The 108,799-nt window shown below is 38.7% G+C and overlaps 4 protein-coding genes and 1 pseudogene across 6 annotated transcripts; 4 read left to right on the top strand and 1 right to left on the bottom strand.

The window, feature by feature from the left end:
- Nucleotides 1-745: 745 nt before the first annotated feature.
- Nucleotides 746-16,933, top strand: LOC117427786 (alpha/beta hydrolase domain-containing protein 17C). 2 transcript variants are annotated; one of them, XM_058995341.1, is made up of 4 exons: nucleotides 746-879; nucleotides 1,109-1,628; nucleotides 11,523-11,702; nucleotides 14,926-16,933. In XM_058995341.1, exons 2-4 carry the CDS (start codon nucleotides 1,141-1,143, stop codon nucleotides 15,143-15,145), a joined length of 888 nt encoding a protein of 295 aa, XP_058851324.1. In that variant the 5' UTR covers nucleotides 746-879; nucleotides 1,109-1,140; the 3' UTR covers nucleotides 15,146-16,933. The 2 variants fall into 2 exon arrangements, with proteins under 2 accessions (XP_058851324.1, XP_033901972.1); XM_034046081.3 differs by having other exon boundaries at nucleotides 746-1,628.
- A 3,723-nt stretch (nucleotides 16,934-20,656) lies between these two features.
- LOC117427753 (cell surface hyaluronidase-like) lies at nucleotides 20,657-50,229 on the top strand (annotated as a pseudogene).
- On the top strand, nucleotides 25,406-77,030 carry LOC117427752 (cell migration-inducing and hyaluronan-binding protein-like). Its single transcript, XM_034046012.3, has 29 exons — nucleotides 25,406-25,729; nucleotides 51,776-51,898; nucleotides 54,491-54,628; nucleotides 55,613-55,751; nucleotides 55,961-56,197; nucleotides 56,499-56,678; nucleotides 58,025-58,095; nucleotides 58,494-58,589; nucleotides 59,593-59,714; nucleotides 60,217-60,364; nucleotides 61,418-61,609; nucleotides 65,356-65,525; nucleotides 66,123-66,332; nucleotides 67,801-68,006; nucleotides 69,187-69,256; nucleotides 69,620-69,748; nucleotides 70,102-70,187; nucleotides 70,365-70,496; nucleotides 70,643-70,678; nucleotides 70,760-70,915; nucleotides 71,358-71,538; nucleotides 71,971-72,186; nucleotides 72,468-72,679; nucleotides 73,019-73,204; nucleotides 73,639-73,843; nucleotides 74,346-74,432; nucleotides 74,857-75,014; nucleotides 75,351-75,451; nucleotides 75,989-77,030. Exons 2-29 carry the CDS (start codon nucleotides 51,808-51,810, stop codon nucleotides 76,117-76,119), a joined length of 4,086 nt encoding a protein of 1,361 aa, XP_033901903.3. The 5' UTR covers nucleotides 25,406-25,729; nucleotides 51,776-51,807; the 3' UTR covers nucleotides 76,120-77,030.
- A 4,986-nt stretch (nucleotides 77,031-82,016) lies between these two features.
- Nucleotides 82,017-86,181, bottom strand: LOC117427858 (LRP chaperone MESD-like). The gene is made up of 3 exons (XM_034046209.3): nucleotides 86,002-86,181; nucleotides 84,953-85,185; nucleotides 82,017-83,535 (listed from the first exon to the last, which is right to left on the bottom strand). Exons 1-3 carry the CDS (start codon nucleotides 86,161-86,163, stop codon nucleotides 83,259-83,261), a joined length of 672 nt encoding a protein of 223 aa, XP_033902100.3. The 5' UTR covers nucleotides 86,164-86,181; the 3' UTR covers nucleotides 82,017-83,258.
- A 4,112-nt stretch (nucleotides 86,182-90,293) lies between these two features.
- On the top strand, nucleotides 90,294-94,123 carry LOC117969336 (talin rod domain-containing protein 1-like). 2 transcript variants are annotated; one of them, XM_034917209.2, is made up of 2 exons: nucleotides 90,294-91,410; nucleotides 92,426-94,123. In XM_034917209.2, exons 1-2 carry the CDS (start codon nucleotides 91,405-91,407, stop codon nucleotides 93,539-93,541), a joined length of 1,122 nt encoding a protein of 373 aa, XP_034773100.1. In that variant the 5' UTR covers nucleotides 90,294-91,404; the 3' UTR covers nucleotides 93,542-94,123. The 2 variants fall into 2 exon arrangements, with proteins under 2 accessions (XP_034773100.1, XP_034773101.1); XM_034917210.2 differs by having other exon boundaries at nucleotides 90,294-91,257.
- The last annotated feature ends 14,676 nt before the right edge of the window (nucleotides 94,124-108,799 follow it).

Here is a 108,799-nt window from a genome sequence, read left to right on the forward strand (position 1 = left end):
TGAAGAATTGGTTGTCCTTTTTTTTTCAATTTTACTCATGAATGAAATATGCATTTTTGAGCAGTTCGTTTTTTTGGGGGGGGGGGGGGGGGATTAGCTCACCTTATATAATTAAAGCATTAGGTGTGGACCTCAGCTAGGTTTTTCTACAAAACACAAAAAAACACTGATTTTGTAAAGAGATAGTATGAGAAGGCTCTGTCTAGCAACGAGGGGGAGGGGATCCTCGACCAAGTAAAGAGGTATTGATTTTTTTTAAATGGTTGAGTGTAGCAATAAGGGAGACCGGTGGTTTGACTTTGAGAGGCTCTGAAATACCTTTTATTTTCTTTTTAACAAAGCACTTCTTAGTGTCATATTTACTAAAGACGAGCACCAGATTTCAAATAGCCTTTTTACAGGTTACCTACGCAAAAGTTGTTCCATTAACATTTAACAACATCATTTATTAACATCATTAATCATAACATGTCGAATTTAATCAGATGCATTATTTGTATTATTCGAAAAATGTCTTACAGCACTACGTAAAGAGTTAAGTACCAAGTTTGTGTCAGTTTTCAATTAGCATCGCGTTGAGCAGCAGGACAGGATTCAGGCTGACAACTCTAATCGCACTGTCCTGCAGTACAGTATGTCAGCGCTATCAACAAAATAAAAACAATAACTATGCTGAAAAGCATCTACTTAAAACGTTGCAGTTACGTGACATAAATAACAGATATAAACAAGTAAACGCTCCACACGCAGCGCCCGGAGAGTTGCATTTGTTCAATGGAAATAATACATAATCAGCATTAAGTGCCATCTGCTACAGCTGGACAAGGATATCCGCCGTCTAACCCGGAAGCTGTGTGTAAGAAGGTAGTCTTGTGTCGGGTTAGTAGTGCGGATGCTTGCTTTGTGTTTGTCTTACAGTACAGGTTTTACGTTTTTCTTTTCTAAAACAAGAATAACCATTTAACGTCACTGGTAGCAGCAGTTTTCTACGGTTTCTGAAAAGTCTCCAAAATGGTGTCAAGAAGCATTTGATCGTGTTTATTTTTTATTCTGTTTTTATTTTTATGTTTGCGCTTATCATTATAATTGAATTGCTTTGCTGCTGTAGGGAAGGAGGGAGTTTGGTTACACCGTGTCTCCATGCCAGAGCAAGGCCCCAGGATGAATGGTTTCTCACTAGGTGAGCTGTGCTGGCTTTTCTGTTGCCCGCCCTGCCCGAGCCGGATCGCGTCCAAGCTCGCTTTTCTGCCCCCTGAGCCCACTTACTCGGTGCTGACAGACGAGGCCAACGCGACGTCCAGTCTTCACTTGAATGAGCGGGCAGACTGGCAGTACTCCCAGCGGGAACTGGACGCTGTCGAGGTGTTCCACACCCGAACGAGCCGGGGCAACCGGGTCGGGTGCATGTTTGTCCGCTGTGCCCCCAACAGCCGCTACACCCTGCTCTTTTCCCATGGCAACGCAGTGGACTTGGGCCAGATGTGCAGTTTCTACATCGGTCTCGGATCCAGGATAAATTGCAACATCTTCTCCTACGATTACTCAGGCTACGGGGTCAGTTCTGGCAAACCATCAGAGAAGAACCTGTATGCTGATATTGAGGCAGCTTGGCAGGTGTTAAGAACAAAGTAAGTATTAGTGTTATGCTACGGACACAGTTTATTTATATTTTTAAATGGTTTGGACTGTATCTTGATTTAAAAGAGATTTAAAGTTTTTTTTTTTTTTTTTTTTTTTTTTTTTTAAATCGGCTACATTCCATTCAGTTACTATTGTGAAGGAACCCCTCCCCCATCTGTAAATTTGCCATGGTTACCGTTGTCAACTCTACCACATTGAACCACTGCATTTTTCTCTTTTTAGTCTTATAATATCAACCCTACTATGGTATACCGGTATTCTTTAAAGTATATGTTTTGCTCATTGTTTGTATTAATTGCAACACGCTACATAGTTTTAATGTAATTATTCTGTTATTAATGTAAATGACCTAGTAATTTTGATAGCTTACAAAGAGCACTCTAGCTGGGATCAGGTTTTGGGTCCATTTTTGTTTTTAAAAATAAAATTCCAATTGAAAGGAATGGGAATTGATATTTTAGAGACATAATTGTTGTGATTGTTCAACTGCATTCATTTGAAGCCAATTTAATTGACTTATTATTATTATTATTATTATTAATTTCTTAGCAGACGCCCTTATCCAGGGTGACTTACAATTGTTACAAGATATCACATTATTTTTACATACAATTACCCATTTATACAGTTGGGTTTTTACTGGAGCAATCTAGGTAAAGTACCTTGCTCAAGGGTACAGCAGCAGTGTCCTCCACTGGGGATTGGACCCACGACCCTCCGGTCAAGAGTCCAGAGCCCTAACCACTACGCCACACTGCTTACAGTGACTTGAATTGAAGTAATTTGTTGCCACTGTGAGAAGCTCATTTGAACAGAATAATGTAATTGCAGTTTTGTCCAGTGATGTGTTGGAATTCATTCAAAGGGAATGGGAATTTGAATTGCCCCCAACCCTGGCTGGGATGGTAGCCTATGAAGACCACCAGGAGTGACTCTTTATGTTGTAGTCTTTAAATAAACATGGAAAGGGTTATCGTATTTATTTTAACCTACTTGTAAACTGTATCTGTTTATTCTCACAATAGTATTGAAAGAGCAATACCAGACTTGTATGAATGCATCTGCTGGGTCACTGGGATAAAAATCAAGGAAGGGCAACTGTTTTAAAGCCCAAACATGTGGACAGGTCACTTACAGACTGCAGGCCCCACTTGCTGATTCATCCCTTGAAATCTGTGCTATGAGAGGGTGTGGAATTGGCAGTGTGATTTTTAAAAGAATGACATCCTGCTAAAACTGGACGGTGATCTAAGGACACTTGACTGTATAAACCACATAGCCTCATGCATTTGGTATAACTGTATTTGCCAGTGTAGAGCTTCAAGTATTTAGAATGCCAAGGATGCTTAATGCACTACGCTTGATTCTTGTTTGTAACTCAGCTGGTTATAAATGTAGAAGCTAACCTATATAACTGTGCATATAGTATCGCAGCAGAGTTGACTATGCACAGCTTAAAATGTTGTGCCAGGAAAGTTCAGCTGATGATATGATGCAGTACAGATGGAAGCTGTGCTATTCAGACCTCTGCCTTGGTGGCTTTGTGTGTACGATGATTTTCCTTTATTTACCTTCCTGGTACTGACTAGGGGAAACATTGAGTGAGTCATAAAGGTATTTTACTGTGTCCTTTTAAAAATACAGAGAACGTGGCTTCCACCTTTTGGACCCTGTAATCTCAGCATTATTATCTTGTTTATTTTGGATACAAGTATTCCATTTATTTGAGCTATAAACTGTTGCTGAGTTAATTTCAGTTCCACACTCACTGCTTGAGACTACAAATCACTTGTTTGTTAAGGTTAGGGACATGAATAAATTAAACTAATCCAGTCTGCTATTAACACACATTTCCATAATAGACTTTTCATGCAGAACTTGAAATGATTAGTGCTGTAATTGTATAAGTTTAAACATGTTAAACCTGCTTGCACGTGGTAGTACTAAGCATCTACTGTATCAAGGGTGAATTCTGGTTTGTTTGGAAGATTTATTTCATTGTACTCCCAGTGCCAATTGACATTGCAACACTTTTGTTAATTGCTTTGTACAGGGCCACAACCAGCTCAATACCTTTGACAAGCAAGTCAACCCTACACGAATGACTGTAATCCAGTTGCGTGTGTGTTCATGATATAGAGTACATGCAAAAAACTCTGCAGACAGGTTAAGTCTTTCCTCATTCGTTGGATTGGGAGATGCATTGAGCTATTCCACTTTTAAAGACGTTCTTGTAGGCTTTCACTTCAATTCATGCTCTTTATGTGAAAGGCAAAGACCCTTTAACCCTTGTAGCGAGGTTCGGACAAATATAGCATTACACGCCCCCCACGTGTTGCTACAACTGTTTAAATAACGTTCCTGTAATTGTTCTTTTCATTGTTAACAACCTGACAACCTTTTACTAGGGGTGCACCAATAAAGATTTTCTTGGCCGATGGTTATCTACCCATATCGGCCGATACCGATAATAATAGATAGTGCAGGCAAGCTATTGTAAAATACTGGAACAAGACATAGGGCCTGTATTTAAACTGTTTTATAATTACAAATGTTAAATTAACAGATCATTTGCTTGATGTGTTTAACAAAAATGAACAGGTATTGTTTACTTGTTACATAGTATTATATTGTGTGATTGACAGCGATTTATACACTTGTTTTACAACAGTCACACAAATAAAATGTAGCATTAAAGTAAAAACACCTATTTTTTTTAAAGCATCAGAATAATATTCTACTCGCAGTTCAACGTTGGATTTAGTGTAGCATCAAGTGTCTTCGCTATCCTAGTGTCTTCAGATATTTAAAATAAAAAAAAAATCCAATCATCGCTCTTTTGAGACATATTTACTGCAAGATGACCGCATGTTACACAGCACTGGGAAAATTACTGTCTCAGTGTTCTCATCGTTGCTAAAAAAAAAAAAAAGAAAAATGCTCTGGCTTTTCTGTTCCGTACAACATCATGTCATCGTCACTGCTGTGTTACCTGTTTGACAATGTGAGCAGTAGTCCTTGCACAATCAGTGCACTAGAGTGGACATTTTGAAAAGATCTTTGAAACAGACTTTAAGTGTAAAAAGTTGTCAGTATGTTATTTAAACAGTTGTAACAACTCGTGGGGACGTGTGACGCTATATTTTTCAGAACCCCGCTACTTGCTCTTTAAATGTATTAAACCTGAATTAGTAGGGCTGGGGTGTTAAATTCGGAGTATTGCTCTATAACAGCGTTCTTGGTCCGATATAGACTGCCAAAAGTAGGTGCTAATGTAGGGTTATGACAATTGGCTCTATTTTGCATGTGGCTGCCAATGGAAGCATGCCAGCGATTGTTTGGGTTAGTTAATAAAAAGACAATTGATATTGCTGGGGGAAAACAAAATCAGTTTCTGCTTTCTAACTGATTTTTGTAGAGCATGTAGAACACGTGGAAAGTTTGATTGCTGCTGTAGTATGTATGTAACTGCTTACAGTATGTGCATTGTACAGTTATTCTCTGAACATGAAGATATCAGATCGCCTAGTTTCATAACAGTATGGATTGTAAAAGAACATCATACCATGCATCATATGCAGTTACTGGAAAGAACCACAGATTGTTTTTACGAGTACAGAAATGCCCTGAGGGAAGACAGAGGTCAATGCAAATATTAACTGTGTTGCAAACTTGCTATACTGGAGTAAAAGGTCCACCTTTCTGTCACCTTTTACTTTGAATGTATGTTCCACATACTGTGCAGTACACTACATACCATAGTCCCTGGTTTCTACAGTGCCTTGCCAGTATAGTTTTCTTGGTGAACTTAAACGTAACTATATTAGTTATTCAATTGAAAAACTAGGCTACTTGACCTAAAGAATGTTATACTTGCCCAATTGGATTAATGAGTCAGGTTATCCATAGCTCTGAAGTTTGTTTGTCCTAAATTCAAACTTTATTCCAGTTCAGGCGCTGTAGATCTTGAGACCTGAATTTACAAAGTTTGGGATGGATTGTTACTTTAGTCCTATCAGCATGTGTTATTTATCACACAAGGGTTTTACAGTGTTGTCACAAGTTTGAGAATAGAGATTCGAAGTGCAAGGATACTTTGATTGTCTGTATCCATTACAGATTTATAGTCAGTGTTTCATCAATTGAAACCAAGTAGTTTCCTTGTTATTTGAGCCCTGTCATTAGAACTGTCTGCAATTACTACTGTAAATACTATACAGTTTAGTGTTGTTTTTGTGAGGCTTCCTGCAGAAAATACATGTCTGTGAGGCTTTCCAGGTAGCAAGCAGCGATCTGAGCAAGCTTGTCAAAAATATGTTTATTGAATCATGTTTATTTTAAACAGCATATTGTGTGCTGTTTGCCTGTGAACGCTTGGCCGCTTCCTCATCCAGAACTTCCACCAAAACATTCATTTCCCACAAGGCATTGCTGGATGTGAGCCAGTGTGCACCTCGCTGAGCAGGGAAGGTTAACGTGACCTCTGAACGAAATTATAAAGAAAGGAATACAGTAAACCACAGGGATGGAAACGGTAAGACTCCTATTGCATAGCAGTTTCACCCATCCAGGTTTTACTCCAAGCCTGATTTAGCTCAGGCGTGTCTTATTAAATGTGTACAGTAGTAAAACCTGGAATGGATCAAACTGATATGCAATGGGAGTCTTATTTCTATCCCTGGACTAACTTCACAAGAAGGTGTATTTAAACAGTGTCTGCGACCAGGTCCGTTTTTTAGATTGCCTTAAACATCTGCTGTAACTTTCGCAGACACCATTAATTTTTTACTTCAATCTTGAACACTTCTTCTTTTCAGTCAAGTCCTTTTTTCTCTCTCTGTAACCCAAAGATGCCCTTTTATTTAATAGCATTTTTGTATGAGACATTCAGTAACCTGGTAAATGAATGGAGCTTTTGATTTGAAGTATTTCTGTTATCTTCTCTTTATTCACATTCTTCCGAGTTGGCAGGGTCTGTGTCACGCTTCAACCGAGATGAGTTTTAATTTACAAATACTTTAGGAGACACAATTAAAGTCCAGTGCCCTGGAGCTGGATCCTTATAGAACAGCCCATCCAAACGGTTTTTTTTTTTTTTTTTTTTTTCTCTCCAGCCTCACCTAACAGGTCATTGTCATTCTTATATTTAATGAATTCTGTAAACCCATTAAGTGGCTCTGAAGGAGAATCAAATAAACGTGTGTATTGCCATTATATCTCAAAGGTATTGCAATGTTAAGTACACCCTGTCATTTGTATTTTTTTTTAAGGGGAATTGCTGTTGGTCTATTTTCTTGTTATTGGCAGGTGTAAATTTAGAATGTGCAAAAACCACTTTGTTACATACAGTATAGAGAGAGTAAACCAGCTACTGGCACATCCATAAGTTGTTGAGGCTAGGGAGTAGCCTGGTAATATATTGTAAAGATGTATTATCAGAGCATCTTTACAGGCTAATTGGTTAACTACCACACAGGCTACCACACAAACTAAAACAAAATAGGCATGACCAAGTTAAACTACAGCATGGAGCTATTTTTTTGCTCTATGGTTACAGTAGCAATGGGTTCCACTGACCTGAGCTCAAAATAATCTTTCCAATAAACATTTTTTACAGAGACATTTACTTCACAACAAGATGTCCATTCTGTCTGGATAACAAACCTTGCTCTGTTTAAGTTGTTCTCATTTTTCTTTAAGCTCTCAATTCCATGCTGAAAGTGAAAGTACAGTAATGTGGAGCGTGCCAGGCACAGAAGAATATTGCCTGCAAGATCATTACACTGCCGGGAGCACTGGCCTGTCCTTTTCAGTTTTAGCATGGGAGACAAAAACTTGCTACAATTTTAAATAGCATTTAAAAGGGTGAAGTCAAAGAACTGTATTGTATTATTTTAATTGCATCCCTAATGTCCAGTTCTCTTTACTTCTAAATCATTGCACAATACATCTCATTCAAAGGACAGTACAGCACCCACACACAACTTGGCACATGGCATTGGTGGATGCAGGACAAAATCCACCATACAGGTAATTGGAAAGAGGTGCATTGTTTATACTAGTGGTTTTCTAGAGTCATCCGTGACACAGAAGAGCAGTCAACCCTGCAGCTAGAGAAAGACCTCACCAAAACCAATAGTTGTAGCATGATTGGCAGGATGTCACTACAGTGAAAAGTATGTGCATGAGCTACTGTGCATTAATTGGCTGGTATTGGATCTTAGTTACAGTGCAATTAGAGAGAATGCTGACTTCAGCAGAGCCATTAAATGAATGATTCTATCAGTCTGTATTTGTCACATAATGCATTAGTCTCTTTGTGACACTACAAGTACTCTCTGTAAAAGAAAGGATCTTGGGATAAACCTTTGGTTACCAAAAGTTACGATGGCATTAAAAAAAAAGAAAAAGAGGATTGTTTCGTTGACCTTGAGGTGAATTAGTGGGGAGGGGTGGAAACCTAGTGTGTTTTCCATGTCCTTTTAAAGTAAAATATGTTTCTTAATGTACAGTACAGCATCCCGGTGCTTTGCTTACAGCTGTTCTAGCCATATGAAAGAATCTGCAACTCGGTTACTTGGGGTTTGATAGAAGTGACTTCAGCGCTGAGTTTGGCAATCCTCAGCAGGGAGCATGGCTTTTTAAAATGTCATTAAGGCGTAACAGTTACACTGTAGCGGTTACTTTTGTTGAGCAAATGACACATCAGTGTAGTTACCGTGCTGCAAGTAACCTACAGTGCAGTCAGATTTAAACATTTTCTTTTTTTGAGCAGATACTTCTATAGAGTGTGTACAGTATGTGCTGTGAGTTTGACTGTGACCTTAACCTAGATGTGGAGGTTAAAGTTCAAATGTTTGTTGTTTTAAAGCAGACCTGGTATTTAAACTTCTACTTATTACTTTACACATTCTTTGAACTTTTTGATCTGATCGGTGAAGATGGGGATTCCTTTTCTGCACAAGTTTTCACTGCCTTTTCTGTCTGTCGTAGATTGCATTGTATGCTAATGTTAAAGCTTTAGAGTCCAGTCTGTACAGTGCTGTAAGATAGTTTTGACCCAGCACAGTTTGAGAACCTTTCTTCAGCTACAGCTACGGCCAAAAGTTTTGCCTCACCCAATAGAATTGAATCTCAAAGCTTTTCCATATACTTAATGAAAAATTTGACATTTAGAAATGAAATACTGTACTGCTATTATGGCTTCCGGTAGACTGTTACTATATCATGTTGTAGTTTCTTTGATTTACGTGGTGTTAAATAAAATATCTAAATTATGTTCATATATCTTTCTAAAACTCCAGGTGATGCAAACCTTTTAGCCCTAGCTGTATATCTGGGAGTGACACCAGCTTCTCAGCACTTGCAGTTTCACTGCATCGTCATGCTTCCTGGTAACAGGTGCTGTCATTTCCCATGTTTACAGTGTTGATCATTGCATTGACGAGAGCTGCCATCATACTGTAATCCTTCTTTCTGAGTAAAGGCAACAGAATTATTTTATTTAAAAGAATGAATGCGGTTATAACTATCTGTACCATTTTATAGACCAAATGTATTGATAGCGACATATTCAGGAGGCTGTGTGGTCCAGTGGTTAAAGAAAAGGGCTTGTAACCAGGAGGTCCCCGGTTCAAATCCCACCTCAGCCACTGACTCATTGTGTGACCTTGAGCAAGTCACTTAACCTCCCTGTGCTCCGTCTTTCGGGTGAGACGTAATTGTAAGCGACTCTACAGCTGATGCATAGTTCACACACCCTAGTCTCTGTAAGTCGCCTTGGATAAAGGCGTCTGCTAAATAAACAAATAATAATAATTCACACAATCTGTACTGTAGGGACCAGATGAAAGTCACTGCAGTGCTGTATGTGTGATTATAAACTGTACAGAGCAGCTCAATTAATAAATGAAGCTCAATTAAAACATCTTTCTTTGTTTTTATTTTATTTTTTTTTAAAAGGGTACTGTATTTAAGTAACTGCAATTGAGTAAGGTAAATACTAAAAAAGTAATATACTAAATTCTAACTACTTTTTTAGCACAAAGTAACTTTTAAAGAAAGACTCCTCTAGGTTAACTAAATAATGGTTTCAGTGTCTTTATAAAAATAAATATAAATGTACAGAGATACATACTAGTATATTGTATCAGTTCACTTGGCCTGCTATTTTGAGTGGAGTTCTCTTTCCTATCCAAGAGTGTTCTGCAGTTTTGAATTTAGTAAAAAATAGCAAATCAAATAATGTAACAAACTGAGTTTAGATATCTGTTTGGTTCATCCAGACTGCAATCTAAAAAGATACCATGAATACATAGGATGTTTACATTACATTTCTAAATTAAATATAGTTAGAGAGGAACCCAAATTAATATCCAGCCTGTGCAGACCAAGGCACTGCCATGGTTTTGTCTGCTTGCAGTATGTGAGCACAGTGCGCTGTTCTTACCTGTGACTTGCAGCACTGTCTGCAAAGTTTATTGTGATGGCAGCTTGTTAATATTTCTGTCAAAAAAATTCTGCAACTGTTCATTTTGGCACAGGAAGTGTGTTTTATAAATCAAACTACTGTGCCTGGCAATATTCCAACTCGCATTGGGACCGAAAGTTTTTATTTCACTTTTTTTGATGCACTTTTCTATAGATGCCTTAGGTTTTAAACCTAATTTTCTTTACAGTGTATGAATTTATTTTAATATTACTTTTGCAGGCAGGTCTGTAGAGATACAAACACCCACGTCGCTTAATGAAGAGGGAGATCTAGCATTTATCTAGTCCAATTCTTATTCACAAAAGAAAATATGTATTTAATGCAACAAACATATTGATTTATTTACAGTGGGGAGGAATATAATTTACTACTGATCTTGTCTGTTTGCTGTTTTGGAAATAATAAAAAAAAAGCTTTTAAATGTGTCCTAATTGAACCCACATGTTGAAAGTGAAGTAAAGACAAATCATCTTTATGGATGGAAAATGTGGCTTGGCTGACCGTCGAATCAGCAGAGACCTCGTTGCGTGACTTCAGTGGGAGTGTCTACATCTTTTAAAGCTGCGTTTTCCATGCTAGACTACAGTACCAGATCTAAAAATAAACCACAAAAGAAAACGGGAAAAGAAACAAGAAAAAAGCTCCAGACTGTGTAGCAGCTTTAGAGTTGTTGTAAAACTTGGGTAATCCAGTTCATTCTACAAATTGTAGTGTGGATTAATTTAGAATGAATGTGTTTCAGACTGGAGCACATACATTAATTGAAAACAACCCCTTTGGCACTTTAATACTGTTATACTAAAGATGTGTTATCTGCAAACTACAATTTAAAAGAGCAGTCCCGGTGGCTGAAAAAAAATGTTGTACAAAGTCAGTGAATTAAAAATAACTTCATTCAGGGGAATAAAGGTGTTCCTAGTTTAGTAGTGTTAATCAGATACGATTACTAAACCGTTTTCTGTTTCTATTCTAATCTAAATGTGTACAACCTAACGTCACTGGAAGCAAGGTCTGTTGAATGATCAATATGGATAGGAACCCAAAAAGATCAAATGTGCCCTGCTTTAGGAGATGTGTGGTACAGTATATGCACCTACTGTATAAATAAAGGGTCATTTAAACAGTAAGTGGTCAACAAAATAAGGTAGATCAATTTGCATGTGTCTGTTTCAGAATTATTTAGGATCACTTGGTGTATAAGACGCTCTCTTAGTTACAATGCACAAAACACTGAGATTTTCTTATTTTGAGACAAAACACCTCTGCAGGTTCTTATGGGACAAAGCGAACCTTTGAATTTACAAATAAACTGCTCAGTAAATTGGTATCCACCCCCAAATGATGCAGCATTCCAATCAATTGTGACACAATCTTTTTTTGCCTTCCGTAGGTACGGAGTCAATCCTGAGAACATTATCCTGTATGGGCAAAGCATCGGCACAGTCCCTACGGTGGACCTCGCCGCTCGGTACGAATGTGCCGCTGTCATCCTCCATTCTCCACTCATGTCAGGACTGCGAGTGGCATTCCCCGACACCAGGAAAACGTACTGCTTTGATGCCTTTCCAAGGTGGGTGAGACTGTAGCTATAGAGGACACGGTTCAGCTCCACATAGCTGTGCTGAAGCAGACACAGTACACCACAGTGCTTCTGTTTATTCTTTCTTTTCAGTGAAGTGTTCGTGCAGGAGCACCGTATGACTGCATGGTTCTGCTAAAAGAAAAATTGTTAATACTGTACTGAGTGGTTTTTTTTTTTTTTTAATTATGGCAAATGTAATCTGTTAAAGAAGATTTATCCCTTTTCTGTGCAGTTATTTAGCGCTGTGTTTAGAATATTATAGAATATTAAACTAACATCAGATCGGAGGCCTTTTGAAAAATCTGTGCTCACATTCTTCCAAAGAAATAGTCAGCCCTGCGTGATTGCTACTAGATGCAAATTAATATCATTTACAGACATCTGGCAACTGTACTAATAAACTGCACTGTGATTTTCTTTAGTTAATCTAAAGAGAGAGATACTGTAGCTGTAATCTATTGGTTTTCATGGAAATACTGTAGGAATCCCAAGAGTCCCCAGACAATGTTGCCCGCTTGCGTCGGCTCTTTGTGACCTTATCATCAACACAGTGCAATACAACGTCTCCTAAAAGCAAGTTTGTACAGCAGGTTCTTATAATGCTGTACAGGCTGGTTTGTAATGTCCGTTGGACATTCGTACAGTAATATTATAACAATGTATCGGCATGTGACTCGCTCATCACAAACGGAAGAAACTTTCCATGCAGCTGCCATTTGTGGTTTTCTCATGAGTCGCCTAAACTGGGATCAAATGAGGTGAAAGTCAGTTTGGTGTTTCAGGATAATAGGCATAGAAAATGTTATCTCTGTACTTTTTTTTTTTTTTTTTTTGTAAAAAATCTAGTCGTGCTGTCGGTCAGTTGTTCCCAACTCTGACCCTTTAAGGTCCAACCAGCTCAAGACTTTGTTTCAATCAAGTGCTAAATTGGTTAATTGCCCCCCCCCCCTTCCCCCCCAGCCAAGTAATGTACCCACATTTCATAATGGAGCATATTGAGCAAACTATCTACTCCCTGGAGTGGATCATATCGTTTGAAGAGCAGTGGGAAAGAAGTACATTGTTCCCGGAGGCAATTTAATCGATCCAACTAGACAACTGCAGTTTGTGTGAGGCTCCATTTTGGCAGTTTATTGGACGTCCATTTCATCAGAGAAATGCATCCGGTTTATGTGTTTTAATGTGGGAAGCACTGGAATAGAGTCCTGAGGTGACCCAACCCCAGCTCTTTTACAACGCTTCAGTGAGAACCAGGCATTGGGACCTATTTAGAAAGAATATCTGTATTGGAATGGATACCTGAGTTGGTAACCACTAGTGATCTGAAACCTGTGCTTCTGTGTTTTAAATTCCGTTTACAGTACTTTCATTCTTACAACTTAAGAAGAAGAAAAAAGGGGGTCATGTATTCGCAGTGGAAATGTTACTTCCAGAAGCAGGGCTGGGTATGTTTCCACTGGGAAGTTACTTCACACTCCTATGCAGTATAACAGATTTTTAGCCAGCAGAATATGTACTTGTGGTGTCCACTGTGAATACTGTGTCCAATTCTGTGAAATTCATTCTTTTTTTTATTTTATTTTTTAATATGGTGCTGTTTATCAGTTGTACTGTAGGCTACATGCTGTTAAAAATTCTAATCATCCTAATAACATTTACATTAAGTTTATTTTGATAGTTGGGCTATCAAAGACAAGACAATCGGTGAATAAAAATAAGGCAATACATTGAATATTGATGGAGCCCAATTAATTCTAGCCTGAAGGCATCCTCTTGAGCAAGTTTCAGTCCCTATGTTTTTTGGTGCCATGAGAAGTTTTTGTATGTGCACTCTTACAACTGGCTGTGGTTGAGACGGAAAGATTCTGGCTGGGGACAGGTAAGTAAGCTGGGCTGAGTTGAGTGGGGGACGGAGGGGGGTGATGCTGGGACGCCAGAATCACCGTCGAGCCCTCTTGAGGTGTCGTGGGCTAGTCGACGAAACACTGAGGATGGAAGGTGCCCACTTGAAAACCCCAGAGATGTACCCTACTTAGCTCAATCCAGACGGTTGTCATGCTGATGCGCTGGGGAGGCCGCACTTTGGTTGATCCCCGGAGCCAGCATCGCAGCCGTTGTGTGTGCTGATGCGCCAGGGAGGCAAAATAAGCTGATCCCTGGAGCCAGCATTACACTTCAGCCATTAACACCAGACAGAAGGATATCTACATCATCATATGGAAGGAAACGTAAATGGATGGAGACGCATATGGATCACATTAGTTTACTGTAAAGCTACGTCTTAGTTGGTGCTTATCTTGGCGAGAGCCGAGTTCAAATCAGCATGAAGTTTTAACATCTACTCTCGTGTAATGGAAATCATCAACACCAGTAGAACACGGGATCATCAGATTGCAGTTTACTTTAAAAGAGGAGAAGCCTTGCACAATGCTAAATATATTTACTGAGGATTGTAATGGTATAGAATGTAGTTTAGACTTGACAATTGCACTGTTCCTTTTACTCCACAGATGTGCTCTTGTATAGACTATAGCAGGCTGCATTCGAAAGATTAGGGAGAGAAGATAACCTTGATCAGGTTTCTGCTGGCTTCTTTGTTTGAATTTGAATTTTGCCGTCATTGGCCTGTCAAGTGAAAAAATGCATTGGTTGTCAGCTATTATTCTTCAAGCCTATAACAATTTCTTTGTATTGTACTTTGTGGCACAATAGTAGTAACAGCAGCGTGTTAAAGAAATCGAGGTTTCTTAGCTGGCATTTGTAAATGAATTTCCAGAACACAGGCATTGTAAAGCATTACCAGAGCGAGACTGTGTGAAAACGTAATGAGGTTCCTGTCTCTATAGATTTGCAGGCTGTTATGCGGTGTGGTTGGAATATTAAGTAAGTTTAATGTGTATTTTGCAAGTCAAACCTTGTGGCTAGCTGAATTGGCCATGGGATATTTCCTGTAACCCTCCATATGAAATCTGGGTGAGTGGCAAAAGGAAGTGGTGAAGGTACTGCCAAGCAAAACATTTTTAAGGACAACTGAAACACAGTTTCGCCACTCACTCACTTTTCCTCTATTCAGGAGCAATAAAATACAGGTTGCAATCGACAAGAAGTAGCTACTTCACTGTGTACTGTGCATTCCCAATGTTGCGCAACGCCTGCAAGTCCTGTATCTTTCATCCCATGTTTGCTGACGTCTCCTCTGTTTGTATTGCAGCATCGATAAGATCTCAAAAGTAGCATCTCCAGTGCTGGTGATCCATGGAACTGAAGATGAGGTCATTGATTTCTCCCACGGCCTGGCGATATACGACCGCTGTCCCCGAGCAGTGGAGCCTCTCTGGGTGGAGGGGGCCGGACACAATGACATAGAGCTGTACGCACAATACCTGGAAAGACTCAAGCAATTCATATCCTTTGAACTGCCCAACTCCTGAAAAAGAAGGAAAAAAGCACATGTGGTGACAGGTTGCTACTCTGAGCCAGGGGGCTGGCCTGATCAGTATTTGCACATGCTTTTGTCTGGATTGCTGTCAAAGCTTCAGACCATAAAGAAAGCCCTTTGTAATCCTAGGGTGAATTTTAATGTGATAACTACAATTTTGCAATCTTTTATATACATGGAAAACATTCAGATAATACACCTGGGATACTGGACTGCTGATTTTTATTTTTTTTGTTCTCTCCCTGTAATAAATCCCCCTAAAGGAAACTGGTTAAGCTGGAGCACCATGCTAGTAACAATGTTTTCCCACTTGATTTTGGTTTGTTTTGCAATCTTTTTATACTTGAGCAGGAAAAATGTACCTGATTTAAGTCTTGGTATTCACGACACCAGTCATTGGTTTGATTTGGTCGACGCCTATGCCTACTGTATGGTCTGATACCCATTCAGGTTTGAGGCCCAGGGAATACACTCTCTTTGTGAAGTTTCTAATTGTGGTATTGTAACTGGAAAAGCTGTGTTGATAAGGTTTTATCTAATTTGTGATGATTTAGTAAAAAGTGCTGTATTTGTTCAGCCCCAGTACATATAACAGGATTTTCCACACTGTTGAAGTGTGGTGTGTGGTACAGTATGTCTAAAGATAGGTACACCACTTTTGTTCAACATATGTTTTCTTTCTTACTAAAAAAAAATAGTTAAACTGGAAAAAAAAGAAGCATAAAATGTGTAAATGTATCATCTTTTAAAACATATTTGACACATCATACTTTACTCCATCATTCCTTTTTGCCAGTATTTTTGAAATGGGCGTTTTATTTCAGCCAATCTTATTTTGGTTTATTTATAAAGCATTGGGATGTTCAATTGATTTGTTTTAATAGGCAGTACTGTGGTTTATACAGAACATTTCTAAGACTCATTGTACATTAAAAATAAATACATAATAATAATAAACAAACATGTACAAAAAAACTACATTTGAAACATGATTATATACAAGAGGTGAAATAATATAAAAAGACTACAGCTAGTTTTCATTGCAGTTCTGTAAGCAAAATAGAAAGTTAAATATGTACATTTAAGTTGAATATATTGGAGTTGTTTTTTATAACTAAAATGGTCTAGTATGTTTTTCAAAAACAATCTTAAAGGTTGTTGTTTTTTTTTTAATACATATAATGACAAGGGTTTATTATTAAACACTACTTAATGCAATTGTTTGAGAATTGCTTTCTTGGGCTGCTTTTCAAATCTAGATTACTGCAGTTCTAGAATCTTGACCCTCCAATTTTTTTTTTTTTTTTGGTTATCCAAGCCTATTTTTTATTTAAAGATTGGAATTTTGTTGACTTTTTAATCCCCAATTTTTTTTATACCTAATTTTTTTTCAGTAATACATAATAAATTTACACATTTGTGTTGCACAGATTTTTTTTTTTTTTTTTTTATTTGGGGGGGGGGGGGGGTGATATATATGTAATGAAAATAATGGGTTGAGGATATTTTAGCCTACTTAATTTTGACACTGGAATCACAGTATGCATAAAAATGCAAAAAAAAAACAAAAAAAAAAACACTTAATAGGTACACACTACTACGAGTCTATATCTTATTTTAAGAAATAAAAAAAAAGCCTTAAATGTACTGTAAGACTGAGATTGATGTAAAATTGATTGCGTTAGAAATGTTTCTGTACAGTTGCTTTAAAGCAACATAATGGTTGTAATGGAATAAAGGATGCATGGAATTAATAATAAAATGTTTTTTTTTTTTTTGTATTCTTGATGTGCTCCAAAAGAAAAGGTATGAATCTGGCAAAGAGGTAATACATCAAGCCTCCAGTCTGCTGCCACTATCTCTTGTAACTGTGGGATGTGACTATTGCCTCATTTGTACTTGCACTTCAAAACTGTCAGCTGTGCCCTTGTCAACTGTCCACGCTAATTCAGGCTTAATTGAGTTGTCTGGTTTTGTACCCAGAGTTTCTTTTTGCTGCTGAATTGATTGAAAATTCATACTGGAAAATGCCTTGTCTCGATTGCTTAATGCGAGAAAAAAAATAAACTATTGGGGTGCTAAGGATTCAAACCATTAAAGTATTGGGCTGTGTAGTTAATGATTTGAAAGAAATGGTCATGGTGCGGGGAGAAAAAACAAGGTTTCAGAATTCGGAGTAGTCTGTGTATACCTCTTGCTGTATAGCAAACTGAAGAGAATGCGTTTTCTGCCAAGTGGAAAAGCTCTTAATCTTCTGAGAAGTTCCAGATACACTCTTGTTTTAATGTAAATTTTACTTAACAGTTGCCTGTGGTACTTTTTGTTTCTTTGTGGAAAAACAACTGTTGTTGAGCTCCAGTTCCCCCATGAGCCTTTAATTCCACTTGAGTTTGGTATTTCTGCTGGGACAGACAGAATTATTAAGTGTTGTTTCACTTACAGAATTTGTACTGGCAAGGGAAGTCGCTCCTCCTTGATAAAGATATATTTGGTAGAAGATATCATTTTTTTCTTAGCCTCTCCTGCTCCAAATGAGCATTCCGCTATTAAGGACAACACAATTCATCCCCAGCTGTCTTTCTTCCCTTCTGTTGTGTACTTACTCCACAGATCTAGCATAACATAAACAGGATTTTTCATGCAAAGTAATGAACCAGTAGAAATTCATGTCAATGTGTTTTTTGTTTGTTTTGTTTAAATATGTAAGTGCATGAGGTCCGTAGCTCTGATTTACGTCTGTTTGATGTGCGTGTTCACTTAGTCGGAGATGAACAATATAAGGAAGGCAATGTGTATCTTCCTTGTACCATTCTTTGGCAAATAATGATGGTGAGAAGTGTTCTTAAAGGGTCATTTCAATGGGTTTTAATGTATGTGAGAACCAAGGTCTTCAAGCCAAGGATCAGATACAGCTCATGACCAAGAGCCTTCTAATGAGAAATGGTCATGAAAATTAACTGGTATGAATTTTTATATTTCTAATCTAAAGAGTTAATCAGTTGAATGATATCATTTAGCAATAACTAATGAATGCTATGAATAAGGAGGTTTACAAGAAAATATTACATAGTCCAATGCGCAACAAAATGCACATAACTCACATACCGAAGTCAAATATGTTTATTTTTATTAAACATGCATAACTCAAACAAAAAATGGAAATATATATAATATATGTAAACCATCCAAGTCTTTACTTACTGTTTGTAATCATACAAAAAGCAGAACGACTCCCTGATTGTTTGTTTTGAATACAGTACACCATGTGAGACTCTTTTTTTGGCAGGCAGGCTCCTAAATGTACACATTTGCATCAGGGAGTCTGTGTCTTCAGTTCTCTAAATTTAGAGATCTGTTTAGTGTAGTATTTGGGCTCAGGTTGTACTGTGCCAATGGTTAACTGAGGCTATATGATCATCAGACTCTGTCGGATTGAAAAACTCTACTGTTGAAGACTGTTTTATAAATAGAGCCACTGTGTCTCTCTCCCTCCATAAGAAGCAGTTGGTATTTGGTAAGGAATCTGCTGCACAAAGTAAGATTTTTTTTTTTTAGTATAATTCGCTTGTGCATGAACTTTATTTTTTAAGAAACTGATTTTGAAGTTTTAAATCCTCTTTGCAATTAGCTAATTAGTCTATCTGAGTCAAAATGCAGACCCTAAAAACTAAAGGTGGAGTTCAGTGAGATTCTGGGTGATATAGCTTTATAAGAATTATTTTAGAAAGTAGGTGCTAAAGAAAAATACAAAGGGTGTAATGCAAACCACAAAATTCTAACTGCCTGTAGAACATGTTCCACATGTATTTAAATCCAGTCATTATCCCAGACAGGAACTGCCTGGGAGGAGGGTGAAATGTTAAAGTGATGCATGTGACAATATCGCTGCAGAAAAAAAGAAATCCTTTTTCTCTGAGAATATTAGATGTGTGAAATGCAAAAAAATGAAATTTCCAGCAAGATCATATTTTGCTCACTGTGGGGCTTTCCACATTGGCAGCTCTGATTAGGAAGCTTATTGGAGTCAGTGTAATTGGATTTGGCAGGCACTGCATGAGACGTCACGAAATTTCAAAAAGAAAATGGGGAAAAATGAGTGCAAGGAAATAAAGTCTTCAACAAGAGGAGGAACTGACTTTTATTAAAACCATGAATCTCAAAGGATGAACCCTCGTGCATATCGGACACAGAAGGGTAAGTTATAAAACACACCAATACAGCACTAATTACTGATCGTGTTGGTTTTTTTAATGTACACTGTTGCTGTTTGCAACTGACAGACTGTACAGTGGTTTCAATTTTAAATACTGTACCTGTTTGGCCTAAAAAATACTGTATTTGCATTGTGTATTTGGTGTCTTCCAAAATGTTAAAAAAAAAAACAACATTGATAAAGTTGTGTCTGTGTTTAGCTTCTACTTGTGAATTGTTTTGTTAGCTTTCCCACAGTTAGAAAACAGGAGAGAGCAATGTGCCCCCCTCCCCCCTTCTTCCTTCCGAACGGCAGCTGGAGGCTAGGTTTCTGAGGTTCAAAGTGGGGAACAGTACACAGGTCTGACTGAATCCTGCAGACTAAATCATTTACCAGTAACACACAATCACTCAATAGGATCACTTATATGTCTATTTGAATATAAATATCTAACACCAGGGATTCAGAATGTAAACCCTGTGTGAAATATGTTATGTTCCTGGGCAGTAGTTGCCTCTTGACAGCTATGGACAAAACTTTTGCATTTTATATATATATATATATATAAACAGTTTTGATCTTTTATTTATCATATAATCAAAGAAACTACAAAATGGTATTGCAAAAATCATAATAGTACAGTATTTCAAGTTGGATTTTGAAATGTCACATTTTTCGTTAAGTATATGGAAAAACTACAAAGCGGTATTATTCAATATGTTAACATAACATTTATTCAGCAGGTTCGACTTTATGAAGCAAAATGAGTTAATTCTATAGGGTGATGCAAAACTTTTGCCCATAGCTGTAGAGTCATATTGCATTTGCATTTGCTTTTAAGCAGAAGACTGTCGAGTGATCTGCAGGATAATGTCTTCATTATGTGTTTAAAATGGGTTGATGGATCACAGCGTGTTCTTAGTTAAGTGTTGCAGTAAACAGAATGCAACGTTCATGTGGCTTTTAACTCTTCCAGCTCCACATACTATATATATATATATATATATATATAGTTGAATCGTCACATTGTAACATGATGTGTATGGAATGAGGAACCTTCTTCAATCCTGACACCATCAAATAGTAAGGTTAATGTACAAACCCAATTACTGTTTAACCCTTAAATATAAAAGTTAAACATGCTCTTTATCTAATGATTACAGTGGGTGATGTGGTATCCACTATTGTCCTGTGCACCAGCAGCTTCCTGAGAAGCTTTCACACTCGTTGGGCAATGTGAGCAAAGTACTACTTCTTGTCATGTAATGTACATGCCCTTTGATATATATAGAGTTAGTCTCAGTCTTACAGTTGTGGTTCTCTGCTTGGCTTGCTGGCAGGGCTCTCAAGCTGCAGCCCCCACAGGTTGGTAAATCACTGATCCTCTGTTTCTTGTATGTTTTTTAGGCTTCTAATATTTGTGACTACGTATACCGAGGGTCGTATTACAATCATGTAATGTAACATGGATTTTTTTTTTTTTTTACAATAGTGTATGTTTGCGGTAACATTAAATGTACATCACTGCCAGTGGATCTAGTGTTGCATGCCTCACGTTTTTTCCTACCCCTAAATTGTAATAGCTTTAACAGCAGTGATATTTACATCTGCTGCCATTTCAGATCATTAAAAGAATTCCATCCTGCCTTCAATGCTTTACAAATGGCTAAATCAGTTGAAGATAATTGAAATTCATTTCAGGAAGTAACAGTGATGAATGTTATCTGGTACATTAACCTAAAATTGAACTAGCACACGTAGGAACCTCCTGTGACCACATAAAAAAACCTGAGATAGCTTTATATATCTCTCTCCGTAAGCACTGTGTCTAGACATGTCCTTTTATTGTCAAGCAATTGTCGAGACAACTAATAATTATACTGAGATTAAAACAAACAATCAAAAATTACAAAGCAGACCAAATAGACACAAATATTAGTTTGAAATGATCAGCGTTTCATCTTGAAATAACACAATTAGGTTTCTTATTCTGAAACAGGCAATTCTACATGAGAGTGGCTTCTGTTATGAACTATCCTGTAAAAACAACTTGAAACACAGGCCTTAACCCCATCTTAGAGTTCTTATTTAGCTGCCTATGGATTTTTTTCTTCATCACTGCTTGCAGCAGTGGCAAGTTATGGATGTTGTCCACTAAAGTAATGTTCTTTGACTGGCAACATTATCTGGATATAAAACTTCAAATTCCATCTTCATGGCTTTGATGTTCCCTTTACCTCTTTGGTGTTTGTTAATCTTCTGAATGGACGTTCATGGGGGTTACGTTCATTGTTACTTTTAGATTGACAAGAGGGCTTGTTGCAATGAGCTTAATTTGTGGACATTGTTATCGTGTTACAGAAGAAGAGTGGACGTGGGGCGTTGAATCTAGTGGCTTCCTGTATGATGACACCCCAGTCACTCATGAACTCCACAGGAGAGAAGCCAGAAGGAACGTCACTGTCAGCAGAGACCAGATGGAAAGAACAAAGCCGACAGATTTGCCCTGCGATTCCCTCATACGCCTCTCACGATACGTCTTGACGAAAGCCTTCGGCAGGACCACAGCTTTGGACCTGCTACCACTGATGAGCTGTGATCAGCTGCTCCCCCCTTCCAGCATTCAGATTAACCCTTTGAAGCTCATTCAGTTGCGAGTGAAGCCGTGGCTGCTTCACCAAGTGCTGGTCTTCTTGAAGAATGGAGGAATGCTGCCAGAATCCCAGCAGGTGAAAGCTTTCTCCATCCTGAAGAAAAAGCTGCTTCAAAGCCATGACCGGGCCTCAAGGAAACCAGTCTTCAGAACCAAGGGTTGGTATAATATTATATATTTGTTTCCATTTCCTACCCATGTGAATTATTTCTTACTTCATTTGTCAATTGTTATGGCATTACTGCACTTTTCGGCACTAGACTGGCTATTCATCACATTTCCTTCTAGGAATATATAGATAAAAGTGAATCTTTCATGGTAGACTCTTTTTTTTAAATCTGATTTTTCTGCCCCTTCCCTTTTCCACCAGATGTTACAAAGTGTTGTGCAAGGGAATGACGTTTCTTTAAATTAGACTCCCAATCATCAGTATATAGAAGAAACATCTACATACATATACAGTACATTTTTTTTTTTTTTTTTATATTTGTACCTTTTTTCACGCAAAATATCTCTGCTCCTCAATAGGAATGAAATACCAGCATAAAATAAACATGAAGGTTTTGCAGACCCTTTCTGTAACAAACAGAAACAGGAAAGCTAGCTGCTTTAGGTCGCCAAAGCAAGCACAAACCAATTTTTTTATATATATATTCCAGTAAAAACACTGCAGATTCCAGTGCTTTGCACAGTGAAAAACGAGCCTTCACATTTCAGCTGCATGTTCTTGTTTAATAGTGGGTCTACTTCCAGCTCAGTTTTACAGCAGCTGCAGACAGGTCGGTTACCGACCAGAGATTTTGAAACCAGGATCTTCTACAGTAGCTGCTGGTCCTTGGTTCTAACTTCTTGGCCACACCAGCTCAACTTGGCACATTCTGAATTCTCATATTTTGTAGATCAGCCTGTTGAACCGTGCATACCTAATAATGATGCTGTTCACAGCCCTTTCAGCTGTGAGATTGCTTATTCTCCCGAGTTGATGTTGGAAGCAGTGGTGTGGCTTTGTGTTGTTTATGATGCCTGAAGGGCAGCTCCCACACTACTCATGGCTTGTCAGCCAACTAATTCATGTTGAAGGTTGCTGACGGTTTGAATACTAAAGATAAGCAAAAATAGAAATTGAAAGGTGCCACAACCTGTTGTAAAGATCCAACAAATGCAAACTTTGCGAGAATAGGGATGTGAGTTAATAGTTTTTTTATATTGAATGTATAAAATGAATGAAAGGATGATATATTGCTTTGACAGAATCGGGTTCATTTCCTGATAATATTCTAGTGTTAACCATGAATCTGGCCCTTATCACAGACAAGGCTCTTCTATCTGACAGTTGACCAAGAGCCTGAGGAAATGAAGCCCTGGAAAACTGAAAGTGGACAATGGACACCAAACGTGCCAAGAACTATCACTGTGCTTAATATGGAAAGCTTTATTTCTAGAACGGTCAGCCAGATCTGTAATAAAAGGTTAGCGACAGTACAGCTATGGAGAAAAGTTTTGCATTACCTCGAATTTTAGGATTGAGACACAATAAAAAAAATTATATATATATATATATATATATATATATATATATATATATATATATATATATATATATAAACATAATTTAAATGTTTTATTTAACAGCATGTAATCAAATCGCAAGTGTTTACCGGAAGCTATAACAGTAGTACAGTATTTCATGTTAGGTTTCTAAATGTCACATTTTTCAATTATTAGTGGCCAGACATGTTAAAGGGCGACCTCTATGGGTCTTACTTGGAACAACCCAACATTAAGCACTTGTAAAATGTGAATCGTACTCCTGGCATTTGATACACTAATGGATTTTCTTTCAACGGTTTTCATTTGTACAGCAGCTACAACATTATGTTGAGATATAATGTTTTTGATGGCTAAGAGTAGAAAGCAACAGAAAGTCTGGGCTGTGTGATTAATGTTGCAGTCATGAAGTGTGATTATAAACATTAAAAAAAAACCTTTATTGACGAAATCAGCACTTCCGACACGTCGTGTTTTTGTTTTTTTTTTCCATCGTGTGGGTGTAACTTGCAGCTAAACAAAAATCATGTTGTGGTTTGTTAAGAAATCGTCCAAAAACGTTTTCAAATAATTTGTCCAATTTGTATGAAATGCACTGAAGGGCAATGTGTCACTGTTTTATTCCATTATCGAATCCTGCCAAGAACCACTGAATCCGTAAAAGAACTCCAACAACTCATTCAAAACAGGTGTTTTCTTTTGCGCAACTTCAGTGGGAGTGGAAACATTGACCGGCTAAACACTGGCCCACGCGTTGAACGTGGAAAGTTACCGGTACTTGAACATACAAACAAAAATTGCCTTGTTTACTATATATATAAATTGCCGATGTGGTGCGTCATTTAATGTATTGTGTGCAATGTCATTAGAACTACGTTGTAATTACTGGTATCTGAGCTATTTAAAATGTACCGTATTAAAAACAAAACAAAAACAACCACTTTATTAGCGTGACAGAGTAATATGCCTACACGCGCTGTCTCGCCGCCTGACCCTGTTGCGTACTGGCACGAGTCTCTTATGATGGTTCTCGCATATGGAATTTGCTGAACGATTGGAATGTGATTATTGCGTGGTTAGTAGGCATTACAAGTTAAAGGTCTTTCAAGTGTAGCTTTTTATGAAAGTGACATGAAGAATCAAAGCACCCTGTATGAACGTTATATGATACAGTAATAGAATCTGTGTGTATTATTCATATATCTATCGATATGTTCTATCGCAGTATTTCTTTATGGATGAGTAAATAAACAGTGATTCATGGGTAGGTCTATACGAGAACGTACATGAGAGCTTAGAGACTACGCGGTTACTCTTCTTATAAACACTCGGGGACTGGTTTGTTATGAAGTTATTAAATCTGTGAGCTAGGACAACAGACCCAAGCGTATTGCACACTGTGTATTGCACGCTATTGGATTCGATCTATTGTTCAGCAGGCACACAGAAAACTAGTTCAGTTTGCATGAGAAGTGTTTGCAGAGAGAATGAGCTATGTTGACCTTGCAATTGTTTGCGCTTGGACCCGATGTAAACCTAAGTAACATATCATTCTTTACTGAAGAAAACGACCTATACAAATCCGTGTCTACAGTGCGAAGAAGTCTACTTTTATTATTATTTTCCATTCGTCCTCCTTAATCAAGCAACACTTTGTAAATGATGTTCTCAGCTAAAAGACATTTAGCCGCTATTTGTGTTCGGCACGTTACTTGAAAGCTGTCCAAAGCGAGGTTAGAGAAATATACAGATAGTATGGGGATTTTATTTAAGCCAATCCGTGTACCGGAGGCGGGGTTTCCTCTCAGCTGTTGTAAACAGTGAAGACATTGCCAAAGGGAACGAGATGGGTATAAATAACAGGACATTCAGTCGCTCTCAACAGCATAGCTTGCACATGAGCTCCCGAGCTCTCATTCACATCGCATCTATGATCAATAAACCAGACTGCACTGACTTAGAATTTTAGGGTGTTTGTGCTACAGATTGGCGCGCGGAGTCCTCTTCACTTGGATAACAAAAGCAACTCAACTAATGTCACTCCTGTCACCGTTTTAACTAGGAACCGGTAACTGGCGTTGGAGTCACAGGTGCATACAAATTACAAAACAGTGGCTTTGCAATTTTGCTCACGGTTCTTCCTTTGGCGGTGAAAAATACCTGGAAGAGACTCCTTGGTGTAGGTAAGGTTAAGACAATGTAACTATAAAAGACTGTTTGTTGTGCATTAAGGGATGTTGTTGCAGATGAACTTTGCATCATTTTAATGTATGTTAATTAACCAGTTGTTGTACATGTGTTTTTATTATTGTTTCTCTATTTATTGGGCAATGTAAATGTTGTATGTTACTAAATAAACAATGCAAAATGCATTGCTGTATTCGGTACAGTAGCCAGTTTAAAGTTATACGAGTGAATGAAGAATTGTAGGGAAGGAGGTTTTGATATCTTGTAGGAGGACAATTCTAGCTTACCAAAAGCAGTTAACGTTGTGTGGCAGATGACAGATATGTTGTGTGCAACTTAAAAAGAAAAGCAGACGTGTCGTGGATTTAAAATTGTTATTTATTTTATTCATTCACCAGTTTGTTTTTCTTTGTCAATTTTGACGTCAATTTCGTGCTCTTTGGAAGTGCTTGATTTTTCCTCCGCCGTGACAAAAGGTTTGCTCGGTACGTTTTGGACAGCGTTCACCAGGTATTTACAATACAGGCGTGCGGCGTTTTAATTTCTCAAAGGCATCACGAACTACCCTGGCGATAAGCCAACCAAGGTTACAAACAAAGCCGAGGAAAAAATACAATAGTACCAAGGTGTGCAACAGGTTTGTATTTTACCTTTTATTTTGTCCTGTTTACATTTTAGTAAGCAATGGTTGATGTACTATTAATTCATAGAGTTTGTGTTACAGACCGCTGCCCCGATAGAAACCACAACCTGTTACCTTGGAGCCCCGGACACGATAAAGACAGGAAAGTTGTAATTGGACCCGGTTTATTTTTAAAGCTGGAATCTTCAGCCACTGTGCATTCCATTGTTATAGAAGACCGAGGTAAGATAATCTATTGGTAAATTAATATAGTCTTCTAGCACTTGCATTTTTAATGAATGGTTTGCAATGCAACACAGGCTGTAGGGATACTTTAGTTAAATACATAATACCGTATATATTAGTTAGCATTCTGACCTTAATGTATCAATATGCTTTCAAAATGTGGTGGGGTTTTAAAGTAAGCCAATGTTATATATATATATATATATATATAGCAAGTATTTATTATTATTATTATTATTATTATTATTATTATTATTATTATTTAAAAAAAAAATTCTTTCAGGGGCATTAGTCTTTGCAGACTACCCAAAATATCCTATCACACTGAGAACTAGACATATTCTTATTAAAGCTGATGGACAGCTGCACATTGGTTCGGCAAAATGCCCATACAATGCCACTGCCACGATCGCATTGTACGGCAGGTCTACAGACGGAGCGTCTGTGGAGGATTTCGGGAGGAAGTTTATTGGCGTCGATGCAGGTGGAACTTTGGAAATGCACGGGAGGAGAGCACTGTCTTGGACTCTGCTGGCCAGAACTTTGCATCCAATGGGACTGCAGCATGGATCTTATAGATTCGAGCTGTACTGGGGCAGCAGGGGGATCAATGTTAGGGTTGTAGACGACGGGACAGCTCAGGTTCTGGCATCAGATCGTTTCGACACCCACATGATGGCTAATGAATGCAGGCGACTGAAAGAGTTCCTCAGTAACCAGCCCTCCGGGGCAATAGTGTCCATGGCAGTTGGGGATTCCGCAGCCAGGAGTTTGTCAACTGATTCCAGGGAGTACATTATGGAAGTCTTGGGGAGCAAATACATCAAACATTTAGGATACAGGTAAGATTCCATTTGGATGTCCTTTTGACCTTTTTTGTATTCAAATTGACACTCCATTATTTTCCAGCAGAAAATAATAATGCGATATTTGTATAAATTATACATGTAGTGCTTTTTTTTCGCACCTAATATCATATACTTGCTTTTATTTCCAAAATAATAGTTTGTAAAGACTGTGAATTTGTACTATATATATATATATATATATATATATATATATATATATATATATATATATATATATATATATATTCCAGATGCATTTGAATAGGCAAAGGATGAAACATGAATTACCTTTTTTAGAAGTACCATGGACAGCTCCAGATAATTAACTTGCCAGCCTCATTTAAAATAATGATATGTCATTTAAAACAAACAAAAAAAAACAGGCCAGATTTGTCTTGAAAATATGAAGACATTTTTGCATTCGCCTTACCAGGAAGGTTATGTGTTAACATTATTAGTTGGTTCTCCATGAGACATGGCTCTTTGTTCTAGTCTCAAAGCAGGCTTGATAAACAAAAACGAGGGGATGTAAAAGTGTTGTATTTAGTTTAGTTTAGATTTACTATTAGGGCATGTTCTCCCAATTCTTTGTTGTGTTGATCCACAACTGACCTGGTCCTCTCTCTGCTGCTATTGGCATGCTCATATATGAACATTACTCCTTGCCAACTGTCTGCCAGCCTCCCCCATTCCATTAGCTGCAACTCATCAGCTGTGCAAGAATGCTCAGATAATGGGAAAATGGCACCAAATTGTAACCCTTTAAGGCCTTTATTTTTGGTCTATCATCTGCATCCATTGCTTAACAGTATTAGCTACACAAAAATTGCCCAGGTTTTTAGTGCTTGATGAACTACCTGCCAGTGAGTTACATATTGTCTAGGTTCAAAAACGTCTCTTTTCATAAATCGCTGAACAGCAACACCTCATTCTTAAAGGTGTCTATTAACAAGATAGGAAAACAGAACATACTTGGTTAGAGTTTAATAAGAGCTCTAAATATCACTCCTTCTGTCCTGTAGGCAGCCCTGGGCACTGGTAGGTACCCTCAGAGGGGGGCCATTGTCAACCACAGAGAATAGGAGGCCGTATTAATTGAGTGGATCCACTGGGGCGGCTATAGCAAGGAGAGAGTTTCAGACGTATGATGGGACTCGATTCACAGTCACTGCCTATAGTGAATGGGTAAAAGGTTTAGTGTCACTGTACTATGGGGATATGTAACGTATGTGCTTGCCAAAGGTTGTCTGAGGTCTGACAGGAGCATGTGTCTAAGTGTTTTTTCCTGTTTAATCAGTACCGGTACTTTATCCTCCCTCTCCCCACCCCCCAGCATATCCTGTTTATCATTGTTAATAAATGTATGTGAAAAGCTTGACAGCAAGTCACAGAAAATAATGCGATTAATGTAATTAACGGTTTGAGCATAGTATTGAACAGAAGGATTTCAATGGATTTATCTAAATGAAATACGTAAGGAAAGAGTTTGCTGCCAAAGCTAATTCATGTTTGAAATGGGGTGTGTACGCCACCAAGCTTGGAGTCAATCCTTCAAAGCCATGCACATTCTAGAAGAAGGTACTGTAGTGTAACTTCATTAATTACATATACAAATGGCACATCCTTTTCTTTTGGATATTCAGGATCCCCACACATTGGATTTAAAGTTGAAGCTTTAAAAGGCATTATTTTAGACCTGGTGGATGACGCGTCAAGTTGGAAAACTGGAGACAGAATAGTGATTGCTAGCACTGATTATTCAATGTACCAAGCTGAGGAATTCGGCCTTCTCCCGTGCCCTGAATGCAAAACGAACCAAGTCAAAATTGATGGTATGAACTACTCAATTTTTCCTACAACATAGAAGTCTAATTTCCATAACATTTACCACTCTGTCACTGTGGATAATGTATTGAACATTCAGTTTGTGTAATAATTTCATTATGCAAAGTAACACTTTTTTTTAAATTGAGACTAGCTTCTTGTGGACGTAGTTTAAAATGTTGGCCGTTTAAGATTTGCCTCTGATGTGACAAGGTATATGTTTTGACAGGCAAACCTCATTATCTTCACATGGGTGAAATTGTAGATGGCGTTGATATGAGAGCAGAAGTTGGGCTGCTGAATAGAAATATAATCATTAAAAGTGAAACGGAAGGCTCCTGTTGTGGCCAAAACCATTGCGATATTTTTAACTATGATACATTTGGAGGACATATCAAGGTAAGTGCACTGTAAGTAATTGGGTTGTATTATAATTGGGTTGTATTGTTCTTATCATAATGGACATTGAAGAAAAAAATAATGCCAAACTTATTTATTGAGGGCCATTAAAAAGCTACTGAACAAACAAGCCTATTGCAGCAATACAAAATGTAATTCTGATCTTGTGAACTCAGTAGAGTTGGTCAGTACTTTGATGAGAAACCCCCCAAGAATACCTGTATAAAGTGACACTGGTCGCTCAGTAGGGGGCACTGTCCCTTTTGGTACCACAGCGTTGTGTAACAAGGCTGGTGCCATCTATTAGATAAGATGTTAAAGATCATGTTTATTTTGTGGCCTTAAAAGCAGTTGTGTTAACCCCAGTGGCTAGCCAGATTCCAATGCAGGACACAATTCTGGCCTTGCTAAATTGCCCCTTTCCTTGCTGATTTTCCGAATTCCCCTTACCCGTATGAATGGGGACAGGAGATCCATGGAAACTGCATCTTTTGAATCTGGTTAATTGGATTAAAAGAATACATTTCTCAGTAATAAAAAAGCATCACAAGGGATAATAGAGAATTCAGTTTCCCAATATTTGTCTCAGTAGATCCAAAGACACTTCAAGTCTTTTCACATGTCTGGGGTGGAGCTGACTGCGCTATGGCAGCAGATCCTTGGGAGCTACCCAGTACACTTTCACCTGGCTGGTGACGTGGATCACAAGGGAGGCTACGACCCTCCAACTTACCTGGAGAACCTGTCCATTCATCACAGCTTCTCTAGATGTGTGACCGTGCACGGGACCAATGGGCTGCTGGTACGCGCTCATAGTTTACTGTTGCCAGCAAGATTGTTACAGGAACAGTATTCTAAGTTGTGAATTTTTTAATTCTATAGTTTTTCACACTTTATTATGCAGTTTATAAGATGTGAACTTCTCACCACTAGAAAGCTCAAAGCCAATTTTTAAAATCTCTTTTTCAGATTAAAGATGTTGTAGGTTATGATACATTAGGCCATTGCTTCTTCCTGGAAGATGGTGTGGAGCAGAGAAACACACTGTATAATAACTTAGGGCTCCTTACAAAGCCAGGAACCATACTACCCTCAGACCGGGATGAAGCCATGTGCCTCAGAATCCGCAGCAATGTGTTTGGGAAGTACAGACCAGTGCCGAGCACTGATTGCATGCGAGTCAAATACTGTACCAAGAAAAACTATTTAATACATTTCTTCATGGTGATGGTGTACAGCTTTTCAGTAGTTGGGAGGAGTGATTTATACTTTCTGTATTGAATTCTGGCAATTTTAATAATAGGTTGAACTGTACAGTTTTTTTAAATTCTGTTTTAATATGTTTATGACACAAGGGTGTATGGAACAATCTGGTTAAGTCTGTCCAGTGTGCGGAAAACTTGTTGCTTGTTTTGTTAAGTGTATGAATCATAGTGTTTTCTTTCACCCAGGGCTGTCAGCACATTCTGGATTGCTAATCCAAATAATAACCTAATAAACAATGCTGCAGCTGGAGCTCAGGTATGGGACTTCAGATATATTGAGAATCTATTTGTACATTTTAGTTTGTAACACTTTAGTTTAGGCATCTGTTATAAGTGATTATAAACAATCTATAATTCATTATGCTATTAACAATTTTAGAATATGCTTAGAAATAATAAGACTATTATTAAACACTTTTTTTAATTGTTTATAATCAGTTATAACAGATACCTACATTTTTTTGTTTTCTCGCGATGCTAATGTAGTTTCTATGCACTGTGATATTTATTGATGCAGGATGTTGGAATCTGGTATATTTTTCACCGGGTTCCTACTGGCCATTCCGAAGGCACATTTCCAGAAGGGCAGGCTGAGCTGACACCACTGGGGATATTTTACAACAACAGAGTGCATTCCAATTTCAAAGTATGTAACACAATCTTCTGTGTACTATTCTTGTCATGAACTACACAATACTGTCCAATAGGGTGTCGGGCCACTATGCAAGGTCTGCAAAGTGCTTAAATAGTTTTGAGTGGAAACACAATTGCTGCTCAATGATTCGGGTAAATGTGCTGCAAAGCATGTCCACTAGAAAGCCTCATTGCTTTAAATCACTCTACCTGAAACCTCAGTAGTTTGTCTTGTATGTGGAAACACCTGCCAACTGAGCACTATTTATCGGTGTCTGCTAGCCCATATAGGATCTGACTTGTAACAGTGATTTGCAGCTTTTTTTGTATTCCAGAATACATGTCAGGGATTCTATTTGCAAAACGAATTAATCTGTCAAATACATTCATAAAAACATAATAACTTCTTAACAGAGAGAGAGAGAGGCAAGGAATTAATTTTTTTCACTGTTGGGTGAAGGAGTTTTATCTTATTCCCACACCTTCTTATTATGTGTTAAAAGGCTACCTCTAATGGAAGGTTTTATCCTACACCCATTTAAATTGCAGTTATCACACTTGTCAAAGGATGCAAAAAGCTGACATCCCTGTGACAGTTGTATAGTATAGGGAGTTAAATAGATTCTTTGCATAACTAGCTGTATCAATAACTGCTGCTGCAGTCACTTGCATTAGGACCTTGGTTTTACATCTAATCCGAAGTTAGAAACAGGCCAGGACTTTTTTCCCCTAGCGTGATAGCTTTGATTTTGTGTATACAGAAGTAAATGAAAGAATCTGTCAATATAGGATTACCGTTGGTGTACGTCTAACGCCTACAGTTAAAAACTTTGAATAAGGTTGTGGGTGGTTTTTGTTCTTCTCAGTTTACTGAAGGCCAGGTAGATTGGTGTTCATCTGTCCTGGTCTATCATGTTCATGCATTTAAACAGAAAGGTTGCTGACTGCATTCAATCGCGTTTCTTTTGCTGCGATGCTGTTTTTTCTAATAAGTTACACTGTGGTTTGAATGTTTCTGCAGGCAGGTCTCTTTATTGGAAAGGGGGTGAAGACAACAAATGCAAGTGCAGAGAATCCAAGAGAATATCTCACTATAGATAACGCAAGGTTAGTTACCATACAGTACACTGCATAGCAGGCAGAGCAATACAAAGCCTTTGTGTGTGGTTGCATATATCGTTTAAAATGCATAAAGAAGATTGAAGATTGCCTAAATCATTAGCCAGGGTTGCAAGTCTATTCAATTTTTTCAGCAAAAATACAGTTATTATAATGTGTCTTTTTGAAAGCCAGACCCATTAACTACAGATTATACATAATTTTCAAGCTTCCTCGCTTCTCTAAGACGTGCTATAGCAAGGATTATGTTAATTATCGGTCCTACAGTGTACCTCTTTCTTGCTGTTTTATGACTCATATTCATCAGTTTCCATGCCATTGGGGCTGCCATATATAGTATTAAGCACAGTAACAGGACCTTGTAGGGGTATCCAATGTGTTCAAAACATTCAGTTCATACAAGCTATCAAAATGCATTATGTAAATTTAACAACACATGAGAGGGTTCTTTTTAATTGTCTGCTTCCAGCAATAATTTAACATTTTAAGGGGTTTTCATAGAAACCATTTCTATCTGTCTTCATAAATAGCCTTCTAAAGGGCTTGCATGCTGTTTATAAAGATAATGGCCTTCTGGCAAAGGCAAATGTTTTCCTGTCATTAGAACTGAGCAATTCTGCCTCAATGCCTTGGTGTTTTTTTGTTTTTTTGTTTTCTATTGCTAGCATTTAAAAAACAAACAAAAGGAATTCGAAATATATTCCTGTGTATTTTAAATCAATTGCGCTGCTTCCAGCCCTCAGATCTAAGGAAACTGACTGTACTGTTGCATAATTTGCATCAGGTTGCTTTAAAAGTAAAGCTCAGTGTCTGCTTACATAGCAAACACACATGTCTTTGATGCACCTCACCCTTTAGTGCATTAAACTTGACTTTTATGTTTCGGATCCCTGTAAATTCCTGACCCTCAATGCACACTTTGCCAGCCTTTCCTCTGTTCCTGTTCAGTATCTCCTGTTTGGTTATCTGACAGTGTCTGGGGCTTGGGGTTGTAATGGTAAGAGGGTTCCAGGTGTGGAATGGACAGGGGTGAACACTTCCTGTATGTCTCTCTCAGGTTCCGCCCACACGAGGACGCTAACCCTGCCAAGCCGAGAGTTCCTGCGGTTATTGATGGGCTGATAGCCTTTAAAAATAATGACCATGGCGCCTGGGCGAGAGGGGGGGATATCATTTTCCAAAACTGCGGGTAAGTCTCTTCTTCATTTTCAGCCTCCCCCAAAAGACTGACTCGATTGTTTACACAGCTAGTCTAAAGCATTTTTTTTGGATAACTTTGGAGGAAATTTGGGAAAGTACACAACTGCCAACTAACCAGATGATGATGATAATGATGATGATGATGATTATTATTATTATTATTATTATTTTTATTATTATTATTATTATTAGTAGTAGTAGTAGCAGTAGTAGTACAGTAACAGTATTGTTTATTATTTTACTTTGGTTGCATTGTAATGAATATTTACTTGTATAACCATGTTTTTCTTTTTATTTCAGTTTTGCTGACAATGGAATCGGACTGACTCTTGCCAGGTATTGTAACTGTTTACACCCAGAGCCCTTGATTCCAGTTCTGTGAAAAGTATCTGAACCTTTAGCCCTGCTCTTGTTAGAGTGCTGAAAAGAAATGAAGGTTCTCTTAGGAACAGAAGCTATTTACAGAGGCATGACAGTGTTTGTGGTCTCATTATTATATTAAGATTGTATATGTAAGCTGATTTATGGGGTGTGCAGTAAATTGGATTTCACTTTCTCTTTTGGATTCCTGCTGCAGTTGCAACACTCGGCCACCTTGTAGCACTGTTTAAAACTAACTGCAGTTACAGTGTGTGGCTGCTTCTGACACTGTAGGTCTCTGTAGATCAGTGGTTCCCAAACCGGTACTGAGGACCCACTGTCACTGCTGGTTTTCATGCCAACTGAGCTCTCAATTACTTAACTAGCTCAGTTGGAATGAAAACCAGCAGACACAGGGGTTCCCCAGGACCGGGGCTGGAGACCCCACTGCGTTAGGTGATGTGAGGGTTGTCAGTGTGTGTTAGCGCTGGCAGACAGAGTAGTCCTTGAGCAGGGGAACATGTCTTATGATTGTCACAAGAAGAACATTAGCAGCTGTGATAAAAGCAGGACCTTAGCAAAAACATAGACCGCTTTAAAAACATAGATAGAGCACTTGAATCACTGTCCCATAAAACTCAATAAAAAGTATTTAAAGGGATGTAACATTTCAAATCTGCTTCCTGTTTTTTTTTGTTTTTTTTTTCAATGCTAGCTACAGCTGGGATGAATCCAAATGTGTAAAAATTGTCCTTGGTGACAATACAAAGAACCTTACTGGTATATTCAGTGCAAATCCTGAATATGAATGGATGTGATGCAAGTGCTTGAGGCTTTCAAATGGTCCTTTTCTTCTCAGGCTTTTCCCATGAGTCATTCCGCCACTGCCTGTTATAGCGACCATATAAAAGGGGGCTCCTACCTTTTTAGTCATGGGAACAGTTAGACTAGATGGTGCCTAATCACCCTATTCTAGGACTTTTGATTTTGACAATGGTATTTTTAAAGGAATTTCAAGTTCCTGTGTCTATTTTGTGCAGTGATGGAACTTTCCCGACTGATGAAGGCTCGAGTCTGGAAGTCACGGACTCCATATTCGTTGGGGAGAGCAGCAATATGGGCTGTCATGGAGGGCAGAACAGCTACTGGGGAGAAGGAGCCAATGGGGAATACAGGACTCTGCCCAGAAATAAGTAAGGGTCCTTTTTAGACTGTTTGGGTTACAATTTTACCATGATGAATTTATATTATTATTTTATTATTATTATTATTTATTTCTTAGCAGACGCCCTTATCCAGGGCGACTTACAATTGTTACAAGATATCATATTATCATTGCAGTCTTATCTTGCAATCTTATCTGTAATTTTTTCCTGTGGCTTGCTATGCTTTTTACCATGGCACATGTCAAGGACAGTATACATTTATAAGGTAAGTAGAGACATTGAAACTGATGGACCATACTGTTAAAACGCAGGTGTTTGCAAAGGTCTTAGGGATGCATGGACTCTTCTTGCATGCAGAACAGTACTAGACAGGAACGAAGTAGAGCTGTGATCTCTGTTGCGACAGGACGTTTCCAATACGTGGATTCCAGATCTATGATGGTCCAGTCAGGCTGACGAAGTGCTCCTTTAAGAAGTTCACCCCGACGGCTGACAGATACTCCAGTGCCATTGGGTTCTTCATGAAGAATGGGTGGCAGATCAGCCCACAAAACAACGTGTTGTCCGTCAAGATGGAAAGAAGTGTAAGACGCATGTTTCCTGCTCTTTATGATTCCACCAGTTAGTCAGGAATACAGAGATACACGCACTGCAGAAACACATGAGAAAAAGTTAATTCATTTAATACGTTTATAATCGGGAGTCATAATCAGTTTAAAAAGTTGCATGCCCTGATCAAAACGGCATTGCTTAAATGAACATAATGCAGTCCCACATGGTTGACAAAAGTATTTTGCAATATATTAAAGATGACAATTTTTGCAACGTATTTTGAAATATGTATTTCCCATGTGTGAGGTTGCTGATCCTGAGTGTGAAATTTCATGAGTATCCTGTGCAGGAATGTAGTGCAAACTCTGCCAGACAGACTCTCCGTGGACCAACAAACTATTTTAACAAACGCATATTTAGATGAAGGCTGTATTTGATGGGTAAAAGACACAAATTAAAGTACGATGGCAGATATGATGACTTTTTTTTTTTTTTTTAATATACAGCACCCCAATCAAGCTGCATACAAAATTCAGTACACTGTTGATAAAGTTAAAGGAAAAACAGCTCAGTTGTGCTGTCCGTCCTTTTTAAATCACACATCTGTTCAGGAATGTAGCTTGTCATTATTATTATTATTATTATTAATTTCTTAGCAGACGCCCTTATCCAGGGCGACTTACAATTGTTACAAGATATCACATTATTTTTACATACAATTACCCATTTATACAGTTGGGTTTTTACTGGAGCAATCTAGGTAAAGTACCTTGCTCAAGGGTACAGCAACAGTGTCTTCCACCAGGGATTGAACCCACAACCCTCTGGTCTAGAGTCCAAAGCCCTAACCACTACTCCACACTGCTGCCCTATATGTAGCTTGTCATGTCTGGTAATAGTTCAAACTCGTACAATTAGATTCTATTTCAGTTACATTGTTATAAAAACAGGTCACTGGACAAGCACTTGCTGTAATACTGCGAACCAATACATTTTTAAATAGAATGTAAGTACTAATTAGGAATATACAATTGGCTGATTGATCATATTAAGTGGGGTGTCTTTTATTGGTCTGATTGTTGTAATTAATTGCTTATGCCATTGTTTAGAACCCTGCTTTCCTTTGTAATGTTCTACTGTAATTAGATGTAATCTCTGCCTTAGGTAGGAGTTGAGTTACTAGAATAGCATATTGTACTTGACAGAGAATCACTGCCACTGATTCATTCAGCACTGCATTGCAATCCATTCATAGCATAGGACATTATTTTTCAGTATTGTATTAAAAGCCAACGTTCAACCATTGCCTTGACAAATAGCAGTTTCAGAATGGAATTCTACCTAAATTACTGAAACTGGCGAATCGTTTCCTACCTGTCTCTATGACCACTCTTTCTTAAATACAGCTATTATCTGCTATTTCTGTCTTCATTTCTGTGCAATAAATGCTGGTCTGCTGTTTAGACGGGAGCCTCTTTGATTGTTACCATGTGGTTATCAAGTCTTTCGCTCATTCATTATGTTACATCAATTAAAAGACGCACAAAGAGTTCTGATTTCAATGTCCACAGACCCCCTCTTCTCCTCTACTTGTGATTGTAGGTATGCCATGGAAAGGAGATTGCCACACACAGCACTTTGACCAGTAGGAAGTCCAGCAACCCATTTCATTACACAAGAATGCTTAGCATCTCTAATCCATTTTATGTGATTGTGCTTTCCTTGGAAATTCACAGTAGTTTGGCAATCCTATACTAGCTGGCAGTAACCCTTCACCTTTCGTTTTAATTTAGGTTGGACTGAATGTGTTTTTTGGCAAACCAGGCCAGTGGTTCGGGGGTAATGACCTGGATGGAGACAAAACCTCCATCTTCCATGACCTGGACGGCTCAGTGACTGGCTATCCTGACTCCTTCGTAGCCAGAGTGGACAACTACCTTATCCATCACCAGGGCTGCCTCACTGTCCCAAGATGGAACGGGGTTATCTGCACTGGCCAGTATGCCCAGGTAAGAACCTTATATGTTTCAGGTTTCATTTTTATGTAAAACACATGATCCATTTATTTGACAAACTAAGAAGGATTTCACTCTGTGTAAAATAAAACAAAATCTTTGTCCAATATCTTTAGAATTGGATGCTTGCATATTGTGGACTGTTTGCATTCCGTATGCCATGTTTCCAGACACTTTGCTAGTGGAAGTGTACCAATATGGGCCTGTTTTTGACTGTCACTCTACAAGTTTGAGTGCAAGAATCACCATAGTATTTGCTATATGCAGAATGTATAACCATTCAGTATTACTTCACTGAATAACTGCAAACATTGATTTCTCTAATGCTGGCTTTAAAAAAAAAATATATATATATATATATAAACAATGCACATGTGGGACCCAGCCTTAAGTAGTATTATAAAAATATTTGTTTTCCTATTCCAAAAAAACTATGTTACATTTCCAAGCAGAATACCTCAAAGCCTTTCCAGCGCTGTACAGATCATGGAGATTTTGTATGTGCCAGATGCTTTCAGCATTTATTCATCTTGACCTTTCATTTCTGAGTGCCAAAGATTAAGCCAAATTCTGTTTGAGTTATCCAGAGCCAATGTATTTCTTTCAGGATACATTGTGTCACCTAAGCAGATCTTTCTGAAGACTCTATAGAAGGAAAGAAATAATGAGTAAAGTAAAAGGTGTAATCATGATATACCTGTGATTTGTTTTCTACGGTGGAGGTGTTAAGAATGTACTATTTGTTCCACTCCTCTCCACAAAAATGCTGTTTTTCAACTTAGATATATTGTAGCGATCTCAGTTAACGCAGACAGGTGCATCACACAGGGCGAGGCAATCCACACACAGGCGGAGGGCGGGCGCGAACCCGGGACCTCTCACACTAAAGCATAGCTCCGATAGTGCTGTACAAAAGAGCCGGCTCTTGCAAGAAGCGTATATCGGGCTTATGTCTCTGTGTGTGATTACATCACCTACTAGCCCTGCTGTTGCCTTCCCCAGTGCACACTACAGTATGTTTGTTTAGGCAACTTTAAGACAAGTGTTCCAAGTTAAGTGCAATCTCTGCATTTTATAAATATCTTCTGTGTTTAGTTTGGCATCATCATACAGCAAATAATGCTTGTTCTAGTTTAGCCAAATCTTGAGAGCTTTGTGTGCCTTTGGGGTCATTCCACCCTGAGAAACATAAAAAAATGGTTTGCTAAAAAAACAAAATTTGCCATCAGTGATAAGAAACCGATAACAGTGATGGAGCTTTCAGCCATTGTGTATATTTATATGGAATGACCCTTTTGAAGGAGGCCATTATAATACACTTATCTTTGGAATTGCCTTTAATGGTATTTGTGCCGCAATAGCCAAGTACAATGTAAATACAATGTACATACATAGTGTGTACATATATTTAAATAAATAATTTATTATTTCTACTTCATTGGAAAAGATCTGGAGAAGTATTACATCATTTAGCCCTTTGCACATTTTAATAGAGTTTGTATGATGTGTCATCATTTGATCTTCTAGTTGATTAATTTGACAAACAGTGGATTATTTCACTGATTCAACACTTTGTTGCTCATCCATTAGTTTAATATTTTGACTGTACAGTTTCACTGGCAGCCTGTACGTTATGTTTCTGTCTGTACAGGCAGTGCGTGCAAAGGGTGCGTATATTTTCTTTCTTGTCATTTTTAACATTCCAAGTGCGTTGTCACATGAGAACATTTTCTAGACATGTGGAAGCCTGGTGTTCTATATGTGTCGCTTATGCTGGATGCTGACGTGGTGAGAATTCTTTTAGTTACTGCTGCAATTCAGTATGGCTAGGTAAAACATTGTAAAAACCAATGAAGAGGATTTATGTATCAGTATCTAACCACACCTGTTTATGATACAAGGAATATAAAGTACAGTTTTTTTATGCAGTAAGGATATGCAGAAAAAAAACAACAATATAAATGTTATTACAATAGGAATTTGTATATTGAGAAGTGTCAATTATTATACAATAGGCAAAGTCTTTCTGTTAAATGTAGATTCACACTTTTACTGACAATCATCAAAATTAAAGTTCAGTTGTATATTTTGAATGTTGTGTGTGGGATAGTCTTCTGTTCTTTTTGAGTGGTAGTGCTGCCTGTCCCACAGGTGCTGTGCCCATGGTTAATGACACTTATCTAGATTGATTACATTTTTACAGGACACACTGATGGTTGTTGAAAGAGAAGGTAGAGACAAAGATTACAATTATATCACAAGTGGCAGACCATGCGTTGTGTAAACACTGCTTTGAGAATTAGTTCAGGAATTAAAAAATAAAGGAACAGGAACACCCTTCAAAAGTTCGTGTGCTGTACTGTGAATTACGAGCGAGAAAGGCGAGTGTTCCTCTGAATTTGCCTGGCTGGTTGAGTGATTTGCATTGCCGTCTTTTCTTTTCCTCCTCAGTTGTACATTCAGTTGTACGCCCTGAGAATCTGACTCTCCTTGTTGCCAGGGAAACATTCCCCAGCCGGCCCCTGAGGCTACAGGGAGTCAATCGTGGAGCCCCTTATCTGCAGTATCAGCCTGTGGTGATGCTTCAACAAGCCTACATTGTGCAGTGGGAAGGAAGGGCACCTGAGGAAGTCATACTATACCCAATCAACTTTAACAGGTAATGTACCTGCTTTCATACCTGTATCTGCTCAGAAGTGGAAGGGCATTGCATAGCAGACTGGTGCATTCTAGGTTTCACTGTGAGCTTAATTACTCACAACGTGGCTATCATAGACAAAGGACATAAACTCGTGTTTGACTGACCAATCTCATAGTAAAGCCTTAAATGGCTCAGACCACTATGCAACAGGACCCTGGACTGTTAAAAATTCTCAATAGGCTTATGTTGTATACAGGGCTTGCACTGCCTCCTGTATCCTTTAGGGTTTTAATCCAACAACTCGTGTTTATCCATCCCCTTCATAGGTGACTACTCATTTTTAAGTTTATGCCAAATCAAATCCAAGAGTGGAGAACCCACTCTTTTTCTCTTTTGATTTCTATGAAACATTGCCTTCTTTGTGGTACAGATTTTTTCTGTGCGCCCCACCCAGTGAGCAAACTATGTTTTTGATAACAATGCACATTTTATTGGTATCAAATGTTGACAGGATGTTTGAAAGGGTCTGCTCATTACAGTCCCAAAATGGAATGCCACATCTCATTTTTGTGCAATCTCAAATCTACAGCAAAGCAGAATTAAATGCTCAAAGGGGCTGGTTCTTAAGCCCTGAGGGTCACACATCCGAGAGATTTATTTATTTAAAATACACAATATATCCGACCTGTTTTTTCCATTTACACCCACCCTTGAGTAAGAGAGCAAAACTGAAACTGAAGTGTGGAAAGAATTTTGACAATGAAACTAACTTTTTAAATGATTTAACCAAAAGAGATACTACATCTGTTTTCCAGTGGTGTATTCCCTGATAAGAATGTCAGGTTTGGGACTTTCTTGGAGAAAACATTTCATTTTTCCTGCTCTAATCTAAGCTTGAGATCTCCTAGGCCTCTCATTCCACAGATCTTGTTTTGAAAGTTTAAGTGAAGAATGCAAAGCTACAGTGCATATCAATAGCACGTGTTTTGAAATAGTATAGTGCTAGGACCAGCAAAGTACAAGCTAAATTTGCACCCAGTAAATACTGGATATCTGCGGGTCAGTTCCATTTATCTTGCAGGTGCCTCCACTTCAAATGTCATTTAAAAGGGCATCCCATAAAAACACATACCGGTACTATTATATAACTGGCCCAACTGTTTTGAATTCTTCCCTGTTATGTAGTTTGTTATTAGATTTTTTTCCACATTTATTGTTTAGTCTGGGAGCTGTTTGCAATGGCATGTTGTTGTTTTTTTTGCTTTAAATAAGTTGCATTCCATACCAAAGTTCACATATCAGTGCAAATTAATATATACTGTAACAGAGAACCCCCAATGCACCAACAACCTTGTAGTGGGGCATGTACCGGTGATGCATACGTAAATGAGCCATCACATTTTAAACCTTTGCTTTGAGAAATCTGGGGATGACCAGCGCTGGTTTTAGACTGTCCGAGCTAGTTGAGGGGGCTTTCCAGCTGGCTGTCCTGCTGTAGCAACTGTGTCTGTTCTCTGCAGTGGCTTTTTTGTTGCTGTGATTTAAGACGGTGTAAATCTGTTCTTGAATTTATAATCCAGCAAGATCCCAATAATATGGTATTCTAATTGCCAACTAGTACTGCTGATCACAAGCAAACAAGAAGCTAAGCATTCCTTATCAAGGACAGTACAACCTAAAAGAAAGTCTTTCTTTGATGGGATTAACCTTGAAAGTACTGCTAATCCGTCAATTGATGTCATTTCATTCACACACAGCGCTTTCTTCTATTATAAAGTTCTGAATATTGGCAATGGCCACGAATCGTCTTTATTAAAACACACGTGGCAGCAGTTCTAGAAAATTACGCTCAACCTCAGAAACAAACAGAATGGTAAAAAGCTTCAGGACACCGCTAACAAAATCGCCTTGACTTACCTTTTCATGAACTATATAAAACAAATTTTGGATTTTTAATTGACGCTCGTTGGGTTTGTAAACACAACATTTAGATTAAAAACAAATATCCAATTCATATGCAAACCTCTTTGCCGTGGCTGCTGCTGTACTAGGGATGTCACGCAATTTCTTAAACTAGAGAAAATGAGTGAAAGGCAGAAACCACAGACCTGGGGAACTTGGCAGTGATACAGTACAGGACCAAAGAGGTTGACTACACTGACTGAAGCTGTAGAAAGCTCCATATATCCTCCTATATGCAAGCAAAGATGCCTCTGGGCAGATCCTTGCTATTAAATAACTTTTAACATCTGTTGCTTTCACTGGGTAGCATTGGGGCACTTTCTGATTTTTAGATTGGATTGTCTTCAATTCTAAAATTGCAGCTCTTTGGTAGCCACCTGGATTTAACAGTTGTTAATGTCCTCTAAACTCCTCTAATAAAAACGTTCCAGTACCTTATAATATACAACTAAAAGCAGAAACAACAAGTACAGGCGCTGTTTTTAGTATACATGATTTATGGTTACTCTGGGTGTGGACAGTGGTGTGTGCAATTGCAGGTTCACTAATGTAATTATATCTCCCACTCTTCAAACCCTTTAATATGTTTCCCTAGCAACAAAAGAAGGCAGTGATTTGTATCTGTGTTAGAGCATTTTTTGCATTTTTTGAATTATTTTGTATAAGAAAATCATCTCTTAGGATTTTTACAGTTGTCGAGGGAGATTATGATTGTTGGGGGTGGGGGGGGGACGGGACTTTTAGACAATTCTTCCGCTGCTATGCTAGAGGTTTATAGCATTGGTGAAGATATGGTAGCCTGGGGGCTAAGTACTGCTTCTATCATTTGTTGAATAGGACTCTTTGGTAGTGAGCCAACTGACTTCAAACCTGTACTGATACCCTGGAAACATACAGTGTCATATTAAAATATTTGGCATTCTGATCAGCATCACTCAATACACTGGTGTCATACACTGCTGTCTGTATTGAAGCCTCTAGTATGGGGGAGCTCCTTGTACTGTTTGATGATCTACAGCAGGAAAAACAAGTCCAGCATTTATCCAACTTGCGTTTCACGTTGAAGAGTTGAGATGGTCTCAACTGTAGTGCACACCATGTACTGTACAAAGTTCATTCACTGGGATTTGCCAGGTAATATAAAAATAAATGCTACTGTATTCAGACATTGATTTATTTGCCAGCTTTAGCAGAGAGAAATGGGTAAAAGATGAGTGAGAGGGAGAGCCAGACAGTGAATACAGGCCAAAGGTTGATGCAATTTGGTACATCCTTTGGCATGTTAGTTTTAAAAACACTAATTACTTTACCATAGTTATGACTCCTTCGCTGATTGCTGTTTGAGATGCTGTGTGTCAGGAATCCGCCTTCTACTTAATCTCAGCTAATCATAATATTATATAGAGTAATCAGAATACTGTTAACCTCTTAATATCTGCTGGCTGTTTAGTAGTGTTGCAAACATTAAAACTGTATAGAATACTTTAAGTTAGCAATGAAATGGACTTTGTGAAATTAGCTCAAATTAATCGAAGACACCTAAAGGGAGGGAATCCGTGTGTGCTGATACAGATTCCAGCTCTTTCATTATGTCAAACTGTTGAAATCTGACACAAATATATTATCGTTCCAGAGGAAACTGGATCCAGGTGGCTCTTTGTTATCCCAAAGAAACATCGTTTAAAATCATATCGGACATAAACCAGCGGCAGACTGGGAAGGTACACAGTGTGGCGCACTACACACCAGCTGCATCAATAGAAGCGGTGCTGGTGAACTCTGAGAAAAGGCTCTTCTACTTTGACAGCAAATCAGGGTAAGAACACCCTATCATTACATCAAATAACTCTGACAATGGTGATAACAACAAAAGGATAACATACGTCACATGCTGTGTCTGTCTGCCGCCCTTACTGTGTTCAGTGACAGGGAACCAGTGTCATGGAGAGGTGTTATTTAATGGCACCAATAACTCCTATTGCTGGGTTATTGTTTTGCTTCAGTGTAGGAGAAACTCTATGGTGTCTATGGTGATTATGTTCTAAGAAACTTTTTCTTAACTCTTTGAGAATGCACGCTTCAGATTTTAAATGTTACAATTTTCAATATATTGATATATAAATATATTTCTTAATGCAATTGAAATCTCATCTCAGACTTGCTTTGCACAGTACTTGAGCTATCCTTGTGCTTGTAAATATGTTACACAAAAAGGATTATTAACATTGTCCAAGTATAACTGAACCAGTGATTGAACCCCCAACTTACCATTCCAGATGTGTGTCTATGCTAACCTATTGGTCTTGCATTAATTGCATCATGTCAATGTTTTTTAAAGAAAGCCCTGGACTTGATGGTTCCTTATCTCCAGGCAGTGTTCAGTGTTTGGTCCCCAGCACCAGGGCATTCGGCTATATTCTCAAATACAGTGGTTTATTTCCACAATTGGTGAAATACTAGAACCAAAAAAACATTTCATGCAATATTTATTAAATTTAATAAATAATAGGTTTTCCGTAAAAAGCCGAAATGGAGCCGAATTTTTGTAAGGCAATCTCTGTACTGCGCTTTGGATTCAATGATGCAGGAGCTCAAATTAAATGTACAGCTCTGAGGGCTGCTGTGCTTCTTGGTGGCAGAGCATGCTTGAGTTGTTTGCCAAGCTGGGGTTCTCATTGCTAGAGCTATTACATTTCTCCATCTCCTGACTTTTGTTTCATAAGCCTTGGATCGTTTTCTTTATTTGTCAATGTTTTACATTCCATGGGTGATAGATGCCAGACGTTTTCATGCAAGTTAATATTCCAGACCCTTATAGGGAGAATCAGAGACACTGAATGTGAAAACAACGGCAGATGGTATTTAGATAATATCACTTTGTTAGGTTTAGGTTCATGATAGATCTTATATATTATATAGATAGATATGGGTCGGTAATATCACAGTATGTGGAGACCCATACACAGATTTAACATCAGAGTGTCATTCATGTGTAACCTTCCTCCAACATATCATGTCAAATTACTGTAGTTTAATTCATGAAGCGGGATCAATTATATTTGATATAAAAGATCTACTGTTTGTTTATCCCTCTTGTGTATAGCTGGTGAATAGTAGAGCTGTTTAGATAATAGGAAAACCTATTATTTATTCAACGAAACAAGACCAAAATAAAATACACATTTTGTGTTGGCAGTGTCTTATTAATGTTGTATGTTTTTATGGATTAATCAGCAGCTCCTAATTGATCGGCACCTTCTCCTCCTTCTCCTCCCAATCCGCAGGTACCTATTTCTACACATACAGGCCACTCACCCTCGAAAGGGGCATAGCTACTGCTCCAAGCTAGGCTGCGAGCGCGTCAAGGTTCTGGCACGCATGGTTTCCACGACGACCGTGAACTGCCCGCCTAATCCCTTCCCAGTGAAAAGCAGCAGGAGCCCGGCCAAGCGGCTCTCCATGTCTCAACGCGTGGCAACTCCGTGCAGCCGCTGTGGAGCCCCGCAGGTGAGAGCCTGTGACTGTGCTGGCAGTCAGCCACGCTGTCAAGGAATCAGGTGCAGGTGCTGAAAGGCATATCACTGATGTCAATCTTCTCGCTTGCTTGGGTTGTTTTGAGGACATTAAACAAAAGCTTTTTACAGCTTGAAACTGGAGGTTGTATTGCGTGATTTTAAAGTTGATGTTTTTTTTTATATGACATCGTTACTCAAAGACACTCACACAAACATAGCTTAATGGTTTGAGTATGAAAAAGCACATGTATCTTTTTGTAAGTTCAAAACTATAAGCAATGTATGAATAGTTTTAATGAAGGGGGATTTGCACAGTAAAGAAAGCAGTTGTCTCTCCGTCAGGGATGAAAATGTATAACTTGTGTAAATGTCTGTCGTATCATTTTAAGAGAATGTAGGACAGTTCTCAGGTCAGAAAGAAGACCAAGGCCTACAAGACCACTTCTTCAGATTGAGAAAGAACCACCAATGACTGCTGTGATTGGCATCACTAAAGCTTTTTCACATCGTACCTATTTCTAGTTACAAATTGAAGCCTATTCACGTTTACTGTGCTGTCACTGAGTTCTTGACCTGGAGCTTGGGTGGGTGTTCTTAATAATCAGTCACTGTTTGATCTTAGGTTGCCATTTCCAGTGAACCCTACAAGGAATATATGAGAGTGCAGGTTCTTTCTCTGAGCAAAGCGAACATACAAAACGGGCTTGAATCTGCCTTTATTAAGGTAGGTGTTAAGTGTGTTTCATCTTACAGAATGAACATGAATGGGTGTGTGAGAAATACATATACTGTACAGAATCATCTCCTAATACTGAATTTTAAAATAACATTTCTTGTAATATATATAAATGGGTTTGAAAGGAGGTATAACTGAAGTGTACAAAAATAAAAAAAATTTGGATGTACACAAAGGGTTTAATTGATTAAAAAATATATATATTTCGGGACGTTTCAGACAAAAGCCCTTCTTCAGCTGTGTAAAAAGAAAAAAATATACCAATTCGAATGACGTGTAGGATTATGCTCTTTTAGATTCATTGTGGTGATCAGTATTCTAGATCGTAATGTTCAGTGTTTAAAAGTTGCATTTTGTTTAAAAATATAATTGTACGTTATGTACCGATCTGTGTAAACTGCAATATTGAATTTGTGAAAAGGTTCACATGTAACATATTTCTAAAAGATAAGGGGGTGAAAATCTTGAAAAGTTCTCGTTGCTGAACAGGTCACATGAAGACAATGCAAGCAGTAAATTAAATAGTATTTTAAACTGCAGTCTGCTGATTCTGTTTCAAAATATGTGCACAAAAACCACCAAACTAACCTGACCTGACCTCAGATCCAGCATGGAATGTAAAAACTGACCAGCAAATTGGTGAAAGTACTCTTTATCGTCTGCAAAGGGACCCTGACATTGATTAAGGAGCTCTTTGACAGATAGGCTGCCAAAGGTAGTAAAAAGAAATGAGCACGAATCAGTGTGGTTAGCAGAAATGCCAGGATATTTCTCCACATACTGTAGTCCTCCACTAAATGTTTTAGGTTTAATTGCAAAACGTGTTTGTAATGTACTGTAGGTCTTCTGTATGTCTGCTGTGGAAAGATCTTGACATACAAAGCAAACTTGTTGAACTCTCTGACGGCATTTATTAAGTCATGTTGAAACCCACTCAGCCAGCTTCGCTGGCAGTAACTCTATCGGTTTGGCTGGCACCCTGCTGTTGACAGGTAAAAATGAGATTAAGAAAGGCAACAAGGGCTGTTCAAAACAACCCGGGGATCACAATGTACTACTCACTGTGATGCAAAGGTATTTAGCAGGTTGTTGGAGACAAATTAGGAGGCGACATTCGTTTTTCTGCAGGTAAACCGATCATGATAATCTAAGATACTGACTGTGAACCTTATTCATAAACCTTTATACGGTAAGTATCCATTGTTCATATTTGTGTAAAATAATTATCCCATAGTTTGTCATTGATACTTTTTTTTTTGCAACTTGTTTGTTAAAATGGAAAATATCGTAAAGAAAGCCAATACTGTTCTGAAGTTTTAATGCCATTTGTGTCAAAATTGCAGTTAATTTATTTCTGATTACTGGCTCCTCAAATCTAGACGTAGTTGCATCAGTATAACCATAACCTTGGTATACAGTTAAAGGTTATATTTTGTTGTTCTTTTTTTGCAGGTTAACAATGAAGTATTTTTGTTTAAAAAGCGGGGATTGTTTTTCGTGGTGGTTGATGCTTGCACTGGAGAAATTAAAAGCAGACGGCACATTGACATGCTCAGTGTTCCCCAGGCTACCAGCGCCATCGATGCTTACATCATCTCCACAGTCAAAGAAAGGTCAGCGACTACTGGACATGCAGTGTAGGGCAATAAAACAGTAAAAATATCACTTGTATTTTTCTCAGTGGAGCTTTCATTGTATTAGCAGAGTACTTCAAGACAGTGGGGTCTGTTCAATAGATCTAAATATTGCTGTCATTTTAAATCATTACAAGAAACTGACTTTAATATTTTGTTTTGATGAACATTCAAATTGGGCGTGCTGTTTTGTGCACAAGATGGCCTCTGTACGCAGAATAAGATGTACTGGAATTCTGGCAAATACTTACACTGTGATTGGTTGATTTCTGCTTGTAGGTCAATAGTTTTGGTGTGTTCCAGAGATATCAAGGACCTGCCGATAGACTCTGGACTTTCAGCATTCATGAAACTAGGCTCTTCAAAGTCCATTGGACTCTTCAGGAAAGGTGATGTCATTGTTTTCCATTTGTCTTTCAGCTCCCCAGTTAGGAATGCTGACCGTATTGTGTTTCAACAAGAAAGGATTTGGGCTGTGTATCTGATACAGCATGACTCACTCTGGGTGGCTCAGTAAACAGAAAAACGGAGAAAAAATAACATTTGGTTGGGAACCGGGGCAACAGCCTCTGTGCAAATATCAAAACCTGCCATGGTATCCGGTAGCGTGGGTTGTCTTTAGAAGTATTATGCATTTACATTTTTGGTGAAAATAGCAAATAGGAAAACATGAAATGTGGAGAAAAAATGCAATATATTTGGTGATTATGATTTTTTTTATACTGTAGATCTATATTTTAGTTGCATAAAACTGTTTGAATAAATGAAGAAATCTTGCCTTCAATGGCACTAACTCACAGGTGTTTAATTTAGTTAAATAACATTACATAAAACAGATGTGGGGATTTCCTCTGTCTAATGTGTCCTGGCATCAAATTAAATAAACAGGTCCAACACACTTTAAGGGCTTGAAGACAAATATCTGAGCTTTGCCTAGAACATTGCATTAGAGCATCACGTGCTGTAATTTTGTTGACGGAATATTATTCCAATTGCTTCAAATCCATCTCCCCTTTTTTTCAATGCAGGAAGTTTTGCGCTGCTGGGTTATAAGGGCCAACCCAACCCATCCTGGATTAAGATTGTAAACCGAGCTGCGGGGCTAGAAGCTGCCTCGTTCCAGCAATACGTTCCTCTGAACCTGAATGAGTATAAATGTCCTGGCAGGGAGAGAGAATACAGAAAAGATGAAAAGCTCTTGAGAGGGCTGCTGCAACAGAACCAACTGGAGGGCTGGAGAGGCCCATAACAGAGAGGGCTGCTGTAACAGAACCAACTGCAACTGGAGGGCTGGAGAAGGCCCATGACAGGCACAGAGCTGTTCATCCACATTACTAATCTCAAGCACCCCTGTATAAATAATGAAACCAAATTAATAAAATTACAAACAACAAAACATTCCTTGAACATGTGCTTTTTCTTTTTTTTCTTTGTGCTTCCGAAAACAAATCAGTCAAAGGCTTGGACCTGACAATACGAGTTATCTGCCACTGATTTTTAGGTTTTGCGTGAAAACAAAAACAAGATCATTCGATTTAGTAAGAGCATTCTTCGTTCTTTATAGGGTTTAGTAGTTCTAAGCTGTATAGCTAGCAGCTCATCTGCAGAACACAATGCATTCCACGTGGTGTATTCCTAGTTTTAATAGTTTGTATATATATACTTTATATTATACTGTAACTCTGCTATTTCCTTTAGGACTAATAAAATGGGCTTCATGCTGATCAGCTGAGAAGTCTATTCGCATACAGACATGTTATTTATTATGCTTACTGACACCTGCAGTAGCTGCAGCCCAGACAGTGACTGGAGGTTTTCCGTGGTGACTTTCATCTTATCGGGGGGAGGAGGGGGGGGGGGGTTGCTCCTGCTAGATTTACAGAATGTGAACTGTATCCAAATAAATGAGACTGTGTCCAATACTGTGAGTCAAAAGCCATCGCTCTCCCAGGGGAGGTGTCACAAGGAGGGAAACTAGACACATTTCAAAGCTTTAGATACTGTTGGCTTTGACTGACTTGGCTCATTTTAAAGGCATTTTTGGAGAACGTGGTAAACTAAATAGTATTTTAAACTGATTACACCAGTCAGTTATTATCGGGCGCATAATAACACATATTGCATTGCATCACCAGATATTTCCTATCAGGGTATTTTTTGAGACTGTGGCTACAGATTTATTTATGTTAGTTCTATAGAGAGCTACTTAATTATGGATAAGGTCTAGATGTTCATAAGGTTTAAAAGCACATAGAGCAGCAGCACCTGACCTCGTAGGAGGGGATGGACAATAGCCTGCAGTCAAGGTTTTAGTTTCATTTATATATCCTGTTTATTAAATAAGATATTCCAGCATGCAGTTGTACAATCAATATGAGTCATGTCACCAGGCCAGTGTTGAATTGTATGAAGACTCTTTTGTTTGTTCAATATAAATTTATTTGTCTGAACCTTTTATTTTGAGATGCTTTATTGGAGTGTAAGACCATGCATCGGGCCTCTCCTGCAGTTCTTTAATGGAGTACATAACAGTCAAACGAGAAATGTTTCCACTGTTAAGATACAGTAGCTGCTTCATTGTTGACCTTGAGCCTTTGAATCTTAGTGTTTTTGTTGCCCGCTTCAGCGAGGTTAAAAAGTGGTTCTAAATTTCCATTAAAAGTGACTGTGAAATACTTCAAAACATGTCAGGTATGCTGAATGTTTCAAGTGTTTCACAGTAAATGAGTTCATTCTACATGCATATTTCTCCAGTAAACCTTAAAGCATAAAACTACTGTAAGTATTTGTGGGAAATCCCATTTGTGTGTAAAATGATGCAACTTTCACTGCTAAAGAATGTCCCTGGCTCATCTCTTGTTCATAATGTGTAACTGTCCTGACTGACTCATTCAGATGTGGGGTTATCCACTTGTCCTTTTGGTAGTTTAAATGACTTGTTAAAAATGTGTTGCTGACATTATCTATTGCTGGCAATCTCAGCAATCAGACCTATGCTACTATATCTGCACTGAGCTGGTTAAACAATTGAATCTGTATCTCTTCCAACAGGTAACACATTACAAGACCTACATACTTTGTATCTGTTGGTTTGTGGGATTCAAATATTTGGTCTGTTTGGAGCACATTTAGCATGAGCCTGGTTGTTCAGATTGCTGGCAGCACCTGATGATTTCAGTAACACGTCTCCACAAGATGGTTCAGAATGAATGGACAGGGTGCGGGACATATGGACATCCCCACCCATGTCATCCTTGCTACCAGCTTGTACCAACCCAAGTTGAGCAATGTTATTTTCTTTACAGGTACTTAAAACGTCTAGAAAGGCCTGCATCCCATGCTCCCTGAGATCATAGACGACCGGGCAAAAATGAAACCAGTCTCCATTCTGTTTCTTCTCACAATACTTCTCCGGGCTGTAAAAGCAGGTAGGTGTCAAATAAAGCATTTGTATTACTCGTATGATTTAATATTCCACTTAGTAAGAAAGGTTATGCAATGTCTGAGCAATTAAAAAGGTTTTGGAACTGGCACTTGACCCCCTCCCAAGAGCTGTTACTAACCACATCTGTTAGGTTATCAAAAATGATCCATACTGGTTGCTGTCTCAGTGGAGTCAGAACCAAATAAGAAGACTACAAAGTTAGATGATAAGGGTTATATGGCAATGTAACTTACGGAGTATTCACAACATCTTCATATGAAGTTGATTCCTTTATAACAATTTCCAAGTTATATATATTGAACATTGTATGTGTTGAGTAGCCTCACTAAGGCATAAATAATGCTGTACATCTTGTTTGTGGAGTTGCAATAAAGAATTACAATTCTGAAGGCGGTATCAAAGACATGTGAACACGGTACATATGCTGCATTATGTAGGTCAGCTTCAAACAAGGCATAAGAAAGACTCTACAGAGATTTTATTTTAATGTAATTATCTAGGCTGCCTTAGAGATCCAGTGAAAAAATAGAACTATTAGGTTTTTTGTTTTTTTTTATTCCTTTAATGTTTGATCAAATTAGACTACATGGAACCAGTTGGTTAACTTTAGCTGTTTGCACATACAGATTTGGATTGGCAGGCTGTGGGTTGAAACCTGGGCCAGGGTTGAGTCAGACTACATGAAGATTCTATTTTAATGCAGTCTGGAGCAAGCTAGGGCCTGTCCAGGGGGTACATACAGTAAAATCCTCATGTTTAGGAAAAAAAGGAAAATAACTTTAGAGCAACAATTAACTTCTTAATCCCGGAGCCGCTCCTGCAGGAGAGAAAATACTCTGTGCCAACAAAACAAGCTGTGGGAAGTTCATTGTGAAATGTCTGTGGTACAACCAAGTGCAAGGCTTTGTATGAGACATGCTGCGTCTTTTGGGGGAAGCGGCGAGAGCAGGCAAGGCAGACTGACCCATTAGTATTCTCGTTCTAAGAAAAGCCAAATCTCAGAGACCAAAGTATATTAATGGCACGAATTGTACATTTTTGTCACGCTAAAAATAGTTTTATAGTAATTGCAAACAGAAGTAATACAGAACATTTTAATTGCTGTTCCTAATTGTAAACATACCTTGTACCCAGCTTCCAGAAACCATCCACACGCAAGCTGGCAGTTTCTATAATGATGGCATATTATAGAACTCTGACATGGTTATGCAATTTTGTAAAAGCAAAGTTAGTTCCAGAATTGGCTCTTTGCAGTTTTGTTGTGTCTAAGTATAACTTTTAATAGGTCCAGAAACAAAGCAAGTGGGACACCCTGAATATTAACAGTTATGAGCTAAGAATTAGGAGAGTTTGATGGGATTTAGATGCATTAGTGTTGGATTTTAATCATTATTTGCCACAGTAATACCCAGACCTTTGTTGTAACATGCATCCTTTAGTAATTCTTTTTTAAACTACAGAGTTTAGAGACTGACATATATACCACTAATATCAGAAAGAAAGCTTATATTTCAGTGGTTTCTGGGGGAGTTCCGCTAATGTTGATTTTGGCCTGTTCACACTTCTCCTCTTAAAATATTTCAATTTTGCACAACAGGGGCCATTTTGTATTTATTCTAAACAGTATTCTTGAGTTACCTGTTGGAAAGTTCAGGGAAGGTTCATGTCTTTAGTCATATAAACATTGTCATGTCAGTTGGAAAAAGAAACCTGTTTTTCAATGTGCGTGTTATCATATGCTGTGGGCTGTCGAAGTGTTTACCTTTTCAATAATTCAATATTTAATCTCAGTGCACACTTCTGATGGTAAGCCACTGAAGAGCACCTGTAGTGTAAAGCGATTGTTTAGAAGATGGGAGAACTTTACACTATAAGCAAAGTCTATAAGCAAAAGAAAAATGTAATGAATCAGGAATATTACTTTTTAAAATCAAGTTGAAACTAATAACAACATCTCTGTTTCAATTGTATCACATCATATAGATTCAAGCCAGACCCGACTGACACATTTCACAAATGATAAAATCGGAGAGATATGGGAGATTGTTAAAATAAAAAAAAAAATGTATTTGATAGAGAAGAGACAAATATAAAATGTAGAAAAAAATGACAATAGCCTTTGATAATGATTCAGCAGAAAATGACTGTAGGCTGAATGATCCTCTGTCCTGCCTCGCTGCATTCCAGTGCTGTGACCGAGAGGCTGTTTGCATTCCCAATGTCCCAAGTAAAGCACATTTTAAAGGGATGGAGAACCATGTGTTCTTTTCCAGCAGTAGCAGTTAATGATGCTCTTTAACTTGTATATAAAACCACATTTATGTTGTGGTTTATATTGTTATTTTGTTATGTGGTTATATTCCTGCACCATTACTGAACCCTGGCATTGTTTGATGCTAATACGATTGCAACCCATAGTGACAAATGGTGGTAATTGCAGTTGCTTCTTTCAAGGTGATTTCTTTTTAAATAGAGTACACTTGCAAAGCAGTGTCAGAATATTGGCACTGCAAGCTCTATTTGCAAGCTCAGATCTTGATATTCACGAATATGATTGTATTTGTTGGTTTTATAGACTGTCCTGATGAAGATGAGCATCTGCAGCAGTGGATCCCCGGGCATAACGAAGCTCACCACGTCCGCATTGGCTACGACAGGAAGCTGCTTCTCACCTCCTCTGCCACCGTCCACTCAATCCGAATCTCTGACGGAGGTACAGTAAGATGACATGCTGACAGTACACCGAGGCTGACTGGCCCTTCAGATAACGGGTTGATCCGGGGACTGTGTAGAAAATCACAACAACTTCCCCCTTTTTATTTCCCTCCATACAAAGAGGAATGGCTCGGTGTTAGACATTACCATTGGCATGCTCACCTTAAACAATCAGCTTTAATCAGAGCTGTTATTGGAAAGTAACCCTGTTTGTGACACGCTTTATAAGGAATTACAGGACTCCCACTTTTGTAAAACATTGCTTAATCAGGAGTGTGCATCTGTACCAGCAGAGGCAGACATATGATTAATTAGCTGTGGATGGGCCCTTCTAAGCCCAAATTAAACAGTGTGAGCTACTCGCCTCCTTCACGTCCAGAGTACACAACGGCACTCTCGAAGCATGGGTGTGAAAAAATAATCTTTTAATTGAAATCAGGCCGAGGCATTTGTATTGGCACAAAGAGCATACTTGAGAAAGAATGTTTTAAACAGCCAAAGATGGGATTTGATTTCAGTCTGTGTCTCCCTCAGCTAAATGATATGGGGCACTGCCTTAAACGGAGCCAGGCGAGGGAGGAGTAATCGAGAAAAACAATATTAGGAATGCAACTGAATATAATGGGTTCGTCTAAAGTATCAGAATAAAATGTCAGGTCAAGTGAAAGTGAAAACTGAGGAGACAGACGGCATTATCATGTGTGCAGTGATGTTTAACAGCCTTATTACTTACAGTGGTTGCGCAAAGTTGCCCCCATAGTAATCTGCATGTATTAGGATGTCATTTTACATTGGGGTTCCAGTGACATGTATAACCACAATGCCTCAATAAAATGACAGCCTTGTTATGTACTGTATTGCCTGTGTTATTAATAGCTCTCAGATTAAAGTGTTTTACCAACATGTAATATAGAGTAGAAGGGAGAAAACAGCATAAAATAGCATTTGAATGCATTCCTCTCCATTTCTGTTTATTTCTCAGGAAAATTAGTTATTGCAGACAGGGGACAGCCTATTGTTCTGAGGACAAGACACATTCTCATTGAAAAAGGTGGAGAGCTGCACATCGGCAGTGAGGAGTGTCCTTTCAAGGGGAACCTCTCTATCATCCTGTATGGAAGGTATGGCTGACCCATTTACTGCGCCGGTGTATGCTTTATAGCCATATAACATCTATGGAAATGGAAAGCCATTTATTGTATTTGATTTATTGATTCAGGAAGTACAGTACAGACCTTGCAATCAAACAGTAATTTCAGCATTCAGATGGTGGAAGTAATACCCTTAGAAACAAGCTACTCATATTGACATTTCAGCATGTGCATTGCAGATCAGATGACCCAGAGGTGGCTCACAGCTACTTTGGCCACAAGTATATTGGTGTTGGCACTGGGGGCACGCTGGAGATTCATGGAGAGAAGAAACTGTCCTGGACCTTCCTGAACAAAACTCTTCATCCCGGGGAGACGAACGAGAACAGCTACCACTTTGAAAAAAGCTGGGGCAGCCGAGGGGTCGTCGTCCACGTCATCGATCCAGAGACAGGGGAGGTGCTGCATTCAGACAGGTCAGTTAAACATGGTGGGGAGAATCCAAACACGTCACATGATCTCTGAGCTTTCCATGCAGATACTAGTTCAGAAGTTAAGTAGTGGTGTACGTCCCGATTAAAACAAGCAGCTCCAGGGGAAGTTTAAAGCAATACAACATGGAACAAGCAAAATATGTTCTTGAACAAACACCAGCACCCCATGAAAAAAAAAAAATCTTTTTTTAACCATGTATTTTTTTTTGTTATTATGTTCTTGTTTGGGATTTGATTAAAGTCTTGTATAAGTCACTGCATGTGATATATGGTGCTGTTTCAGGTTCGATACCTACAAAAGCAAGGATGAAAGCAGGCGCCTAGCCCAGTACGTGGATGTGGTGGAGGATGGCATGATTCTAGCGATGGCTGTGAACGACGAGGGATCCAACAACCTGGAGGACTTGGCCAGGAAGGCTCTGTTGAAGTTAGGCAGCAGGCAGTTCCATCGACTTGGATTCCGGTATGCAAGACCCGTTTGATGTCTGCCAGGCTTTTAGATTAAATTAATATTTATCAGAACTGTCAGTGGCACAAATGGCTGTAAGCATGGGCAGGCAGCATGGCTCTAAACAAAGATTCACATTGTGATTTGGGATCAGTTGAAGTCCTCAGATCTTGGCTTTCATAGAAAAAAAAAAAAAAAAAAAAACTACAGCAGCAGCTCCACATGGGAAAGATCTACTTACATACATTAGCGTTCTACTTGCCCACCCCTATTCTAAAGCATTAGGAGGCCACTAAGAATAGAAAAGTGTAAATGTAGGTCTACAATATTTTTAGATATGTTAATGCTTTGTGAATACAGCCCTAGGCTTACTAATTTGCAAAATAAGATCTAGGAGTTTGATCAAATGTCCCTTTTAAAATCAGCAAGGTGCAGAGCCCACTGCTCCAATCTCTAAAATGTTGCTTATTTCATTGAATCCAACTGGTAGTATTTTATTAATTAAACTTGAATACATTACTAACATGTTGAAAGCTTGGCAGCATTACTAGCTGTGAAATATTTTTTAAAGGAAGTTCAAAACAATCTAGCACCACATTTGGAAATGAAGTGCTGTGTTTTACAAGCACATGTGGAAGTTTCCGTGTGATATTAGCCTGATGGAAACCAATGAAAGAACATTGAAAAAAAAAAAGTGTTCCATGGAGCCATACAGTATGTCCTCAGTGAACTGCCAAGTCATAAAACTGCAGTTGTTTTTCATGCGGTCTGCCAAGAAAATGTTAAGAGATGATACTGACTTATATAACTGAAGCTTGGGGGTGCTGCACCTTTATTGCAAATATCGAAAAATTTAAAAATAATGTTGTCGAACTTAAATGATGTACATTTTGTCACCTGCTTTTTAAAATAAGATTAAAAACCATTTTTTGTATTAATTGGATGTGTGTCATTTTAAAGGGATATGTTATCATGTTATCTTTTACTATTTCTCAAAATTGTTTATATTGTTTTGTTACTATCTGTGAAGCGCTTTTGAGGTGATTATCTTGAAAGCTGCTATATAAGAAATAAAGATTGATTGATTGAACAACTGTGAGAGTACTTCTATGAATGTTCTGTGAGAGAACCATAATGTCCATTGTATTTTCTAAAACTAGTCTTGGGACTTCAATGTCCAAAACGAGCTTGCATGGACCAAGTATCTTGAGAAAGTAACATTTGGGATTAGCCAGAGAAGACATGGTATGTGTTGCTCCACAAGAAGTCATGTGCTTCAGTATCAACAGCATTCCTGGCACAATGTGGGATTGCTTATGGAATAACAATGGAATCTAACTTTCCCCTCTTTGGTTCCTTAGGCATCCATGGAGCTTTATTACAGTGAAAGGAGATCCCTTCACTTCTACTGAGGATCATGTAGCCTATCAAGGTAAATTACTTTTGCATTGCATGATTATTATTATTTATTTATTTCTTAGCAGACGCCCTTATCCAGGGCGACATACAATTGTTACAAGATATCACATTATACATTATTTCACATTATACAGTTATCACATTATTTTTACATACAATTACCCATTTATACAGTTGGGTTTTTACTGGAGCAATCTAGGTAAAGTACCTTGCTCAAGGGTACAACAGCAGTGTCCTCCACTGGGGATTGAACCCACAACCCTCCGGTCAAGAGTCCAGAGCCCTAACCACTACTCCACACTGCTAGCTAACAAGGTTAGCTAGCTTAATATATATATATATATATATATGTGTATACTTTTCATTGTTATTAGCGGTGCCTGTTTGATGTTCTGTGTTTCTTATTTTTAGGAACCAAGGCTTCAACAGAAGCCAGATCTTCAAAAGTGTTCCAGTCTGGATACGGAGAGCATTTTACTGTCACTGCATCAAGCCAATGGGTCCAAGGTAGTAGCTAAGTAACTGCTGCTACTAGCTGTGAAATCTCAAGCAGCTTAATAAATTAATCTTTACATGCACTGTGTGTTTTTTTTAATGCAAAGAATAACAGCTACCGGAGATTGTTGGATAGCTGTATGGAATCAAGTGTACTCGTCAAAAAGCAATTATACTTTATAATAGTGACAGCAATCTAATTATAGTGCACATTAAGATGGTTGCACATGTTAAACTATTCTGCAGGACCGTCCTTGGGAAATGTTCTCCACTGTTTTGAGCAGCTTTTTATAACAATGATTTCAGAGTAGTGCTTAGTAGGATAATGCTGAATAACACTGGATACATAGTAAAAGCTATATTAACAAGAAAGTGCTACAGCTTATAAAACTATAAAAGTTTACCACAGTAAATGTGCACAGTATTTTCGGAATTTTCCCACAGTTATACCATACATTTACCATAGTTTACCGTGTTTTTTAAAATATGCTTTACCATACCTCTCCTGGCTTTACAATGCTTACCTATGTTTTACCATGCTTTCAGTGTGCATTATTTCATGTTTGTATGCTTTCACTATGCTTTATTACACTTTGCAAACCTTCTATACGGGCTAGGTGACAGAGATCACACAGGGAAGAGAGTGTACCAGCTACACTGAGCATTCCTAATTGTCTCCATGCTGGAAAGAGAACGTGGAATTCTTTAGGGGCTTTGGCCTGTGTCCTCAAGTCAGTGACCTTACTCGAATGAATACATTAAAAAGGGATCTTTAACATCTGTATCACAGATGCATGCTGTATTTGCTGTATCACTTGCCTGAGGGCTAGCAATGGCACAGTGGTGTCCTGATACTCCTGGAGAGGTGTTAGTAATCCCGAGGCAGAGCTTAATCCCACTGACCTTGGGGTTCAAAGGTTATCATGCTGCTCCGCAGCCTGTATGATTCCTTTTCTTTGACTATGCATATTCAGTGTTCTAGACCTCACTGGGTGTTTCTGATGCTGTGTTGCAGAGGTGGAGTGGACCGAGTGGTTTGATCGGGATGATGAGAGAGGCTCGGGCGACTGGGAGAAGCTGTCGGATCTCCAAACCACTTTTCCAGGGAAAATCTGTGCCAGCCCCTTGGACATTCAGGTACTCATCCTAATGTAAATCCCATATACATTACGGAGGTCTGATGTACTGGATTCAGCTTGGACGATGGCATATATTTCTGTTTTGTGCCCATCGGATCTAATCCAAAAATATATAATCTGGGTGTAAAGATGGTGAGCCACAGGTTACAACATGGCTGTAATAGAAGGGAATCTAAATTGGGTCTTAGACCTACAAGGGTTTCAGTCTGTAACAGGTAGATGGGTTACTGTAAATTTCCCTTCCTCTTGTTGCAAACTTCCACCCAGAGCCCAGATCCAGATCGCCAATTTAATGGCCCATTTCTAAAGACATACGTCATAGCCATATCTGATCATCATTTAACTGAATCTCAGCATCAAAGGCAGAAAGCTTTCCATTACATGTTTAACCACTCGTTATGAAAACAAAGCAAAGTGCACACTCGATGACAGAGGCTTGAAAACATCCTTTCTTTTTTTTTTTTAAACGCTGATGTAATATCTTTCATCTTCTATTCTAGGCAGCCACCTATAGTGGAGTCGATTCCAATTTAACAGATGAGGTTTTCTACAAAAATGACAAGGATTACGGATTTGTGTGCCTTAATAAAGATCAACCAGATGGAATCTGCAACAACTATAAAGTGCGCTTCCTCTGTGGGAAACTTGGTATGTGTGGCATGTTGGTTCTGTGTTAAATAATACTGCTGTGCTGTAGACTTATCAAGAGAAGAAAAAGCACTGGGACATGGTGGTGGTGACCCAATGTGCTAATCGGAACCAGACACTGCTGGTCAACACATGGAACACTAGTGCTGGGACCTGGAGACCTAGCAGGGTCTCCTCGTCTGGACTCGGCTAGTGGTAAAACCTACTGTACATGTAACACAAGCTCAGCCCTTTAATGTGAATGGAGCTCTGTGTACTGGACTGTAGAGAAGACTGCAGTTAAACTGCAGCTTGCAGGAGCACTAGATCACCAGACTCAGTAGCTGATAAAGTAGAAATCACTTTTAAATTGTATTGATACTGCAGACCTCTAAAGGCCTAGAAAAGGAACTTTATTACCAACACACCAGAACTGTTAGTTGAGTGTTTAGTTACAGTAGGGTTTCCTTTGTGCAAAGCTACTGAGTGATGAAAGTGTTAAATATGAAATGACTGATTTTAGCATTAGCTATGAGACTGTTCAAGGAAAATCCATGGGGCTGAATTGTTTTTGTGACTTTTTAATAGGAGTGGTCAAATGAAATATAAAGGAACCCGGTGACATGAGTCAATACATTTACTCTTTTGTAAATAACCTGCCATTAATATGCAATAAATGACACACCCATAGTTTGTTCATGGTTTATTGTTCAGCGGCGAATGCAAAAGGCCCTTTTGTTAACGCTTCAGATGGAATGTATTGTAGAATGTTTTTCACACTGCTGCTGAGCACAGCCTAAGGCGTCACCTAACTTTAATTATCGTCAACTCCTTTTAGAGCACTTGTTCTGGTCAATTTGTGCCAGCATACCATCATATTTCGGGCAATACTCACCTAAAACATCAAAGGCAAGGCGGGTGCCTAAAATTTTTCCACACTTGCTGTTAATGAGACAAGTCAAGGCCTGGAGATAGAGTATATTTGCAAAACATGTGAAACTTGACAGCTATAGTTTCTTACAATTTCTGAATGTGCCTGCATTGATAACGTTTGTTGTGTATGTTTATTTGCAGTTAGGCCACAAGTGACTATAACGATCGAGACCCATTCAAACACCACAATACTGGAGCTTGCAGAAGATGGGCAGACTTGGAAAGCAGGGGATACCATAGTGGTCGCCAGTACAGATTATTCCATGTACCAGGCTGAAGAATTCAAGATACTGCCCTGCCCGGCATGCGCATCAAACCAGATCAAAGTTGAAGGTGTGTTTGTTTTCGAATACTAGTATTATTATTATTCTATTAACAATCTTATGAAATATAATGCTTCGGCCAATTCCCAAAGTCTGTAGTGGAAAACGGTAACCCCAGGAGCAGGCATGAGAACATATCTTGAGGGGTCACTTGAGGTCGCCCGGCATTTCTGTAGATTGATCTTTCCCACTGCTGGAAGGACTTAATTCAAAAGTACAGTATTGATCTAAAAATGGATTCACTCATTCTTTCATCTCTGTTTCAACATCATCAACCTTCAAGAACTTCCAAGCCTACAGTTATACTGCAAAAAAATAATAAATTAATAAATTCTAGAGCACTTTTCATTAAAACCTTGCTTGGCCGAAAAAAACAAAACACTCACACAATTACATTAAACGTGGCTAAAGTATTAAAATACTGTAATTTACAGTTTAAAAAAAAAAAGCTGAATTGCTTATAAAACACTTTGAACACAGTCAGTCTGCGTGACGTTTTTAGTATAAATCTGCCTTCAACCCATGGGCATCCAGCAGGAAAACATAACCCTAGTTTTACCTGCCAAGGATTGTTAAAAATAAATGTCTTGGAAGCCAAGGACAATATTTTTCTTTTCCATTTAGGCAAACTGTAATTAGCGGTTAACATGGGAAATTAATTTGAACTTTCATCTCGCTGTAATTGTGGAGAACGTTAGCGGTTTGTCTTCCCCCTGTAGACATGCTGCTTCAGGAATGTGCAGCAGGTGATGCCACATTGCTTTGGGTGATTTAGTTATCATCGCGCTGATCTAGGGTTGATTTCATAAAGCATGTTGAGAAACGCACTGGACTGCTTATGCTTTTGAGAATGTATTTACGTGTCTGACTCTCCAGCAGAATTTTGCGTCATTATTAGGGATGAGAAAGGGAAGTGCTTATCTTATTGAGTGTTTATGGGACGGTTTTATCCCTGGGAAAAACCATGGAGAGCTGCACTATCAAACTCTGAGGTCGTTTCTAACTTCCACTGATATAAATCCTATTTATGCAAAATTGATTGGAAAGAGATCCGGTAGAAAAAGCAATACTGGTAAACACCATGTGAAAACATTTAAAAAAGAAAAAACTGAAGGGCACTATTTTTACCAATTTGTTTTGGGGCAGAATGGACAGAAAATTAAATGAGCCAAAGTAAAAAGCTGCTCTGAGCTTCATAACTAGCTAATATAAATAGAAGTGGCAGCAGACTGACATATTTTAAGATTTGTGTTGGCCAGACAGTGGGGTTCAGCTATTGGAAAATCCACGTCATACATTAGGAACTGTAGGAAGTGGCACATCCTGGAGGATGATCAGTAAAAATGAAGAATGTGATTCAGCTGGCTGTCCAAACTTTGAGCCTGAAAATATTCATAATTTTATATTTGTCAGTCAGTAAATTGGAACAGATCAGACTATGCTTATTTAAATATTTTATATCAATCGTAACTGGAAGGAGCTTTCACAATCTGTAACATTATGTGCTGAAAATCTAATATACAGTACTGGCCAAAACAACAACAACAATTCTCATTTCTATAGTGCCTTTCAGGCTGTAATTCTGCATGACATCTTTCCTCTTGGATGAGTGTGTCTGTTTACAGGGCATGTCTTCCTTTAATTAAATTGAACAGAACCCATCATATTAATTCATCCCTTGTGTGCTCATTTTTTCATATGCAATAATTCCTACATTTGGCTTGCGATGGTACAGAATAAGGAACATTTGTCTGTATTGGACGCTAGAAGTACTTTGCTGGAAAAATGAAACCACTTGTGGTTATGTGTGGGTTTTGAAGAGACTCCCTTTGCAGTAATAATAGTTATGAAGGCTTTCCTGAGTGGCACATGTACGTCTGTTGTTAGCATCCTACAACTATCTATAGCTTACTGGAGTACGTAGCTGATCCACGTTAGTGGAGATGCTTTTTTGGCCCAGCATTAGAAGTCTATTTTTTGTTGCTTGGGTCTTGTTTTCAGTTCATGCTTCCAGCTTTTGCTTGTCCTTTCTACAAACATGTACTGTAAAGCTCTCCCAAAGCCAAAGGTGACATCCTTAGAGTTTAGCATCCAACTCCCAGAGCTTGCAATTTGTTCATCATGATCTCAAGTTATAATGCTTAAAGAACATGTTGTATTTTACTTACAGCAAATTGAGATAACACACCGCAGGCTTTAAATATCATTTCAGTTTCATTACAGTCCTCACATAGGCTTGTGGCATTTGAGAATAAGAGGAGATTGAGGAGCGCAGGAGAAGAAGTGGTTTCTCATGTATTGTGCTGTAGGGGTCCTGATATCAATAGAATGTCATGAAACTGTCCATTAATCTTAGAAGTGATTTTCACCAGTGCTGTAAAGTGGAGATACTGTGAGTCAGAATGAAGGCTTTCGGAATGGATAATGCACATGCTTTGCCGGAATGTTTAAGTAAGTTTTTGACAAGGTATAAATTGGCTTTTGAAATCTTTATCTAAAACTAACTAGGACAATCCCAATAAACCTTCAAGCAACTGTCATTCAGATAATAAGTAAACAAGTCTGTTACCTCTGCAGTCCTGCCTGAGTGTAGTTATTTTTATAATGCCTTACTCCTCACCTTTTCCTCTCAAACTGTTTCCTTTAGATTAGAGTTTATATTCGGCCACTGGTCCTGAATGATATCACATTTTAAATCCACAAGTTTCAATCAATTTGCTTTATTTCTGCTCACCATATGCTTTTGCTGCTTACTGCCTGGGGGCCATCAACAGAAATTACAGTCAGCTATCTCAGTTGTTATACTAAAAACGTTACATACATAAACAAAAACAATTATAGAATTGTGTTATTCCTTGACAGACTTTCATGAAGCCAGGTGGTGCTGTGTTCCCTCGCTTATATTCTTACAAACAAATCACACACTGCCTCTTAGTGGCCAAGAAACAAATCAGATGAGAGGAAGGAAATACTGTAAGACAGGCTTCCATAAGGGATATTAAACTCCACAGTGCTGCACTGAAAATGAGAATGCTGGTTTAGTGTGCAACAGCCTGGTTAAACAATGTTGAAATAAATGCATGCTTTACTGTTACTGATAACACCAGTGATGTTGCGTAAAAAATAAAAAAAATAAAACAGTCATCTTGTTTATACCCCAGTTAACAAAAAAGGGCATAATTGAGCATGTAGTGAACCATGGGGTTGTCAAGGACCGTAACTCCTTGACAATGTAGAATTAAACTTTATACAGTATATTACATGCTCAATATTACCAGCAAGGCATGGATCCCAGCGTTCCAGAGAAATGAGCATTTCTTCCATTCTCTATCTGTGGAGAGAATCCAGTTGTTCCTTCACTATGAGGGCTGCCAGAAAAGACTAACCTGCCCCCTTACCTTGTTCTTGCATGAATTATACTACCTTAGTTATTTTCAAAATCTGGATCAGCCTGGTGCCAAACCCATAATGCAGGAGCCTAAAGACATGTATTCTACTGCTGGTCAACGTGGAAAATAACAAAGAATATTGAATACTGTTATCAAAGTTTGTGTATTTTCAATGGACCATGACACCACCCCGTGATTGATTGAATTAGATTTTAGGTAGAATGTGATTGAAGTTTACTTTTCCAAGAACATAAATGGGAAAGTCAGTTATACATTTTCTTACATACACCTTAATATAAATTAGATTACAAGAATTCAGCGTCGATTCCTACAGCGGAGCTGAAATATGGTATTGTATATGTTTCAGGAAAAGCAAAGTACCTGCATATAGGAGAGGAGGTGGATGGAGTGGACATGCGAGCAGAAGTGGGGTTACTGACGCGAAACATCCTGATAAAGGGCGAGATGGAAGCGCAGTGCTACGGCAACGACGCCTGCAAGTTTTTCGACTTTGACACCTTTGGAGGACATTTAAAGGTACTGCGAAACCTGCTTGACTGCGCGGTCGTGTTTCACAGTGAGAAGCAAGCGACACCACAAAGAAATCTGGCTTAAATATTCATCAACCTTATGATAGCCAGATGTTTTCAATAAAACGTGGTTGAAAAACAACACCAAAAACAGGGCAAATAAGCATTACATTGCATAAAGAGTTTGGTATTGTTCCAAAAATGCTTCACAATGCCAGAACTAAAAACACTGCTCAACAGCAAGGGTCATGGCCTGTTATTGTTAAATGATATTAATAGTGTATATGTTTAATACAAGGCTGTTTATTACCATAACATTTGGTATAAACATGACTACAAATATTATACTCACTAGTTATAATCAAAGAGCATTTCTCTTCAAAGGAATGTTGAAATCCTATTTTTACACACATTCTGCATGTCCCCTTGAGAATATTCAGTTTCTTAACCACAGCATAAGGACAGGGAGCAGTTTTAGAAATAAACGAGCACACAAAGCGCCTAAACAAACTCCTTCTGCACAGTTGCGCTTCACCTTTGTAACATCCGCTCTGCTGCCTTCCAAAGCGCTGATTGGGATTATTCTGTTAACTGTAATCCCCAGGTAGAACACGGGTTCAAGGCTATCCACATTGATGGGATGGAGATGAAGCACATGGGGCAGCAGTTGATGGGCCACTACCCCATCCACTTCCACATGAATGGAGACGTGGATGAGAAGGGGGGCTACGATCCCCCCACCTACGTCAAGGGGATCTCCATTCACCACACCTTCTCCCGCTGCGTCACTGTGCACGGCTCCAACGGACTGCTGGTGAGCGATGACCTGAGAATGGATTTCACACAGGGGGGATAACGACTCTATATGGAAACAGTAGTTATCCTTTTACATAGGGATTGACGCACAATATCATAATTGGATACACGTCAGCATAAAAGCTACATGCAGAAAATATAATTACTCAGTTATTTATTTATTAGGATTATTTATTATTATTCAATGCCTTAGGCCTACAAGTAAGTGCACGAATTGCCATCCCATCTTCTTTATAATCATTTTATGAACCATGCATTTGAGGCCAGCCCACTAAAGCGCTTTGTGATGGTGGTCCACTATGAAAGGCGCTATATAAAATAAATATTGATTGATTGATAAATAATTTTGATACCTTACTCTTATTAAATTGTTTCTGAATGCAACACTGCAGTATTACGGTCATTGCCCGCCCTAAACAGAGGTTTTAAATTCTGTTTCATCAGTCCAGATGTTTGGTTATTCTACCCATATTGTTGTTTACAGTATGACAAAGACTTTAGGATTTGCAGCACAGCTTTCTCCCCCTTTTAACTGGAGCCATGTCACAATCTCACTGGAGACCAAGCTCAGACAAAGTCATCTGATGTTTAAAAATATAAATTAGTGGCATATGCTTTGCAAAAAAAAAATGCATACGCTGGTTAGACACTTGCGTTGTATTAGGTGTGTGTTTCTTTCTTGTAAGTTATGACATAGCCTGCCTACAGACACAGTTTAAAATGTTAATGCCAAGTTAGTTAAAATTTCCACAAGGTGGATGGAACTGCTGTGTCAATACAAAGTGAATATAAGTGTATGAGTATCCATTTCCCTCTGACACCTGACATCTTTCCAAAGCTAAAGGCTCTAACGTCATGCACAGTAGCTGCTAACTCCTGCTATTAGTGAGGTGCCTTGTTTGGTCTTTTAGAAGGGTTAATTAAGTTTGAGAACCTCTACCTTCTCCTGCCTTGAGTAATGCATTTTCCACTCTGTTTGTAAATGATTTCCCTTTGTCTGCTTGCTGTGTTAGTATTACTGCTACAGTGATTAGAATACATTTGCAGCCATCTGTTGATGCTGAGTAGTCAATCAAGTCAGCTCAGTAATATGCAATCTCCAGGGAGTATTCTTAAGGGACGGCAGATCACTTAACACAAGCGGAATTGCATTTTTTTTTTTTAAATAAGAAAGCCAAATTGGACAGCTGAGATTGCAAATTGGCACCTCTGGTGATCAGCCTAAATTACTCATTATATTTAATCTAGCTTCTTTCGCAGGCAATTTGAAGGGAGAGAAATGGATTGTGCTATGGCAGCCTGCCCTGCTTGTGTGTTTTACAATGGGATTCAAACAGTGTGATCACTTTCTGAGTAACAACTGATCATTGAAAGGTCTATTTCTAAGCTCTAATTGTGATCGCACAAAACAAGCATGTTTTAGGAACCGCAAATGTAAAAGCTGAAGTGCTTTGTGTGTGCTGCAGGTAAAGGATGTGGTGGGATATGACAGCCTGGGGCACTGCTTCTTCACGGAGGACGGGGCCGAGGAGAGGAACACGTTTGATCACTGCCTGGGATTGCTTGTGAAGGCAGGGACACTCTTGCCATCTGACAGAGACAGTAAAATGTGCCGCGTGATCACTGACGGGGCGTTTCCTGGCTATGTAGCCAAACCCAGGCAAGACTGCAGGTAAGAGAAGCGCATTCCCAATGCCAAGCTGTGGAGTAGCATCGGATTGGGTGTGCCGATTAATCAGATTTGTTCAAATTGGATTAATAACGTGCTGCTGCAGTTTTATTCGGTCTCAACAATTACATTTTTTCTGGTGACATATTCTACTAGTTAATCAAAATTCGTGAATTGGTAGAAAATTAGCATTATGTGGTAGAAAACCAGCTCAATTCATTGTCATTTCATCACTATGTGTGTACACATTGGCTCTGTAAAGATGACACAGTTCATTGAAATCTGGCCAGTTTGCTGGGAGCAGAATTGGTTGGTATTTTACAAGATACATGGAGAGGTACTTAACCGTGTGTTTGGTATTCCATTTAGGATGCCTGTCTAAAAAGTCACTGTTTTAACAACTCACTCTGACAGCCAGTAGCCTATAAAATGGGTGACTGCCTTGGAAGAACATCACAAAGAAACACTTAAATCTGACAATGAAATGTGTGTGTAATCAACAACATACTTGACTTTTCTGCATTAAAAACATTAGAATTCCTAAAGCCTGGAGACAAGGTCCAAGTCCCTAGGAAAGGCTAATATTCATCCATACCAATGGCACAAGATTTAAGGTCTAAATAAATCTTCACTTCAAATGAAAGGATATTTGCTGAAGCATGGGGCAGTTCCTAAAATTCCAGACACCCCCCCCCCCCCCCCCCCCCCCCTTCCTGTATTGCAAAAATAAAGGTGACATTTCTGACAAATGCATATGCAAGTGCCAGCGAGCACTTAAAAATGCAGGGTCACAGGAGGGTACAGCTAACTACTTTTGATAGGTTTAGCTCATTGGCCATCTGGTCTTCACATAACATCCATTTCTGCATACTTGGATTCAGTTCCAGAATGATATAGCCTGGCAATCTCCCCTAGTTTGCACTATTGCCTGTTAAATTATTTAGCAGGCAATATGTAAGGATCTCATGCAGGCAGTCAAACAGTTAAACATTAGTCGTTGGCTATCTGACTACCATGGCATATAATGTTATTATACAGTATATCAAAAAAGTAATTTTGAGACATATTAGAGACGTAGACACCACGACAGCTCCCTGTGTGAATTGCATTGCTGCTTTCATTTTTGCACAAGAGGAGCAAATTCATTTTGAAATTGAGTCAATGGCTTTGTTTCTCTTGACAGCGCAACTTCCACTTTCTGGATAGCTAACCCCAGTAACAACCTCGTCAACTGTGCAGCTGCTGGGTCTGCAGTGAGTACATTTCTTCTCCATCTGTTTACATTCATGGAATAGTCCGAGGCTCGTTATGGAAACCACTGCCAGTGATTGATTTGTTTCAGACGAGGCACAGGCTCGCAATGTTAAAACTGTGCTGAGTTATTTAAAAAAAAAAAAAAAAAGATGAGTTTATAAATTTATGAAGGCCTCTGAACCTTTGTCCCCTCGCGCCTCCCCCATTGCATAATTGCATAAAACATATGGCATATAATCTATGTAATGATCATATCCTGTTCACCATGTTGAGTGTGACAGACGAGCCTACGGGTCCATGTACCCTGAAAAAACAATATACTTCATTTTGATAAAACCTCCAACCGTTGCTCCCCGCCACAGGAGACTGGATTTTGGTTCATCTTCCATCATGTTCCCACCGGACCCTCAGAAGGTCTGTACTCCCCTGGACACACGGAGCACATGCCCCTGGGGCAGTTCTTCAACAACCGGGCGCATTCTAACTACAGGGTGAGTTTGCAGGCCATGCTGAGGACAAACTCGCTCGCAGCTGTGGGTCGTGTCAGCTCTCAGTTCACAGGGTTATTAATACTGCCTCAACACACTTTCCAGCTACTCGCTTCCAAATATGAAAAAAAACAAAACAAAAAAAAAAACAAGCTGACCGAGGTTAGTTATTATTAAGTGCCTCCCTTTTCCTGTTTTTTTTTTCCCCCCCAGTGTGTTGCAGTACACAGCTTTTGCTCATTTATCATCTTCTTCATTACAAATGTATTGTGAACTCCTGCCAAATGCTTCCTTGTCTACTGTGAGTCTCTGCCTGTTCCCAGTTCTGATGTTATTGAATTTGATTCCCCCCCCAGGCTGGGATGATCTTGGACAATGGAGTTAAAACCACTGAAGCCAATGCGAATGACAAGAGACCGTTTCTCTCTCTGATCGGGGCAAGGTGAGTAACTCGCATACTGTATTGCCTTTCAGTAGTTTTCCTTGTGACTTTTACATCTGCAACTGCTGTGAAACCCATTGCAGACACAGCATAGACTACCATATGTGTGTGCCAATTCCAGGAAAGAGGATTAGGACATCACAGCCCCTGATGTTGTATTCCTTTGTGGTTGAACAGATACGGGCCGCATAAGGATGCTGATCCTTTCAAACCCAGAGAGCCTGCTATCATCAAGCACTTTATCGCCTACAAGAACCAGGACCACGGCGCGTGGCTGCGAGGAGGGGACGTGTGGCTGGACGATTGCCAGTGAGTTTGGAATCATTGTCCTCAATTCATTTAAATGCACACAGAGGACAGGATGACTGCCCTGTGAATTAAATATCGCATTGTAACTGGAATGCTGTTCAATAAACTAATACAAGTTAACACAAACATTTGTTCTTCTTGTGCAGGTTTGCTGACAATGGAATTGGACTTACTCTGGCGAGGTAAGAACCGCTGGGATTCCTTTGTTTCTTTTATTGCACAGTAATTTGAAACGGCAGACTTATGATTTGCCCTCTCTGCAGTGGCGGGACATTCCCCGATGACGATGGCTCCAAACAGGAAGTGAAGAACTCCTTGTTTGTGGGGGAGAGTGAGAACAGAGGCATGGAGACCCCGGACAATCGAATCTGGGGGCCCGGGGGTCCGGATCTCAATGGCAGGATGCTTCCCAGAGGAGTGTAAGTACTGCAGAGTACATGTAGAAAAAGGTCTTTGGAATAGCATTCCAGAGGTCTTCAGTAAGCAAATGACTAAAAGCAAGCGCTTTGGGGGTTTTGACTTGTCTCTGCCTAATTCTGTCCAGCTGTGAAAACTGTCAAGGAACAGAATCCCACTACAAAACAAATATCTTGTATCTGGTTCAAAAGGAAAATGTTATTGCTGTCTTTTTCAAACTTGTCTCCAAAGTCATCAAAACTTATGCAATTACTTACATGACCCCACTCCTCTATTTTTAGATGCCCATTATTAGAAATGTGTGTGTGTGGCGGTGTTCTTCTGAATACCAGTAAAGCACAAGAGCAGGTCATAGATGAGATTGTAGCTTATCTGCCAGTTTACCCACCTTGTTTATTTATTCAATTAATTCTAAGTGTACATCTGTCCTTTTGTGATTTGCAGGGACTTCCCTATTCGGGGAATGCAGATCTACGATGGGCCCATCAATGTCCAGAACTGCACTTTCCGCAAATTTATTGCACTTGACGGGCGCCACACCAGTGCCTTTGGCTTCAGGCTGAATAACTCCTGGCAGAGCTGTCCCAATAACAACGTGACTGACATTACCTTCGAGGATGTGCCGGTACGTCTGCCTGCACACAGCTGACAGGCTCTCCTTAAACTGCATAGTACTTGAGACAGCAAATCAAAGAAAATAGGAACATAGCTTTGTTGGTAAGCTCCCAGTAAATATACATTACTAAAGTAGTGCTGGTACTTGAATGCTGTCCATTTTAATGTAATTTGAACTGGTCAAGGCGCTATACAACACTTGTAGTATTCCAAGACAAACAGGATAGTTTTGAGATGCAATCTGAACTTCTGGACACACATATCTACATCGGGATGGATTACATTTCTCATACAGTGCGCATCTTCTTGAGTTTCTTCAAGCTGTTGCTGTAATGAAACCCCATCCATATGCTGTTGGCAGACAAGCCCCATGTGTCTAGCAGTGGTCAGCAGAGGGCACCCTTGCACCATATCTTACAGATACTTGTTTCTCTTCATGCAGATCACATCGCGGGTATTCTTTGGGGAGCCAGGTCCCTGGTTCAACAGGATGAACATGGATGGAGACAAGACGACGATTTTCCACGACATCGACGGCTCTGTCAGCGAGTACCCAGGAGCGTTCCTCGTGAAGGACGATAACTGGCTCCTCAGGCACCCTGACTGCATTGATGTCCCAGACTGGAGGGCAGCTATCTGCAGTGGCCGCTATGCACAGGTTCATCCTCTTTCCATTCGTGTTTCAACCCCCGTAGTGCCACTGTACCTTTTGCTTCTGAATGCCCCCTGCAGACCATCGTAGGCTCAAAGATGAGATGTACCAATCTAAATTTAACCAACAACAGCTCTTGGCTGGCCAACCCCTCTTCACTTGACTTGAAACCCCTCTTCACTTGACCCTGAAAACTGCTGTAAACGAAATGCAAAATGGTAACTGAAAGTATAGCTTGTTATAATACAGTCTAACACTGGGTTTGGATGCTGCCTTATCATTGACAGATTTACATTCAAGCCCGTAACCCAGCTAACCTGGACATGAAGATGATCAAAGACGAGTACCCTGAGCACCCTCTCTCTCTGGTGGGGGCTCTTGGGAAGAAGAACCACTACCAGCAGTACCAGCCTGTGGTCACCCTGCAGAAGGGATACACTGTCCACTGGGATGGGGCAGCTCCTCAGGAACTCACCGTGTGGCTCATCAACTACAACAGGTAAGGCTGTGTTCAAATTACAACCCGCTGGTGTGGTGAAATTGCTTAACGTTCTTGATAACATAATGGCGTTGGTGTGTATTTTTAAGTTTCACATTGAATGTTCCATATTTGAATATAAAAGTGTACTGGTATGTAAACAGCTTAAATTTAATTGTGGCTCATACAATGTTTTACCCATTGTTTCACTTTTTGTAAAGTACCGCATAAGCATGTAAGATTTCCTGTGTATTTTATACATGTAATCTCCCAGTGTGTGCACCAGCGCCATCTAGTGAATATTTAACTGAAGTACATTACATTTCAAAGTACACTTGTATATTTGGATACTCTTTGTAGGAATGACTGGATCCAGGTTGGGTTTTGCTATCCTAAAGGAACAACCTTCTCCATCATCTCTGACATCCACAACCGCCTCACCAAACAAACTCACAAGACTGGGATCTTCCTTCAAACTTCCCAGAAAGATAAACTAGCCCATGGTCACCCGCATAGGGGCTACTATTACTGGGAAGAGGATACTGGGTAAGGATCATCATCCACTCCAACTACAAACATGCTGAAGTGTAGTAAATCAAAGTGAATTCATAGAGAAGTAAAGAATGGGTCAGCATTGACAAGCTAGAAAACTCAAGACAACCCTTTTTTCTTTTACTAATGCTAGTTTTCCATGTGTCCTTAAAAGTGTGCAGCCAATGCTAATTTGACTGAGATTTCTATCCATTGTGGCATGTTTTACATGCAGATATCTGAATATCTAATTCATACATCATTGCAATGTGTGTTCACGAGGTGGCACATAAGGGCCATTAGTACACATTAAGCTGTATGATTAAGTTAGGTCCTCCTAGATTGTCTGCAAGTGTTATTATTATAACTGGACAGCTTTGTTGTTCCCCCGCTGACTCGCTGGATTCTGTTTGTAAACCGCTCTTGTGCTTTATTTCTGTTTCCTCAAGGCTGCTCTTTCTGAGGTTGACAGCACAAAACGAGAAAGACGAATTCGCCTTCTGTTCAGTGAAGGGCTGCGAGAGAATAAAGATCAAAGCTGTGATCCCCAAGGGCAGTGGCCCGAGTGACTGTACAGCCCAGGCTTATCCCAGATATGCAGAGATGCCCATTGTAGACGTGCCAATGCCGAGGAAGCTGTCCGCTTCAAAGCTGGTAAGTGACTGATCCTTCGTTTTTAGTCTCCGTTCACCTTACCTGAAAGACTAGTGTGGGAGCCTTGCTCTCAGGTTTCTGTTTCCCTCCCATCACAGAAGATTTTGCGACTTTGTGTCCCGGAACCTCCCTCTCCCTCTCCCTCTCCCTCTCCCTCTCCCTCTCCCTCTCCCTCAGACAACAGCTGGGCCTGAAATGTGAATATATGTTTGCCACTTTATATTGCACCCCTGAACCTCTCTGGGCAAGCCATATGTAAGTGGCAGTCTGCCATTGGATTGCAAAATGTTTTACAGGGCCACTGTAATAAGAGTCTGCTCCAAGTTGGTATGGCAACAATGGTGTTCTAATGAGGCATACTACCAACAGCCAAATGAATGAACATTTCAGGATTGACAGGCAGTTTTGAACAAACCTTTTCAATTGAACCTTTCATGGTACACTCAAGTTAATGAGTAACTCCTGCTCCCAGTGAAAAAGTTTCCCCTCTGTGTTTCATCAGCACACAAAGGAACACTTCCTCGAGGCCAGGCTGGAGTCCTATAATACCAGATTTTTCCACATCAAGGATGATTTCGCTTATGCTGAGGTAGGTCCCTATACAGCTTTACACCTCCCCCCCCCATCCCACCCCATCTACTTTAAATCCCACTTTATTATGCATTAATAATCCACAAGGGGGTGCTGAATCAAATGCTGTATCTGTTGTGTCCTGCCTTCCTTCCATTTCTTTGCAATGTCTAACAACACGCAGTTAAAACTGAACTGTGGGAGATCGTCAAATAGCGTATCATGTGAAAAAATCCATATTATAATTTTCTATAATTGAATTATTAAATGCATTTTTACGTGTGTATACACACAGTTAACACTAGTGTAAACACTAATCAAATATTACACAAATGTGTATTTTGAGATTTTACATAAAAAATAACTTGACACTTTTAAGGCATTGTTGTAGTTATTGGTATTACTCTGTAAGTGGTAAATCTTCTGATGTTGTCTGTTGTTAGGTCAATGGGAAGAAACTTTACCAGCCTGAGGATGGAGTCCAGCTGACTGTCATTGATGGTCAATATGGGAAGGTGCTGGACAGCAAAGGGTTTAGAAACTCAATTCTGTTGGGAATCCCGGCCCAAATCGAGAACTACGTAGCAAGCCTCAAAGACGAGTGAGTAGCAGATTCGAAGACTGGGGGCTTTCCATTGTTTTGCAGAACAGCTGCTTCATTGCTAGGGTTTATTTTAATCAGAAAGGAATTTAGCAACATGGGGATTAAGACTAAAATAAGAATCAGCAAACCGTCTAAGCAATCTGAAATGCTTTTAGTGGCATACACTATCAATCAAACAAAGCGCTATTTACACTGCGAGTCATTTCACAGAACACTTTGCATTGCGTAGCTGTCACAGAATGTTTAGACTGCGTGGTGTACATCTACGGGGGTCGTTGTGAGAGCGGGTTTGTAATTATTCATCCTCTCCTTCATGGTGATGTTGTTTTATAGGTCTATTGTGATAATTACCTCAAAAGGACGCTTGGTAACCAAAGGGCCATGGACTAAAATACTTGAAAAACTTGGAGCAGAAAAGAATGTGAAGTTAAAAGGTAATTTACGCTGCAGGGGTGTAGTTTCTGTAATGATAGTTTGTATTGTACCTAGGTTAGTCCGGCTATCTCGCTCAGCCTGAATAATCTGCATACACACAGCACACAATTAGCTCATGTACCTGCGTCCAGGCTTAAGCCAATACTGCCTGCCTTACTATGTGCCCTAACTTCTAATGAAGTTTGTACAATGTAACAGCAGGTGGAGCGGTGTCAGTTTCACTGATATTCCAGGGCAAATGTGTACATAAATCTGAACACAAGAGGTCAGGATATTTCAAATTCAGACAGATTTTAGGAAAATTTTACTATTACCTGAGAACTAGAAATGTATGGTTTCAGTAATTCTATTTAAATATTTTTTAAAATTAATTTTAGCATTAAATCAATTAACAATTACCAAATGCATACATTTTACCATTATATCCTCCAAAATATAAACACTGTACATTGTGTTTAATATTTAAGTTATTAACACAAACGCATTCTTGCTAACCAGCTTCTATGTTTCTTTTTTTTATGTTCTCTTTCTTTTAGACAAGCTGGTGTTTGTGGGGTTCAAAGGAAGTTACAAACCTGACTGGGTGAAACTCATCACAAACGACGAAGCGGCTAAAATTCACCAAGTACTGCCAATTCCTGTGGTGAAGAAAATGAAACTACGATGAGAGCGGGACTTGCTTCCTGTTGCTAGCACTGCCCAGTGTAACTGTCTGAAACGAAGGGGGTTGAGGGAGAGGACTACTGATTTCTGCTTAGAAAGAGCATGTGTGTATTACAGCATAGTGTTGTTGATGTCTAGTCTTTTTGTATGTGACAATGTTCAAGTATGTGGTTGTAATGTGTATTGAATATGCTTGATTTAAAAAAAGAGTACAAACATTCCTTTTTGCTGTATGTAAATGGTGTTAACCCCAGTCACATTCCAGTGGTGTTTGATTAGTTTGTTGGCAAAAAAAAAAAAAAAAATGTGTGGAGTGTTTCATATTAAAAAGCTTGCCTTGTTATGTACCAGCGAGAAATGTAGACAGATTAGAATCAAATTTGTTCCAAATTTGTAAACTATTGGCTTTTCTTTTTCTAAATGGTTTCTATTCAATACCAAATATTTCTATCTATCACGGTTATTAATATTCAGGTTTTAAATCTATGGCATTGGCCAATTTCTTAATTGGGTATCAAACACAGGCTTCTACTTTTCCTCTTGCCGAAATAGCTGGTCTTTTTTCGGAGATTGTAGTGTTAGTGTTTTGTATGTTTAAATATGTTTCTAATATACATCAGATTGATTTAAGAGTTATATTTTATACGTATTTATTGTACAGGCACAATTGAACACATTTAGAAGGGACATGTGGAGTTGTAAAAGTTGTATGCATTGTCTGATGCGCTAGAACCCAGACTTGTGCATAATTATTGTTATTATACAAGATTATGGTTGTTTATACAGTACTGTGGAAAAGAATGTAATTCATGTGGATGTGGAAGTTCAATTAGAAAAAAGGACTGTTGTGATTGTAGCTGTTCACAGGTAACACAATGTACAGATCTCAATAAAAGTGTTACTGTGTAGAACGTTTCTCCTGTCTTGTGTCCTATCATTGCACGTACAGTAAAACCTTATCTGAACTTTGATATCACCGACACCTCTGTTGTCCAAACAGCCTCTAGGTAATCGACAATGCTATATGTTGTCTGCCATAGTAAATGCACTAACCAGACCTTTATTAATTATTTACGATTTATTTGTGTGACAGGCTGCTTGCTGTATAGTTAACCATGATACACTTTTTAAAAAAAGGTCAGTCTTAGCTAAGAACAAAAAGTGATTTCTCATTGACAGTTTTTTTTTTTTTTTTAAATTAAAAATATGTTTAGTCAAATAGCCATTTTAAATTCAAATTCCTGGTCCTGTATTTTGAAATGACATTTACAGCCATTTGTCTCTTGTAGTGGAACTCATTCTATGGGCTCAGGTAGCAAAGCTGCTAAATGATTCAAACTTTCATCATGTCCTGTGTATAATTTCTGATTATTCAAGCTTGGGTTAGTCAACCCTGACCTCTACAGCTGGAAAGACTCCAGTTTGGAATGGAAGTGAGCCATTGTTCTAATCTATCAGAGCAGCCATTTTCATAACCAGGATTCAAAGTGTTCCTTCCTGCGTTGTGTGTCCAGTCAGAGCACTTGACCCACAGCCACTCATTCGGTTACACTAACTTTAACCAATTCATTGTTTAAATAATGCTAAGCATTTATTCTTTACCCTTTTATCCTGCTTCAGCAGTTCCCTGAAAACAACAGTGATCTAGAAGTCAGGAGTCCGAGGATATTTTGTAGGATATCTGGAGTCATTTTCACACATTCAGCGGTTTTGTTTCCCTTCTAAAACAAAAAAGGGGAATTCGCTAATTGTCAATTTGGATATGAAAAAACACTCAAGCTCCTCACTGCTGTCTGGGTAAACTGTTGGAAAAGACACTTATCTGTCATGCAGCAGGTGTAAGAACACACCAGTGTTCCGTGAATGGACAAGTGGAACTCGTTTGCTGGTCCAGCCTGATAGGAGATGGTGATAGAGAGGCCTGGGACTGAATGGCAGGGTGTGTTCAGGTCAGTATCGGGGTGAGCTTGCAGCCAATAGCACATTGTTCCTCAACTATAATGAGCACTCAAAATTCTCAAGAAATATGGGAAGCAAAACAGAATAAAGATTAAAATAATAAATCAAGAATTGCATTAGCCACAGCAGTCACGTCAAACACTGCACTAAAAACTCTTATGAGTTACAGCAGATTTTAGGAGAACTTAATAGAGCGTATTGTGTATGGAACAGAAGGATTAAAGAATGCATGATAAAAACCCAACACCTGGATCAAAGCATAGAGAATGGGTGAACACGGACCTGAAGAGAGAGGTGATACAGGTGTCCTGCATCAACACGATATATTACTCTAGTGTGCAAATTGAATTTTTTATGAAAGGGAAATAAAACTCAAAAGGGTTATTTAAAATGCAACAGCCTCCTTTTATTCTAGTATATTTGGGTTATGGTGGGTTTTTGTTTTAAACTTTCCATATACAATTAATTGTAAGCCTTTGAAATCAGGTGTTAGACATTTTCTTTGGCTATAATAACATGTTTCAATTCTCTCCCAATCATTGTGTAGTTAAAGTAAGATTTTTCTGTGTTTTAAGCCCATCAAAGTTGTGTGGAACAAGGGGGAGAGGCATTTTGCAGTTACACATTTACTTTAGCCAGGGAAAAGGTGAATTTAAGTGTCTCAAATTAGCTTACAAAATTATAATGTTATTTCTACTGTGAGAGGACAGTCAAATTATTTTTAGATCATGCGTTCATATAGGCCTATCCTATGATATTCTATTTCAATAATCAAAACCAACAAAGGATTTAAAAGGTTCCCATGGTACTCAGGGAGGAAGTAGGGATACAATCGCTAGAATAACAAACCACTCTGACGGCGCAAAATCTTAAAACACACTGACTAATTTGAGCAAACACATCTTCAGACATAGCTGTAGTTTTCAGGATTCATTTACATGTACATTCCTCAAAAGGATGTTTAGCTCACCAGTTATTACATTCCATGTAATCATGGTCTATACCCAAGAGGTATTAGAAAACCATTTGCTACTTGCTCATTCATAAGAGATGAAAAATAAAGGAAGCTAATACAATATTAATAAATAGTTGTGGGCTTTGTAAATGGTGCCATTTAAATAAATCAAAAGCTTATTTTTTAGGAATGTATTTGTGACTCTATAGTGGTGCAGTGATCTCCTATGAAATATGGATGTTCATCGGGCTGACAGAACAGATAGGAAACTCAAAAGAAGACTCAAAACTTAAAAGAGCCCGTATCAAACAGATTTGAAAACGTACTGTGAGCCCACACGGAAGGATCGGGAGAAGGTACAGGAATATATTTCTTCTGCCTTACAGTGCTTTGGTAATGACCTATTTTTAGTTCTGAAATCACGGGCTACTTATCAGAATTATCATCCCAGCACTATATTATAGTGAATTATCTGGCAGTTTGCATGCCTGGAATGCAGTGTTGAAAATCATGAAGTTTGAGTAAGACGGTTCTCATAAACACAAGGAATTCTGATCATATCCTAGCAGTGCATTTGGGCACATACTGCATGAGCTGGCTCCATTTAATCTTTTAACTGTCATGGACTACACTTAACAAAACGTTACTGGCTCAGATTATTAGTTCCTGTGACCCATTTTAAAAATCCGTGATAACTTGTTGGAATGCATAAATAAAATGAATATTTATAATGAAATACACACAGCACATTCTTTTACTGAAAAAACAAACCTGATAACATTGAAATGTTTCAACTTCATTACACAACTTTGAAAGAACAAGGGTCTATATCACTGTTTCTCAACCCTGGTCCTCGGGGCCCACTGTCTGCTGGTTTTCATTTCAAATGAGCACTCAATTACTTAACTAGACCCTTAATTGAACTGATCATTTGCTTAATTAGACCTTTTTAACTGTTTTCAGCTCATAAGCAGTTGCAGATTTCAAGTTAGCTATAACATTCTGTAAGTTGAACTCTGCAACTGTTTAACAGCTGAAAACAATTAAAAAGGTCTAATTAAGCAAATGATCAGTTCAATTAAGGGTCTAGTTAAGTAATTGAGAGCTCAGCTGGAATGAAAACCAGCATACACAGTGGGCCCCAAGGACCAGGGTTGAGAAACACTAGTCTATATGATGGGAATTTTTCCCAACATGTGGTGGCCAAAAATAACAACAAATACTATGGAAGCGGTTTAATGCAACTACCATATCTGCAAAAAGGTCTATTGCCTCATTTTTCTTTTTTACATGTTTCCTAATTTAAACGACATTTTTCAGTATGTTCTTCAGCATTATGAGATGTAACACATATTAATATTGTTTAATAAAGATGCATCCGAGTGCTCTTGGTGTCTGCAGTTTACACTTTACAACGTACCTACCGTAACATCTATCACATGCCAAGACATGTACCATCTGTAAGTTAATACAAACCAATTAGAGAGAGTGAGAGGTTATAACAGTTATTACTGATTACTACACAGAAGTACAGAACAGATGATGGTTCCTAAGGGAATCGGATTAACATCTAACAATGTCAAATTCTAAAATAAGAAAAACCATCATCCGGTAATTGCGTAACTCAGTAAACAGCTTTATGTTGTCTTTTGTAAGCACGATGTTGCTAAGAAACAGCTCTATCTATTGCATGACTGTTCTTTTTAGAGTGTTGTTGATTCCTTTAATTCACAAGGCTGGTTTATCTAATTAGAATGAATGGATCCCTCCCTATGTATTTTGTTGGTTGTATTTGGCATGAACAGATTTTAATCTATTGAGAGAGCCTGGAATGAGATATGCATCCATGCCTAGAAACAACACCAGCCGTCTTGATCAGACAAACAGAACAGCGTAATGAGTCGTGAGCCAAAGAGCTTGTGTTTTCAGTTACAATACACTTTTAGGGGCTGCTTGTATATATGCTAATACTTACACTAGCATCCACAGCCATTGCAGAAAAAGGTACATGGCATGTATTTTGCGTATACTGTATACACTTGATAGTCTCTTACACACATAGTATTGTAGTAGTTAAAATATATACCATGCATCTTCTGAGAAGTTAAGGACAAACACACAGCTTTTTGTTTTAAAAAAAAAAAAAAAACTTTAGTAAAAGCAACATAAAAATGAAATCCAATAATTTGGCATCCAAAACTATCAGTCTTGAGAATGGTACCTTACAGAAGGATTCAAATCCACTTTCTTTCTGGTAGACTGTGATTAGTTTCAGAAGAACCAAACAAACCGTCCAATAACATTAAATGGAGAATTCTAAATATTTATTTAAAAGACAAACATAAATTCAACTGGCACTGAAATCACACAACACCACCCCTGAAAATCACAAGGAAATTCTGCAGTGTCCGCTTCGGCTCTTCAGAAGCAAATCCGAAAGGGTGAGCTCAATTCTAGAAGCATAAACACATTCTGCACAGTAAACGGAGCTGCAGTAATCCACTGATGTGAAGAGAACATACATTTTCAGTATTATACGGTATTAGCAATTCATACCGGAAAACCTTGAAAAATAAAATGCTCGGGATTATTGACAATAGCCTGTTAAAGCTGAAAATGAATTTAAATTACCAGTCTCAAACAAAACTGCTTGTTATTGCTGGTAATCAGCTTCAACCACTACACATACAGAACAGCAAATTACATGACAAGGATTGATCTTAGCAAGGCTGACTGAATTCTTTTTCTTATAATTGACATACAGATATCCGGGCCTGTAAAAGTGCCGAATCACCCTGTGGTATTAAATTCCAACCGGCTCTACAGTGAACGTGTCAGATCAAGTGGGTCAACAGCGCTAGCACAAGGAGTGGCTTTTTGTCAGACAAGTACTGTGCTTGAGAACCTGTTCTATACACAAAACAGGTTTCATGTAAATAACCCAGCTGGCTTCCAAATAGAAGAAAGCATAGGAAAAACAATTCTACTATGGTAGAAAAACTTTTATTATAAAAATCCAAGTAAACATATTACTTAAACAATCAATACCATTTAACACCAGGAGTCATCAACAGACTTTATTATACCTTTTCATTGACTGCTAATTAGGATAAATCAGACTCACAATGCAAGAACATCGAAGGGGAATTCATACACACCACTGAGAAATGCCATGGCCAGATCCTTATACTGGATTATCCTGTACTTTTCTAGCAATATACTGTGGATTTTTGCTTTGGGGGGGCGGGGAAAAGAACATAAAATAGATTGTATTAGGGTTATGTTTTTCTAAACATACAATAGATGGCACTTTTAGAAAAGTAAACAACAATACACTTTTTTTGTAGTATTTTCAGGTTTTGTCAAAACAGTTTTTCTACTATGAATTCCAGTTTAAATTATCTTTTTTTTGTATCCTTAACATTAGCCAGACATAATGGAAACGGATTTAGAATTGTCCAATTTGATGGTGCTTTATCGGGTTCAAAATCAAAAAACGGGAACCCTACAATGCTACAATGATTTATTAAAATTGGTGAATATGCAATCAGATGGCTGTGGTGTCAAATTCAAGCTGTGGTTGGCCAGCATAGAACCCCCCCAAAAAAAATGCTGGCCAATGTGCCTTGAGCACCCTGATGCGATCCGATTAAAAGTAGAAGTGGCTGACAGGTATTGGTCTTACTGCAGAGCAAACTACGAAGACCACCACTTTAAATAACTGAAAAATGACCCGTTTCCTAGCAGAGGAGGTGGGGAATGCCTGCCATCCATAACACAGTAACTCGGGGGGTTCATTTTATCCTGCTAATGCTGGCTGTCTATTAACGCATCAATAAACGTAAAACTTGAAATAACCGTACCGTGAGTTTTGCTGGAGTTTTTCACACAGAAGTTTTTCTAAATGAGTAACTTAATACTACTGGGGGTAAACCTTCAGACGTGATAAGTAACCCATGCTCATCAACCTTTAATCCCAAAGAAACCGAGGAAAGGTAAACAAAGCGCTTGGTTCATTTACCTGCACTTACTTTCCTTTAGTTTCAATAAAGACTGAATGATTGATAGATTGAAGGTGTACCTTTAACCCTGACGGTGTGACTGTTCCACTGGAGAACCACACCGACCAGGATTAAAAGCACACAGGGTTAAGAGATGCCTCAGTAAACAGGGGAGGGGAGTGCTGTAGTAGAAAGGCTGTTTAGAGGCACAGTTCACACGAACGAGGATCACAACTCTACTTTGTTTTTGTTATCCTTGTTACTCTCTTTGTTGGATTTGGATTCCTTGCTTTCTTCCTTCTTCTTCTTCTTCTTGTCTGGGTTGATCTCGTTCTGGTTCTTCTCCCCTTGCTTTCCCTTCTTTTCTGCTCCTTTCCCAGGGAACACCTGACCCTCCACAGTCACATCGGCGCAGCGCTCCTGGTTCACAAGGAAGTCTTTGATCTCCCACGCGTAGCCCCCGTCCCGCAGCATGAAGATGGCACGGTTAGAGCCCACAACGAATCTGAGAGGAAATCAAACTCAAATCAAAAGAGGGGAAAAAAAGAATTCAAACTTGACGTTGAGTTTTTAAACTGCAGTCACTTCCAGTGCCATGTCTGACGTGGTGCCACTAGGTTATTTAGTCTCGTAATTCACGAGGGAAGTAAATCTGAGCTCCCTGAACACACATGAAAGATTCTGACATGCTTTCTATAAAATAAAATAGAATGATTTATACACCAGGACAGATATGACTACATAAAAACGTAGGGGGTTGACACTGTCTACAGACATAAGAAATGTGCAACAGCTGTCAGACTAGACAGAATACTGCAGGATGACAGGAGATCAAATAATAATCAATTAACGGGGAGCAGATAGTATTTAATCCAATACAGCAAGTCACATGGCAGGGTAAACCTGCATTATAACCAGAGGTACTAGGTTTCTGTATACCCTGTTAGACCATGAAAATAATTACTTATCTAATTGTTAATTACTGTCAAGCTGTCCTCACACCTTTCCTCTACTGTACACAAATTATAGACCAGGACATTTAATAGAATGTCACTCTCAACCACAAGAGATACAGCTCTATAATAAGCACAAGGAAGTTCCTTTGACTTCAGCACAGAGAGAGAGAGAGAGTTGGAAGGAATTATATTTTCTACAATCTTCATTAAAGCCAGGGGTATTTTACATTCACATTTCTAAATACTATAAATAAAAGTGGTTGGATTAGTTGGGGAAGTTTTATCAGACCTACTAGAACCTGGAATGGAAACCTCTCTTCAGCTAGCCAATCTGACACCTACATTTAACTTCTGAAATATATTTAAAATTACAAAAACACCCCACACACACATTTTTTAATTCATATATTTTCCAACATGATTTATTTGTTATTGGTCTCAAATACATAAGCCAGTTTGTACCTCCCTTAACTTGAGCTACTTGTTTCCTGTTATTACAGAATGTAACCTGATACTTTAAATGAACCAAACACCACAGCCAAGGGAACACCGCAGGAGTTCACAATGCCTGAAACTCAGAACAATGGCATTTCTACAAGCCAGAGTCAGGGGATTTGGGATTTGAAAAACAGGAATTAAAGACTAAAGAGTAAATGCTTAGAAAAATATACTCCAATGTCAATTATTTTTTACCTATCCCTGCATTAAAAAAAAAAAAGTTTCCTTGATGAAATTGTGCCCCACCAGATTTCTATTGGGTGTGCAGATAACCATGTACTGTATGAACAGTAACTGCATTACAGTAAAGAATCGACTTGTGATGAAACTTGGTGAGGACATTCTTTAGCACAAGTAATTGAGAGTATCCAAATCTGGGGATTGTAGTTGTAATTGCATGACAGACATTGGGGGGGGGGGGGGGGGGGGGTCACTTGTAGCTGAGCAATGGCAGAAATGCAACCCTACCTCTGAACATCATAGTTTGCATTGAAGAGGCTGCCCTGCCACAGGCTGGTGATCTCCTCAGTCTCCTTTTCAGTGGGATTTCCCGAGACGGACGCAAACACCATCAGCGTCTTCCCTTTCTTGGACAACTTCAGAAGTTCTTCAGGTTTTTTTGGATCCACTTTAGAAAAGTCGATAGGCGGGGGTGATCTTTTGTGTTCTGGGAGATCGCCCTCTTCAATATCATCATCTTTCTGAGCAAAAGAAAAAAATAAAAATATATATATATTGCTATGTGTTAACCAGCAATGTGTTTTTGTGTCCTTACATGGATGGAAATAAGAGTGCACTGCAGTTTCACTCATTCCAGATTTTACTATAATCTTGATTAGCCACAGTGTATAGGGAACAAGTTTATGTGTTTGTAACTAACAGTAAAACCAGGAACGGATCAAACTGTTCTGCAATGGGAGTCTTATTTCCATTCCTGCCTTAACTAGTTGTATACCCGTCTTTACTAAAACTGCATTCCAGTTTTGTTAAACCAAGACTTTGTCGTGCTGGTTGGGCTGGACTGTTCTGCCCTGGGCCTTGTTATCAGGTTCATGTTTAAACTCTCGATTTCATAAGCAGCATCTTTCTTCCGCTTGTTTAGAGAAAGGGGGTCACATGTTACGACTACCACCAGTATTTAACTAAAGTCAGGAAACAGCTTTTAGAATGAAAGACACTTAACACAGCAACGTTGTGCAGCAGAATATTGCTTACCGTTCATAATAACTATCTTCTGTTTTATTATTATTATTATTATTATTATTATTATTATTAATAATAGCGTAAGTCACCGTTAGTGCACCGCATTTGACCTCTCGGAACGTGTTAACCTATCGAGCCTGATGGCATGAAACGTGCAACCACTTTGTATATCATCTGGTTGATCGTATAAACCGATGATATACAATAATGTGTTTTTTAACCAGCTTGATCATAATCATATCTACCGTATACGGCGGTCGAGGTCTGTACTATAAATGAAATGGATCAATCTAGCAATGAAGAGAAAGGCATACCTCCCACTCTTCCAGCAGCCTTGCCATATCTGCATCATTATAATCTCTGATGTCCTTTTTCTTTTTGGGTTTTTGATTTTTGACATCGTTTGCTGTCGATATGCAGAAAATAGTAACGCTCAGCAGTAACAACACACAAACCCATTTACTTGGGGACGCCATCTTTACCAGTTGTTCTAATCTGACTGGCTGACTAGATATAAACGTCAGGCCGTTGGAACAGGAGGCGTGGTTATGTAGACACGCCCACATATAGCTACACATAGTTAAAATGTGATTTCTACAGAAGGCTTGGTTTAAACATTTCTTATATTCTATCTAGTAAATGTTTAAACGTTACAAAGAGGTAGTTTATGGATCCAAAGTTTCCATGACTCATTTGGGGGATAAAGGTGCATTTGTAAATGTAATTTGGGAAAACTTCTAGTATCATTTCACTCCTGTACCCATTCATCATGAGGATTAATTTAGTACAGTTTCAGGTAGAAATATCAAATTAATTTAAAGTGAAATAGATCATCAAAGTGTATATTATCTATAAACATGGAGGGTATTTAAATGTACTATTATTTGAAAGGATCAAGACAGATAATGTAAAAGAAACCATTGGCATAAAAACAAATAATAAAACAAATGCGGATCATTTATATTTATTTTTAGAAGCTCTTACACCTGCTTTACACATACTTTGAAACCAGGGGCTTCCCTCAATGGATGGAATTAAGGCAGTGAAAGCAATCAAATGAAGGAAAACTACATCCAATGTACACATTTAAAGCGTGTAAAGAGGTTGGCTGCATGTTTACAGTTACAGGTTGCAGAATGTATATCTGGTTATGCTGGAGCTGTTACTGGCAGTAAACACCCCTTATGAAAGTGCCCCATAGTAAAAGCATAGCAAAGTGTAATAAAGCATTGTGAAAACATAATAAAGCTTTATAAAGAATAATAATTTGAACTGAATTGAGAGAGAGAGAGAGAGAGAGAGAAAGAGAGAGACATGAACTCATGTCCTCAGATGGGTGTCAAAGGGAGTAAAACTTCCCTTCCATTGTGTTGCTTTCCAAAAGTTCAAGCCAAGATTTCTAAATTTGGCACAACAGCAACATTATGAGGTGATCGCGCTTCACTGTGCAAAACGAAAAGGAGAAAAAGAAGAGGATGTTTGTTTATAGAGGCTAAATGAGCAGGAAGACTGAACTAAAATATGTTTGGAAAGTGTTATAAGAATATATATATATATATATATATATACACACACACACATACACACACACACACACACACACACACACACACACACACACACACACACATATATATATATATATATATATATATATATATATATATATATATATATATACACACTGTATAATGTTCTCTATTGCTCAGTCTACCTGTGCAGGCTTGCGTTGTTGTGCCATGATTTCTGTTTGCTTTATATATATATATATATATAACTCAAAGAGCCAGCTTCCCAACGTTTTGGTATGTTTAACATGGGAAAGTGTGTTTGAACATTGGAGGTATGTATAGGCTTTTGATGCCATGGTAACCACACATTTATTTCTCTTTGATGTCTTTGTGATGTCATTCACTGTATAGCTATGTAACGATCTACTGTTCCGTTCTATTCGAAACCTTCAGGCATCATGGTATCTAGTCTAGTTATCCATTTACTTTCTTTTATTCTTCTATAGTGGACATTACCTAATTTTATTTTTTCTAAAACCGCAAACTTATCATGGTGCCTGTTCCTTGTAAAATGCTGAACTATTGGTTCATTTTCTTCTTTATTTCTTCTATTTGATAAGTGGTTCTGTATTCTTTCATCTAATGATGTACCTGTCTCTCCTACATATTTTATTGTATTACATTTTATGTAAAATATACCATATACAAGGTTGCTATCCTTGCATGACAGATTTTTTTAAGACTGAATATTTGTTTTTTTTTATTTCACTTTTATCTTTACCAATATATTTGCACACTTTGCATGTGCTTTTACTGGTTCCAATGTCCCTTAATGTATCTCTGACCCCTTTATGTTTACTGTGGACTAAAATGTCAGCTAAATTTGCATCCCTTCTAAAAGCTACGATCTGTGCTTTCGGAAATATTTTTTCATTTTTTTCTGAATTATGAAGTATATGTAAATGCTTCCAAACTATTTTTGAAATGTTGGGTAATAATTTAGAATATGTAATTATTAATGGTAATCTCATAACCCTCTCTTACCTTTTCTTATAATCAAGTAGTTCATTCCTATTGAGTTTGTTAACTTTTCTCAATTCTCAGTGGGTTTTGAGTAAAGATCTGTTTTAATAGATCCTTGATCAAGTTTAACCAAGGTGTCTAAGAACTCAATTTCAGATTTTGTCCACCTTAAATCCACCGAAATGTTAGGATGAATATAATTTGCTAATTTATGAAACTACAAGAGATTCTTCTTCATGTGTCCATGTTCCAAATATGTCATCCACATGTCTTATGTATTCTAATGGTTTATTGTCTAGTTTACTCAATAACATTTCCTCCCATTTGTCCATATATACGTGCTTGCAAAATGCATAAGTAATTTTGAGCCTATTGCTGTGCCATATATTCTGTTTGTAACTTATATTTCCAAATGTGAAATCCTTTTCAGAAATTGTGTTGTATCTTTACATTGGTAGGTAAGCTTTCAACATACTGTATGTGTGTGATATATATATATATATATATATATATATATATATATATATATATATATATATATATATATATACATAATTTAAGTACTGGTATAGATAAACAACAACAAACAGCATATGTTTCTGTTGTCTGTTTCTGTCACAGTATCAAAACATCTGGCTGAATTACAAATCATTCTTCAGGTGTATTTTATTCTAGTTAATCAACTCATGGCTTTCTAACAACAAGCTAAAGTATAGCCCATTCCTGTTACAGCAGTATTCCACTTCCTTTTCTGTTGAATCCTTCGTGTCACTGGCATTCTTACACACACACACACAGAGAGTGGGATACACTCAGCAGTTCAGTCAACAGAAACCTTACAGTTTCCTCACAGGACACTCCACCCAATGGCACAGCGCCCTGTGCAGCTGCACGATTGACAATGCAGAACTGCTGCGGCCGGAGCACTAACTTTACACTGTAAACGAATACACTGGTGTGGACTTTAAAACAGTGTGAGCTGTTAACAAGGCGAATTGGTCTGCAAACTGCATTTTAACTGCTTCCCTTTACGTGTGGCTATTGCAGAATACACACGGAGCTTACGAGATTGCTTATTTAATACAAAGATATTAGCTTTATTTACAGAAGATACAGAGAGGGTTTTTTTTTTTGTTTTCGGGGTGTCTTTGTATTAAAAAGAACTGAATTCTTAAAGGAGACATTTTAGTAAGGGCCAAATAACCAAAAGACTGCATTTCCTTTTGCGAATCAAATCGCATACAATTATGACATGTAGCTGCTTTATTCAAATGCACATAGCAATGGGCTACTATTTGCTTTCCGTTAGATGTTTAACCAATGACGAACACCATTCTCAACCCCGACTAAAAAACTCTCACACTTCTCAACAATCACACGACTCGAGCCCACATAAGGCGTGTCCACAGAGACAAATCCCTCCTGCGTGACTTCTGATTCGCTACTCCGCAGCCCTATCGTTCTTTTTAGGTCGTGTTGAATCAGTGACGGTATAATTACCTAGGACAGCAAAGGATCACATTACACCCGCCCAGGCTAGTTTTCTGTTTCACGAGCAGCAAGGACACACAATACATCGAGGTAGGGTTGGTCTAATAAAAAGTGCATTCAAAATACAGTCCCCATGTTTTCAAACCATTCAGAGTGTCCACTGCGGTATATTATTGCCAACGCTTAAAATCTACTAGTAAAAAAAATATATTTTTTAGCATTATATTACATATCGATATAATATATTGATACATTAAAATTGTATTTTTGTATGTGTTACATACATATGTAAGTTTTTTTTTTTTTTTTTTTACCATTCATAGATGAACACCATAAAACAGCTACAGTACTACCGTGTATGCCAACGTGAATTAACCAAATCATAATAAACTTTAGGACAAGTCAAGTGAGAATTGCATTTAATTAAAAAATCAATATAAAGGATTATGTATCAATTCTAATTTAGAATAGTCAACATTGAACTTTGTACTGTAATATGGGACTTTGTACAGGAATCGTTTGTGTGCGTGCATCCAAGTAGTCAATCATTAAAAAAAAAAGACGGCGGTGACGCGCAACACAAACATTTGGTTTAACTGAGGTTACAGCAAAGGCACTGCTGAAGATCTTAAAGCGGTGTTTCAGTGACAGTGTCTACAGAAAGTATTTATCGCTAACGACACGGCTCATATATTTCCTTTGAAATTTCACGGGGGACCTCGGAATTGGCGAACGTGATGGAAAGGGCTCGGCCGGTCCGGTTAAGGAGCGCTACCCCGCTTGCTGGAATATTGTAACTTTGTCCCCACACCGGTAGTCGAATGCACCCACGTCGGGGCCTCAGCAAGGGATGGCTTGTGACGGAGAGTAGACCAGTATGCCCTGAAACCCGGACAAAATAAAACCAAAGAAACAGAAGCTGCCACTTGGAGCTGCGCCCACACTGAAAAGCTGTGTCTAAACATCGGGAGTGCCGTTGTTTTTTTCGTTTTTACGCCGCGGCGTGTGTTTAAAAACCCCAGCCTGAAAATAAGTTACAGTATTTTGGCGAGTAAGCGCTCCCTCCGCTTTTTGCTGTGTACAAGAATCAGGCAGCCCAAGTACGGCCACACCTTCTTCTGCTTCCTGATCGGAGATGCAGCAGGAGCTGTAACAACTGACCTACGAAGAAGCACGACCCGTTCATTTCCAAGCAGTTTTGAGGTAAACATGTATCGCAGTTAACTGGAGAAGAAGCAACGGTTTAAGAAGAATAGTCATCTGCTATGGATATCATCAAAACCGAAACCCGCCGCCGTCACCACCAACGCCGGGCGAGGAGGGAATCATGCTCCTCTTTTTCATAAGGGGGGCATTCGGACAATAGACATGCAAAGTGGATTATACCTGCAGAAAGAACTAGTTTACATAACGGGGTTTTGTATGAAAAAGAAACGATTAAAAGCCGAAAGAGGATCGCAGCAGCTCGCCCGTGGCTCCAGCGCTAGAGGCTTTTATTTTGGAACATTAATGGAATGATGACGCTGGAAAAGCACAGCGATCCTGGTGAGGTCAATCGGAACTGCACTGGTGGTGGTCGCATTCGAAGAGGCATGCAAGTGCCCCGCGGGCACTATAGGGTGGTCAAACTGAGCTCAATCAGATCATACTGTTGTTGCTCTAAGGTGCCAAGAAACCCTGCCGCCCTCTCGCATGCAGGTATTTTTAATTGCAAGTTACAAAAAAGTAGAATTTAAAGGGCACATTATTGTTATCAACTCAATTACAGGACATAGACTTTAACGATATTTTTTTGGTTGATTTGGGAATTTAAAAAAAAAAAAATTGTGTTTTTTTTTTTAAATTCTAACAAGACTGCACTGTGCCGATCTCTCCCGTGTCACTGCATTTTTTTTATTTATTTTTTTATTATTTTTAATGAGACTAGGGTGCTTTAAGTCAACGCCCCTGGTAGCGTCAGTGTTTTGACATTGTTATTTTTGAAACTAGACTAAATATATATGTATATATTTTTTAAAAGAGAAAACTATATATAACCTGTGTATTTTCAGACCTATCAATAGGTTTTAAGGGTAGGTAGAAATCTCTGGGGGGACAGCCAAGGGCATTACTAGAAACAGTAATTGAGAGTTTATTTATAGTGTGTGTGTGTGTGTCTGTGTGCGCTGTTTGGAAGCAAGGAGTAAACTAAAACACAGAAGACTGAAGGAACATTTAATTTCAGCTACAGTTTTAATGCTGTGCTAGGCAGATTTTGTATTGTTTTGAATACTGTCAGATCTAAACCTTTCTCCTGGCATCCACTCCCTGCACACTCCTGTCAGCTGTCTGTTTCTCTGCTTGATTGAAAGCTCTCACTGGGCAGTAAGAAGTAACATGCCAGAGGGGTGAAACAGACCAAATTAGAAGCTCTCTCAATCAGTAGAAAGACTGCGCCTGCCTCAGGAGTAAGGGCTTGTCGTGGGATAGTAAATATGTAAAAAGCCTGTTTTATACGTTGCCTGAAACACAGATATAAGGCTGTTTGTAAAACTGAGTGCTGCAAGTATGCCCATTTAAAATAATAGCAATAATAATAATAATAATAATAAAAATCACTTCATACATTTCAGTTTAGGAGTGCACAGTTTAAAAGGTTAGTAGCTGAAGAACTAATGAAAAATATCCAAGTTGCAACCCCCAAATATGATGTCTGTTATTTGAACTGTTTCAGAAATCCAAAATATATCAGCTTGACCACCCTACTATGGCTAGTAGTGGCTCGGGCAAATCTACTAGCGAGGGTTCTTCCAGCCATCTCAGCGGCAGTGGCAGCGGCAGCGGCGGCTCACAGCAGAGGAAAAAACTCTCCTCCGTTTGTGATGCCTGCAAAAGCAAGATGCAGCTGGTGGCGGATTTGCTTCTGTTGTCCAGTGAGACGAGACCGGTCGTCAATACAGATGGCCTTTATGTCGCAGAGACTTTTGAGAAATGCAGGGATACCGTCATCGCCAGGACCAAGGAACTTTCCATCCTGACGCACGATATCCAGAGCCAGCTCAACATGGGCAAGTTCACCGAGGTAGGGGACCGGCTGATGGAAATGGGGGACCTGGTGGTCTCATTGACTGAGTATTCAGCGCATGCTGCTTACCTGGCTGCAGTGGAGACCCCGGGCTCCCAACCTGCTCTACCGGGCTTAGTGGATCGCTACAAAGTGACCCGGTGCAGGCATGAAGTGGAGCAAAGCTGTGGCATCATGAAGACCACCGCGTTAGGAGAGCTGACCCCCCCGCTTTTACTGGAGGTGTCCCAAAACATCTCAAAAAACCTAAAGACCCTGACAGATGCCTGTGTCCTGGCCAGTGATAAATCCAAGGACAAGTTTGCCAAGGAGCAGTTTAAACTGAGCGTGAAGTGTATGAGTACCAGTGCCACTGCCCTCCTGGCCTGCGTTAAAGAGGTGAAAACATCTCCCAGTGAACTGACAAGGAACAGGTGCGTCCTGTTCAGCGGACCTTTGGTGCAATCTGTGCATGCCTTGGTGGGCTTTGCTACTGAGCCCCAGTTTTTGGGCAAAGCTGCCACCATCAACCCCGAGGGGAAGGCAGTGCAGACTGCGGTTCTCGGAGGTGCCATGAGTGTGGTTTCAGCTTGTGTGCTCCTGACTCAAGGCCTCAGGGATGTAGCCCAGCATCCAGAAAGCAGCACCAAGATGCCTGATTACAGGGAGCGATTGCGGAACTCTGCTTGCGCCATCTCCGACGGATGCAACTTGCTATCTCAGGCACTAAGGGACAGATCTTCACCCAGGACTTTACCGCCAGTTAATTCCCATTCTGTGAATTAAAAACCGTAAAATAACATCTTAACAACAATTTTATATACCAAAGAATTTTATTGGATTTACCCTCCTCTGTTTGAAGTCATCATATTAGAGAAAGCAAAAGCAACAAGGATGGCTAATGCTGACATGTAAGCTGGTCTGAGATTAATACACAATTTGATATAGTAAAAAAAAGAGGAAAGAGCTTTAATCACGCTGGTTGTGATTTGAGGTCTCTCTTAACCTTCAGAGATCTCTTTTGACCTTCATCATTAGCCAAATCTGTGCAAAGTTCAAATAAAATGTAATAAAAAGGTTACCTCAGTTTTCAAACATTTGGAAACACAGCATATGAAACGATGGATGTAGCTACATGTGTCTGACCTTTTGAAATCCTGTGATATGTAGAAGTGAATCAGTTGTGTAAAAGTGGAGAGTGGCAGTTGTGTTTATGTTTTCCATAAGTGAATTTAAATGGGTAAAAGCTGCTGTGAGTGTGTTCTAGAGATTTTACACTATTTACCAGACTTCCTAGTCTTTTTAATGTGTTTCGATCATGCATGTACTGGAGTATTTATTTCAACTATTAAAATGTTGTTTCTCATACGCCTCCTTGTCGGTTAAGTCCTTGCTGTCATTCAGCCTGAAGTAACTCCCTCTGCTTTAGTATAGCCACCTGCGCGGTCTTCAAAGCATCATGTTGTGCATCTAATGCTTTAGAAATACGGCTGATTCATTTAAAAGCATACGAGTGAGAATTGATCATCTTAATTTAAATTGTGTTAGCTTGAAAAATAAAGGTTGTAGCTTAGTCAAGATGGTAACTAATACATGTGGTTTACATAATATGACAACACGCATTGTGGACAAATCAACACGAACTGGAACATGCAGTGAGCAGGGGTAGTTTGCGTTCTTCCGTGATATTGCAGGTAGGTAGGCAGATGGACATGGTGTGAGTGTTAGGTGCTGTATTGTTAAGGATCAGGTAAAAACTGCAAATGTATATGGTTTTTTGCAACAGGAAGGAGCAACAAGGCTTTTCTGCCTGCTGAAAGATTTCTAAGGCAGGTTCAGAGATCAGTTTATCAGAAGAAAACAAGTCAAAATAAAGTGAATCTCCCCCAGTAAATTAGTTTTTCGGTTCCATTTCAATCTGTATTTTTATGTCCCACACTGCCGTATCGCAAGTGCGGTTCATGGTCCCGTTGGGATGAAAAGATTGGAACTAAGAAACACGGAATGATGGTTTTGTTGTTGCTGTCCTGTGGAACTGCGGCTGATTGATCTGGGGACTCCAATTACTTGAAGCTGTTCTGTACCCTTCTTACGGTATTGCTTTTCAGATTCGAATGTGGATTGTACTTTTGCTTGATTTTAAATCGAGTGCAACAAAAGCATGCAGGTTATGTTGTTCTTTTGAGGAATTTAACCTAAGCAATAAGCATGTACTGCACATTGAACCAATTAAAAACCTTAGTGTATTCTCTGAGAAACACACTTTCAAATAATGTAGTATGTTTTTTTTTTTTTTATAGCAGATTATCATACTCATTGGAGACTTGTCGGCTTCATTCAAAATTGTATTTTGGAGCAGTAATTGTAGAACCTTATGATGTCTTAGACCTCTTGTTATTAAAATTCATCAATAACTCATATACACGCACTGATGAACTGATTACCTTTTGGGAGTTGTACAGCAACAGTTCGGAGCAGGTTTCAGGGTTCAGATTACACAAATTCCTGGCACCGAGTTATAAATCCTATACTCAAACAAGGTCATGGTCATCTTATAAAACTGGGGTATGCTGTAGATTTATAAAACAAGATTTAAACTCTTCTGTTTGCTAATCCAAGAAGTCGAATCCCAGATACTTTTAAAAATGGTATACTTTAAATTTTTTTTTTTTTATAGGTTATTAGTGCTCTTATGCAAAAAGTGAATCGGTAAAACTGTAGTTTAAACAGGGCTTGTGCAGAATAAAAAGAGCTGTTGGAAAGAGCAGCCTGACTCTAACAAACATATATTTATATTTTTGGTGTGTAAAAATGCCCTTTAATAGTCACAAACATTACATTTCCTTCAGCCGAACATGAAAATATATTGAGCAGTTTTTGGGTAACGAAGCATTTCTTCCTTTTACATGTTGTCAGTTTCTAAAGCGGTCACGCCCTTGAATCGTTGTGTATAAGGTTTATAAGAGGGATTCCTTCCACCCAAGGAATAAACAGAATACAAATAAAAAACGTTACATCACCACAAATATATACCAGTGATTTAATGTACGTTTATGGAAAGAAAGGCTTATTTATACTGGACAATAGCAAATTGATACATCGATACTGTCCCGTTGATAGACCTTGTGACAGCCAGAATAACATTATTCTCAATCACTCAGCATTTTACTTAACTCTAGTAGAAATAATTCATTAATAGATCACCCCTTTACGTAAACACCAGCAGCATTGATATAGTTAAGGAGCAGCAAGTCATCTTGTTCCCTAGTTCTTGTAAGGTAGGTTTCATTTATTTAGAAAGTTAAGCTCTCTTTTGTTCTTTTGTATTGTAGCTGGATGCCACTTCTACATTTGTACACGTGACTGAGTTATATTGTTTGGACCTGTTCACTGTGACCTTTACAGTAAGCAGCTTGCAGTGTACACACCATTGAAAGCTAACGTTAATGTCATATACTGTGACAGAACAGCTCCTGTAAGTTGCAATCATTGCAGTCTTTGACTGCAAGGCACTTTACCAGCAAGCTACTGTAGGTTATCTATAGTATAGAAGTATTACAAAAAAAAAAGTACAATAAATATTGTTCAAGAGATGTGGGAGTGGCCATGTGGTTTTAACATGACTAAATGAAGCTGGTTTGTTTGTTCGTGGAATGTGAACTGCATTTTTTCTCGGTTTTCCTTAAGGCATAGATGTTTGTATTCATTTTTTGGCAAGTGCAGATTTCTTCTTCTGACCATCGGATGGGTCTATTGAGAACACATTCACTGTAGATTGTATAAGGAATGCTTTTCTTTCACAACTGTGCTCTGAATACCGAGTGATGCATGTGAAGATGCTGTTCATTTCTAAAGATACTGCAGCACTGTCTCTCTGTGCTTCTGTATGACTGATGGTGCGTATGACTCACTGGACAATAGTGATTTACAATTTATATGTGCCGCACTGAGTCCGTTTTGTGGCCGCCCCTGAACGAATAAAAACAATCCAGTTCAGCCTGATTTTTTTTTTTCATCCTAAAGAAAACAATGAGGGAAATACAATGAGCATCTCTGCTTCTTTTTTTTAATAGAAATCCAAGTGGTCTGTTGAAACAAGGGCACATCTTTGTGAGTCCACTGAAGCCACCTTTTCAGACATTCTGATCTCCTGAGATACGGAACATTCGAACAGTGAGAATTCTGTAGTCCTTCTGCGTCATAGTTTTTATTTTCCTTGCAGTAAATTGATCTCGGAACAACCTCTGCATTAAACATCAGTACTTTTGTAACGGATGTTAAATAGAACCATTGTGCTAGAGATTTTGATTGAAGTCATCCTGAAGCAATAACTGGGTAGCCTACATACATTTATTTTAAAAATACAAAACAGTTTTCAAACAGTAAATTTGTTAAATGCTAGGTGAGGATTAGTAGCACACGTTTGTGGCCTGTTTCTTTTTGTTTGTTACTTTTTTTTTTTTAATAATAATAATATCTGATTCGTATTAATGTTTATATTCTTTTACAAACAATAGCTACATTTCTGATCTGCAATTAAGTTAAGTTGGGTATAGTTCAGACCTGTCAAACTCAACAAGATTGGTTCTTCAAATGTAATCCATTATTTAATGAATTTATAAAATGAAAAATCACAAGGACCACGGCAGAAAAACACGGGCACAATATGCACATCAAGGTGTCTGGGTTTTTTTTTTTTTAGAATGAAGCTTGAATTACTTTAAAACTGATAAAATGAATCCACAAAAGCAAGGAGGGCTGACGCCGTGCTCGGCAATTATCCTATGAATCTGTTTTGTTTTGTTTTGTTTTGTTTTGTTTTGGGTGTGGGCATTTTATCAGAAAACTACTTAGTAATTAAAAAAGTACTTTGTTACGTAATCAGGAATTATTAATTACAAACATGAAAGAAGTTGGGCAATGCAGCTTTTATTGAAGGGCTTAGTGGATAAACCTCTGTATTATGGTCTTTTGTGGGGCATCACTGTTTGAAGGATTTTAATATTTTCCGTGATTCGTTCTATTTTTGGACAGGAAAGAGCATTTTCCCATGCACCGTATCTCAATCTCAAGGCTGAGCGGCACTCTCTCAGTACTGCAGTTAATCGTGTTTTATTATACCATCAGTGCAGCCTTTGAAGGAGATTCAAGCCTCATTTCCAGCGCAACAGAGCTCTGATCAGTCCCATTTGTTATCTCTGAGTCTGATAAGCATTGCAAAGCTTCCATATCCACTCCTGTTCCTGTTTGAAGGCTGGATTCCCTTTCTCCTGGTTACAATCCCACAGTTGAAAGTGTACCTTCTCAACAATAACCAGGCTAACGGTCCATATGCCACGTCCTATTAAAACAGCCCCACTGCTCGCTGGCATCTGGCCAGACAGAAGCCAGTCCAATAATCCGCTTTAAATGAAAGTTATTAAAGTGTGGTTTTACATTTTGTGATGAATCAATCTCCTGGCATTTGGTTTTGTTTTATGTGATGCCTGCTGATTTATAACGTTAATCTTCTCCTCCATGCATTATGTGACATGCAAATGGTAGATGAGAGGTTTAGGGTTTTGTAGCTTGCTCATCATCATAAAATGATATTACTGACAATAGAGAATTTGTTTAGCAGAGCTAAGAAAAACAACCCTCAACCTTCCCAGATTCCATTTTTAGAAAATGAATGTTAACTTTAAGTTTGAACAAGTATCTTTAGTGACCCCCAGATCATCTGCCCTTCCTGTCCATTTCTGGTTTTGCCAAAACTGTTTGTTCTCAACAGGAAACCAATAGCTTGAGCTATCAGGAGACATTTCCTTCGGAGCACAAAATGTCTGAGTAATAATTTCAGGCAAGGCTTCGCCCATTTCCTGCAAAAGGAGGAAGGTTTGCCGATCCCATTCCCTTGGAGCCGCTTGCTCCTATCCCTACTCTGATGTAATGCTCTCTCTTCAAGGGAGATGGAGATTGTTTCCCCAAACAGCACTTAATCCAATATCCTGTTCCCCAGAAGTTGTGTTATTGTAAACACATGTCACTTTCACAGCGTCAAGGAAATCAACCAATCAGAGGTTTGAGTTTTGAGTGTAGCATTAAGGTTGGAAGAGGAGAGAGATCTGTAGAAAGAGAACAGTATCCATCTTCACGCTTAGAAACCATTTGAATGTAAGATTTTTGGAAAGGGAACAAAAAACTCACCTATTAATCTTTTAAATAAAAAAAAAGATCATTTCCAAAATTGAAATTATATATATATATATATATATATATATATATATATATATATATATATATATAGGTTAAGTAAAGCTAAGTTGTTTATCTTGTACTGTAAGTTTTTTTAAAAACCTTCTGTTCATTATGCCACATGAATATGAAAGCAAAATTTTCAAGAGAAAACACATTTTACACACTTGGTAGCTTGCCAAGCATGCAGACATGAATATAGAATACTAAATCCATTTTAAACAGCGGTTACACCTTTGTGAGCAAGATAAACTCCCATTCACACACAACTTGTTTATCAGCGTGAGAAATGTCCCATATGTGCTACAGTTGATAATACTTTCTCATATACAAATAGCCCTCCAAAGTTTATACAGTACATTATACAATACAACCAACAAGTTTGGCTTTGCCAACAAGAAGCCCACAATTGAATTACACTTTTGAGTTAAACTCAGAGCGTTGCATAAAGCAGTTCTCAAATTTAACCTCATCCTTAACTCTAAATGTACTAAATTATCTTTTTAATTAATAGAACTATAGTATTCTGTCAGTACTATAGAAACATCTGACATTTATAGTATATACTTCAAAAAAGTTGCAGATGACAGAGAATTAAAATAACTCTCCCCTTTGTCATTAGTGTTAGAGCTGACTTATCAGATGACAAGGATTTTGAGGAAGTTAATTCATCCAGGTATCTGTGTGTGTAGGGTCACATTAGTAATAACGAAGTATCTGGTATGCATTATCCACTTCAGGCTTTGTTTGTGGTTACTGGTACCTATTCAATGAGTAACCTAATGATCATCAGTCAGGTGGAAATGTTATCTTTTGTAAACTCCTTCTCTTAAAAAAACAGTTGCAAAAGAAATCTGCTTTTTTTTACTATAGTACATGACCTTGAGATATATATATATATATATATATATATATATATATATATATATATATATATACAGTGCCTTGCGAAAGTATTCGGCCCCCTTGAACTTTGCGACCTTTTGCCACATTTCAGGCTTCAAACATAAAGATATGAAACTGTAATTTTTTGTGAAGAATCAACAACAAGTGGGACACAATCATGAAGTGGAACGAAATTTATTGGATATTTCAAACTTTTTTAACAAATAAAAAAACTGAAAAATTGGGCGTGCAAAATTATTCAGCCCCTTTACTTTCAGTGCAGCAAACTCTCTCCAGAAGTTCAGTGAGGATCTCTGAATGATCCAATGTTGACCTAAATGACTAATGATGATAAATAGAATCCACCTGTGTGTAATCAAGTCTCCGTATAAATGCACCTGCACTGTGATAGTCTCAGAGGTCCGTTTAAAGCGCAGAGAGCATCATGAAGAACAAGGAACACACCAGGCAGGTCCGAGATACTGTTGTGGAGAAGTTTAAAGCCGGATTTGGATACAAAAAGATTTCCCAAGCTTTAAACATCCCAAGGAGCACTGTGCAAGCGATAATATTGAAATGGAAGGAGTATCAGACCACTGCAAATCTACCAAGACCTGGCCGTCCCTCTAAACTTTCAGCTCATACAAGGAGAAGACTGATCAGAGATGCAGCCAAGAGGCCCATGATCACTCTGGATGAACTGCAGAGATCTACAGCTGAGGTGGGAGACTCTGTCCATAGGACAACAATCAGTCGTATACTGCACAAATCTGGCCTTTATGGAAGAGTGGCAAGAAGAAAGCCATTTCTTAAAGATATCCATAAAAAGTGTCGTTTACAGTTTGCCACAAGCCACCTGGGAGACACACCAAACATGTGGAAGAAGGTGCTCTGGTCAGATGAAACCAAAATCAAACTTTTTGGCAACAATGCAAAACGTTATGTTTGGCGTAAAAGCAACACAGCTCATCACCCTGAACACACCATCCCCACTGTCAAACATGGTGGTGGCAGCATCATGGTTTGGGCCTGCTTTTCTTCAGCAGGGACAGGGAAGATGGTTAAAATTGATGGGAAGATGGATGGAGCCAAATACAGGACCATTCTGGAAGAAAACCTGATGGAGTCTGCAAAAGACCTGAGACTGGGACGGAGATTTGTCTTCCAACAAGACAATGATCCAAAACATAAAGCAAAATCTACAATGGAATGGTTCACAAATAAACATATCCAGGTGTTAGAATGGCCAAGTCAAAGTCCAGACCTGAATCCAATCGAGAATCTGTGGAAAGAACTGAAAACTGCTGTTCACAAATGCTCTCCATCCAACCTCACTGAGCTCGAGCTGTTTTGCAAGGAGGAATGGGCAAAAATTTCAGTCTCTTGATGTGCAAAACTGATAGAGACATACCCCAAGCGACTTACAGCTGTAATCGCAGCAAAAGGTGGCGCTACAAAGTATTAACTTAAGGGGGCTGAATAATTTTGCACGCCCAATTTTTCAGTTTTTTATTTGTTTAAAAAGTTTGAAATATCCAATAAATTTCGTTCCACTTCATGATTGTGTCCCATTTGTTGTTGATTCTTCACAAAAAATTACAGTTTCATATCTTTATGTTTGAAGCCTGAAATGTGGCAAAAGGTCGCAAAGTTCAAGGGGGCCGAATACTTTCGCAAGGCACTGTATATATATATATAATTTCAATTGACAAAAATGTTGATTTTTTTTTATTTTTATTTTTATTTGTGTGCTTCATATTGAAACTGAGATCTAGCATTCTAATGTATCCGAATGGGAAAGAGGTCAAGTGTAATTGAAAGATTTCAAGAAATGACCACCTGTGCATACCAGTGCTTACCAAACATGCCACACCAGTTGTGGTGTGCTATTTAAGAATAGCATAGATGGGTCAGTTATAAAGCTTTTTAGAAATAGACACCTTATAAACTTACTATAAAAAAAAATGTAAAAAATGTTTAAGAGGCAGGCTTTGTTAATAAACATTGCTGCTTGGATAATTACAACAGACAGCACAGTATAGTATGAATAAGGAATACAGTCATTTAAACCAATCTCATTGCAGGTATAATTTGAACATTTGAAACTTGTCTGGACCCTGCACAATAGTCCTTAGAAAGACAAGTTATTCCTTTCTCGCAGAGTTAACCAGTATAACGTACCCCTTTACACAATCAGCATTGCAGCAAGTGCTTCTACTGCTGCTAAACAGCAAGGTCTCAATGTCCGTTCCGTCAGCACAAACGGAATGCCTCTGTTTTGAGAGAGGATACTCTACGGCTGGTAAAACATGGTCCTGAGCTAACAATAGAGACTCCTCGCTGAATGCAAAGACTGATTGTGTTACATTCCGAAGTGTTAAGCAATCAAAGGCATAGCTAGACTGTAGATGCGGGGTCAAGGGTCATGACAAGGCCAGCATTGACGGTTGCGTTCATCACGTTTACGTGGCAAAAGTATTCTTGAAATGTCAGCATTCCAAATATGAGAATAGAACATGCGGAATAATCTGCTGATATGCAAGTTAAAAGCAACTTTTTATAAGTAATTTACATAAAGCATTTCAAACAGTTGTCAAACAATGGTGCAGACATAGGCAACCATTAGTATTTTGAAGAAGATAATATTATTATTATTATTATTATTATTATTATTATTATTATTATTATGAACAGAAGTGGTATAGCCCCCCGTTCAGTTTGTGTTACTTTCTATAATATGCACCTAATGGAAAATTATTATTTCTATGTTATATGTGAACGGAAGGTATAACACAGACTGCCCCGTTCCCATTGAGATCACAGCTTTTTGGCTACATTATTAGTTATTTATGACAGAATTGATTAAGTTGCCATTGCTGAAAAGTATTATTTCTGTTGTGGGGAAAAAGGACAGCTGGGATTGGATCTGAACGTTGCAGGAGCCTATACATAAAACATACTGTCTGAAAACTGTACAGAGGAAAGTCTCCTCGACTGATAGAGGACACGCCCTGATTAAACTTTGGAGGGTAAAGCCTCCAGAGCTCTCTGGATAATCTTTCCCAGGACCCTTTAAAAAGATATGGCTTGGAACGTGCAGGTCAGGCTGTTAAAGCTTCTTCAGGCTATTCTGAATGTGTTGGTCGCTGTAACTTCAGTTTGCTTCTCAACATCAGACGAGAATGTCACCGCTTTCGGTTTGAGTGTATATTTATCAGCCTTATTATTCAGCGAATCAGTCTGATTTAACTTGGACTGGACAAACAGTATATTAAATATTGATTCTCTGTATCAATTAAGACATTTTACTCACAGCTACGTTAGCCCTAAGCTACAGCACTGGATGGGAACAGTGAAACCACAGAAAATAATAGTAATAGTAAAAAAAACAGCATTGTATCAAAGACCTGTAGGTGATTTCTCTCTCCCAGTGGAAAAGGTCATTTCCAGTGATCTGTAGTGTGTATGTCAAGGGTTTAATTAGATGTTTTTCGGACACCAGTGGTTTACCATCAGAGGGGTGTCTCACTGAGCTGGCTGTCTCATGATGTCTCAGTGGGATTACCTCAGGTTCCTGTTTGCTCAGGAGTTTGGGTGTTTTTTATAACTGTTTCCAGATACACTCATTAAATTTCAGTTTACAGTTTATTCAGCTTCTGACTTTTACTGCATTAAGAACCATGTTATTTGAAGTGCCGGTATCGCAAACACACCCAAGGCTTTGATTTTAGTTTGGTATCCGAGGATTCAATCCAAGAATCACAATGCATATGAATAGAAGGGTATGAAACGATCCCTATAAAAACAATAACATAATAATCCTAACTGTACAATGTAAAAGTCACCAATTATGATTTTGTTACCATGAGTACATTTGTAACAATTGTAAGTCGCCCTGGATAAGGGCTTCTGCTAAGAAATGAATAATAATTTGCAAAGTGAGGACTTGAATTTAAGTTGTTCATATCCTATGACTGCACACACGCACACGCACACGCACACGCACACGCACACGCACACACACTGTACACTGGGAGTGTGCATGTGTGTTACAGCTTTATAGTTTATGTTTTACACTAAACAGTATTTTTTGGAATGTTCTTCTGTTTCCTAGTGAATTAAGACGCACATACTGTTGAATTTCTAATGACTGAATGTCTTTTGCTGGCTGATCTCCACAGTACAGTCCTGATGACTTTAATTGAGACCACATTGCAGACAGATATCTATTTTAGGAATTTAACCCTAGGCTCATGATCGAGAGCTATGAGTGTTGTAGAAGTCTACGCTTCTAGTGTCTAGTTTGGGGGTAGTACTAAAGTTTATTTATGTGTGCGGTACTCCCTCACTTCCACCATGAAAAATAAATTCAAAAAGTATGTACGCACATACATGATCCATCAGAAGTGTTCTTCTGAAACAGGGCACTGGTAACTGCAGATTGGGAAGAAGTGTTACTGCATGGATCATCATGGGATACCATATTTTACAACATTTGATGGATGACCAGATAATAGAAAATTGAAGCCAAGAACAAGTTGCAAAAGGTTATTCCTCAAGAGTGAAGGAGTTTCTGTAAAATATAATACTGAATTTTATAATGAAAAAATAAAAAAAAATAATAATAATAATAATAATAATTTGCTTGCCATAAGCCAACATTCTTTAGACACAACCTCTGGCCTGGAGTGTAGCGTCCATCCAACTTGAACCCCTCTCCTGCAAATTAAACACTTAGAATTGATGTAATCTGGATGCATGTCATTTTTGCAGGTGCTATTGTCCCTAGATACGAATATTGATACAACTGGAGTCTGCTTTGCATGTTAACAGATGCACTACATTTAATACAATCTGCAGCAGTAGTCCGGGACAAAACAAAAGTGTAGAAATCATCTGGCGTTTCCAAGTAAGTTTTTAATTGGTCTATACCTTTGGCAGATCCTTAGCAGATTTCCTCTGTTACCTTTGACCCCGCTATGTGTCTTTCAAGGGATATTTTTCCCCCAAGTGCACATCCATACACACAGGAGGACAAGGGCTGCCTTTGTATCCATATTGCTCCACCCTCAAGCTGTATATACCATAAGCACAATCACCGGTGTCAGTGTGTTTTTATTGAATCCTCAGTGGAATGGCTAAGCAGTGCGCTTTCCCACCCTTCCCTTGTCCCTTGCCACTGTTAGGACAACCCCACCCAGTGAGCTATTGTGTTTTGGATTAATTAGAACTCTAGTAAGGTGTGCCATTGGTATATTTTCCTTAACCTTGCGCCCTTTTGTTTTAAATAAACCATACTCAAGTGCAACCATCTGCAGACTGGCAGTAAAAACGAAAATTCCCATTAACACCTAATATAAATATCATTATCTGATGACTGTGGGAACAGCATGTTTCTTAGCAACACAGCTATCTTTTTAAACAATGACTGCACTGTTTAATACATATTTATTGTTATGGACATCAGTTGCTTCCCAGTTCTTGTCAGTCAGTACTTTATTAGCAGCGCACGTGCATTTAATGTAACATCAGGACACCGATGATACCTCCCTCCCCACTCCCCAAGGGGGATCTCTGACTTGTATGCCAGCTTCACACTGGTTCATTAACCACTGCAATGTGAAGAGTCTGTTCGAGACATTGGCTTTGGTTACAAATGCCAGACAGTGTTGAAAGGGCAAAAGCAGGCTTTCGGCATGTTAAGCAAGAATCCAATCTAAAGATCAATATTAGCAGCAAAGCTGGCATGAAAAAGATATTGGGGGAAAAAGGAAGGCACACCACGTTCGTCTTCTTTATCTACTATTTGTCAATAAACCTTTGGTTAGAATCTGAAAATTGTTACATTTCTTCAGACAGTGGACTGAATGAAATCTGCCATGGCAATTTGGTGGTTTCTGGAAGCATGTCAACCTAACCACAGTTTTATATGGCTTAAGGGCTGACCAGGTTTTGAGGTTTCAGCAGTCACTTGTGTGGCCAGCTCTTCAGAACTTAGATCATTTGTCTAAGACGATCTGATATAATCCCCATAAATAATGGCAAGGTGCCTGTAAATGCCATGCAAATGATTATTTTTCTTTGTATCCGAATTCTCTTTCACAAGGCTGGAGCGATGGCTGCGTTTGTGGGCTGGAGGGGTCTGGAGTATGTTAGGGTCCCCCCTCTGTCCCAATGGGAGCATCCATGAGGAGAAGGCCAGGCACAACCAGACCTTCAAGACAGTGTGGCAAGAGGCGGGTTGAGGTAGCAACAAACACAGACAGAGTAAATACTCAGACTGGATATATATTGATTAAGTAGGGGAATCCATTGCCCAGCCTCCTGAAACGCACCAAGGCAAAAATGTAATTGACAGGCTCAGCAAAAACCTTTAACATACTTTGATTTCTTTAGTAGTCGTTTCAATGCCTTTCACGTAAACAAAACTAGGTGAATTTTTATCAGAGTTGAATACACAAAAGAATAAAGTTTTTAGTGCAAGTTGCAGGTCAGTAATATAGTACCAGTAATGTAGTCATTTAGTTGATCTTGGTATACTGATGAAGTTCAAGCTCATCGTGGATAACAGTGTCAAATCTAATCTCACAAATGCAGGTCACAGTATTATGCAAATCACATCCATATGTCAGTGCAGCACCACTAAAACAAATGATACACCAAGTGTCAAACTTCAAACAGAACTCTGTGTCTGAAACATTTAAGGAAGTCTTTCATTCGCAGGTCAGTTACAGACAATGACCACCCTTCTATTGATTCATGATTAGCTCCATATGCTCAAGAACACGAAGAACACGAATTGTTTCTGAAAATAACGTTTCTGTTACACACGGTTTTACTTATTTTTTATGTATTCATTTATTTAAAATAAAAACATATTCATCTTAGGAATGGGTACCACTTTTGATTTAGGGATTACTAATTAAGTGCATCTGCATTTATAAGGTAGCCAGTCTCTTTGCAATGAGGAAGAGGTCACTGCTCTACGTTTTCACCACATTTCAAAGTAGCAAAATGACTTTACAATAACCCTCTACAGAAACAACTGTGATATATTACCTGTAGTCTGGCCATGTTTCCAGAGCTCTTCATCTCCACAGCCTCACCTGCATTTCAAAGCAAGGAGCCTTGGCAGTTGACGTAACTGCAACTAAATACTTTAACCTGGTTTACAGCGCAAAGCATTGAATAAACCTGTCAATGTTTGCTTTTAACTTTTTCTGTCTAGGAAAGATTTGGAAAATGGAAAAAAATAAAAACAGAAGAGGCTACATGGGAGTTTTAAAATGCGGATTTTTGAACAAGCTGTGCTGCAACAAAATGCAAAGAGTATTCTAAATATTCTAAATATATGAACGATCATTGCTGAAGCAAAGCAGATTTTCCACCCAAGCTCATTTATACATTATCTGACACCCCACCTGAGCAGCGTTTGACCCAGAAGCAGCTGTTAATATTTGTACCAAACAGTATCTAGTATTGTGTACATTCCATACAGCCTTTGAGGGATAATATAAACCAGCAGCAGCTCAGACTGTACTGAGAACATTCTCTCTGGATGATGTCATTCTTTACAGCTAAGTAGGAGGCCCTTAATATTTTTTTTTAAATATATTTAAATACACGGTGAGGACACTTTCATTTGAAACCCAAGCCATTCATTTAGCTAACATGCCTCTATACCTCTAAATGTTATTACTATTAAAAGTGAGACCTGGCTGAATTTACTGAATAACCCACAAACTTTCACATTCACTTGCATAGCCGTTAGTAATAAGCATTACCAATGAAGCCTTAAATAACACTTTACAAAAGTGTCTGTGTTTGTATATGTGGTCTAGTGCTAACTTGATTGTAAATACACAACCAAGTGTGTAAAGAAAGTGTAACTTCCAGTCATGCTGTAATTAAACATAGGGGTTTCAATGTTCTTTTATTACGTTAGGCAAATGCCAAATTCAAGCTAATGAACTGCCTACAAATAATGTTTCTCAAAGATTTCAAGTCATTTTTCACATACTAAATTAAACTGCAACCAACAACAACAACAAAAAAATATATATATATATATATATATAAAGAAAGCACATAAAAACTTGAATGCTTTAAACAAAACAATAAGATATGAATACCTGGAACAGTATTATACAGTATTACAGTGAGATAAACACGTCCATTAATGCTTTTCCTGGGTGCTGGCCAGGCTCACTAACAATAACCTTGGGGTTTTCTATCTGAGTGTCTATAGTAGTGGGAGGACTTTACATGAACCAAGAAAAACACCATTGTGCTATCAGTGGCAACTCTGTGCTTTACAAACTCTGATCAGGGGTTCAGTATAGTACAGTGCTATCAGCTGAGTGCAAGAACATGCACCATCTCCCTTCAGGGTGGGGGCAGTCAGAGATTGTGTTCTTGTATATACATAACATCAACTTGTAAACAGCAGTGAATGTGGGAGGACTCAGATTAGCACTGGCCAGCAACCAGGCTTTTCAGAACAGCTGCTGATTCTGATTCTGAGCAGCTCTGTCCAGTAGCCTGTTTACCAAGGATGTTTTGCCTGTTTTAGCAGAGGTGTGGCTCCCTTCCTTAACAGACACAGCACTGAGCAGCAGTCTGCCAAGCATCCTGCCTTATCTGAGCATGCTCACTAAGAACAAGACACCAAACACCAGAGGCAGAATGATTACCTCCACCGTCATGCACCGTTAATATAAGAGAGGCAGGATTCCTTTACATGACTCCAATCTCCATCGGGTGCTCATCGTGTCTAGTCACAGGGATTATTTAGAGATTTGGTTCACTTCATTTATATTAAAAAAAGTGTTTTTCTTACCATGCTTGCTTGTGGTCTTGTGGTTTACACAACAGATCTGGCAGTCCATGTTACTAAACATTATCGCATGATATGTTTAAAACATA

This window comes from Acipenser ruthenus, chromosome 21, assembly GCF_902713425.1.
Source record: "Acipenser ruthenus chromosome 21, fAciRut3.2 maternal haplotype, whole genome shotgun sequence".
Lineage (NCBI taxonomy): Eukaryota > Metazoa > Chordata > Actinopteri > Acipenseriformes > Acipenseridae > Acipenser > Acipenser ruthenus.

Excerpts from the sequence above, each read along its gene's own strand:
- LOC117427786 (XM_034046081.3), top strand. The coding sequence starts at position 1,141 with ATGCCAGAGCAAGGCCCCAGGATGAATGGTTTCTCACTAGGTGAGCTG. Across the intron at positions 1,629-11,522 it reads TGGCAGGTGTTAAGAACAAA|GTACGGAGTCAATCCTGAGA; the intron begins GTAAGTATTAGT and ends TGCCTTCCGTAG. Across the intron at positions 11,703-14,925 it reads TGCTTTGATGCCTTTCCAAG|CATCGATAAGATCTCAAAAG; the intron begins GTGGGTGAGACT and ends TTTGTATTGCAG.
- LOC117427752 (XM_034046012.3), top strand. The coding sequence starts at position 51,808 with ATGCTCCCTGAGATCATAGACGACCGGGCAAAAATGAAACCAGTCTCC. Across the intron at positions 56,198-56,498 it reads GAGGTGCTGCATTCAGACAG|GTTCGATACCTACAAAAGCA; the intron begins GTCAGTTAAACA and ends GTGCTGTTTCAG. Across the intron at positions 70,916-71,357 it reads AGGATGCTTCCCAGAGGAGT|GGACTTCCCTATTCGGGGAA; the intron begins GTAAGTACTGCA and ends TGTGATTTGCAG.
- LOC117427858 (XM_034046209.3), bottom strand. The coding sequence starts at position 86,163 with ATGGCGTCCCCAAGTAAATGGGTTTGTGTGTTGTTACTGCTGAGCGTT. Across the intron at positions 85,186-86,001 it reads GGCTGCTGGAAGAGTGGGAG|AAAGATGATGATATTGAAGA; the intron begins GTATGCCTTTCT and ends TCTTTTGCTCAG. Across the intron at positions 83,536-84,952 it reads GCAAACTATGATGTTCAGAG|ATTCGTTGTGGGCTCTAACC; the intron begins GTAGGGTTGCAT and ends ATTTCCTCTCAG.